Source organism: Nyctereutes procyonoides, unplaced genomic scaffold (genome assembly GCF_905146905.1).
Source record: "Nyctereutes procyonoides isolate TBG_1078 unplaced genomic scaffold, NYPRO_anot_genome, whole genome shotgun sequence".
NCBI lineage: Eukaryota > Metazoa > Chordata > Mammalia > Carnivora > Canidae > Nyctereutes > Nyctereutes procyonoides.
The window spans coordinates 73017676-73160905 of NW_026575125.1; the positions used below are offsets into that span (position 1 = coordinate 73017676).

The 143230-nt window shown below is 42.1% G+C and overlaps 5 protein-coding genes across 11 annotated transcripts; 2 read left to right on the forward strand and 3 right to left on the reverse strand.

Annotated features, from left to right (window-relative positions):
• The first annotated feature begins 4302 nt into the window (after positions 1 to 4302).
• On the forward strand, positions 4303 to 57100 carry DRP2 (dystrophin related protein 2). 5 transcript variants are annotated; one of them, XM_055338609.1, is made up of 23 exons: positions 4303 to 4646; positions 15830 to 16006; positions 20052 to 20236; positions 22108 to 22264; positions 24079 to 24199; positions 25976 to 26244; positions 26832 to 26978; positions 27462 to 27540; positions 29898 to 29958; positions 30273 to 30334; positions 31389 to 31463; positions 32694 to 32895; positions 33118 to 33203; positions 34769 to 34926; positions 35278 to 35444; positions 37567 to 37678; positions 39111 to 39247; positions 39558 to 39623; positions 39864 to 39929; positions 40776 to 40919; positions 42714 to 42951; positions 45129 to 45249; positions 56932 to 57100. In XM_055338609.1, exons 2-23 carry the CDS (start codon positions 15890 to 15892, stop codon positions 56949 to 56951), a joined length of 2790 nt encoding a protein of 929 aa, XP_055194584.1. In that variant the 5' UTR covers positions 4303 to 4646; positions 15830 to 15889; the 3' UTR covers positions 56952 to 57100. The 5 variants fall into 5 exon arrangements, with proteins under 5 accessions (XP_055194584.1, XP_055194582.1, XP_055194583.1 ...); XM_055338607.1 differs by lacking the exon at positions 56932 to 57100 and adding an exon at positions 45564 to 49576; XM_055338608.1 differs by lacking the exon at positions 56932 to 57100 and adding an exon at positions 45564 to 49576 and having other exon boundaries at positions 20073 to 20236.
• Positions 52937 to 68240, reverse strand: TAF7L (TATA-box binding protein associated factor 7 like). Of its 2 annotated transcripts, XM_055338613.1 has the most exons (12): positions 68173 to 68240; positions 67162 to 67240; positions 65725 to 65858; positions 64938 to 65064; positions 64637 to 64692; positions 61101 to 61142; positions 60166 to 60238; positions 59731 to 59844; positions 58680 to 58937; positions 58313 to 58425; positions 56905 to 56964; positions 52937 to 53407 (listed from the first exon to the last, which is right to left on the reverse strand). In XM_055338613.1, exons 1-12 carry the CDS (start codon positions 68236 to 68238, stop codon positions 53363 to 53365), a joined length of 1167 nt encoding a protein of 388 aa, XP_055194588.1. In that variant the 5' UTR covers positions 68239 to 68240; the 3' UTR covers positions 52937 to 53362. The 2 variants fall into 2 exon arrangements, with proteins under 2 accessions (XP_055194588.1, XP_055194587.1); XM_055338612.1 differs by lacking the exon at positions 58680 to 58937 and having other exon boundaries at positions 68173 to 68238.
• Positions 68241 to 100349: 32109 nt separating this feature from the next.
• On the reverse strand, positions 100350 to 103191 carry TIMM8A (translocase of inner mitochondrial membrane 8A). Its single transcript, XM_055339137.1, has 2 exons — positions 102948 to 103191; positions 100350 to 101398 (listed from the first exon to the last, which is right to left on the reverse strand). Exons 1-2 carry the CDS (start codon positions 103077 to 103079, stop codon positions 101237 to 101239), a joined length of 294 nt encoding a protein of 97 aa, XP_055195112.1. The 5' UTR covers positions 103080 to 103191; the 3' UTR covers positions 100350 to 101236.
• Positions 103192 to 103840: 649 nt separating this feature from the next.
• On the reverse strand, positions 103841 to 136068 carry BTK (Bruton tyrosine kinase). Of its 2 annotated transcripts, none has more exons than XM_055339064.1 (19): positions 135955 to 136068; positions 126375 to 126545; positions 125752 to 125850; positions 122483 to 122551; positions 120817 to 120898; positions 114854 to 114982; positions 114487 to 114554; positions 113121 to 113308; positions 112630 to 112692; positions 112144 to 112198; positions 111787 to 111866; positions 111457 to 111584; positions 110575 to 110649; positions 109929 to 110100; positions 109211 to 109427; positions 108145 to 108209; positions 106962 to 107080; positions 106260 to 106417; positions 103841 to 104339 (listed from the first exon to the last, which is right to left on the reverse strand). In XM_055339064.1, the coding sequence occupies exons 2-19, from the start codon at positions 126513 to 126515 to the stop codon at positions 104268 to 104270; spliced, it is 1980 nt and encodes a 659-aa protein (XP_055195039.1). In that variant the 5' UTR covers positions 126516 to 126545; positions 135955 to 136068; the 3' UTR covers positions 103841 to 104267. The 2 variants fall into 2 exon arrangements, with proteins under 2 accessions (XP_055195039.1, XP_055195038.1); XM_055339063.1 differs by lacking the exon at positions 135955 to 136068 and adding an exon at positions 129074 to 129363.
• Positions 136069 to 136908: 840 nt separating this feature from the next.
• On the forward strand, positions 136909 to 142749 carry RPL36A (ribosomal protein L36a). Its single transcript, XM_055338063.1, has 6 exons — positions 136909 to 136933; positions 139706 to 139986; positions 140405 to 140510; positions 140910 to 140977; positions 142275 to 142397; positions 142682 to 142749. The coding sequence occupies exons 1-6, from the start codon at positions 136909 to 136911 to the stop codon at positions 142700 to 142702; spliced, it is 624 nt and encodes a 207-aa protein (XP_055194038.1). The 3' UTR covers positions 142703 to 142749.
• The last annotated feature ends 481 nt before the right edge of the window (positions 142750 to 143230 follow it).

The window sequence follows — 143230 nt, forward strand, 5'->3', positions numbered from 1 at the left end:
AGTCCCTTAGCAAGCTGAGTTCTCTGGGCTTTGTGCCTTGGCACATGTTTTCTCTCTACCTACCGAGAAATGTCCTACCTATCCTTATCCACCTCACAGAGTCCTGCTCAATGACACCATGGTGGGTGTTAAGCATTCTTCTACAGGTTATCAGGGTGGGGCCACAGTCAAAGCTTATGGCCCAAACCACTTTGATTTTTCTCTGCCCTCCTCTGAGAAATAGTTAAAGCTAGCTTACGTGCTTGCTCTGATTTGTCCAGATGTCCCCTGGGTGAGAGAGAGTCTCCTTGTTTTTTTTTTTTCCCTTGGGGTTTAAATGTCAGGGTGAACTTATCTATTTAGCTGGTAAGGAAAGCTCTTCCCTCTCCTTTTATTTTTTTAAATATTTTATTTATTTATTCATGAATACACAGAGATGGAGGCAGAGACATAAGCAGAGAGAGAAGTAGGCTCCTTGTGGGGAGCCTGTTGCAGGACTCGATCCCAGGACCCTGGGATCATGACCTGAGTCAAAGGCAGATGCTCAACTCTTGAGCTACCCAGGCATCCCAAGCTCTTCCCTCTCCTGCAACACAACTAGAAACTCTGTCTATCCCAATACCCTCCAGGAGAAAAAACAAATAACTCTTCTCTGAATGCCTCAGAAGGCCAACAACGGTCAAGTATGTACCTCCAGTGGCCTGTGAGATGGCACATAGTGAAAAGCCCACAGGGGCTAAGCCAGTTGACCAAATACAGGAAAGGAGAGACGTATAGTAGGCTAGGTGGGAGCCATGGCAAACTGGAGGACTCTGCCTCATCTCAAGGTCATTTGTCTTTCCTTTTCATTTTTTTTCTTTTTTTTAAATTTATTTTTTATTGATGCTCAATTTGCCAACATAGAATAACACCCAGTGCTCATCCCATCAAGTGCCCCCCTCAGTGCCCATCACCCAGTCACCCCCACCCCTCACCCACCTCCCTTTCTACCACCCCTAGTTCGTTTCCCAGAGTTAGGAGTCTCTCATGTTCTGTCTCCCTTTCTGATATTTCCCACTCATTTTCCCTCCTTTCCCCTTTATTCCCTTTCACTATTTTTTATATTCCCCAAATGATATCTTTTCCTTTTCATACTCCATGCACGGCCTTAACCAATTTCTTTCTTTCTTTCTTCTTTCTTTCTTTCTTTCTTTCTTTCTTTCTTTCTTTCTTTCCTCTTTCTCTTTCTCTTTCTTTCTTTTCCTTCCTTCCTTCCTTCTTTTTATAAAAAATTATTTATTTATTTATTCATGACAGAGGGAGAGAGAGAAAGAGAGAGAGAGAGAGGGAGAAACAGGCTCCACACAGGGAGCCCGACATGGGACTTGATCCCAGGTGTCCAGGTTCACACCCCAGGCTGAAGGTGGCGCTAAACCGCTGGGCCACCAGGACTGCTTGCTTCCTTCCTTCCTTCCTTCCTTCCTTCCTTCTTTCCTTTTTCTTTCTTTCTTTCTTTCTTTCTTTCTTTCTTTCTTTCTTTTAAATTTTATTTATTTATGAGAGAGAGAGAGTAGGGAAAAGAGCAGAGAAAGAGAAGGACAAGCAGACTCCACGCTGAGCGTGGAGCCCAATGTGCGGCTCAATTCCAGGACTCTGAAGTCATGACCTGAGCCAAAAACCAAGAGTCAGATGCTCAACTGACTGAAGCACTCAGATGCCCCTGAACCAACTTCTTTTTTGGGGTCTGCTCACTTGAGACACTTGAGAGAGAGAAGTCTGGCTTCTGAGGTCCCTGTGTCTCTAACCTCTAAAGGAAAGGAGGCAGTGTGCATAGAGAAAATAGCTTGAGAAAGGCAGAAAGGATGGAAAAACCATTGGGAATTCTTCTGCCTTAGTCACATTTGTCTCAGTGACCTACCTAGGCCTGACATCGGTTCAGGCCACTACTAGATAAAGGAAAGCAGTATAACAGTGTTTCATCATGTGGACTTTGCCCAGAGAGATCTAGGATAAGTCTTACTCCATAACACATTAGCCGTGTGACCTTGGACAAGTCATTTAACCTCACTATGTTACAGTGCTTTATCTGTAAAATGGAGGCAATAGGAGAAGCTATTTTAAGTGTGTTGTGAGGATAGCTTGTAGTATATGCTCAATAATGTTAGCCATTATTATCATTATTAGCATGATCTATAACTAGCTGATAACAGTCTAATGTTTTTTTGTCTCATAGGTAGTATTCCCATTTTCACAGGAGCTGTTGGTGCCTTAAACAGAGAAATAAGGAGGGGAGGTCTTTCCATCATGATGGGGTCAGTGGGAAAGAGATTTCGGGAAGTCTTTTCTTATACCCCTCAAAACAAACTCTGTGGGTTTATTTCCATTGAGGCAAGTACTGTACATTTGTATCTGCAGCCTAAATGCTTTCTCTTGAGGAAGAAAAAGAAAAGGATTATTCCAAGTGCTCCTTATGATCTGGATAAGCCCAAGTGCAGTCAATGTAAGAGCAAGTACACCCTTCAGTTCACCTTCCTCTTTCTAGACCTAGGCCCTGGTTCTGTTTGGCTTACTGGTGAGCTGGTGCTAGGGTGAGTAGTGAGTCAGGTTCCCATGTGTTTCGTGTATGTCTGTTGCAGTCATTCTGCATCTGTAACTAGCCCAAATAATTTCTCAGAGTGTTCTCTCTGGTGTTTCTTCTAGCCAACCCTCCCTTCCAGGTCATTCCAAGTTAGCTCTAAAGGACTCCTGGTACCGTATGTTTGGATGGTGTTGAGAAACCCTGAAAGCTGCCAGGGCTAAGATTGGGGCTGGGACTCAGAGCCAGAACTAGGCTAGGCTGAGTAGCTAAGAAATGCTCTGCTGAGGGTGTGTAGTTTGAGAAGACCGTATGTGCTTCCAAAAGGTCTTTTGGGAATCAAAGACCTGCACCTGCACCTGCATGGAGGCCTGGCTGCTGCTGCTTTGGCCAAGCAGGAGGAGCCACTCATGCAGCTCTTGAAAGCCTATCTGGAAAGGGGGGGAGTATTTTATTCCCATTCTGTTTGCTTTTTCTTTTTTTAAGACTTTATTTATTTATTTATTCATGAGAGACACAGAAAGAGAGGCAGAACATAGGCAGAGGGAGAAGCAGACTCCCTGTGGGGAGCCCGATGTGGGACTTGATCCCAGGACCCTGGGATAATGCCCTGAGCCAAAGGCAGACATTCAGCCACTGAACTACCGAGGCAACCCTGTTTGCTTGGTTCAAAGAGATTAGGCCTTATCGTTAAACTTTTACTGAAACCAGAAGCTTAAGTTTTTAAAAATTTCATCTCAAAAGAAAACACACACATACACTTACACACTAATTATTTCCTAACTGAGGATTTATTATTATTATTATTATTATTATTATTATTATTATTATTCTGAGTCTCTGTAAACACTTTGTAAACACTAGACCCAGGTCCTTGGGGCCATGAAATATGTTCTGTTCTAAATTCCAGTGCCATCAGAGCTTATAGAATTTGTAGATGCAAATTATTGAAGTTAAGTAACACCCCAAGCCCCCAAAATCAATCTGTTTCTGTCATGCATCATGTTCTCAGAAGTGGAAAGATGAAAGAATGTTTCTCTTTTCCTTTGCCCTGGTGTGCAGCTGCTAAACCTTTAGGTATGGGTATGTTTGTGTAGGAGGATGGTGATGGTGAGTTTCTGTTATTCCATCCATCTTTCTGTCCATCTATCTATCCATCCAATTTACTCATTTAACAAATATTAAATAACCAACTGTGTGCTGGGCACTCTGTAAAGGCCTATAATCCCCTCTGTCCCCTTAGTGGATTTTCCAAGGTCTCTCCAGGGTGTTTGGAGCTTTACCCTCTTCTCTTCAACAGGGGTGGTAAAGGAGTAAGCGGTAGGGACAGCAGGAGGGAGGGTGACTGGGGTAGTTGCTGAGGAGAGGCATGGAGGAGATCTATTTTCTCAGATCATTCAAGGTCCGTTTTGTTTCTCTCATCGTGGAGGCTCTTTCGACATGTACAGCTAACAGAGGTGAGCAGAGAACTTTGGGGTAACAGGAAGTCAGCCCTGGCCCACGACTGCACCTTGAGTACCAATGACAGTTCTAGAGCAGAGTGTTTCAGTCTCCAACACGGAAGCTGAATCCTGGACTGGCTGACCGAGGGACACTGCCAGCTGCTGGCTCTGAAGTTGGCTTGGGCTCTGGGCAAGATCCGTAGAAGTTGGGGCCCAGGCTCCTCGCTCAGCAGCTCCCGTATTGATCCCCGGGCCTCTTTTGTCTCCTCCTCCTCCCCAGTGGAAGCCTCTCCCCCTCTCCCCCTCTCCCCTTCTGCCTCTCAGCCTCTTCCGCTTTCCTCCTCTGCTCCTAATGAATTGAGATCTCCGAGAGACAGCCGCTAAGGCTCCGGTGGTTTTTACAAAAACTGTCCTTGCCCTTCCTGCATTTGCCCAGCCAAGGGTATCTTGGCCCCGCCGAAAGTCCCGATGCGATTGCATAGCAACACAGAGCGGCTCTGAGAGGGGAGGAGGAGGAGGAGAGAGAAGAGGGCAGGAAGGTGGGAGAGACAGAGGGAGAGTGTGCACACGGCGGCTGTCGGCAGCCCTGTCTCAGGGACTTCTTTGCTGATTCACAGAGGCAGCCGGCGCCCCATTGCAGCCTGCTCCTCAGACCTGACGGAAATCAGAAGGTAGGCCACAGAGAAAGGATTCCCCAGCCTCGCCCTTTCTCAGCCCTTTCTCAGCCGGCTGAGGGGAAATGACTGAGGGAAGGGAAGCTCCAGAGGTACTGTGTGTGTGTGTGTGTGTGTGTGTGTGTGTGTGTGTGTGTGTCCCTGCCTGCTGCCTGCGTGTGCCTTTGGGGGAAAACTTGCATTTAAAAAATGCCCACGATGAAGTAGCTGCTGCTCGGATTCGGAGTGGGGAGAAGAAAGGTGCCCTGAAATGCAAAGTCAAGCCAAATTTGAGCAACTAATGACTAAGAGGAAGGTACACAGTTTGCTTCTCAGGGAGGAGAGGGGTATTATTTATTTATGTATTTGTTTGTGTGTGTGTTTGTGTGTTCATTTGTGTTTGTTCTCAATGACATACCTTTCTTGTCCAAGGGTGGATTTCCTGGCGGGAAGGAAAAGGGAGGGGTGTGGAAAGCATTGGCTGCAAAGGGAGGAGAGAGGAAACGTGGGACCCCAGAGCAGGTTTACCCCCCAGAGCAAATGACTGTCTAGTCAGCAAACAGGACACAGGAGTGCTTCCTTTATGGGCTCTGCTTTAGGAGCCTGGTGCTGGAGGCACATCCTTCTCTCCGCCCTCACTTCCTGGCTCCATTTACCTTCCTTTTGGTTTCTTCTCAACCCCCTTGTCATCAGGAGATACTTCTTCACTACTCAAAAGCATTCGCTTGGGCGTGCTTTGCAATGGGGCTGACCTCTCCTGGAGTCAAACACCCTGTTCCTTCCAGTCTCCTTATCTTTCCTGGCTCCGGGCCCAGGGCCCCAAGCCTGGTAAGTGGGCTTGAGACTGCAAAGTAGTTAAGGTTTCTCCTGCCTTTGGCTGGCAGGCAGGCAGGCAGGCAGGCAGGGCTAGGCCTCGTGAGTGTGGGGTTCAAGCAGGTGGCTGGGCTGGGCTGGGGTGAAGTGGAATAGACAAGGAGGGACAACAGCAGTAGCAGCATGCTGAATGTAAGAGAGCATACTTTTCTCTCACCTTTTCTTTTTGATCATTCAAAAGAACGAAAGCCTTTAGAAAGCTCTGTGTCAGCCTTTAGAAAGCTCTGTGTTGGGTTCATCTCAGCTCCTGACTTTTCTTTTTTTTTTTATTTTAAAGTTTTTTTTTTAATTTTTATTCATTTATGATAGTCACAGAGAGAGAGAGAGAGAGAGAGAGAGAGAGAGAGAGAGAGGCGCAGAGACATAGGCAGAGGGAGAAGCAGGCTCCATGCACCGGGAGCCCGATATGGGATTCGATCCTGGGTCTCCAGGATCGCGCCCTGGGCCAAAGGCAGGCGCCAAACCGCTGCGCCACCCAGGGATCCCGCTCCTGACTTTTCTAAAGAAATCCTTGTTTCCAGATTAAAGACCCTCAGGTAAATCACCTTTTAAAAGGCCCTGTGGGAACCACAAAATCTCGGGAGATTTTCCTCTCTGGGATTTGGGTGGGGAGAGGGTCACAGAGAATTTTGTGGAGTCGGCTTAGGGAAACCCTCCCTGAAAAGGCAGTGCTGCCAGTGGAAGTGATAAGTGTCCTGTCCCTGAAAAAAGACTGAGCCCCTCTTTTCTTGGGCAAGTCGGACTCTTCCCTGCAGTCCTACTTCCTGCAAACTATTGGGGGAAGAAGACACATGGAGAGGGTTCTTCTTCCTATGAGATTTGAGCCCTCCCACCCCCACCCCGCCCCCGGCCCCAGGCATTCTGCTCTTGCTAAGTATCTCTGAGCTCTGGGCCAGGGCACCCACCCTTCAGTTCCAAAATCACCCAAAGGAGGAAATATGGCTCGAAGCAGTAAACTTATCAAAGGCCCAAGAGCCAGAATTAGAGACTGTATCTGAGATGTAGCACTTCTAAGTACAGACACCCAGAAGTTTCTGATGTTAAATCTGCCACAGTGCCAGATAGGATGGGCTCTCACCAAGGAAGCCCAAGAAGATATCCTTCTAAACTTGCCAGCAACACTCACTCAAAGGAAACCCACTCTATGGAAGCTATACCATGAAACTACATTCCTCCCTTATAAGGGATTCTAATCACACATCTGAAACTGAAATAGCAAGTGAGACAAATCCTTCCAGGACGGCATTTACCAAACTGACGTCTCACAGAACACTGATCTGAGAGAATGTTAATAGATTCTGTTTTAAAATAAGGAGTGATGGTGGTGGCAGTGTGGGGGTGCATTCTGTGGGCCAATAACTTTGAAAATGCTTCAAAACTGAATTCTCCTCTTAGAGAGTCACAATGTATTTAAGCATGTTAAAGGCTCTGAGACATACTGCCATAAATAAATCTGTTTAGTTTCGTTTAACCCAGTATTTCCCAAACTGATTTGACCAGGGAACACTTTCCTACATGGAAACACTTTATTTTTTTTAAAGATTTATTTATGTATTTTTTTTTTTGAGAGAGAGAGAGCAGTGAGCACACAGAGGCAAAGGGAGAGAGAGAAGCAGACTCCCTGATGAGCAGGGAGCCCATAGCAGGGCTCAATCCCAGGACCCTGGGATCACGACCTGAGCCGAAGGCAGACACTTAAATGACTGAGCCACCCAGGTGCCCCTACATGAAAAACACTTTAGTATCTTGCAAACACGGTTTTGAGAATTGCTGCTTAAAAAAAAAAGCTGGAACGAATTATCATATAGAAAAGTTTGTAAGATAATCTAGTCCAACATTACATTTTTAAATGTGAAAAGAGATTAGTCAGATTGTTCTCCTATTCAAAGCTGATGAATATCTGAGAGAGTGGAACCCTCATCTCCTGATTAACAGTCCACTGCTGCTTCTCTAGCAGGTTTTCTTCTGTGAAACTAGTCCTAGGAAAATGAAACAGGTTTAAGGAATAATCCTGTCATTTGGAGTGCAGTATTTGCATCTTATACATTTCTTTTAGTATTTTGTTACATCTGGAAAAGTGTGGATTCTTTTCAGCCTGAGATTTGTTGCATTCTTTCAACTGATGCTCTGTGAAAAATTTTATATGTTCAAAAAGATAATAAAGAATAATATAATAAGAATCAGAATACCTACCACTCAGCTTAAGATAAAAAATCACCGATAGAATTGAAACCCTCTATCTATCCTTCTATGATTAAAGCTTTCTCCTCACCTCACCACGTCCCTCCAAAGTAACCACTCTCCTGGATTTGGTGTTTATGATTCTCATGCGTTTATTTATACTTTCACTGCATATGTATGTGTCTTTATTTTTTTACGTATATGTCTTTAAACAGCATATACCACTTTGCATGTTTTAAAAATGTATATCAATGGGATGTATTTTTGTCCAATTTTTAATTTTATTTTTTAAGACTTTTAAAATTTTATTTTATTTACTCATGAAAGACACAGAAAGAGAGAGAGAGGCAGAGACACAGGCAGAGAGAGAAGCAGGCTCCATGCAAGGAGCCCGATGTGGGACTCCATCCCGGGACTCCAGGATCATGCCCTGAGCCGAAAGCAGACGCTTAACCGCTGAGCCACCCAGGCGTCCTTTCTTGTCCAATTTTTTAAAATTTAGTGTTATATTTGTGAATCACCCATATTGTGACATGTGCCTCTAGGTCACTTATTTTTTCACTATTGTATAGCTTTCCATTTAATGAATATGCCATGAATTATTTATTCATTCTACTATTTATGGACATTTGGTTGTTTCCAGTTTTTGGCTCACAGGACTATTAGGATCATTCTTTTGTAGATATTCTTATGTGACTGTTGCTATTGGGTATATATCTAGAAAGGAGTCAATCGTATCACAGGGTAGGAAAATCTTCACTTTTGGGAGATATTGTCAAATTGCTCTCCAAAATGGTTTACTAACTTATACGCCCACCAGTGATGTATAATCATTTCAGATATATTGTATTAATTGGTCTTAGAACAAAATACTTCCCATGGGGATGCATCTCTGATTCTTTTCACTGGAAAATAAACTTCCTTTCTCAAAATTGCTTGATAACAGCTAACTTCTCAGGAACATATTTCATTGTTTCTGTTTGTAAATGAGGGATTGGTCTAGATAATCTCTAAGGTCCCTCTCAGTTTGACAACCCGAGTCTCCATGATTTATTCATTAAGTGAGAGCATCTGAAGCAGAACCTCAGTTTTTGGCTACATTGCAAGAATTATTTTAGGACCACACAACAAGATTAGGTACCAATGAAATGTGTGTCTTGTCTCTTTGTGCCATGCTGTCAGGTAGAAAGGCAGCGCTGTGAGAGAGGGGGCTATCATTCAGTGTTACGTTTGATTGGAGGGAGGAATCTATAGCCCATGAGGGGGGGGGTCTTCTTCCCACTGCCTTGTTCTTTTCTAAGCCTCTCATGATTTTTTTAATTTTTTTTATTTATTTTTATTTTTTTTTTTTGCCTCTCATGATTTAAAAGTCTTTCCTATTTATCTATTTTTTTCCCAAGAATAGTAAATGCTTGTTATAAGATACCTACATACAAACGTGTGTGTATATGTGTATATGTATGTGTACATATATACATACACCAAGTGTATAAATCAAAGGGAGAATCCCCCTCAATGCAACCCTCTAGAAATAATATTGCTGAACGGGTTTTGTGTATCCTTGCAGGGTTTCTTTCTATGCATATACGCATGTAGATTCTTTTCAAAAGCTTTTTACATAATTGGTGTTCTATCAGACATTATTTTGAATATGTTTTCTTTTATCTAAAATATATACCTTCAATATCTGTTCAAATCAGTGGGCATAGATCTACTTCTTCCTTTTTAACAGCTACAGGATATTTCATTTCATGTGTGGCTATAATAGTAGGCAAGGTTTGAGTACTTCCTAGATGTCAGAAACTATGAATGAATTCCTTGCAACAAGGCTAAGAGGTAGGTCTTTTCATTATCCCTGTTTTACAGAGGCAGGGATGGAAGCACAGTAAGAATAGGGGGCCTGTCCAAACCTGTGCTGATACGTAGGAGAGCCAGGATGCAAACTTGGATGCCCTGGCTCAGAGTGCACACCTTTAACTGTCATGCTGTGCCACTTCTTTGACATATGGTCCACTTAGCCGGTCCCCCATTAATGATCACTTGAGTCAATTGCAGAGTTTTGCTATTAGAAACATACTGCAGCAGATATCCTCATCCATTTCTGCAAGTATTTTTTTAAAGATTTTATTTATTTATTTGACAGAGAGAACACGAGCAGGGGGAGTGGCAGGCAGGCAGAGGGAGAGGGAGAAGCAAGCTCCCTGCTGAGCAGGCAGCCCAACTCGGGGCTGGATCCCAGGACCCCTGGGATCATGACCTGAGCTGAAGGCCAATGCTTAACTGACTGGGCCACCCAGGTGCCCCTCTGCAAGTATTTCTGTAGGATAGGTTCCTAGACTTCTCTATAGATAGAAAGACTACTCATTCATTTAAAAGAATATATATTTACTGAGTTCTAAGGCACAGGAGAAGCTCAGAGGTCAGACTAGGAGAGTTTACCAGAATTTTACTTTTCAGATGTCCTAGAAAGGTAGGTCATCTACCTGTTCTGTAGGGTTTGCCAGCTGGGTGATACCCCAGACCCCAGACTCACTGCATCCTCTTAATTGCTTGTGTCTGCCTGGGGATGACAGAACTGAGTCAGTGCTTGGGCTCCCACCTGGTGGCCCATAGCCAAAAAAAAAAAAATATATATATATATATATATATATATATATATATATATATATATATATATATATCTGCTTGCTAGGAGCCAGTGAATACAATGCTTCAGGGCATGGGTTCTAGAATTTACAGAGGCCGAATAGTGTAACAGTGAAGAATTTGTATTCTGTGACACATCTGTCTGGATACAAATCCCAGCTTCTCACTCCATATTCACAATATCACTTTGAACCAATTACTTACTGCTTCCTTTTTGCGGTGTCCTTTTTTTTTTTTTAAGATTTTATTTATTTATTTGAGAGAGGGAGTGAGAACAAGATAGGGAGCAGAGCAAGGGTTGGGTAGAAGGAGAGGGGTAGAGGGAGGGGAAGAAGTAGGCTCCATGCTCAGCGGACTTAGCAGGACTTGATCCCAGAACCCCGGGATCATGCATGACCTGAGCTGAAGGTAGACGCTCAACCAACTGAGACACCCAGGCACCCCGGAACCACATCTCTTGTTAGTGGCACAGGACTTTTGTGAATGTGGGTAATTATTCTGTTTTTCAACTCAAGTAGTGACTATGTGGGAATTTGCTTTATAATAATTCAGCATATTTTACATATATGCTTTATACACTTTTTGTAAATGTAGTGTATTTCTCAGTTTGAAAAAGAGAGAAAATCCCAAAGGAATGGAAAGCATTCTCCCACCTCTGTCTGGTAGCCACTTGGTTCCCTTCTCCAAGGGCAGTCAATATGAACTGATTCTTTTGTATATTTTTATTTTATTGCATGTGATTCTTTTTGCATAGACATATGTTTTCCTTTTGGTTTTACACAAATGTAAACTAACTACCTTACGTTTTCTTCTTTTCTTTTAACTTAAAATTATGTCCTAAGAGATTATTCCATAGTGGCACATAAAGTGTTCTTAATTATGTTTTTAACAGGTATATAGAATTCCATTGTATGGATATACCATTATTTATTTAACTAGTCCCCTAGTAATAGAAATTTGGGTTGTTTGCAATTTTTGTTTTGCCATTTCAAGGCTTGCTTCAAATGCTAATATTCTGTATACATCACTGTATCCAAATGCAAATAAATATGTGTTTATTTGCAGTGTTTTTCTTCATGCCTTCTGGTATTTGTACTGACAAATTTGAGGACTTATACATTTACCTAATTGGAGTTCAATTCCATAAATCAAGTCAGGTTATATTCACTAGTGCCTACTGTGTACCTGGCACTGTCTTAAAAAAATATGTGGGATAGAAATAAATATCAGACATGGATCTTGTCTTCCATTAGCCAATAATTTTGCTTTCATGTTGGAATCCTGGTATTTCCAACATGGTTTTAAGGCTTTTATCTCTGCCAAAGAGAAACAATGTCTCCCAACTGAATCTCCCTGGGAGGGCTTCTATGTGCTTTGGAAACCAGAAAGAGTATTCCTAGTAGCAAACAGCCACAGCTTGGTGTCTAGCAGGAGCCCTAGGGAAAAGCACAGAAGAGTTAGCTCCACCACCAAAGCATTTTTCACACTACTCCATGTGTACAAATCTTCTCACCTTAGCTCATAAGCATCTCTTCCATAAATATGTCCTAAATCCCTCCAATTTAAGGCTAACACTTCTTCCTCTGTGACCTCTCATAGCATGGTTTCTGTGTCCCACATAAGGTACGAATCATTTTTTCCCTTAACTTATACTTTTTAAAAATATATCTTATTTCCTACACTTGGCCATCTGGGGACTAAGATTCATCTCCAATTCTTTACAGCCTCTGCAAACTAAAAGGAATAGGAAGAGAATCAGTATGTATAGGTGGTAATGTGGGACATCATGGAGATAGAGAGGTCCAGGCTCACTCATGTCTCAGCATCTTCATCTCTTTTTTTTTAAAGTTTTTATTTATTTATTTATTTATTTATTTATTTATTTATTTATTCATGAGAGACACAGAGGGAGATTGAGAGGCACAGACACAGGCAGAGGGAGAAGCAGGCTCCATGCAGGGAGCCCGACGTGGGACTTGATCCCAGGTCTCCAAGATCACACCCTGGGCTTAAGGCAGTGCTAAACCGCTGAGCCACCAAGGCTGCCCATGCATCTTTGTCTCTTAAATAGGATCATAATTCTGGCTTAGCCAGCCTTGCCAAGTTGCATTGAGGATCAAGAAAGACAATACAACAGGCTACAAAACATTCTCTACAAATACAAGGAATGCTAGTGTTTTGATGTTTGACAACTCTTAATCATTAATGTCTTACAGGTTAGCAAACCAAGGTCTAGAGAGGTAAAATGACTTGATGTCACAGTCAGTGGCAAAGTCTGAAAACAACAGAGGATAGTCAAGGTAGGACCAGAAGGAGTCTATTCCTTCTCTGCCTGCATGGGGATTAGATCTGAATTCTCTGACTCTTGTGTTTGTTTTATTTTTGTTTTGTAATAACCTGACATCAGGGCAGTAGAGAAATAAGAAGGAAGGAAGTTAACCTGTAGAGGTTAACCTCAAAAGAGACAAAGAGGTAGCTCACAAAAGAAGAAATACAACTGGTCACTAACAATGTAGGGAAAAGATTAAGCATCTTTAGTAATTAAGGAAGTACAGAGTACTCCTCAAGATGCCATCTTCTCTTATAAAATTGGCAAAGATACTTTAGAAATAAGAATACTCACTGTTGGCAAGTGTGCCAGGAAACTGGCACTCTCATACATTGCTGGTGTTAATATAAAGTGATCTAACTATTTTTTCTATGGCGATTTAGAAATGTGCATCACAAGCCTGAAACTTTGGTCCAGGAATTCTCCCTTCTAGGAAATTATCAAAAGAATCACAAATATGCACAGGGCTGTTCATTGCAGTGTGACTTATGTCTGCTTGTTAAAATTATGGTATATCCATTCAATTGAATAGTATACAACAATGATTACAGCTAGCATTTATTGAGCAGTATACTATTGCCAGACACTGTGCTAAGTTATTTAAATACATTATTAATTTTGGTAATTAGAATAATTCTCGAAGGCAGTATCATTGTCATTTCCATTTTGCAGATGAGAATACTGAAGCTCAGAGAGGTTAACTAATCCCAGGCTGCACTGCTATTAAGATGAATAATGTGGATCTGACTCTAGATCTATATGATACCAAAGCCTGTGCCTCACCCATAGTGCTCTATCACCTTTGCAGCCATTAGAAATCATGTTTTAGAGGAATAGTTAGTGACATTCTAAAATGATCATGATATAAATGGCAAATGAAAAAAGCATAATATAAAATGATATATATCATATAATGACAAGTGGATATGTATGGATTTTTTTTCATAGAAAACTACTGTAAGGCTTCTCACCTATTAGTAATATTCTGGGTGGTAGTATTATAGGTTATTTTAATTTTCATCCTTGTGATTTTTTGTGTTTGCCAGTTTTTCTATAAAGAACATACAATACTTGTGTAATCTTCAAAAATAAAAATGTTAATATAAAAAGTTCTGACGGCAAGTCTTTTGTAGCCTTCATGCTTATAACACATCTATAGTAATACTTTTTAAATCTGAGTTACTAATTATTTTATGTTGGTGTCAGATAAGAGAGCCATCTTTTCAACCATTCTTTGGAGAATCTCTTCAAGCATGAGGAGCTATGTAGCTGTGTAATCTTTAGAGACTTTGAGTACAATAAAGTGTTCTTCAGACCATAAACTCTTGCATCTCTATGATCTGTAACAGTCCCCAATTTTGGACCAGGGACCCCTGAGGAGGAAGGAAGAATACTCGATGCAAGAACTCCACAGATCTTTAAATGTATGAGTGTTTTTTTTTTCTCACTCTGTAAGTACTAAAAGTACAGCTACTATTGTAGGTATGAGTGGGTGAAGTGAGATTCTTTTTTTTAATCTTAAGAAGGGGCCCTTATACCTAAAATGTCAGGAACCACTGAAATAGAGAATAAAAATGATGGCTCTTTAATCATCAACATAAGGAGTTACAGGTAGTCACTCCCTGCCCTTTGGATCAGGGTTTGCGTGTCTTTGCCCAACACTGAAAGATAGCACTTTTAGCATTTGCAAGCATTGTCTTTGTTACCCATTCTCATTACACTTGTGTACATTCACTAAACTGTCCACTGATTTGTGCACCTAACTTTTTCATTCATATCTTCCTTTTCGCAGCTCATCTAAAGCTGAATATGTCTCAAGCATAGGTTATTATGGAACACTGCCCTCACTCCCTACCACACCAAATTTGCTCCTTCTCCTGTCTTCCCTCTTTTGCTGTTGGCAACATATTCCACCCAGCTCCCAAATTAGAAACTTTTCACTCCTTCACCTCCTTCACCCTTCACATCCAATTGATCACTGAGCTCAATGTATTTTACCTCTTCAGTAAGTATCTCATTCTATGCACTCTACTCCCTCCTCACTGCAACTGCTTGCCAATTATAACAGCTTCTCAATAGGTTCTTCCCCAGGGAGAATCACTCCACAAAAGCAGCCAGAGGGCTCTTTCTGCAATTCTGGTCGAGTCACTCCCCTGCTTAAAATCCTCAGTGCCTCCCAATTGTCTACAAGATAAAGCTCAGAATTCTCTGCTTGTCATTCAAGGCATGACCCAATCTGGCCACAGCCTCATTTTTCAGCCTAGTCTACTGCTTCCTACAGGACACCTGCCTTGTACTCTGGTCACACCATACATTTCATTTTGTGCTGTTTGAAATTATTATTTGGTTTTATCTCCCACACCTAAAGACAATCTTGATTTCTCTTTCATAGCTCACCTCAAGTGTATTTCCTCTAGGGAGGCTTTTCCTGACATGACCAGGTAGAACTCAACTCATCTATCCCTTCACTCCATCCCATAAATACTTCTATTATTAATACAAATAGCACGTTGTGGCTTGATTTTTCCCATGCCTGTTCTTTCTATATGAGAACTCCTCGGGGGCAGGCACCATGTCTTTTTCATCTCTGTGCCTCCTAAATTCTAGCTGAATGGAGCTTACTGTGCTCTGGACATGCTATGCCTTTTTTGGTGGCATCCACTTTTGCATAGGTGGGTTCCTCTGCTGGGAACACCCTTCTCTGCTAGGCAAACATCTACTTGTCCTTTGAGATCCATCTCAAATGCAGTCTCCCTGAAATCTTTGCACATTCTCGACTTAGTTGTTGCCCAGTCTGTGCTCCCGTAGCCTTCTGGTCAAATCTCAATTATAGTGCTTGCCACATAAGCATTTTACTATAGTTATGAGCTTATATGACTGCCTCCCCCCACCCCGATCTCCCCTACCCTCTTGTCTAGGTTGTGAGATCTTAGACAGAAAATCACCTTTGTGTCTGTAGCACAAAGCACAATAGATAAACAATAAATACTATTTTGGTCTATGATTTAATAAAGTCTCTTACGGTAGATGGCAGCCTGGGAAAAACTACTGGGTAGACCAGTAAGCATTGACTACTTATTTACATAATTGGCAAAGGCACCTTTGAGTAAGTGTTGGGTTCATAGGCCTTTTCTAGGTCTTGACTCTTAACCTCTCCTTGTTACTTTTCCAGGTGCTTATGGTCAACAGTCGGTGCACTGCCCATTCTCACCCTCCATGAGCCTTGGTTCTGATGCAACCTATGGTCATGCAGGGATGCCCTTACACCCTCCCACGATGTCATGAATGGCGGGCAGCTGACCAGTTCCATCACAGCAGCAGCCTCCGAAGCACTTGCCCCCAGCCTCAGGTAAGAGGCTGATAGCAAGACAACGTCCTGTGGAAAAAGTGTGAACACAGGATCTGTGTGTGTTCTTGTGGGTGTCCATGCTTCCTAAAATTCTGGGGGACTCTATATACACGAAACCCTTTGGAGGCCACGGGACCTCCTTCTGGCTCATCCCTTGTCACTCATGAAGCCTTTTATAGGGGGCATGGGGCAAGGAAATGTGTTGGCCTGGGTAGGGCCCATGTGGCTGAGGGGGATAAGTTCCATATTAACTTCTTAAGAGAGATCCCAGAAGAGTGACCTTTTGGAGTATGACCTAGGACAAGGTGGGACCTTCCTTTGCCTTAACTTCTTTATGGCATACTTTATAGTCTGAACCTGTGGAATACTCGTTCTCCTTCCATTGGCTCTTCCTCTCAGGTCTTTAGTCTTATAGCTCCTGGCTCAGCCCCACTAAGAATCCCTCCAGCTTCACGCCTGTCTCTCCTTTCCTCTCTCCTCCCTAAGAATAGAATGGTGGTGTTGTCTGTCCCTGCTTATGTATGTTGGTAGGTGGGCAGACTATGTACAAGAGACAGTAATCCCGAGAAAGTAGTCCCCTTTACTGACAATGAGGGAGGTCCATGAGAAAGTTAACTGGACAAGGGGGACTTAACATAAACACATTTTGGCTTGTCCTACAATGCTTTGAGGTCCAGGGGCCATGAGGATGTGAAAAAGTACTGTGTCTCTTAGTATCTCACAGATGGGCTGTGGTGCTGAGTCACTGCTGAGGGTACAGACAGCAGCAGAATATACAGGGAACAGGAAGGGAGGGAGAGCAGCAGCAGGGATTAAGAATGTGGATGCTGGGGAGTCCATTTTGCAGAGAATAATGAGGGAAAAGTCTGGAGAGGCATAACATCCAGCTCTTCCTGAGCGGTCTTCCCACATCTAACCAGAGAGAAATTGCAGCCTCTAACATATCCTCAAGCCAGGTCAGCTTAGTGTACCTACCCCTTCCCCAGAGTGGGACTTACATAGGGTCAAGGGATTGAGAAGCTTGGGCCCTTCCAAAACGCTTGCCCTGTACACTGTCCACCCCCTCCAAGCTTCACCACCTAGGCAGAGAGACCTGAGGGCTTCATTTGGTGATTGAGAATGGGAAGACTAACCCCTTTCCTCTACCACTGTCCAGTTTCTTCTCTTTCTTCCCTATGGCACTTTGTCTTAAAGTTTCAAGAGATAAGGAGAGAGCCCCCTGGGGATTGTGGTGAGAAGCAAACATCTTGGCCACAAAAGCCAGAAGTAGAAGGCCATTGGTAGGGAACAAAAAATGTTATTCATCATCTGCCTAGTGTGTACCTGGCTCTGCTAGGGGCACTTGTGAATATAAGGGGGAACCAAGAGGGGAGTCCGAGTGATGGTGTATAATAAGGGAACCAAGTGGGGATTTGGGAAACTAAGAAGTCTGAAGGGAATGAAAGCCTCATATGGGTGGAGCCCAGTTCTTCGGAAACACTTCTCTCAGAACCAGGACCACTTGGTTGTAGCTGGGTCACAAGGAGCCATTTCTAATTCTGGGGCATTCCGAGTCTGGGGGACTCTGGGAGACTTGCTTGAGCCCAGTCATCCCACTATAAGCAAAGCTTTGACCCAGAGCTAGAACCACTCCCTCCTCTTGGCCTGCCATCCCCTGCCATCCCCAATCCACCAAGAATAGCTCCACCTCAGACCCCCAGAAAGGGTCAGGCAGCTGCTCCAGCTATTCCTGTAGGTGGGCCTCAGCATGGAAACAATGTGGAACTGTGGAAAGCCCAGAAGACTCTGTGGGAGATAAACGAGGATGGGAACAGAACCCTTTTTGGTAAAAATGAAGTGTTTTCCCTCAGTGCTGAGGGGTGGGGGCCTAGCTTGGGAATGTTAACCTTTACCCCAGGCAAGTCGGCTGGAGGAAGAGTGGCCACTTCCAGAAGGGGCCCTGCCCCTCAAACCAGTGGCCCAGGGAAGCACAAGCAGAAGACAGGAGCCTTGCTGGCACTGGATCCCTGCACAGAACAGCTGGGTTCCATTTTGCCCTCTCCTTCCCCTAAGGAAGTCCAGGAGGATGTCCACAGACCCATTTCTTTCCCCCTAGACTTAGAGTGCTGCGAGAGGTCTGGGGGATGGATAATGACTCTCCCTCCATTTCTCTCTGTCTCCCCAAGGCAGGGCAGAGCACCCCCTTGTTTTCACGGTGGGCTTAGATGAATCTTCTGCTGTCCAACTTCCTGATCCTGCCTTCCCATGGCTCCATCCCCAGGTGTGCCACACACATTGCTCACTGCCTCTGAGCACACTTAATTAGTTAAAGACTAAGGCTTATTTCTAAGTCCAGCCTCCTGCCAGGCTTTGGGGAAATAGCTTACCAGAAGTTTGTCACCAAAGTGGTCTGATCCTTTCTCCTAACTCAGGGGAGGCCGAGGGGGGCTGGAGGCAGAGTCCTTTGGGTCTTCCATGGAAAGGGAAAACAGATCAAGGGAAACTACCCTCTGCATGCCCCTTCTCAACACCGTGGAATGCCCAATCCCACTCCCGCCATCCTTGGCAGCCTGGGAGGGCCTTCCTGGCCCCGGTGTGGCAGGCTGGAAGCGAGCTGGAATTCCCCAGGGACAAAGCTCTGATTCACCAGCTGAGCCCTGACATAGCCGCCCCCTCCAGATTCCTGGGGGGTCAGTAAACAAACAGGGTGACAGCTCCCGCCTCCTGACCTGGCTCAGCTCTGCTGGCCCTCCCTGAGGGAGCCTGCTTAGAGCCTGTCAGGACTCTGCCTGAGGTTTACCAGGCACTGATTCTGGATGCGAGCTGAGGGATAATCATGGAGCTGCCTAATCCTACAGTGGAGTCCCCAGGTAGCACAGGTATGATCAGCTCTTGGGGACACAGGGTAATTGAATTCAGAACTTTGCCCCTGAGCTTGGTTGCTCCCTTACTTCCCTTTCAGTATGTGGATGTGAGCTGTGGTTTTTTGTTTTGTTTTGTTTTGTTTAGCTGTGGTTTTAATGGGATGATTGGTTTCCTAAATTGCCTGGAGAGTCTTAAGTGGGAAGGAAACGTGGTTTTGGGAGAAAGGGAAACTAGAGGAGTCTCAGCCACCACCAAAACCATGTTCTTTCTACAAAAGGCAAACAAGTAGACAGATAGGCAGGTGGGTTTCCCCAGGCTGGGATTGAGCAGCATGGGCTCAGTTTTCCTCCTCCAAACTCTTCTTCCCTCTGACCCCTTCTGCCCCTGGCTGGGCAGTCCCGGCATTGTGCTAGAGGTAGGGAACTTCTTAAGGGCTATTTGGCACAACCCTCATTCCCCCCAAGCCTTGTAATACCCTTTAGGGTGAACAAGTGATGGGCTCTGAACTTGAGTGCTCAAGGTGAGCCTCTGGCAGGCTCTAAGGCTGTTCTTCTTGGCAGCTGACTCTGGTCAGAGTCTTTTGGAGATCAGGATCAAAAATGTGGCTTTAGCTCTTTCTCAACCCCTGGAAGATGAACAGTGGCCTTTAGGACTATTTCTAGGCTTCCTGATTGGTAGAAAATGCAGGTGGGGGAAGAGGGAGTGAGGACACCAAAGCCTAGATTCATTTGGGAAGTAGGACATCTATTACTGATAGGTCTCTCTGGCTGGTCTACTCTCTCTCCCTGAATCTTTGAGGAAGCCCCTCAGCTTTCTTTTCTAGAAGGTTGGGTAAACTGTGAGACACTGAAATGTGAGCCTACAGCTTACCTTGAAGGCTGTGGTTGCCAGTGTTTGGGTAATTCTGAGCAGATCTTTATCTAAAGCAAATACTCTACTCCCAGAATCCCATCTGGGCAGTAAGTAGTCTTGGCAGAATTTACAGTAGTAAGAGTAATAATGATAGTAGTTAGCAGTTAAAAGTGACTAACCTGTACCAAGAGAGGACCTTGCAGTGAGCCATGAAGTCTTCCTTTATCTCACTCGTCCCCTGCACCACCCCCCAACACACCCTGGGACAAGCCCTTCTCTCCCCTTGTTCACATTTGTTCCATTCTTGGCTTGGTGCAGAGCAGAGTGTGGCACACTCTGGGGATCACAGGATATCTGTGTTTCTGTCCAGGTTAGAGCTGCTGCTACTGCCCCTGCGCCTCCTCAGGATGGTGCTGGGGTTTCCTGCCTAAGCCCAAAGCTCTTCAACGGGTCAGTTGGTGCCGCTGGACCCCTAGAACCACCAGCCATGAATCTGTGTTGGAATGAAATCAAAAAGAAGTCTCACAACCTCCGGTAAGGCCCGGCCCCTAGAAACAGGGGTCTTAGGCAATTGGCTGGGACAGTGTGGGGCTCCTTTTGCTGCTGCGACTTGTCATTCTCTCAGCCTGTGTGTCACCCTCTCATCAGCCTCATCATCCACTTCTCCCTTTCCTTCTCTGGACTTTGGAAAGGACCCTGAGTCAGAATTTGGGAGACTTGGATTTGAGCCTCAGTTTTTTTTTATAAATTTATTTTTTATTGGTGTTCAATTTGCCAACATATAGAATAACACCCAGTGCTCATCCCATCAAGTGCCCCCTTCAGTGCCCATCTCCCAGTCACCCCCACCCCCCGCCCACCTCCCCTTCCACCACCCCTAGTTCATTTCCCAGAGTTAGGAGTCTCTCATGTTTTGTCTCCCTTTCTGATATTTCCCACTCATTTTTTCTCCTTTCCCCTTTATTACCTTTCACTATTTTATATTCCCCAAATGAATGAGACCATTGAGCCTCAATTTTAAGTAGTTGTGTCACCTTGGATATGTGGCTTGAGTTATCTGGATTTCACTTGTTTTTTTAAACCATAAAAAAAAAGAGTGAAGAAACTGTCCTAACTCCCTCACAATGTTGTTTTGAGGATTGTTATAAGATATGAAAATGCTTTCTGAACCTAAAAGCACTGATGTATAAATGAAGGATACGATTGCTCCCTCCTCCTCTTCCTCTCATAATTGTCCTCTGTCTCCATCTCAGTAGATCTTATCTGCTCTCTTTCCTGTCCTTTTATGTCTTCTACTCTCATCCATTGGTTATCAGCACACCTATTCCTCCTCAGGCTAAGGGCAAATCAGTAAGAGCATTGAAGGCAATTCTGGTATCAATTGTCCCTCTTCTCCCTACCCCTCTATGTAACCTACCCCCATACTTTTCCTCTCCAATCCCTATTATCAAAGCCCAAACGCCTGCCTTTTGGTAGGCTTTGCCTAGAATGAGGTGGCATAGAGAAGTTGAAAAGAATGCAGGCTCTGGAGTAAATCACCCTGCGTTCAAATCCTAACTCGACCAGTGATTTCAACTTTGTGACCTTGGGCAGATTACTTAACCTCCCTAGGCAATAGTAGTACCTACCTCATAAGGTTGCTGCTCTGAGAATTAATGGAAGCAATAATTTAGGTCAGGGCTTAGCCCCAGTGGTAGGGAGGCAATGAAGAGTTATTATTGTCAGCGAAGGGAAATGGGCTTGATGTCTATAGCTAGGCTGGCCTCCAACTTGCTACCACTTACTTGGTCCTCAGCTCATGTTTCATTTGTGGAGGGAGGCATACAGAGGTGATTATAGTATGTGCATTTTTCTCCATCCATATGTCAAATCTCTAGCCTGCAGTGCTGTCATCCTTTGAGACCCTTGGGTTGCATATACTTCTATGTGTCCTCACACATGTGAGTGCCCACATTCATTCACCTGGCTTACCCTTTCTACTTACTGTATCCTTTCCTGCTCAGAGGGTAGCTCTGAGAAGCTTCGTTGATGAGTAATTCGGCATGATTGGAATTCCTCCAGGGCGAGAGGGCAACCTGACGGCTGTCACCCTAATGCCCTTGCTCAGTTTCCTCCCCTTTCCTGGCCTGATGCTGGGCATGCAGCTGAATAAACAGTGTGCACACTGACACTCCCCATCCATGTACTCACTCATTGGTTTTAGTACTGCACTCCATGTGAAGGTACCTTGGAAGCCTCGGTGGGTGGGTTAGAGGGAGGGCTCTGGGCCTCCTCCTAATTCAACCAGAGCAGCTCCTCTTGAATCTGTTTCATGTATTAAAGTTCCACATAAATATTTGGGGAAAAACATTTTGCCACTTAAAAAAAAAAGATTGAAAATCACTGGTCTTATGCATTGTGTGCAGCGCTCGCCTAGAAGCCTTCTCAGACCATAGTGGAAAGCTTCAGCTCCCTCTGCAAGAGATTATTGACTGGCTCAGCCAAAAGGATGAGGAACTGTCAGCTCAGCTGCCCTTGCAAGGGGATGTGGCCCTGGTACAACAGGAGAAGGAGACACATGCAGTAGGTTTGAATTATGGGGGCTGTGGTGTGTAACCTCGTAGCTGGGAAGGGATCTTTTTTGCAGTATTCTGACAGATGGGCACTTAGCCTCTGCTTAGACACCTGAAGTAACAGGAGGCTGGATACAGTTTTACTGGTTTTTGTATAACACTCCACCAGAGTCAGTCAAACCTTTTCTCTTTTGCCCTTTCATCAGAAATTGGCTTCCCTTAAAATCCTGCCCTGATTTTCAGTGGGGACATGGGAAAATGAACATAATATACTGTTAAGTGGAAAAAACATAGGCTACAAAGCTTACGCAGGTGGACCTCAGTTGTACCAAAATCTATGTAGATGTGTGTGCATGTATACACACATACAAAAACATAAGAAGGAACTATATCAAAAAGTTCACAATGGTTAACTCTAGGTAATGAAATTAGAGTTCTTTTTAGTTGTCTTCTTCATGCTTTTCTGAGATTTCTAAGATTTCTGTGACATATATTACCTTTTATAATCAGAAACTAACAACAGATATTTCTTTTTTTAAAGATTTTATTTATTTATTTGAGAGAGAGAGAGAAAGAGAGAGAAAGCACAAGTAGGAGGCAGGGACAGGGAGAAGCAGACTCCCTACTGAGCAGGGAGCCTGATGCAGGACCAAAATAATGACCTGAGTGGAAGGCAGATGGTTAACCAACTAAGCCACCCAGAAGCCCCCATATATTCCTTTTTTTTAAGATTTTATCCATCCAATTGAGGGAGAAAGAGAGAGAACAAGCAGGGGGGAGAGGCAGAGGGGAGAAGGAAAAGCAGACTCCCTCCATGCTGAGCAGGGAGCCCAATGCAGGATTCGATCCATCACAACCAGAGCCAAAGGCAGAAGCTTAACTGACTGAGCCACCCAGGCTTCCACCTCCACCCCCAGATATTTCTTAAAAATGAATACAGTATGTACTAGAAGAAATAATTGTGTGACATAGCAGAGGTGTACCTAAGGTGACAATGGCAATCATATTGCAATATAAATGTATCAAATCAACATGTTATATACCTTAAATTTATACAATCTTATATGTCAATTATATTTCAATTTAAAAGGTGGATACAGAATGGAATACAGTACAGCAAGAAAATAAACTATAGCTACATGCCACAGCCCAGATGACTCTTAAAAACAGTATGTTTAGTGAAAAAAAAGCCAGATACAAAAAAAAGAGTACATACTGTATGATACCATTTATATAAGGTTCAAGATGGGCAAAACTAATCAGTGGTATTACAAGTCAGGATAGTGGTTACCTAAGGGGGAAGGATGAGATAATGACCAGAAGGGACCACTGAGTGTGCCTTCTGGGATGCTGGTGGAATTCTGTTTCTTGATCTTAGTACTAATTACAGATATGGAATCACTAATGGAAATTCATTGAGCTGTATATATTTGATTTGTGTACCCTTCTCTGCATATCAACAAAAAATTTGAGTAAAATTATGCTATTAATCCTGTCTATCTGGTTTTGATTTCTCTAAGCCTCTTACAGGGGACTTTCTGGGTCTTCCAGAGAACCAAGATTCCCAACCCTAATCTCCACATTTCTCTCTACCTTGTGGCATATACAGACCCATTTCACACTAAATAGACTTCCCAGTGTCAGAGTCATTCTTCTGCCCATAGGGAGGACTGCACCTCTTTATGTCTGGGTAGCCCAAAGATACATGATAATGCTAAAGGATCAAATTGCATGGAAGAAAAGAAAGGTTGTTGATTGCAGAATGGAATTTAAGGCAATTGAAAGATTTTACTTCCCTGTTGACTGTGTTGCTACACTTCATAGGCCTTTATGGAAGATGTCAAGTCTCGGGGCCCCTATATCTACTCTGTGCTAGAGTCAGCTCAGGCCTTCCTGTCCCAGCACCCATTTGAGGAATTAGAGGAACCTCATTCTGAGAGCAAAGGTAGGTGGTCTTCCTCTTTTTTGTCTTCTTCTTAACAATGAACTGCTAAACACCTTCCTGCCTTCCCCCAACTCATTTTCTTAGCTGTTATCTGGGAGGATAATTTTCACTTAGGAGTCCAAAGCTGGGAGGGAGCAAGATTCACATTGCAAGAAAAAGCAAAGAGAATCAGAACCTGGAGCAGGGGAGACAAACATGTGGCCCAAAGCTGTATGTGGCTCTGTGGAGCATCATGTGTGGCCTTCTAATGAGACGTAAAAAAGAAAAAAAACAAAAGACTCAAATGCATTGAGCTGACTCAGTAAATAAAAGTAGTAGTATGTCCTTTCAATTGGAGAAAAACAATCCATATGGTTTCACTCATATGTGGAATATACGATATAGTGAAAGGGACTATAAGGGAAAGGAAAGAAACTGAGTGGGGGAAGAATTAGAGAGGGAGACAAACCATGAGAGACTCCTAACTCTGGGAAACAAAGGGTTTCAGAAGGGGAGGAGGGTGGGGGGATGGGGTAACTGGGTGGGCACTGAGGAGGGCACTTGATGGGATGAGCACTGGGTGTTATACTATATGTTGGCAATTGAATTTAAATAAAAGATTAAAAAACAAAAACAAATAACATACTGCTTTATTCCAACATAGAGACATGCAGTGATGCACTAACCAACCAGAAAATTAAAAAAAAATCTTTTTACAATCTAAAAAGCTAGGTGATGACATTTCAGGAGAAAATTTACTGCGTATCTTTGCTACTGACCCTGGTGACTTCTAGTCCCTTCCCTCAGTAGAGTTGGCCACTCTAAGTCTAGGTTCAAGTAAGGTAGTAGGGTGGGATTCATGGTGATTAGGTCTGAGTGGTAGCCCAGTGAGCTCTCTTCTTCAGTAAGAGTCCTCAACCTTTCAAGACTGGCTATGAATCCTCTGGAAGGACTCTTTGTTTTATTTTTTAAAGATTTTATTTATTTATTTATTTATTTGAGAGAGAGAGAGAGAGAGAGAGAGAGGCAGAGACACAGGCAGAGGGAGAAGCAGGCTCCATGCAGGGAGCCCAACGTGGGACTGGATCCTGGGTCCCTAGGATCACACCCTGGGCTAAAGGCAGTGCTAAACCGCTGAGCCACCCGGGCTGCCCCTAAGGACTCTGTTAATTGAGCCCTTTGTAAAGCTGTTGAATCTTTCAGTTTACTTCCAGCTCCTCGGGAGGAAGCTAGTAGTCAATTTACTGCCAAGTGGGCCGCACATAGGACAAACTCAAAAGAAAGTAGGGCAATTCCAATTAGCCTGGAGTTGTGGGGGTCTGAATCTACTTCTGAGGGGAGAGCTAAGGGAGGAAGAAGAAACCTACAATTTAGAAGCCTAGGTGGAAAAGCTTGGGTAAGTTATGCTAAACTCTCCTGGGCAAGAAATGCCTCCCTTCTTTGGATGGAAGTGGCAGCAGACACTAATGCAAAAATAGCATTCTTGAGTCATGTAAATAGGACTCTTAATGACTTGCCTCACTGCACCTCTTCAAATATTTTACTCACTCTTTACCTTGTCCATTTTTTAAGAATATGAGGAAATAAAAAAAAGAATATGAGGAAATCCTCATAGTAGGGGAAAGTAACAACATGGTCTCCTGACTGTGGTGGGGGGACCCACAAATCCACATGTGTGATAAAGCACATAGAGCTGAACACACATGCACACATTTTACAAAGGTCTGTCTTGGTCCCTCCTTCCCTGGCCTGTCCCTGCCGGGTTGGCCTGACCTGGCTTCCTGCTTGCTCTTATAGATACCTCTCCCAGACAGCGGATCCAGAACCTTAGCCGCTTTGTGTGGAAGCAGGCAACAGTGGCCAGTGAACTATGGGAGAAGCTGACAGCCCGCTGTGTGGACCAGCACCGCCACATTGAGCACACTCTAGAGCAGCTGTTGGAGATTCAAGGGGCAATGGAGGAATTAAGCAATACTCTGACCCAGGCCGAGGGAGTCCGAGCCACATGGGAGCCCATTGGGGATCTCTTCATTGATTCACTCCCTGAACACATCCAGGCTCTTAAGGTATACAGGCCCCTACCTAACCTGGCTATGGTCCACCCTGAGACCTGACCCTCCTCCCAGTCCCCGCTACTGAAACTTCATTGTTGGCCCAGACTGCAAATGAGCCTTTCCCAGTTTATGTGATGGTTTGGGGGGCTGGTTTAGCTGGAGTCTCCTCTGCCCTTCTACTGTCTTCTCTTTCCCTAGTGCTTTCTTTTATTATTATTATTTTAAATTTATTTATTCATGAGAGACACACAGAGAGGCAGAAACATAGGCGGGGGGCAGGGCGGGGAAGCAGGCTCCACGCAGGAATCCCAGTGTGGGACTCTATCCCGGGATCTTGGGATCACGACCTGAGCCAAAGGCAGATGCTCAACTACTGAGCCACCCAGGCATCCCTCCCTGGTGTTTTCTAAGAGCAGAAAAGGAAGAGAGTAAGGATAGTGGCCACCCACACCTGAGTCCAGATGGCATCATAGCAAGTACCTGGGTCATGCTGTTTAAACAAAAACCTTTGAGTGAAGAGGGAGGGGTTGAGATGAATGACTAACAGTTCCTCTTTCCCATTCTCTGTTTGCTGTGGGACTTGGGTTCTGGTTCTGTAGCTATTCAAAGAAGAATTCTCCCCCATGAAAGATGGAGTGAAATTGGTGAATGACCTGGCTCACCAACTTGCCATTTCTGATGTACACTTGTCAATGGAGAATTCCCGGGCCCTGGAGCAGATCAATATCCGGTGGAAACAGCTACAGGTAGAAGAGAAGCCTGGAGTGAGCCATCAAGAAGAGCTCTGATTAAAAAAAAAGAAAAGAAAAGAAAAAGAAGAGCTCTGATAGAACCATGTTTGGGAGAATCTTCTTCAGGCCAGAAGAAAGCAGAGAGGCATTAAAGTGGGACCTCCACAGGAAAAGAGTAGTAGAGCATTTAGGGCCAGGGAACAGGCTTCTCAACCTCCAGGCTGCAGGGAGTAATTGAAATGAGGATCTGAGAGGGGCCTAGGGTGTAGGCATTTAGGGTGGATGGGGGCAGTGACTGTGGCCTGGCAATAAGGATGCTTTTCTCTGACCCTTGGGAGTGACGTGGATGGGCTGAGGTGGGCGACAGGGATGGGGGGAAGAGCTAAATCCAGAGAGGAGCTAGCCTGGGAGGGCCTTCACGAAGATTTCCAGAGGTGCCTGGAAATCCTGCACTAAATATCTAGAATGAATTCACCGACTTTCTGCCTCTTGCTGTAGGTGTCAATTGGCGAGAGGCTTAAGCAGCTCCAGGATGCCCACCGAGACTTCGGGCCTGGGTCACAGCACTTCCTCTCCTGTACGTGAGACAGACTAGACTTCACTTAGCAGAACCTCAGATACCTTCCAAGAGAGTCTACTCTTGTGCCTTGGGGGCCTGGGAGGAGCCCAGTGTATCTTGGCATCTGCGAAGCACACAGGATAAAGCAATGTAGTACAGTGGTTGAAATGACAGGCTCTCCAGTTAGAGGCCAGGTCTGAACTACTGCTCCTTGACTTGATAGCCATGCAAGCTTGAAAAAAAATAGCTCAACCTTTCTGCACATCAGTTATCCCATATGTAAAAAGAGGGGAAAATATGACCTAACTCATAGGGTTATAGGAGTTAAAGAACTTCATTTTTTCTTTTTTTTTTAAGATTTTATTTATTTATTCATGAGAGACACACACACACAGAGAGAGAGAGAGAGAGAGGCAGAGACACAGGCAGAGGGAGAAGCAGGCTCCATGCAGGGAGCCCGACGTGGGACTCGATCCCGGGTCTCCAGGATCACGCCCTGGGCTGAAGCTGGCGCTAAACCGCTGGGCCACCGGGGCTGCCCAGAACTTCATTTTTTCAACAACATTTATTGAGGACCTAATGTGGGCCAGGTAGTGTTTCAGGCACCGGAGTTACATCAGTGAACAAAACAGACAAGTCTTTAGACTTACAGAGCTTATACACTAGTGAGAGAGGCCAGAACATAAACAAGTAAAATATGTCTAAGGTGGGGCGCCTGAGTGGCTCAGCGGTTGAGCGTCTGCCTTTGGCTCAGGTCGTGATCCCAGGATTCTTGGATTGAGTCCTGCATCGGGCTCCCCTCAGGGAGCTTGCTTCTCCCTCTGCCTATGTCTCTACCTCTCTCTGTGTGTCTCTCATAAATAAATAAATAAAATCTTAAAAAATATATATGTCTAAAGCAAACTGGCAACAAGTGCTGTGGGAAAAAAGTAAAGCAGGGAAGACATTGAAAAGGTGGTGTTGACTTCATGAGGGAGGTCTTGCAATTTTGAATGGCACAGTCAGGAAAGACCTCACCAGGAGTGTGGCAATTGAGTAGAGACCTCAAGGAAATGAGGGAATGAGCCATGTGGATGTCTGAGGGAAGAGCACACCAGGTGGAGGGAACAGCAACTTCTAGGACCTCAAGGCAGGGGCATGCCTGAGGAACAGGAAGGAGGCTGGTGTAGAGGTAATAAAGAGAGGAGATAGTGGGAGAACAGAAGGGTAGCAGGAGACCAAAGCCCTGAGGACCTTGTAGGGTATGGTTAGAACTTGGGAATTTCCTCTGAATGGAATGGAGAGCCTTTGGAAGGGTTTGAACAGGAAGCTGACATGATCTGACACAGTCAAATGTTGAGGGGCAAGATTGGGAGCAGGAAGATCTGTTAGGAAGCATAGTGTAATAATCCAGGCATTATTCCACCATAATGAGGCATTATGGTGACCCAGGTCCGGGTGGTAGCAGTGGCAATGGTGAGAATATACGGATATGAAAATTAGTTATGTACACAGAGCACTTAGTGAGGTATCTGGCTCATAGCAGGAATTCAATAAATTTTTAAAAAAGATTTTATTTTATTTGTTTATTTATGAGAGACACACACAGAGAGAGACAGAGAGAGACAGAGACACAGGCAGAGGGAGAAGCAGACTCCCTTTGGGGAGCCTGATGTGGGACACAATCCCAGGACCCTGGGATCACAACCTGAGCCGAAGGCAGATGCTAACTGCAGAGCCACTCAGGCGCCCCAGGAACTCAATAAATATTACTGGCAGTTAGAACTAATGCTATTATAATAACTGATGTGCAGCTATACCTACAGTGGGCTCTTATACTCAGGGAAATTGCAGTGTGGTGGTTGACCAGGTAACTAAGCCTCTCCTGGAACATCTGAAAGATAAAGACATGGAGCAGAGAAGGGCATCCTCTTCCGTAATTCCTCACCAGAGAGAATTAAGCGATACCATTCCCAATTGTCCCATAGGACTGAGAGGCTTAACCTTCCCAGGGGAAAGGCTTTGAGCTCCATGAGGAAAGTAGGGTCCACTTCATATCCACGGCAGCACTGGAGCTACCTGCAGCTGAATGGACAGAGATGGCAGCCTGCTCAGGGAAAAGATGGTCAGTGTGGCTGAGGCCAGGTATTCCTGCTCATGCCCTTGCCACATCTCTGAAACATGAGGGAATCAGTGACAATTTCTTCCCTTGCCCTAAATAAGTTCAGAGAGAGAAGTGCGTTCATTAGTTTTTGCCCCACCTTCAGTAAAGCAGGCATCCCCTTTTGGGCTTGACCTCCTATTTAGGAAGATAGAGAAGATAGAGCGGGGGAGTTGCCAGGGGCCTAAAGAGCTTAAGTGGCCAATTCTTTTCTCTTTCTCTTCTCCTTTACCAGCCTCTGTGCAAGTTCCCTGGGAAAGAGCAATTTCACCCAATAAAGTTCCCTACTACATCAAGTGAGTGACCATCTGAATTAGAAGTGGGTCATTCACCTGCCCACCACCCTCCCTTGCCTTTTTTTTCTCCCTGTCCCTGTCACTCATCTATTGGGATTCCCCCATCCAGTCCAGTTTGTCCTCCTACTCATCTCAAGAGCTCAAGATGCTACCTGGGTAAAGGTGAACGCTTGTGCTTTGGGATCTTCATGCTTCACCCTCAGATCCTGCAGTTCCTTGTGTTCAACCTCTCACTGAGGGATGCACACATGTGTGGGGGGAAGTGTGTGGGGGGGTGGCATGGACCCTGGTATTATTGATGCTTTTGTTTGTAGCCACCAGGCTCAGACCACTTGCTGGGACCATCCCAAGATGACTGAGTTATACCAAACACTGGGTAAGAATTCGGGGTTCCTGTATAGGCTGGAGATCTATCTGGCTGCCTTTTTCCTATAAGAACAGAAGGGAATTCCATTCAACAAGAAGGCGGGGTGGAAGTGAGTGCCTTCTCATTTCTCCAGCAGCCTTCTTTCCTTTCCCCTCTGCACCTCCCTCAACTGGAGGCTCTGCATTCCTCTTGAACCATTTTACTATCACATTACGTAATGATGCTTAGAGATGTGATGCTTAGAGATGCTTTTCCGCTTTGAAAGACGCTGTCCAGGCTATGATTATTGTGACTTTCAGGTGCTTTAGTTTTGACTACTAAGAGAGATTCACCATTAGGTTGCAAATATTATCCATGCTGCTGCATGTGAATATAGTTCATTCATTCTCCCTGTTACAGAGCATTCCTTTACATATACCACAGTTTCTTCACCCAGTCTACTGTTGATAGACATTTGGGTTGTTTATAACTTGGAACTAATAAAGACAGTGCTGCTAAGGAGCTCTGGTACATGTGTTCTGGTACACGTGTGCATGTTTTTAAGTCTCTGGGTCTAACATTGTTTCAGTGCCTTGTGAATAGACTAGGAAATTTGAAAGTGCAACAGATCCTGAGCAAGAGTCATATTTGACGTTAATTTGTCATGTTTTTACTTTATCAAATCTAGCAAGGTGTTTCCTGAAGTGCTTGATTCAGTTATTTATACATGCACAACTGCGTGTACATATCGGACCCAGATGTCAAATGAATTTCTTACTATGTGTCTTGGTCAATAAATGCTTGAAAAGCATGGCTTTAGGATCCATATCCAGCTGGGTTGTAGGATATGTGAGTGTTTGGTTTTACCAGGTGATGCCAAATTGTTTTCTGCCAACTTATTACATTCAACTGATTGTATCAGTTTACCCTTCCACCAGCCTTCCTCATTTATCCAGATCTTTTCTGACACCTGCTATTGTCAGACTTTTGTTTTTTTCCAATCTGGTGGGTGTAATATGGTATTTTGTTGTGGTGTTAATTTGCATTTCCCTGATTGGAGTATATCTCTTTCTAATCTTTGCAGCTGATCTGAACAACATTAAGTTCTCAGCTTACCGCACTGCCATGAAGCTACGCCGGGTCCAGAAGGCACTGCGTTGTAAGCTTCCCATCTCACTTCCCTGTGGCCTCCACCCCACTCCCACTCTTACTCGTCTGTTGGCTGTTTTCCACTTTTATCCCACCTCAGCTGTCCCCTCTGTCTGTCCTGGCCCTCCCTTGGAGTCAGTGTTCTGCCTTCTGGGGCTGGCTTTGAGGAGGCCACCCTACCCCACACGGTGGGGGGGCCTGCCTAGTGGGGAGGGGACAGGCAACCTCAAGGACCCTCTCCCAGGGGTTGCCCAAAGCCCAGTCAGGCCCATTTTTTAATGGTTTATATTATGGTTCTTATTTTTTAAAGTAACGCTAACTTTATATGGATGGTGTCTCAAGTGTATTAAATGATATTCTCTAGAAAAAACAAAAAACAAAAAAAACCACTTGTTGTTGATTGGCTTAGTGGGAACTTTCCGAAGGCTGGGATATGCTGACTCTGGATACCTGTTCTTTCTAGGCGCCTTCTATTGTCCCCAAACCCCAGACTTGTTTCCAAAGTAACCCATAATTATCCTCCTACTTGTCCCTTCCCTGCCCAGCATAGATAACCAAGCAACTGTTTTGTGGCGGAAGTATCTCAACCCAAGGTTTGGAGCCATCAGGGGCTTGTGTTCTTTTGCCATCTTAGGGTTATTGAACACAGCAGAACTATTGAATCAAGTGCCAGTGGTTAGGGGACAATGTGGATGTAAATAAAATGTGCTCTCTGACCTTTCTCAGGGACACTATCCATTCAATCTTCCCAGCCCAGGCATGTCTGGCCAGGCAGATTCCAGCATTGACAGTAAATGAGAAAGTCCTCCTGATGTATATCACATTTACCCAGGCATACCTGAGTCTTCATAACTGGTATCTAGATTCTCAGAACAAGGTTCATGGACAAACCTATTTGCTATTGAAATGTGTGTAAAGCCAGAGAGACTTAAAATAGGATTTGACCCTTTAGGAGCTAATACAATAAAGGAGGTGAATTTACTCACATCCTACCATCTTCTTGAAGCTGATGTCAAAGAACAAATTAGTATATACACATTTTGGGTTAATTTAGGAGGCCTTTCACTACCATCCCCCTCTTTGGGATGAGAGTTTTGATGAAATGCAATCTTGTATCATACTTACAAATGATTGGTCTGGAGACTGAGTCAAACTTGGTGATGCTGGTGTGCTATCTCCTTGTCTAGCCTTAGGAGTTCTGTTTTTGGCTATACTTTCCCCTGTCTCTTTTCCTTCCCAGTGGACCTGGTAACTTTAACCACAGCCCTAGAGATCTTCAATGAGCATGATCTGCAGGCCAGTGAACATGTGATGGACGTGGTGGAGATCATTCACTGCCTGACTGCCTTATATGAACGGCTGGAGGAGGAAAGAGGCATCTTGGTCAATGTGCCACTCTGTGTGGACATGAGCCTCAACTGGCTCCTCAATGTTTTTGATAGGTAAGAGCTTGTATCCCTGGAAGCCTCCATGATGAAATCCAGTGGGACATTTGAAGTGGGCATGGTGGGAAGAGGTTGCTTCCACAGTGGACTTGGACTTAGCTCAGCTCGGGGCCTGGTTGGCACAGAGCCCTGCTGGGATCAACTCTGTGAGGGAAATTAATGCCAAGATGTTAACTCTTTACATGTATTCGTGTTCTCAGTCTCTTCTCTTAAACCTAGTGGTCGCAGTGGAAAGATGCGGGCACTGTCTTTTAAGACCGGCATTGCATGCCTGTGTGGCACAGAAGTAAAAGAAAAATTGCAGTGTGAGTACAGCTCCAAAGTCTGGAGTGGAGTTGGGCACAGGGAGAGGTGTTGTGGGAGGAGAAAGGGTGGAAATAAGCAGAAGGCACGTCTTAATGACTCAACAGAGCACTACTCGGGCTACATTATAATAGTGGTCCAGGCTATTGCAACGAACCTACAACAGCCCAAAGCTAAGATGGATCTAAGGCCTGTTACTCTTTCTAGTGTCACTCCAAGGGGGTTGGCTTCTTCTGATCCAATGTGATTAATTGACCAAGGTCTGAGCTGGTATCCTGTGGCCTATCAGGCTTATTAGCCCTCTCCCCGTTGGAAGCTCAAGCCATGTCACACATTCTACTGGAGACTTCCCATGTGATTACACAGGCAGGGCACAATTATTAATCCCTATTGGGGTTATTATTGGGAGGTGAATAGGATGTCCTTCTGTCATATTTAACCTCTCTGGTTTATAGTGCCTTTGCTTTTCCCTCCATCCTCCATCTTCTGTACAGCATTTTGTACTATTCTGTGCTAAGTGTGGCAAGTACAAGGTTCAATCAGATATGGTCCCTGCCTCAAGCTGTTGAGAGTCCAGAGGAGGAGACAGAAATACATAGGAAGCATTTTTGAAAGTGCTAATTAGAATAATCTGAAGGGCAAAGGATATGTGCTATAGCAGATCACAGAAGAGGGATGACAGTGGTCTGGGAAAGCTTTACAGGGAAGGAGACAGAGCAAAGCATGTTCATTGCAACACTATTATTGATTTCTCCCCACATTCCTTTGAGAAAGACCAGACAGTGATTATTTTTCCTCAGTTTACAAGTAAGGAAACTGCAGCATAGAGAGGTTCATGATTTCCCCAAGCTCCTACAAGCTAGTCAGTAACAGATCCAGAACTAAAATGCAGGCTGTCTGCTTTCTGAGTGTTTTCTAAGTGATGGCATGAGACAAGACAAAAATCTTGGAAGGAGCTTCTCTAGGGTCGGGATAGGACGGAGGTGGTTCTCACTGATCAGATATAGTCCATGTTCAAATACGAGTACCATAGTCTATTCCATAATCACTTAGAGGTAATTCTTAGATGATGAGCTCCTCTTTGTGGATTATCCATGCCAGGGTTTCTTTCCATTTGTGTGGAGAATTGAGAGCTTACTACAGTGCCAGACTCCATGAGCTACATGAGTAGAAGGGGACTCATGTTCAGACACCCCTTCACCCCATGGCCCTTCATCTTGCTTCTTGAGAATCTGTTTTCCCGGCAGTGTTGTATCCGTGTCTGGCACTGGTCTCACATGCAGCCTGCTCTCTGTCTTCATCTCTCACTTCCCCTGCTTCTGATGCTCTGTCTCTTTGAGCCTGTCTCTCTTTCTCTCTCTGAACTCAGAGGATGCTTTTTTTTAGATCCCATGGGCTTCTAGAAGGTCAGGGATGGGCCTTTAAGTATTCCGGGTTTCAAAAGTCATTAGCTCAGTCTGTGTGCTCTTTCTCTGTCTTCCTTCCCTGCTCTTTCTCCTTACACCATTCTCTGGCCATTCCATCTTCGGGGGGGGTGGGTGGCTGTGACTTATGGTGTGGCCAGCAGACCTCTTCAGCCAAGTAGCCAACTCAGGCAGCCAGTGTGACCAGCGCCACCTCGGTGTCCTGCTTCATGAGGCCATTCAGGTGCCCCGGCAGCTGGGGGAAGTGGCGGCCTTTGGGGGCAGCAACGTGGAGCCCAGTGTCCGCAGTTGCTTCCGTTTTGTGAGTATGGAACTGGGGAGGGATGACGAGAGGCAGGGTGGGTGGGAAGAAGGGAGGGAGAACTAAGAGTGAGGCTTCTCATCTGAACTACTCAGATGTAAAGGGAGGTCTGCTCAGATGGGACAACAAACCAGAGGGTTCTCTGGGCTTTTAAGATCAGAGTTCTGTTAGGGTGGCAGGGGGGTGGTGGTGGTGGTTTGACAGCTCAACTAGGACAAGGCAAAAGGTGGACACCTCGGTAGGATAAGCCACCGGCTAACTCAGGCCTTGCTGGCTCTCCTGCCCCTCTAAGGGCGGCCATTCTGGGGACAGGGGCCTCAGTCATTGTCATTGGCCTTCTTGTTTCCCTAGAGCACTGGGAAACCAGTCATTGAAGCTTCACAGTTCCTAGAGTGGGTCAACTTGGAGCCCCAATCCATGGTATGGCTGGCTGTTCTGCATCGGGTCACCATTGCTGAGCAAGTGAAGCATCAGACCAAGTGCTCTATCTGTAGACAGTGCCCCATCAAGGGCTTCAGGTAGGGAAGGCAACACCTGAGGGACTGATTATTTTGAATAAATAGACCATGTGACATATAAAAACATACATCATGAAACAATGTATTCTATAATCATATAATTACAGCTGATCTATGGTACAATGCTACATATGGTAATCCTTTCTACTGCAGAATGTTTAATGATTTAAAAAAATTGGAAATGATTAAATACTTCCTTTTGTTTTAGTTTATATTATGAAGTATTCCAGACCTACAAAAATGTATAGAAAAGTGAAAGGGGGTGTGGGAGGCAACAGCACAGAAATAGTTTGTTGATTGTGCCCCAGGGAATATTAAATAGAACCCAGAAACCCCAGCATCTGGACATAGAAGAACACCTCTGAACCAAATGGTATGCTGGCAAGTGGTTCACAACTGACTCCCCAGAAAGCAAAGCAAACAAACAGAAACCAAAACCTGGTTTGTAGTATGTGCTAATTTCCATGATGTAAATACTCCCACTGTGGCTGATGTTGAGAAAAGATGCATGGTTGTACACTAGTTACAACATTTCCACATTGTAGCTATGACAGACTTAACCTCAAGGGCATAGATAATAGAAAAATATTTAGGAGGAGATGAGTTCTGAGCATTTGTTACCTTTGTTTTTAAAATCATTTACTTAATTGTGAGTTTATAAATATTTTTTACAATGGCTGTATTTAACAACTGGCTTGGAAGATCCCTGAAATTTTAACAGCTGGCTCGTGTGAGCTGGTGTGCACCCACCACCAAGCTTAAGAAAGAAAGCATTATTGCAACACATTTGAAATTTCCCTGGTTATATTCTCCTCCTCCTCCCACTATCCTGAATTTGGCTTTCATCATAAAATGCTCCATTTTTAAACTTTTTAAAGCATTAAGGCACTCTCTTTACAACTGCCCTGCTTTTTATAAGCAAATGAGGCATGGAGGTGGCATTTGACTTGCCCAAGTTCACACAGTTGGGTAGTGTAGATCCAGGATTGGATGTTGGATCATCTGACTTTTCTAAGTCTAGGCATTTCACTTTTCTATACTACTAGGTCTGGGCAGTTCAGCCAGGCTTTGGACCTGGATCTGAAGGGCTAGTCAATATTCAGTAATAATAGAGTTATTATTATTATATTTTTTGAGAGAGAGAGTGTGTGTGTGAGCAGTGGGAGTGGGGCCAAAGGCAGGGAGAAAGAGAATCCCCCCTTTTTAAGATTTTATTTATTTATTTATTTGACAGAGAAGAGAAAGAGAGAAAGCACAAGCAGGGGGAGTGGCAGGCAGTGGGAGAGGGAGAAGCAGGCTCCTCGCTGAGCAGGGAGCCTGATTCAGGACTTGATCGAGACCTGAGTCAAAGGCAGACATTTAACCAATTGAGCCACCCAGGTGCTGGAGAAAGAGAATCCTTAAGCAGTCTCTGTGCCCAGCGTGGAGCCCAACTTGGGGCTCAATCCCACGACCCCGAGATCATGGCCTGAGCCAAAATCAGGAGTCTGATGCTCAATCAACTGAGCCCCCAGATTCCCTGAGTTATTATTATATAAAGAAGTCTTGGAAATAGCTTAGCCAACATGCCCAGGGCTAGTAGAACAAGTGCCTTGGTATTGGAAGTGTAACTTCTCCAACGTAGGAAGTGGTACCTGTGAGACTGGACCCTTTGGAGACATCGTTTAGAAAGCTATTTGATTGCGGAAGGGGAGATGGGGGGGGAGGATGGGGTAATTGGGTGACAGGAAGTGAATCTTGGGCACTTGATGAGATAAGCACTGGGTGTTATACTATATGTTGACAAATTGAATTTAAATTAAAAAAAGAAAGCTATTTGATATCAAGAGCTCTTTACCCCTGCCCACCGCCACCTTTGTCAAAAAGATGGTGAGGCAATACTATTTCCCACACAGAGTCCTGGGACTCTGACCATGTACATATCATGGAGGCTTTATGGTCTTTAGAATAAGGTGAGTCATCTGGTGAGGACACAGCCACTGTTATGTACAGAAGGTTGTACACATTATGACTCCATGCCTCACCCCCTTCTAATATGTGTGTGTATATTTGGATGTAGGGAAACGGAGAGGTCACTATGGTATACTGTATTCTCTGTCCTACCGCCTCTTGTCTCCCCAAGGTACCGGAGTCTGAAACAATTTAACGTAGACATCTGTCAGACCTGCTTCTTGACAGGCAGGGCCAGCAAAGGCAACAAGCTGCACTACCCCATCATGGAGTATTACACCCCGGTATGGAGCCTCTGTGTGGGGCAGGAAGGGGAGGCAGCAATTGGGTTCTGGGCCCTTGATCTACTTGGCCAAGCATGGACTAACTATATTCTGCTCTCCTTTGGGGAGCATTCTCCCAGCAGTCCTGGTGATTCACCAGTTTGGGGGATTCTGGCCTTTCTGTTCTTCCAGCAGAGCTTTTCCCTCACTGGGGCCATAGCTGGCTTTAGCAGCCCAGGACACTCATGGCCATTTAAAAGGCATTTACTATTTTCCTGCAGAGAAAAGTCTCGGGGAAAAGATAGAGCAAGGCATTTCCAGGCAACTAGCCTTCCTTCCACGGCTCACTTTAATTTTTCCTACCTAGCTTCCTGCATTGCTCCTGTCACCTGGTCTCCACCTGATACTTTGTCATTTCTTCCATCCCTTCCAGTCAATACCAAAGTTTCTGTTCAAATCAATTATTCAGTCTCTTGGAGGTAAAAAAGAGTATGTTCTTTACCCAGGTCCCCAAATTCTACTTCATTTTCATTGGAAACTGTGCAATTCAACCTGAGCCCAGGTTGGTCAGCATTCCTGAACTCCACTCATAGAATTTCTCCTCTGCTGTGGTCAAGATCCAGAGCTCCATGCTTAGCTCCCTGAGTTGACTCTGCTCCCCAGACTCTTTTATCCCTTTCTGCTTCACAGATACTCCCCAAGTCCCAAGCATATTGCCAGCTCCCCCCACTGTTTTCTCCCACCCTACCCACTCCATCTTCCAGTGTGTTTCCCCGTAATCCATCTCTCCAAATCATCATCTCTCCTCCGAATTCTGTTAGCACAGAAACATGTGTGACCCAGGGGAAGCAGGGGCTTGCCCTTTATTTTTCTTTTATTATCATTTCAAAATAAACATACATAGAAAACTGCCTTGGGATGGTTGATTGATGATCCCCTACCTCCTGCTCACCTTTTACACCCCTAGAATTTATATAAAGATACTTTTAAAAAAGATTTTATTTATTTCTTCATGAGAAACATAGAGGGAGAGGCAGAGACATAGGCAGAGGGAGAAGCAGGCTCCTCACAGGGAGCCCGATCACTCCCTGAGCCGAAGGCAGATGCTCAACCACTGAGCCACCCAGGCATCCCTATATAAAGATACTTTAAAAATTAACACATATATGCTTACTGTAAAAGATTCAAATTCTATAGAGGTGTACAAAGTATAAAACCAAAGTCCCCCTCTCTCCTCAGCCTTGCCCCCACCTCGCCAGTCCTACTTCCCCAAGGCAACCAGTGTTCACATTTCGGCATTATATCCTTCTAGACCTTTTTCTAGGAGTGGGGTGTGGTAGACATTAACAAGTGTAGATGACCAGTCATGTTCCCTGCTCTAGGGGAGCATCCACACTTCCCCAGCAACCCAAAGCCATTAGGATGAATCCCTCTGCCCTGTCTCCCCCACTAGACCACATCCAGTGAGAACATGAGGGACTTTGCCACAACCTTAAAGAACAAATTCCGCTCCAAGCATTATTTCAGCAAACACCCTCAGCGAGGTTATCTGCCTGTGCAATCGGTGCTGGAGGCTGACTACAGTGAGACGTGAGTACCAGGGGCTGAACTGGGGCTGTGGGCCCTGCCAAGCTGGGGGTGCTCTGTGTAGGGGCTGAGTCCCATAGGGGCTACAGGCATATTCCGAGGCAAACCCGACTAGCGACTGGCAAGTTCAGCTTGGGCCTGACTGGGAATCTGGCCTAAGAAATAGTTTAGAGTCCAGTCTCTGTAGCCTTTTTCCCATCAACTCTTGCCCATCTCCCTAGTTTGGTGGTGGGGGATGGAGGGGGTGGTGATAAGGAAACAGACTGCTCAGCTGCCTGTTCCTTGGTCCTCTGAGTCCGCTGCTTTCTTCTAGGCTGGCCTCTTCCCCGATGTTGCCACACGCTGACACACACTCCCGCATTGAGCATTTTGCCAGCAGGTACCACCAGGCTTGGGGGAGGGAGATTTTAAAGAGTCTAAGGGGGATGGGGTTTCCAGTGAGGGCAAAGAGACTAGGGGGATGCACAAAGTGGGGTATGTGGCAGCCAGTAAGGCCCAGCACTTAGGGGTGGTTGGGTCAGCCCCCAAAGCTAATGATCCTATTGTGGGATCAGTGTCTTTGAGATGAAAGCAGGCCCCACATCCTGCTTTCCCTTCTGTTCCTGCTCTTTCTTCTCAGGCTTGCCGAGATGGAAAGTCAGAATTGTTCCTTCTTTAATGACAGCCTGTCCCCAGATGACAGCATGTAAGTTTTCACAGCTGCTTGTTTTCTAAGAATAGTTCTCCTTGGGATCCCTCTGTCACTATCTGGGAAGGCTATATCTTCAAGGGGGAGGTAAGTGTGGTGGTTAGGGTCCTAGAAGCCCCGAGGAAGGGAGGCTGGTTTCTGGGCACAGTGTTTAGTAATAGAAGCCCTCTATTGACTGAGCTGCCATCTTCCCAGGCCCCTTCCTCTTGCAATAGCCCATCCTTCCATGCCTAACCCTGAAGGAAGAAGAATCTGCCCTCATCTAACATTGCAGATGTGAGTCATTATCTCCTGCTCAGGATGTCAAAGCCCCATCCAGTGCCACACCCTGAGGAGATGCCAAGAACTTGACTGGAGTGTGACTAGAGAGATTCTCTCGTGTTCTAGCTCAGAGATGGGGCCCCTTATCCCTAGGGAGGTCCCCTGGCAAGCTCAGGGGGCTTAGGAGCCACTGGCCATGGATCAAGTGGGCCCTGATTGGGACTTAAACAGTCAGTGAGCCCCCTGGGGGTGGCGAGGAAGCAAAGTAGGAGGCCGTCAGGAACTGCACGGAACGGGAAGTGATTTGCTCGTTGTTTCCCAGGGGGCTTCAGGTAGAACCCAGAAGCCCCAGCATCCTGAAAACACTCTCTCGTACCCTCAACCATGACCTCTGCCACCTTTAAACATTTCTGTCCCTCTTCACCCTCAATATATAGCCTCGCCCTCTCTCTGTGTCTTAGAAGTGAATCTTCCAGCATATGTCTCCTGGGATCTGAGCTATGAGCTGAGAACTCGTGCCCTGAGAGGTTTCCTGCTTTAATGCCTTGGCCACCCTCCTTTTCTCTCCCCACATCCATGCAGAGATGAGGACCAGTACCTGCTGCGGCACTGTAGCCCCATTACAGACCGGGAGCCAACCTTTGGACAACAGGCTCCATGTAGCATGGCTACAGAAAACAAGGGGGATCTAGAGAAGATCCTGGCACACTTAGAAGATGAGAACCGGTGGGTGTGGTGATGGCACAGATCTGTGTGGGTTTGAGCATCAAACAGTTTAATTCTGAGTCATGACTTCCACATCGAGCTATGTGGCCTTGACTGAGTTTCTTATATTTGGTGATCTTCCATTTCCTCATCTAAAAAATAAGAAGGGTGGTAATAGTATCTACCTCCGTAGGGTCACTTGTGAATTTCAAAGGAAATCAGGCAGATTTCTTTTTTAATCTTTTTTAAGATTTTATTTATTTATTTATTCATGAGACACACACACACACACACACACACACACACACACAGAGAGAGAGAGACAGAGACACAGGCAGAGGGAAAAGCAGGCTCCGTGCAGGGAGCCTGACGTGGGACTCGATCCCGGATCTCCAGGATCACACCCTGGGCTGAAGGTGGCACTAAACCGCTGGGCCACCGGGGCTGCCCAATGCTAGCTATTCTAATAATTATTTGAATCCTTTTAACTCAACTCAAATATCTTCAAGTACTCAGTATATGCAAGCAGACAGAATGCGAACACAGAGACTACAGAAGGCAGTATGCATGTCTCTGGCCTCAAGGAACTTTCAGGGTTGGAAATAGAAAGAGGCACTTGGCACTTGCTGAAAGTAATAAAACAAGAGAAGGGTGACATTGCATAGAGTGTTTGGGGACTTGAAGAGGGAAGGTGAAAATGACAAAGATGACTTTAATCTCCATAAAGTATGGGTGTCAGGGGGGGCCTGGGTCAAATGGTCCAAGCCACTTTCGGGGCATTCAATAAAACCCAAAGTATTCCTCAGACCAGTGTTTCTCAAACATCAGTGTGTATACGAGTCAATTGGGATGCTGGGTAAGAGGCAGATTTTGATTCACAGGTCTGGGGCAGGGTCTAAGTTCTGCATTTTTAACCAGCGCTCAGGGGAACCCCCTGCTGCTGGCCCACAGGCTACTTGGAGTGGCAAGTCCTTAGAACAGGGCTGGTCTGTTAAGCATTCGTTACTGGTTCAGGACAAGATAAATACAGAAATACAAAGTCAGCTTTTAGAAACTTTTATAGCAGTTCAACATTGGCATGTCTTCTAGGCACATCATTGGTGGACTTTTCATTGAATAAGGTCTGAGTGTTGAACTTGTGTGGCAAGTCATATGTGATGGGAGCTGTGTACAGCCATAGACATTATGGGTCCACAGTGATTGAACTCCCCACCCCCACCCCCCAGTTTTTGGCTATGGATAGTTTGAGAAGCACCGCATTAGGTCAGCAGTGGGCAGGCCCTGGGAAGCACTGGAGAGAGGGTGATTCTGTTGCAAAGCAAAAGTGATGTCCTGCAAAGTAGACCATCTTTTTGGAATCTGTTTCTTGATGATTCAGCATGGGTGTTCAAAGTGGGCCACAGAGGATGATAAGTGGAGAGAAGAGGCAAGGTAGGTGATCTTTTGTTTAGGTCTTCCATTGGAATCTAAAAATCTAAAAATGGAGTAGGTGAGTCAGTGGCCCTTAATGCCTCATTTATTTGCTGACTATGTTCCTGCCTGATTTTAAGTTCAGAATTAATCCCTGAAGCAGTACATCAAAGCCCTGAGACATTTTTTATACAAAATGTCAGCAATTCTTGCTCTGAGGCCCAAGGATGGCAGAGTAAATGACACGTGTGCTGGAGAAGAATGCATATGGCCATAAGAGCAAGAACACAGCTGGGGCGGGGGTGGGCAAAGGGAATGCTCACACCTAGGTCCAAGGGGACATCTGGGAGCTGGATGGTCAATACTTTGTTAGGGCCTAGGTCTCAGCTCCTCTGTCCTTGATAGGATTCTCCAGAGTGAGCTGAGACGCCTGAAGTGGCAGCATGAGGAGGCTGTTGAGGCACCCACCCTGGCTGAGGGCTCTGCAGAGCTAACACAGGACCACCGCAATGAGGAACTTCTGGCTGAGGCCCGGATCCTTCGGCAGCACAAGAGCCGCCTCGAGACCCGCATGCAGATTCTGGAGGACCACAACAAGCAACTAGAGTCTCAGCTGCAGCGCTTAAGGGAGCTGCTCCTGCAGGTGAGGCTGGAGCCAGGGGAAGGACCAAAGCAACCCCCCCCCACCCCTGCCCCACAACCCTCCCTGCACCCCGGAGAAGTGGGGAGCTGGGGAATGCAGCAAAGAGAAGGAAAGGAAAAGCTCCTTGGCAGTGGCTGTTGGATGACTTTCTAAAGAGAATGGGGCTGACAATTAGGGAAGGTGGGGGAAGGAAGGGGCCGGTGTGTCCCATTGCTTGGCCAACTCTGAGTGCTCACTTATCAACAACCCATTTGAATCTGGTATTGAAGGAACACAGTTCAAAGAATCGTCCAAAACATTGATTTTGCTACTGTGATGTTTGCTGGAAAGAAGCTGGTTTGGACATGCTGGGCAAGAGAAAGATTTTTGCTGGGAAGGGGGCTCTTGACTACATTTGTTCCTTTCCCCCTTTGAGAGATAGAATATATGACATAATGTAGCTCTGGATTCAGACAGCCCTGGGTTTGAATGTGGCTCTGCCCACTAGTGACTGTCAGGCGTTAGGAAAGTTATTTAGCCTCACTTATCCCCAGTTCCCTCATCTGCAAAACAGAGATAGTAATATACCAACTTCATGGAATTGTGAACATAAAATGAGATAATGTATTTAGCATGATAGCCAGGAATGTAGTAAATACTTTGTAAATGTTACCTATTACAGTTGACCCTTGAACAACACAGGTTTGAACTATGTGGGTCAACTTATATGTGTATTTTTTAAAAGATTTTATTTATTTGAGAGAGAGAGAGTGCACACAAATGTGCATGAGTGGGGGTGGAGGGGCAGCAGGAGAGGGAGATGTACAGCTCCATCCCAGGACCCTGGGATCATGACCTGAGCCGAAGACAGATGCTTAACCGACTGAGCCACCCAGGTGGCTATACATTATTGTAAATGTATTTTCCCTTCCTTATGATTTTCTTTTCTTTTTTTTTATAGAGGGAGAATGAGGGGGATAGGCAGAAGGAGAGAGACACAGAGAGAGAATCTTAAGTGCAGAGCCCGACACAAGGCTCAATCTCACAACACTGAGATCATGACCAGAGCAGAAACCAAGAGCCAGATGGTCAACCAACTGACCCCTTATGATTTTCTTAATAACATTTTCTGTTCTCTAGATGACTTTGTTGCAAGAATATAGTACATAAGGATGCCTGGGTGGCTCAGCGGTTGAGCATCTGCCTTTGACTAAGGGCGTGATTCCGGGATCTGGGGATTGAGTTCCACGTCAGGCTCCCTGTGAGAAGCCTGCTTCTCCCTCTGCCTGTGTCTCTGCTTCTCTCTCTGTATCTTTTATGGATAAATAAATAAAATCTTTAAAATAAAAAAAGAGTATAGTACGTAGTGCATATAACATACAAACTATAAGTTTGTTTACTGTTTATGTTATCAGTAAAGTTTCTGGTCAATAGTAGCCTATTAGTAATTAAGTTTTTTTAAAAGTAGTTAAGTTTTAGAGCAGTCAAAATTATATGTGGACTTTTGACTGCACAGAGTGGGGGGTTACTAACCTCCGCATTGTTCAAGGGTCAACTGTCTTATCATTTTATGTACTAAGTAATACCACTCCATACCTCTTCCCCAGATCTTCCAAGGGATAGCCTCTAGATGAATTCCTGGAGGTCTTAATATATATCATCAACTGAGGATCAGGTGTGCAGCTCTATGTTTTCAGGGAGCACTGGGTACTAAATAGCTTAGTTATAGCTGAGGTGACAGCAAGAGAACTTTAGGTGCAATGCCAGCCTTATAAGTGCTGGGAGCCTTGGGGCACCTGGGTGGCTCAGTTGGTTACCTTTTGCCTTCGGATCAGGTCATGATCTCAGGGTCCTGGGATTGAACTCGTTGGGCTCTCTGCTCAGCAGGGAGCCTGCTTCTCCCTGTCCGTCTGTCTGCTGCTCCCCCTGCTGGTGCTCTCTCTCATAAGTAAATAAAATCTTAAAAAAACTGGGAGCCTTTGAACATGTTGTTGAGGGAAGAAGGTAACTGGTAACTGAATATTCTACAAAGTTTCTTAAAAGGGGAAGCCACTATTTGAGGCACCACTGAAAACTTCTTAAAGTCCAAGGGCAAAGGGATGGGCATGAGGTCTCTAAAACCCCTTCTAAGCTCAGGAGTCTGTTAAAGTAAGGTCAGAAAAGCAAAGCCCCTAAAGTCATGCCTTACCTCTTGTTAGCCACCCACCGAATCAGATGGCAATGGCTCTGCAAGCTCGTCCCTAGCTTCCTCTCCACAGCAGTCAGAGGGCAGTCACCCCCAAGAGAAGGGACAGACTACTCCAGATACTGAGGCTGCAGGTAAGTTCCTCCAGCCCTTCCTAGCCCCTTCCTCCATGGCTTCATCTCCCCCAGATCTACCCAAGGTCCTGCTAGGGCTGGGACTGGTTTTTCCTCATGGCTTTGAGCTTAGCATCAGGGATGATTGACTTATTGACTGATTCATTTATTTGCTTATTCTACACGTGTATATTGAGCACCTCCTATGTACAAGGTGTGCTGGGAATACACAGATACTCTGTGTTTGTCTTTCAGCTGGAAGCATCCCACCTCAGCCCCTTAGCCTCTTCAGGGGATCCCTAGTTCTCTTCCCAAATCTCTCTTTCCCAACTTAGATGATGTGGGGTCAAAGAGCCAAGATGTCAGTCTGTGCCTGGAGGACATTATGGAGAAGCTCCGCCACGCCTTCCCCAGTGTGCGAAGTTCTGATGTGACTGCCAACACCCTGCTGGCCTCTTGATGGAGCCAGATCCCCATCCTATAATCCATAGTCCTCTTCCGGTTCTGGTCAAATTCTTCCTTCAGCCTTCACCCAACCTTTCCAGTCCCTATGGGGCCCACATTCCTCAGCCAGAGTTCTTTGGGCTCTGGGCAGCAGCAGGGATCTGCTGGTATGTGAAGTGGATGCTTCAGGGCTGGAGGAGGGAGAGGCACGATTCCTCCAAATATAGAAATGTGCCCTTTAACCCTCAAGTTTGAGACAAGTCGCTGACATATGTTTCTGTTGTAGTCCAGGCAAATGGCACTTGGCGGCCATTCTGACGGGGAGCAGAGAATCTACCTTGCAGAGCTAAGCAGTGCCCATTACCCCTTTCCCTTCTCCATGGAATTATGGAAATAAGGAAGCCTACTGACCCCAGGGTTACAGCATTATGAATCCACAGGAGTTAGCCCTATTCTCTGGCCCAACTCAGGGAGGCAGAAAGGTATCCCCAAGACACCCCCCAAAAAAAACGTGCCCCTGAAAATGTTTGGGCAGCATGTGTCCTATGATTTTAGTTTCATGGTACCTCTCTAGCCATCTTAATGTTGTTTCCCCTTTGAATATCTTCCGTTCCTTCTGCCTCCGGCCCTGGCAGACCTTCCTCAAGGGGGGAGGGGGGGCCAATTCATTCTGATTCCTACTTACACCTTACATTTGGAAACATTAAAGAAACACTTATGGGCTTAGTTTTTTTTCCCCTGATCATCCTCCTTCCTGAAGGCCTCAGCATTCCGAGACACCAGCTGAGTTGCTCTGGGGATCCAGCTGAAGCCACCCTTAGCTCAGCCGGGTCTGCCCTCACAGCCCTGGGGTAGGGGCAGCAGCTTCCTCAGCAAGGGAATCTTGCTCTACTTGGGGTGAGGAAGGGGACGCCACTCACCAGCCTAGAGGAGTGTGACTGCCCAATACTCTTGCAGGCTGTGACCTTCTTTCTTTTGGGTGGAATCAGATGGGGCGGCTGATTTTCCCCTGCTAATCATAAAGCAGATGTGAGTGGCAACCCTAAATAGTGGCACCTTCCTAGGAGCCACTGGCCACAAATCAGGAAGCTGGCCACTTTCCACCCAGACAACAGGAAGGCCTTCCTTTGCATAAAATGGTTCTAACTCTGGAAGGTGAACCCAATCCTCAAAGTAAACTAACTCTTCCTAGGCTACATATACCATAATCCCTTTATCCAGAAACCGTTCAGAGCAGATAGCAGGTGATTGGGGTGGGGAGGGAGTTGGCTTGGGAAATTGGGAACAGAGTCAGAGCCCACTGAGGCAGCATTTTACAAGAGGAGCTTTATAACCTAGAACCCTGCAATTGATTTAATTTGCCTGTTTATATACATATATATCTATCCCGCATATTACTGTACATCAGTACTCCCCTGGCCTCACTCACACATTAAATTCTAATACCTCTTAAAGTATTAATGTTCTGCCTTGCTCTTTGTTAGCCCCATCCTCTGGTTGGACAGATAGAGGCATCCTGGCTGCTCCCCTAGGATGTCTCTCCACTCATGTTTGGGGTGAACTGTCCTCAAGACCAAAGCAAGAGAAGCCTGTGGCCACAGTGGAATCGAACAGAAAGGGTCACTCTGGTCTCTTGACTCATTCCAAATCTTCTTCCCTGGAGACCTGGGCCTTGGATGAATTTTCCTGGTCTCCCCTAAATAAAGGATCAGGTGTCAAAATAGAGCAAAGGCAAGCTTTACTCATCCCATGCAGACAAGAAGGAACAGATAGGCTTTTATTGGCCTTTGCCAGGCTAAGACACAGAGAATACCCCCGGCCTCTTCCAGTTCCTAGGTCTGGCTCAGGGACTTAAGGAAAGCAGTGGTTGCCACCAAGATCAGGAGAGTGTGAGATAGTGGGGGTGCTCTGTTATAATCAAGTAGCCAGCCATGGGTAGAACTGCTGGGAAGCTAAGATGTATCTGCTGCAGGGGAAGGAGGGCAGCAGCTTGGGTTCAGAAGCCTAGGACTAGTCCCTTCTAGAATGGCCAGGGAGCACTAAGTCCTAGGTCCAGGCTATCAGACCTAACCACAACATCTGCCTTAGTGCTCATGAGGTCTCTGGATGGGAGGACTGGGTATCTGGGTGTATGGTGAACAGGTAGTAGGCAGGCACCAAACCAGAGCCTGGGCCTCTGTCTATGGTGGGGGTGGGGGGGATATTTGTAGGGGCCTGGTTGTGGGCAGGAATGGGATAGAAGGAATTTGCTATATAGTTAGGGAGCTCAGGGTCTTTGAGGCATATCCTGCCTAAGCCATAGAAGGGCAGATGTTATGAAACAGTCTTTTACTGGGGAAGTCCTTGAAAATCCTTTCCATAACCATCCCTCCCCTTCCCCCTCCCCCCCCCCGCCCCCGCCCCCGCCAAGAGATCTTGGGCTGCTGAGGGCCTGTGGCAACTGCGTGGGCTAGGTATGGTAGAAAAGATGTAGATCTTGCTATGTAGGATTTTGTGCTGTAGGTGGACCGAAGCAGCAGGTTAAGAGTTGAATTGTCACTAATGGGGCCATTGCCATTTTGTGTGTGGTCCTGTGTGTACTTTAATGCCCGAGATGAGTATATCACTTGAGGGTCCAGTAACCGTCACAGCAGCATGTGTGGGCAGTTTGCCCGCGGTGAGGTAAATGGGTCCTTGGGCACTGGGAATCTAAATTAGGGTGAGATTTACTGAGATGTGTTGCATGTTGTTAGGCATCTGTCATGTATTGTGTTTCCTATAGGTTTTTTTTGTGATGCTGATTAATTTATGGCCCTGTGCCAGAGGAGTGGCAAAGAGAGTTTCTGGGCAGGCAGCCTAAAGAAAACCTCCGACTTGTGAGATTAGCATCAGTGGAAAGGAATGTGTTTGCTGAGGTGGTTGTCAAATGGTATCAGGGGACAGTTGGGATTGATAGGCGATTTATTCTGGACAGAATCTGACACAGGCCCAAAAGCTGTTATGAGGGTGCCTCTGCTCCAAGTGAGAGCAGAGTCAGGTTATGTTGACTGGGAACTTGTCAGGAAAGGCTAACTGGCTATAAAACATCAAGCTCTGTGTTGTATGGTTCCCTAAGGAGGGCCCTACCCAGGAGGACATGTGCCCTTCCCTCCAGGATGGCAAGGCTGAAATCAAGGCTCTCAAGTGCCCATTTCCTTCAAGTCCCCAGCTTTGGAAATATTTCCCTGTGGAGAAACCCGCTTGAGGCCCTTGTGCTCCGGGAACAGGGCCAGTAGGCCACAGTAAGGAGAAACCCTGAGGTCTGGCAGAGGCCAAAGCCAGGAGATGCTTTCCCTCCAGGTTAATTTTAAGGAATATCCGTGCTGCCTGAGGTGTGTATTTGGGACCTGGGCTCCATGTCCAGCTTCGTGCTTAGAACATTCCTTGAGCACACATTCTTAGTGGACGACTCATGGCTTCTGACACTGTTTCAGGCCAAGAATCTCATTAAAGTTCCCCTGACATAGGTGACAGCTAGCCAAGAAAGTAAGCTGCCTTAAAATAAACAGTCCTGGGGCAGAGACTGAGGGCCCTGCCCTGGGGCTGTGGAGACTTAGCTGCCCAGCTGAGCAGCTCTATCTCTAGACTTTCCTGCCAAAATCTGGCCCTAGGAACAAAGGAATACTTCAGCTCCTTACTTTCTTAGCACCACCGGCTGTGGGAGAGGGCAAGGCTCAAGGTCAGGGCTCAGCTCCCAGCCTCCATCTCCTTCCACAGCTGCTGCATTTGGGGTGACCTGCTGAATGTCCTTGCTGCCCCAGGGCAGTACTGAGGCCAGAGTGGAGGCTCCTGTGCTGCTTGCTGGCTGCAAGAACTGGTCTCAGGAATAGAAGTTGGGGAAGGGATCCAGGGGAGGGGGAAGTGGCAAGGGTGGCACACAAGTCTAGAAAAGTTTGGGACAAAGGGGTGTGGCTGGGGAAAAATTGGTTAACTTTGCCACTCACCGTGGTGCTTTTCCCCTTTCCCTTGAATTCTGCTTTGAAAATAATAAATTTGTATTTGTTTACTTTGGTTCTTCTGGTTATACTCTGATATTCCACATCCTTCCCTCATTTGGGTGTGGAGAGAGGGTGGGCCAAGGCGGCACAGGAATACTACACAACACAGGCCACCAGATGAGTTCAGTACCTGCTGGACCAAAAAAAAAAAAAAAAAGGAAACCCCCCATGCACTAGGCCCCATCCATTACTGTTACCTAGATTGGTTGCCTTTCAAGGTCCCACACAAATTAGCCAGTTAGTTATCCCCTCATGGGAGGAGCGCTCTATAGCAATAGTTCTTAAATACCATCCTCATCAATCTGAGGGATTTTTCATCAGCCCAAAGCAATATGAGAAAAGTCAGGACAATGAAGTGAGTTTCCATAAAGTTACATTTATTCAATTCAAAGGCCTATCTTTCATTATGGATATATATGTTTAAGGTGTTCTTGTAGCTATGGCGATAAAACTATGACAATAGTTTTTTTTCAAATGCCATTTTCTGGCAGAATAAAACCCTGTGAGTCCCTCTTCCCCACCACCAATTTTTTTCTCACCAATCCTTAACAGCACTGTCCAATAGAAATTTTTTTTTATTTTTTTTTTGTCCAATAGAAATTTAATGCGAGTCACATACACAAATTTTCTAGCAGCCAGATTTTAAAAATAAACAGGTGAAATTAATTTTAATATTTAACCCAGTATATCCAAAAGATTATTTCAACATGTTATCAGTATAAAACAATTACTGAGAGACGCTGCATCCCTTTTTTGTTTTTTCACTAAATCTTAGAAATTGTCAAGCAGGCTGACAGATTCAGTTGGGAAAAAACCCAAGACACCCACATCAATCCAGACACTCTATTACTCACAGAGGCAGCAAAAGCAAGATCAGCAAGGGTCTCACCTCCCTGCATCCCTTGTGCCACAGGTTGCCACTGAAACAAAAGGGGCCCGAGGACATGCAACATGAATGGTGGGATCTCCTGTTGCTGAGTAGCCAATTCCACACTGCTCTACCCTCTGGGGGTGGTGGGGCAGGCCTAAAGTCTGGTGCCTCACTCCAATGAGGGAGGCAGATGAGAAACTGCCTCCCAGAAGCTTCCCTAGAGATAGGGAGGTGAGTGAGAAATGGTCTTGTAGCGACTTCTCATGAGACTGCCTATCTTCCCATGTTCTGGGAGGCTCATGGGGCATTCTGCCAAGGCCTGCGGCAGCCTGCACACAACCCTTGACAATGTGGCCTATGTCAATATGTGCAAGGTCGGCAGGACACCACCATGGAGCAGTTCCCCTTCCAGAAAACCAGTGTGTGTTTTACACTTACTGCACATCTCCGTTCAAGCTAGCCGAATGCTGAGGGCTCGAAACCCCCATGTGGCTAGTGGCTACCATGTCGGACAGCACAGGTCTGCGACATGCAAGATTCAGGATTACGGGACCTTAAAAAACGAAAACTTCCTGAGACATGATATGTGTGTGCATGCGTGCTTGTGTGTGTGTGTGTGTGTGCACGCGCGCGAGCATGCGAGCGTGGTGGGGATAAGGTGAAGGGTCAGGGTGGCAGGAAGCCTTGGGTGACTGGAGGGCATGGTGAAGCAGTTGCCCTGGATTACAGTGAGATGTGGTAGCAGAGGGCTTGGAAGGTGACTGCCAACATGTGGCTTCACCCTTGCCTCTTGCTGTTGTCTTCCCTACCATCCTGCCTCTCAGCACGGTTCTGTCTGCTCCTGATACCACGACCTGAGCCCAACCCAAGAGTCAGATGCTCAACCAATTGGAGCCAACTAGGTGCTCCCGAAAAAAAATTTTTTATATCATGATTTTCTAAGATTATTTCTTTATTCATGAGAGACACAGAGAGACACACAGACATAGGTAGAGGGAGAAGCAGACTCCCTATGGGGAGCCTAATGCAGGACTCAATCCCAGGACCCCAGGATCATGACCAGAGTCAAAGGCACATGCTCAACCACTGAGCCACCCAGGTGTCCCATCACCTTGGTCTTCAAGCTGTCTTCTAACTTCTCTCCTAGTCTTCATTTTGTTTGCCCTTAACATGTCTAGCTCCCTTCACCCCACTTCTTCTCTGCATTTGCCCCCAGCATTCCTTGCCTCCCACCCTCATCTATGGGCCTTGCCCATACATATTGATCTGCTCTTCACTGCCTCTAGCTGATTAACTTCAACTGGGAATGGGAGCACTAGAAGTGGCCCAGAAAACTTGGGAGTTCATTTCCTAGAGCAGCACCAACTTTGTCGATTGGGACTAGATCTGGTTCTAGCTGGACTACTTCCAGAAACCCCTCAGATGCCTCTTGGTCATAAGTATTATCACCCTTGATTTCCAGATGAGAAAATACTAGAGCTCTAAGAGGTGCAGGGACTTTCCCAAGGTGAACAGCAGAACCAGGATTCCAACCTTGTGTTCTTTCCACTACAATGTAATGAGATTCGAATATTGGAGCTGCCATTTTTATCACTTCTCTAGACACTTTCTCGAAATCCCAGTGCTATACGGTTAATAGGAGATGATCTGCTTAGTTCATTAGAAGTTATCCCAAAGGGGGTCCCTGGGTGGCGCAGCGGTTTAGCGCCTGCCTTTGGCCCAGGGCGCGATCCTGGAGACCCGGGATCGAATCCCACGTCGGGCTCCCGGTGTATGGAGCCTGCTTCTCCCTCTGCCTGTGTCTCTGCCTCTCTCTCTCTCACTGTGTGCCTATCATAAATAAATAAAAAAAAAGAAGTTATCCCAAGGGCTCTTTAGAAGGATGGCCCAGTACTGGCACCATCTTGTCATTTATTAATGGTAGTTTATTGCCTGTATCTCCAGTTTTCTTTTGGATAGGAGTACAACCATCATGGGAGCAATTTAATAAAGTGACAGCAATCCATTTAAAATGAGGAATTTATTTATTGCTTAAAGAACACAGACCAGAAAACCTTAACAGTACAGCAGAAAAAAAAACAAACCCATCCAGGGTTTTTAAGGGAGTCTTCATAGGCATCACAGGCATCTGATTTTTCCTAATCTTTTCTGGTGGGGATTTCAACGAAGAGGCTCAGAATATAGATAACAGCTCAAAATTTCATCTCTGCTCTAACTATTCTCTTAGCTGGCAAATAATAACCAGACACAACTTATAAACACAACAGAACAAAGCTAACAGCAGCAAGAAATCATCCCTGAGCAGGAAAGCAGCCCCTATCACCTAAACAGAGACAGGACACAACCTAGTGCTAACTGCTGCGAGGTAGGCACTTAATTCACTGTGGCAAGTCCTAGTCTTTGGTAGAAAAGATTCATTTTGTGTCTTAGGAAATATTTAAAATTTATAGGAAAAGGGAACTGGAAACATATGCAAACCAGCTATATAGCCTTCAGGCTAGAGTGTCTTTGGCAAGCATGGCTGAATCATTTGATGGCATCAACACAACAGAAGCAATATAAGCAATTCTCAAATTGATAAAGAGAAGCAAAGTTCCATATTGAAGTTGGGTTTTTAGGTCTACTATGTTTGTATATTCTGTCCCTTTCTACACAACCCTAAACTTCAGATATGACTAGAAAACAAAAGTTCAGATAAACAAATACAAATGACTCAATGAAAGGGTCAGAAACACATACAATTTCATCCAGTCTTCAGGCTGGATAGTGAATCCAACGTTCCTGCGCCAGGGCGAAGGCTCTCTCACTTCTCCAAAAAATACTTCAATTGTTCCCGTAGGGAAATGAGCTGTAGGGAGAGGTGGAAAAACATGAAAAATTCATCCAAAATCGTAAGTTCCATTACTTGACCTAGAATTTACTTGAATGAGCCAAAGAGAACTACTGTAATTTGGTATTTATAGGGTTATCTTAGTCTTGCAGTGTTCCAAAGAACAGTGCCACGGTCAGTTGAGTGCTGCATGCTGCTTTCTTTTATGGTGCCAAACTTATAAAAGGAAGCTTTAAAATTGAATATGCTTAAAAATTCAACATGCTTGCTGTTAAGACGTTGTGCTTCTGGGAAAAGCGTACAGAGGGATCACTGTAGCCACATTTGAAGAATATAAAGCAGCTGGGATAGCCTTCACTCCCACGGAACACACCAGATCTTAAACCAAGTCTTAGCTGCTGCTTCTTGCCATGTTATGCTAGATACTTAGAAACCGAGCCGGAGACCTGACCAGTCAGGAGTCCTGATGATGTTCTACTTATTCTGATTCTTTCTAAGTCAGAAGTCCTGAACCTTTTGTGATGTAGGATTTAATTTCTTTTTTACTTGAAATGGCAAAGTGACCAATAACATTAAGAGAGATATTACTATCTTTGGGACAAAGATTGTTTCTGAGTGTTACTCAATTTAGGTCACTCTGTACCAGTGTAGATTTTCATTCTGTGAAAATGAAAGGACAGAGCATTATAAAATGATTCTATGCTGCACATAACCTACCAAATTACCAGAATTGCTTCCTACAGTAATTTAGAGGCTCTTTACACTCATATGCTGACATGATATCAACTGCTGCCTGCTCCAGTTCTTTCCCCCTTACAGGCTTTTCCTCTCACCACCTCCAGGTTCAGACTTCAGGCTAAACAGTCGACCTAACTCATCTAAGCCTCACAGCTTCAATGATCGGTTCTCTGCATGAGCCAACCTCTACTCTTCCATTTTCAAAAGTACTTCCAAGGCACCATGCTTCCAATTTGACTCATGAGCCTCTCCACCCCGAAACCCCCGCCACCCCTAATAATTCCCTTCCTGTTGTGGTCTGCTAGTGGCATACCATTTACCAGTCACTCAGGTTTCGGACTCCTCCTTGTTCTCCTTTTTGTCCTGTAAATCCAATCAATTGTTAAGCTCTGATTCCTTCTAGCACTCATATCTTCCTCTAGTCTCTCTCCACTCCAATTCCTCCTACCTACTGCTGGCAGAGAAGTCTTCCTGAGTTATTCCCCAGCGAGAAAAGCTTTGATGGCTCATGATGCCTCCACCAAAAATCTCAACTCTAGCCTGTCAACAGCACCCCTGAGCTATAGTACTTTCTATATAGAATGCCCTCCTTTCCTTATATCTTTATTAAAACCCTACCTTTCAAGGCTCCAGCCAAACATCATTTCTCCACAAAGTCTTCCCTCATCTCTATGGACAAAAGTGACCCCTCATTCCTTTAAATTCCTCTCATGGCTCTCTCTCCAGATGGAGGTAGAAACTGGGCTGTAAGTATTTTGTAGCTCCCTGCAGAACCTAGCTTAAGGCGGGCACCCATCTACGCTAAGTGAGCTAACATAAAGGACTGTGAGTGAATAAAGTTTATGGCTATGTTTCTGTGTTGGAAGTAGCACTCCCCAATACTATTTAGATGGACAGAAACAAAGATGTTTGGTGGGTCCTAAAGTAATTTGGCATTAACTGTACATGTGGTTGTTTTAAGTAGTACCTGGTTAAGTGATTTGCTGAGGGGAAGGGAATATACAGAATTCCCCTCGCCTTGCTGGTCTGAGGAGTGGGGATGAGGGATGGTGTCTCCACCTTAAAAGCCCCATGCTAAGCCCATCATCATATGGCCTCCAGTTTCTTTGAAATTGTGACCCTCAGTTTTTTAGGGCTGAAGTCAGCATCCATTTTCTGTACAGCCAGTTGACCCTCACTTATCCCACATTACCCTCTTTTTTCACTCTGTTCATTCTCTCATGGCTTTAAATAATACTGTTGTTCCAGTTAGAAATCTGGCATGCATCCATAACACTTTCTTCAACACCCACTAATTGATCCAAGTCCCATCAATTCTATCTTTAAATTACATTCTCCCATATATGAATGTTTATGGCAGCATTATTCATGATAGCTAAAAAGGGGAAACACCCAAATGTCCATCAATAGATGAATGGATAAACAAAACATCGTATGTATGGTATGGTATGTACATGCATGCACATGCATGCACGTGCACATAGACACAGACACAGACACACACACCACTGAATATTAGAATATTATTCACCCACAAAATGGAATAAATTACTGATACATGCCATGACATAGATTAACTTTTAAAATATTATACTAACTGAAAGAACCAGATAGAAAAGACCACATATTATGTGTTTCCTTTAATTAAATAAGCAGAATAGGGAAAATAGATTAGTAAAAAGTACATTTGTGATTGCCTAGGTCTGGCAGGTGGGAGGAATTCAGAAGAAACAGGGAGTGACTAGTAATGAGTACAGGTTTCTTTCTGGGGTGATAAAAATGTTCTAAAATTGATTATGGTGATGGTTGCACAATTCTGTGAATATACTAAAAGCCACTGAACTGTCCAATTTAAATGTGTGGCATGTGAGTTATACCTCAACAAAGCTGTTATAAAAACATTTTTATTACAGTTAAAAAATTCTATTCTTCCCATATCCACTGCCACCACCTTAGTTCAGGTGGTCATCACCTCTTATTAGACTACCACACAGCCTCCTAACTGGCCTCCCTGCTTCTAGTCCTGCCTCCCTATAATCCATTCCCTAGATAACAATCAGAGTGATCTTTAAAAAGTGTAAATTAAATGTGACTCTCTTGCTTAAAACTCTTCATGGGTTTCCCACTACACTTAAGACTAAAACCCATCCCCCTTATCATGGCCTGCAAGGGACCATATGCTATGGCCTCTGCCTACTTCTGCAACCTTATGTTAAGTCACTCCCTTCCTTGCTTTAAATACTCCAGAGGTCCTCCAAGAGGCCAAGTTCTTCTCCAACGTGGGACCTGGCATATGCTTCACCCAAGAGGCTCTCCATTCCCTCTTCGCCTGGACTTCTCCTGTAGGTCAAAGCTTACATATCACTTCTTCAGAGAGGCCGCTCATTTTAATTTCATTTAATTCACAACTCTTTTTATACAAATAGCACCACTGATTTTTTTCTGCTTAACAGCACTTCATGACTTGCACTTTTATATTTGTATGATAATTTGCTCACTGCCAATCTTCTGTGGTAGATAGTTAGCTCCATGAGGACAAGCACAATTATCTGTCTTATTCAACACTGTATGGACATCTTGTGCTTTTCACTTAATAGGCATTCAATATCTGTTGAATGATTGAGTTTTCACAAAAATCTTTCCAACCTGCTACCCTCATTTAAAATATTTGGCCGTTACTACTTATGTGAAAGGAACAGCAGAAATGACATTGGAGATGGGGTGGGGGATTTTTTGTATCAAATGTTTTCTGGTTGATTCAAAAACTCACTTCTCACCTGTTCATTTTTTTGTATTTCCTGTAGCTGAAGCTGCTCCAGCATAGACTGTAAATGATTCTGGAAAACAAATTGTATAAATGATGAATGCTGAGTCTCAAGGGAAAAGAGAATCAAGTGAGACTTATCAATGGTTTGATAAGAAAATGGTCAGTTGTAACAAAAGAGCACTCTTTTTAAAGGATTTGGAGTCTAAAAACTGTACCCCCTAACTACAGAGCCATGTCATTTGACTGTATAACCCTACACACAGAATTTTTTCTTGCCCTAAAATAAATGGTTAGAATGCCTTCATGTTACCTTTTTCTAGTTTTAGCACAAATCCTTTGACTATGGTGAACTATTTAAAAAGCTGGCTTGGAATTGGATGCTGACTCACTCATTTCCCTGCACTAGGTTAGAATATTACTATTACTAACTAGTACTTCATGCAACAGCATAATAATACCATATGGGTGTATCTTTCACAGTGTGCCCGCATCTATTAGATCACTTGGTTATTCTAAAGGACAACACTCTAAACAGGTATCGTTCTGTGTCACGTTGCTCCATTTTGATGACTACAGCTCTCCAGAAAATGAAATCTGGCAAGGAATTTTCCAGATGCTTCAGAATTTCCCTTACAATAAAAAAGCATTCAGGGGCAGCTGAGTGGCTCAGTGGTTGAGCGTCTGCCTTCAGCTCAGGTCATGATCCTGGGGTCTTGGGATCGAGTCCCGCATCAGGCTCCCTGCGGGTAGCCTGCTTCTCCCTCTGCCTATGTCTCTCCCCCTCTCTGTGTGTCTCTCATGAACAAATAATAAATAAAATATTTAAAATAAGCATGCAAACATGGCCTAAACATACATTTCCTTTGGTTGAAATATGTATTAACAAAAATAAAGCAAAATATTTATTTTTCTTCAGGCATGCATCATAACATTTAGAAATGAATTTAGTTAATTTTCTTTTACTGCAATGAATACATTTTGGTACAAACAACAGGATTCAATCTATGTCTTACCACTTGCTGTGGTCCTTGGCAAGTTACTTAACTTCTTTGAATTTCCAATTCCTTATCTATAAAATAGGACTAGTGACAGTACCTGTATTTCAGGAATGTGAGGATGAAATGAGATGATACATGTAAAATGGTTAGCTCTTTATGTGCCTTTCTTATGATAAATGTTCAATATTGGTGATTATTATCTCAGGCCTCCTGGTCTCTTCCCAAAAATGCTTATGTGAGATGATCAAAATTACTCAGGTAAAAGGAATAGGGCTATGTTTTATTAGGGGTTTCTAAGAGGCTCTTTAGGTGTGCAAATGAATAAGAATGCTGCACAGAGACAACATGAGTAGAAACACAAAGATAGAATTTTGAAGGTAAGATATCAGGATATCTTTATCCCAGCCAGCAAGAATTTACCTTGAGCGTCAGGTTTTCCACTTTGATTATGAGATCCTTCTGTCTTTGTGCTTTGCATTGAATCTCTTGGAGCTTTCTCTCCATGTAATGAATCTGCTTCTGAATATCCATGACTAACAGAGATAAACAGAAATTTTATCTAAACAGAGCCTAAACTAGTGGGCCGAGATAAAAATAAACTAAAACTCCAGTATACATCTCAGCAATAACTTCTCAAACTTAGTCCTGCAACTTCTCGAACTTAGTCCTGCATCTAACATGTGTTTAGAGTCAATCTTCAGCACTGCATCTAACATGTGTTTAGAGTTAATCTTCAGCACTGCCACCCAGTCTGTCTCGCCCTTTTGGTTTTTCCTTTATAACTTACCTACTGAACTGGCTTCTTCCTTTGCCTCATATTGGCCAGATGCAAAGAACCTGGCCTGTAGCTCCCTTTCCAGATCCTTTTCATAATAATCTTCCTCCTCTTCCTCAACTTCATACTCATCACCATAGTTGTCCTTTTCTTCATCCTCCTCATCCTCATCGTCATCATCATCCTCGTCTTCGTCGTCATCGTCATCGTCATCATCATCATCACTGTTACTGCTAGAATCATTGGACATCTCCCGAAGCATACCATATTCTATTGGTTTTAAGGAAGAGAGGAAGGCGAAACTATCTGAATCTTCTATTTTTTAAAGATTTTATTTATTTATTCCTGAGAGACGGAGAGAGTCAGATACACAGGCAGAGGGAGAAGCAGGCTCTTTTGCAGGAGCCCAATGTGGGACTCCATCCTGGACCCCAGAGTCAGGCCCTGAGTCAAAGGCAGACACTTAACTGCTGAGCCACCCTGGCATCCCTATCTCAATCTTTTCAAATGACTCCCACTCTAGCTGCAATTATCCTCCTTCCCCTCAAATTCACCAGAAACCAATGCATTTTATAAATAATTTTCTCGAAGGAAGATTATTCTCGGGATCCCCGGGTGGCTCAGCGGTTTAGCGCCTGCATTTGGCCCAGGGCGTGATCCTGGAGACCCGGGATCAAGTCCCACATCAGGCTCCCTGCCTGGAGTCTGCTTCTCCCTCTGCCTGTGTCTCTGCCTCTCTCTCTCTCTCTCTCTCTCTCTCTCTCTCTCTCTTTCTCTCTGTGCGTCTGTCATGAATAAATAAATAAAATCTTTTAAAAAAAAGATTATTCTCTTCCCAGAACAATGAGGGAACTAAATGCAAAACACTAGCATTCATTCATGTATTCAATGATCAAGACATTTAGAGTATCTAAGAGCCCAGAGGCATTTAGAATACCAGCGATGGATGAAATGACAAAGGCCTCCTTTTTCTGTGATTGGCCAGTGAGTCTATGGAGAATGGCTTTTCACACAGTCAACACCTGTCCTCTCTGAAGCTCTTATTTTGCTGCTATAAACCTACCTGACAAGATATGACCCTGCATATAGTCACTTAGCCCTGGGGACATTGCAAAACCTGGGATGGAGCCTTGACTTTCAATTTCCTTGGTTTCATCTTCAGCAATGACTTCCCATCCTGAAAGGTAGGGCAATCAAGGAACAAGTACAAAGAAAGGAGAAGCCACAGTTGGAAAGGAAGAGGCACTCTGGCTGAAAATGCTATTTAATTTAGTCCAAATTCTATCTGGATTCCTAGTATGAAGAAGTACCTTATATTGAGTCACACATGTAAATACATTTCTATCATGTGAGTTTACTGTTCCTAGCTAGGAGGTAACATTTCCCAAAATCCTAAGTTCTACACATCAACAATTGCACACAAATACGTGAGGACTTGTCAGCAAGTGCATATGGGCTGGAACAGACAACACAGAAAATATTTAGTATAAAAGGATACGAGCACTGACAGCTTCAGCATCTGAACACAAGAGTCTTTTTACTTCCTTTTCCACATCAGGAGATTCAATGTACTGAACCAAAGTGGGGGAAGGCGGGATACCAGTAAGGTCATTTAACATCCTGTGTTTTCCAGGAATGTCCTTGTCCTACATACAAATTAATTCAAATAATTAGGCTCTTCAATATACATCCAACCAAATTTCTACTTTAAGCAATGCTATTTACGAAAGAATCTTTATACCCACCAGGGTCTAGGGTTTTTGTAGTAAACTTTTTTTCCCCAAACAAATTACTTGATACATTTAATCTTTTCACTCTGCAATTCTGTGTTAAAGACCTCTCTCAGAGGCACAACCTTAGGTCTCAGTTATTAATTATTTGCCCTTATCCATATTGGCAAAGAACTACAATTCCTTATTTGTTCTTTAGAAGTAATTTCGCCTAACAATCCAAATTCCCAGGGTTTACTTCTTCACATCTTTATTGTTACAGATTTTCCCATAAAAACTGGGTCTTAGCTACATGTTCTCATTTAAATACAATTTTAGACAATTATCTCCACAGCAACCAATTTTTCATGCCACAAATAGAAATTAGAACTTTGCAGGGGGGAACAAGCAATTGCAAACAACTGCTGGTAAAAGCAAACACTGGCTTCCAAGAAATGGCTTTTAAAATAAGTATCAGAGAAAAAAGCAGATTGGAATACACAGTCACTAGCCAAATTGTATCTTTTCCTCTAGGAGTTATCACACATTGAACAATGAATCCATTTTTCAATTAATCCAATTCAGCTTACATGTATGGCAGTGGCAGATGAGAAGGAAGGCTTAAAAATAACCTTTATGATTTCTTTGATTTGCTTCAAAGTAATAAGCTATTGAGGAAAACATACGAAGGGTAAGCAGTAAAGTTATATGATGATTGCTCTACCTTAGGAAAGCTGATTTCTTCAATTTGTTTGAAATCGATGAGCTATGAAATAAAACACAATAAACAGTGAAGTTATATTATGATTTTCTACTTGATTAAAGCTTAAAGAATTCTAAACGTATTCTTAACTTAGTTTTACATTTAGCAGGCACTCAATAAATGCTGTTGACCAACATTATAAAAGCCAAGACAACTGTGTTCATAGACTGATTCAACATGGTAAAGCTGTCAATTCTCCCCCAAATTGATCTATATATAGGTTTAATACAATTCCTACCAAAATTCTAACACGGTTTTCCATAGACATAGAAAACTTTTTCTTGGGACATCTGGGTGGTTCAGTGGTTGAGCATTTGCCTTTGGCTCAGGTCGTGATCCCGGGGTCCTGGGTTCGAGTTCTGAATTGGGCTTCCCGCAGGGAGCCTGCTTCTCCCTCTGCCTATGTCTCTGTCTCTCTCTGTGTGTTTCCCATGAATAAATTTTTAAAATCTTAAAAAACTTTTTCTAAACTTCAAACTTATTCTAAAATTTATGTGGAAAGGTAAAGGCTCTAGAATGGCTAAAGCAATCTTGACAAAGAAAAATAAAGTAGGAACAGCCTTCCTGGTTTCAAGACTTCTTATATAGCAACATTGTGATATCAGTAGAAGGATCAACATACGGATCAACAGAACAGAATAGGGAAACCAGAAACAGACATGCACGAATATGCCCAAGTGCTTTTTGACAAGGTGCAAAGGCAATACAATGGAGGAGGAAAGATAGTCTTTTAAACAAATATTGCTAGAGCAATTGTATGTGAAAAATGCAAGAAAAAAATGAACTTTGAATTAGGGGCACCTGGGTGGCTCAACTGGTTAAGCATCTGCTTTCAGCTCAGGTCATGATCCTGGGGTCCTGCTCCAAGGGGAGCCTGTTTCTCCCTCTCACCCGCCCCTCTCCTTACATAGGTGCGTGCTCTCTCTCTCTGTCTCAAATAAATTAATAAAGTATTTTAAACAACAAACCTTGGACTAAAACCTACACCTTTTACAAAAATTAGCTCAAAAATGGATTGCTGGCTTAAATATAAAATGTAAAATTTTTTTTTTTTAATTTTTATTTATTTATGATAGTCACAGAGAGAGAGAGAGAGGCAGAGACACAGGCAGAGGGAGAAGCAGGCTCCATGCACCGGGAGCCCGACGTGGGATTCGATCCCGGGTCTCCAGGATCGCGCCCTGGGCCAAAGGCAGGCGCCAAACCGCTGCGCCACCCAGGGATCCCTAAAATGTAAAATTTTTAGAAAAAAAGAAATAGAAAATCCTCAGGATCTGGGCTAGGCAAAGAGTTCTTAAACTTGACACAAAGAGAAGATCCTTAAAAAGAAAAGTCAATACAATGGACTTAAACAAAAAACTTTCGCTCTTTGAAAGAACCTGTGGAGAAAATGAAAAGATAGCTATAGACTAGGAGAAAATATTTGCAAATTTCTACATATCTGACAAAGGACTAGTATTTGGAATATTAAAAGAGCTCTTAAAACTCAATAATAAGAAATCCATCTAGAAAATGGGCAAAAGGCATGAACAGATATTTCACTGAAGTGCAATATATGGATGGCAAAAAAACATATGAGAAGATGTTTGACATCATTAGCCATCAGGGAAATGCAAATTAATACCACAATGAGATCACTACATATCAGAATGGCTAAAAAAAAAAAAACTAGTGACAAATACCTAATTCTGGTGAGGATGCAGAGTAACTGGATCACATGTACACTGCTGGTGCAAATATATAATGTTACAGCGACTTTGAAAATAGTATAGTAGTTTCTTATAAAATTAATCGTTCAAAGGGCACCTGCATGGCACAGTAAGTTAAGCATCTGACTCGACTTCAATTCAGGTCATGATCTCAGGGTTCTGAGATCAAGCCCCATGTTGGGCTCTGCACTGGGCATGGAACCTGCTTAAGAGTCTCTTTCTTGGGGCACCTGGGTGGTGCAGTCATTTGAGCATCCAACCCCTGGTTTTGGCTCAGGTCATGATCTCCTGCATCGTGGGATTGAGCCCAGCATCTGGCTCTGTGCTTAGTTTCTGCTTGAGTCTCTCTCTCCCTCTCCCTCTGCTACTCCCTCTTTCACCTGCACTCCACCTGCTCTCTCCCTCTAAATACATAAATAAAGCTTTTTTAAAAAAAGAGATTTTCTTTCCTTCTGTCCCTCCTCCTCTCTGAAAACTAAACTAAACTAAATTTTCAAGTACCATACGACGCAGCAATTTCACTCCTGGGCATATATCCCAAAGATATGAAAACTTATGTTCACACAAAAACCTGCTTGAAATTTTATTTACAACAGTAGAAAACTGAAAACAACCCAGATGTCCTTCAATGGGTGAACAATTAAACAAGCTGTGGGACATCCATACGACAGACTACTACTCAGCAATGACAGGAATCAGCTATTGACGCGTGCAACAACTTGCACAGATCTTAAGGGAACTATGTTGTGTGGGAAAAAAGCCAGTATTAAGGGTTACATATTGCATGATTCCATTTATATGACATTCTGAAAATGACAGCATTACAGAGATGGAGAACATAACAGTGACTGCCAGAGGTTAGAGACTGGGGGAGTGGGGTGTAAGGAAGATGAGTGTGACTATAAACGGGCAATGGGGCACTTGGGTGGCTCGGTTGAGCGTCCGACTCTTTGTTTCGGCTCAGGTCATAATCTCAGGGTCTTGAGATCAAGCCCTGTGCTGGGCTCCACGCTCAGTGGGGAGTCTGCTTGAAGATTTTTTCCTTCTGCCCCTCCCCCCATTTACTCTCCGTCTAAAATAAACACATCTTTTAAAAAATCTTTTAAAAAAAGAGCGAGATGAGGGATCCTTGTGGTGACAGAACTACATAGTATTTTGACTGTGTAGGTGCCCACAAACATACACATGGGATAAAACTGCACAGAACTAAATACACAAACAAGTAAAACTGGAGAAATGTGAATAAGATTGGTGAATTATATAATATCAATTTCCTGTTTGTGATAATGAACTGTAGTCTTGCAAAAAGTTACAATGAGGAAAACAGGATAAAGGGGACATGGTATCTCTTTTATTTCTTACAACTGCTTGTGAACCTACAATTATTTCAAAATTAAGTTAATTAAAAAATAAGCCAAGCCACAATACTCCTATAGCTTGCTCTAGGTTCTACAAGTCTGAGATAAGGTTAGGAATATAACCACAGTTCTCAATTCCCAGGTTCTAGATGGGTTCACTTTAAAACTGGATCTTGCAATTGAAAACTGAAAACATTAGCAGAAGTTTCAAATTCATGACACATCCAGATCCCTAAATGATCAGGTCTGTTTTTGTTAGTATATAGTCCCAATTGCTACCACACAGTGCCTGGCATTTAGCTCACAATAAATGTTTTCAAAAATATAAATGAATGAACAAATTAATTCCCAACTGATTGTCTCCCTTTCCTCCCCGCCTATAATCCTCTTCCAATCTACCCACTAGACACGGAAATAGCATGCAACTAACCTTTTTTGTTGTTTTGCGGAACCTTTTCTTTCTGACATTCTTAAGTGGTGGAGTAACTAAAATAAATTCAACATGGTGAAATGCATATATGACTGTTAGTAGTCACATTCTATCTGAATTTGATAAAGAGAAAGGTCATGCTATAAGCCACTGGCTCATGACATGACCTGTTCCTTTAAAAGTGTCTGGATGCCTAATGAACCAAACACCTAAGTGTGGTAACAGGTCCCTGGATCACAAGTAATTAGGATTTAGCAGATAAATGTAGTCAGCCAGAATGAGCAAGGGGCCGGTGACTTACTGCCATGCTTCCAGATATATTTTTTCTGTCTCTCTTTTTCACTTTTCCTGATTGCTTTGAGATCAGTAGAAGTAACTGGTTCTTCCGGAGAAGACTGGAGCTCAGCACCAGGAGTGCACACAAGCATCTAAATTTAACAAAGATAAAGAAATTGACTTTGGGCCACAAATTTTGGATTAGTTATGAATCACAATCATCTTTACTACCAGAAATCCTGGAGCATAGAAATAAGGAGACTGTTAACTTGACGTTTCCAGAAAACCAAGTATTAATATACATGCCTATTCATTCTCTCTGTCTCAGCAGCATTGTATATGGATTCTGGGTTTTGTTTTTGTTTGTTTGTTTTAGTTCAAATTCTTACCACTGCAGAGGAAACATGTTAAAAACAAACATATCTTAGCATTTTGATTTAAAGACAAACAGGAAATCAACAATTAAGATGATGAAAAGAACAAATATAAATTTCCAGAGTCAACAGCATCTTGCTTTAGCAGAAAGTTCAGAAGAAGATCCCAGATCCTCATTTTTTTTCAGGTGAAAAATCATTACAAATGGCAAACATAAACCTTTTTTATCTAAAAGCTATTTGGATAAAATTAAACAGTCAAAAGTTATGGATCAAACACCAAACCAGAACATGCCTTTGTATTCCTGTGCAATTGAGCTGGAATTAGAAATGATAAGCAGCCATTCACCAAGTGGGAAGGAGCACTGAAAGAGAGTAGGGAGAAAGGGACTCCTCAAAGGGTATATGGGCTAGTAGATTAAGAAAACTCATCCATACCTGAGAAATATCTGCTGTTTTATAAAAAGTTTTTTTATCAAGAGTTTTCAGACTTCCAATAACACATGGCAAATCAACCAGCTTTGCGGCTAGTGAGATTTCTTCTACCTCAACAATTGCATGACGTCCATCAGCTGAAGAGAGGTAGGAAAAATTAAAGTTAACATCTTCCCAGTGCATTCCTAAGCTTCCTAGGATTTGAGTAATGAAGACTTAAGTGGGACAGACTAGTCTTTCAGTGAAACCTACTATTTCTCATAATGCTAGAATTGTGTATGTAATTAGTAACTTCCCAGAGAAAAGAAGGCAGGGTATATGTTTATGCTGCTCGATCAAAAGCAGCTAAGTTTCTTTGTAATCACTGTGAACTAAATGAGGATGAAGTGATGTTTCATTCTCCTCCTGAAAGGCAAACTCCATGCAAGCCCATTCATTTTGACACCATTAGAAGCACTCACTTATGTCATTGTACCTGGATATTTTCAAAGGGTCAAGCGAAGAAAGGGTTGATCTCAGAATAGTGCTAGTAAAACTGAAGTTATAATCTCCACAAAGATAAGATTCTACACAATATCCATGCACCGTAGGAATACATATATTCATATACTGACAACTCTGACTCCTGCCCAGATGTCTCAAATATGAATGTCCTTTTTATTTTATTTTTTTGAATGTCCTTTTTAACACAAGAGGATTCAAGTGTAATCTTCTAATATTAAGTGAAAAAGAAAAATGCAGAATGATGTTGGACATGACTCATTTTGTGTCTTTAAATCTTTAAGGAACCTTTAAAGATATAGGCGATTTAAATGTTGGTTGTGCATAAAAATTTTATATGTAAGGAAACAGGAGAAAGTTATTATTAGTTGCCTTTGGCATTAATGCTGGGGCATTGCAAAGGAGAGTTTCACTCTTCTTTTTGAACTTTTGTTTTATTTAAATTTTCTAACTATGAACTTGTATTACCTTTTTAAAAATGTCAATAAGGGCTACCTGAATGATGGTATTATAGGTCATTTTAAATTTTCTTCTTTATGTACTTCTCTGTATTTAAAACACCTAATAAATATCATTCAAAAGAGAAAGATATGTCACTTTCATAAACAAAGAACAGTACATTCATTTGTTATTCCCCTGGACAGTCAGAAGTCACAAAGCTTGTATGTAGGAGACAAAAATCAGGATACAAATTGCATAGTCAATTCCCATGTTTTTCCTTATACATACTATAATAATTACCTCAAATTACATAATTTCTAGTTCCTTTCCTCAAAAAAGAAGATATGAGAATGAGTTAAGCCTCTCTTAGAGTCTTTCAAGGCAGAGACTATATCCTGTTCTTTGCTACACCCTTAGTATCTAGTATAGTGTCTGGCACATGGCAATCCCATAATAAGTTACTGTTCAATGTATGGTAAATGGATATTAACTACTTACAAGATAAGTCAATTTTTAGTTTGTCCTTCATGGCAACACTTCTGGAATGTACTATCTTCCTGACAGTAGATGCATGTTCCTAAAAAGGAGGTAGATTGAAAAATCAGAAGGATGAATTGTCTACTTGGCAACTAATAGATGTGTCACAGACAAGTCCTCTCTTAAATTAAATCTTAAACCTCCCAAATGTTAAGACTAATGCCATGCACTATGACATACTGTGCACTAAGTCAAGTTGGGGTGAGGCTGACTAACCTCATTGTTGTTTCTTAGCTACAGTTAATGCCTTTTTCTTTTTTTTAATGCCTTTTTCTAGCTCTACATTCCTGCGCCTCACTGCTGCCCTTCAGTTGTTGCTAAGGAAAGGCTTAGCTGCAGTTTACTGGGTATATTAAGTAGCTCTAATTGGGAAAATACCTTTTTGAAACCTGTTTTTAATATAGCTTTCTTAGACTAAATACTACTTGAATGCAGGTATCAAAGGGAGAAGAGACACTAACACAATGTTAAGATGAGCTTCAAGAGCCTTGCATGGTGATGAATTTGAGGAAATAGTGATGGTCCCCCTTTAATTGCCCCTTTTGAGGTGACAGAAAGGATTTTAGAAGAGTCTTATCTTGGCTGTCCAGTGAACAGACTGTTAGCACCTCTGGTAAGTGACTGAATCCCTCACTGTCACAGCTGTTTGTCAGGAAATCAGACCACATGATAGGCAGCATGTACAAGATGAAAGAAATTCAGCTAAAAGGGTACACACTAGGATAGGACTGTTTAATAGAACACGATTCCTGGGAAACAAATGTTCTTAGTTTTTATAGCATACCTTAAATAGAAATGCTACAGAATCCAAGCAGAGCTTATATGCAACTGATGAATTATTGAACACTACATCTGAAACTAATGATGTACTATATGTTGGCTAATTGGATTTAAATTAAAAAAGAAAGGATCCAAGCAGAGCTAATACATATGTACTAAAGATATTTGGTCTGAGATACAAGGGTTTCTTACCAGAGGCAGACGCAATATAAACTGGTTCTCAAGTTCGTGAGGAGGTTCATCCTGGGTTTTACTCATCCCTGTTTTTGAGTTCATGAAAGCAAAAACAAAATCGACAGTGACCAAAAACTCATCTTGCTCCCTCTGCTGACCACTTCTGGTAGTACTGGTTACATTATACAAGATCTAGCCCATAATCCTCACTGGAACGATGCCTGCACACCTTAAAGTACCTTATTTGACATAACTTGATTATTTCTAAAAGTCATCTTATATCCCTTCCAATATATATGCACGTTTTCCAAGGATAGCCCAAATTACATGATAACCAATGAAGTAACAGCTGTTAGGAAACATGATTTAGTCGTCTTAATATTCTTAGACCCTTAGGTAAAGGACCACAATTCATCAACACAGTGGTGGCTACTGAAGCAAACTACATGCCTCTATAGGGAAGAGTGCCAACCAAAGGCCAAAATCATCCAAAACCACTGGCAGAAGTGTTCTATGATGATTTGAAGAGAACAGCTTAATTTTTAATATTTCATTCACCTTAATGGATTGGTAGGAATTAAGCTAGTGGGAGAGCAGGTAGCTTTTACAACTCTAAAGTCAGCATCAACGGCTCTGAGCTACCTTGGAGAAAAGTCAGGAGTCCCGTTCTTATGGCTAGGCCAACTATATGAGCACACTTAAGTTCACAGAATAAACCCTTTCTTAAAGGGATAATATGAAATACTATAAAACCCAATTAATGAATTCATTATTAACACTTATTGTGTACATTCTATATGCTAGGAACTTCACTGAGTGCATTTGGTCTGTTATTTCATTTAGTTCTCACAACCACCACTTACTTGAAATACTCCAAAAGTTGTTTAAAGGAATCCTAAGATGGATTCCTTTATTTTAAAAAAAAAAACAAAAACAAAAACAAAAACAAAAAAACAACCTTTTGTAAAGTGAATAATCTCATCAACGTCCATCTTTATTTTTAATCTAATTTCCACCTATTTGGGATATATATGTAAGTGGCTTGCATGTTGGATTTTAGGGCTCACACTGCTGAGGAAATTTTTTCTCACAGGGTGGAAAGAAAGTGCTATACATATATGAAACCTGACAAGGTCTACCTATGCTTTAAGGACATTATGCTATACACCAAGTTATAAAATCTTATACCTTAAATTAGATTAAAATCTCCAGATAGTCACAGCTCCTAATACTCTGTAAACCATTTGAATCTCACTTAAAAGCATTGGAATCGTTTTTAAAAACACATACAAGTGAGTCTGAGACCCTATTATGGTGAAATCATTCACCAGTCCTTTAATATGACTTCAGAAACTACCAGAAACGCATAGAAAGCAAGAGAGAGGTAAGCAGTGGAAAAGGAGACACCCGGGATGAGAGAGATTACTTGTGATAGTCATTTCTTCTCTTCCTGCGTCATAGAATTATATCTATCGATCTATCTATCTATTTATCTAAATACAATACAGAAACTGAACGTAAACATAAGGGAAAAAATAATTAAAATAAATGAAATTAAAAATCTTGGAGCTGGGCACATTGCTTAACAGAATGAAAAGTAGCAAATACAACATTGGGGGCAGAAATACAGATTATTTGAAGAACTAGCTGCTAAGCAAGATTTTATAAAATCAGAAGTAACCTTCAGATCTTTCAGCAGAACTACGAATAGGGCATTTTTGTTCGTTTCAGTACCTTTCTAGCATCTCCTCTCTTAAAGAATTTAAGAGTCGAAAAAATTTCAGAGGAGATGGATAACCCTAGTTGAAATGAGCTTTAATTATTTAAAAATTTGTTACCTTCATTCACCCAATGAACCGGGTTATCGTATTTCTTTTAAGAAAAGGCATCCATTTTCCCCCACTCTTTGATAAGTAATTAAACTAACAGGACTGCTCTCCACCATTCACCCCCAGCGCCGCCTCGTTGCAGCGCAATCAGACCTGGCATTAGAATTATAGCTAGCTAGAGGGTGCCTAACAGCATGCTCCAGGTAGCACAAGTCAGCACAAGCCTAAATTGGTATTTTCTCAAGTTCACAGTCCCTGGCTGCAATCTGGAAGCAATGACCACTCCATCCTTATTCCAGGGGCACTAAGCTTCCAAGGATGAGTCCAGCTCGTAGGATTTGATCCAATTTCTCAGGAAAGCTTCTCGCGGGGCCAAGGGTCCCCAGCCTTCGCGCCTCGCCGTCCAGGCAGGCTTGCGGAGCTAAGTGCGGCGCGCGGGAGCTGGGCGCTGACCCGCCGGGGAACCCTCTGACTGCCCGACTCACCCGCTGCTCGGCTGTGTAGCGCCAGGACCGGAAAGGCTGGGCGGGGGGAACCCGCCTCTCTTCCCTGGGTAGGGGGGCGGGTTCCGGCGAGGGCGTGAGTGGGCTCTCCGGCAGCCGGCGTGGAGGCGGACTGCGGACCCACCGCCTGGCGACAGGTAGGAGCCGCGCGCGCCGACCCTCCCCGCCTAGCCACGCCTCCGCGGCCCGGGCCAACGGGACCGGCGGGTGGCCTCGAGGCGGCGGCCGGTTCACCGCGTGCCCTGCCGGGGCAAGGAAGGCTGGAGAGGCGCTGAGCGCCGCGGGGACCTAACTGAGCAAAGCTTCAAAACAAAGTCCTCTCCTACGGGGCGGGGGGGGGGGCACCTACGGGGCGGGACACGGTGGTATTTGTAAAAGGGGAGGCACGTTTTGTTTGCTCCTCGAATCCGTTAGGTTTTACCGATTTGTCCCTTGGCAAGGCGACCTCGCCTGGTGACAAATACACCGCCACGCAAAGCCACAAAATAACTAGACTCCGTGCCCCAAATACTTTAACTTAATGAACTGCTCTCTTCTTGAGCGAGAGACACTACTGTACACCTTTCAGACGGGGACACGCAAGTGATAAGCACTTATTTCACCTAAAGGGAGCCTCAGTTCAGATAAACTTATGGCGGTTCGCTTCTCTCAAAGAATATCCATAACCTATGAGGAAAAATAAATAAATAAAGCCACTTACCTTTCCCTTCTTGTAAGTTTTCCACAGCAGTTGAGGTAACAACCTGGCTGCCGCTGTCGGCATCAGCTTGGGTGACATGGTCGCCTGGAGTTCGGGTGTCCGGGTGGCTGGCAGTATTGGCGGCCTGGTCGCCAGCGGTTTCAGCTTCGTTGTCGACAGGAATTTGCGGATCTTGTGAGCTCGTTACTTCTGATGTTGAAGCTGTTGGTGTCGAATCATTTTCTAACGGGCGGGGAGGCGGTACCTCAGGGTGCTCCATGGTCTACGCTCCTTGAGGTTGTAAAATGGCTTCCTGTTTAGTCACGTGAGTTTGAAGCTTCCAGAACTTTCATAAAATGATGTCAAAGGTATCCTCCTTAAAGACGTAGGGATAATATTAAGGGACAGCATGGGTGCCTGTTAGAGATGATAGTGGTGAAATCTCTACTGCCTAATATATATCTAAACTTAATCGTAACGGATAAATATTTTTGGAAGACTAATTATTGTACAGTCATTTCTCCTGAATAAGAAAAACCATTTTTTTTTCATTCAGTGAAGCTAAATTATCAAAGTTTCAGATAGGCAGAATTATTTTGGTCCTTTCTGGAATCCATCCACCAATCTTTATATCAAGGGTTATAATACAAAATAGACCAATGAAACTTATTTTTTCATGTAGTACAACATATTCTTAAAGGCATTTGCATCGCAAAATAACTCTTTAATAACTCAAAGGAAAAATTCCATTTTTTTTGGTAACTAAAATAGCTGATCGTGTTTTTAATCATATAGACAATGTGAATTATGTAATTAACTTTCCTTGTGATGGCTGCTAGGAAGCTCAGAACCAATTTTGCAGCCCACCTCTAACAACTGTGAACTTTATTTCCATATGCTGATATCTTTTTTCCTAAGATTTTGTTTATTTATTTGAGAAAGAGACAGAGAACAGGAGGAGGGCAGAGGGAGAGGGACAAGCAGACTCCTTGCTGAGCAAGGAGCCTGATTCCAGGTTATATTCTGGAAATCATGACCAGAGCCAAAGGTAGACACTTAACCAACCGAGCCACCCAGGCACCCTGGTATATACTGATCTTTCTGTTATCTTAAATAACCATATTCTCTCCCAATCCCCTAATTATTTTTATCTTGTGCAGTAACATTGAAAGCTGCTTCAAGACTTTTTTTTTTTTGAATTTTTAAAAGAAATCTCTATACCCATTGTGAGGCTAGAACTCAGGACCCTGAGGTCAGGAGTCTACTGACTGAGCCAGGCAGGAACCCTTCAGAACTTTTTAAAAAAAGGAATCAGAGGGATGCCTTCTGGCTCAGTCAGTAGAGTGTGTGACCCTTGATCTTGGAGGTCCGGAGTTCAAGCGCACTTGGGTGTAGCGATTACTTTAAAAATATTAAAAGAGGGATGCCTGGGTGGTTCAGTCAGTTAAGTGTCTGCCTTCAGCTGGGATCATAATCTCAGGGTCCTGTAATCAAGCCCTGCATCAGGCTCCCTGCTCAGTGGGGAGTCTGCTTCTCCCTTTCCCTCTGCCACTCTCCCTGCTCATTCTCTCTCTAGCTCTCTCTCAAATAAAATCTTTTTAAAAATATTAAAAGAGTCAGATATAAATAGTATATAAAAAAAAATAGCACCCTGACAAAAGTGTCCTGGGAACATCCTATAGGTAGAAGGGTACATAGTAACTGCTCACTTAAAATTCAATCATCTAACAGACGTTAATTGAGAATCTCATTGCCAGATTTGATTTTAAATATTTATTAGATCCTTAAAATATGGTAAAAGTTTCTTGGAAAGAGAAAAAAATTACCCTTAAGATACAGGCATACATTTATGTGATTTTTTTTCCTTTGTTGCCAGATTTCCAACTCCTTCTTCAGGAAGAATGGAATGGGATGTGCAAGAAGGCAAAGGGCATGAAAATTGTGGTTTCTCTTGTTGGGAGAGAGCTGATCCAAGATGTGCCACTGATGTACAGATAAAAACCTATCATATACATATTATAATATTGTCAAATACATACAGATATATTTCTGGGCTCTGGTTTGTCATGTTGCTGTCTTTCCAATAAATTCTTTGGGACCCCATCCTCTCCCCCAACTGTGGCTTCGATCAATTTCATCATTATAGCACATACACAGTTTGATGTATTCCTTCAACAGAAATTTATTGAGTTATGGGCCAGAAACCATTCGAAGGCTAATAATAGCTAACATTTGTTGACCACCTTTTAGATGCTTAAGCTCTTTGCTAACCGCTTGGTATGCATTGTTTCATTCAACCCTTACAATTGCTCTATGAGTTTGGTGTAACTATGTTCCTGGGTTTTCTTTCCAGATAAGTAAACTGAGATTTGGAAAGGTTAATTAACTTGACCCATGTCACACATGTAGTAAAATGGTGGACCCAATACATAATTTAATCCCAGGTTCCTTGACTGTGTCTGTTTACAAAGACTTCCCCTATACAACTAGATGTACAGGTATTCCCCCATTTTCTACTCCCCTACAGACCCTGGCAACTTCTATTCCACTTTCTGTTTCTATGAATTTGCCTATTCTAGGTACCTCATATAAGTGGAGTCATACAATATTTGTCCTTTTGTATCTGGATTCTTTCACTTATACAATGGATTGGGAAGTATTTTCTCCTTGTATATTTTGGAATAGTTTGAGAAACATAGGAGTTAATATGTGTAATGTTTGGTAGAAGTAATCAGTGAGGCCATCTGATTTGAGTTTTTCTTCGTTGAGAGGTTCTTGATACTGAATTAATCTCCTTATTGGTAATAGATCTGTTGAGATTTTCTATTTCTTTATAATTCAGTTTCAGTAACTGTGTGTTTCTAGGAATTTTTCCATTTCATCTAGGCTGTCCAACTTGCTTATGTCCAATTGTTAATAGTATTCTCTTATAATCCTTTTATTTCTGTAAAGTCAACAGTAATGTCCTCAATCTCTTTTCCAGTGTTATCAAGTCTTCTCTCTTTTAGTCTAGCTAAAGATTTCTCAATTTTGTTGATATTTTCAAAGAATCTACTTTTGGTTTCATTGATTTTCTTTATTGTTTTTCTATTCTCCATTTTATTTATCTCTGCTCTAATCACTATTATTTAATTCCTTCTGTTAGCTTTAGGTTAGTTTGTTCTTTTTTTGTTGCTTAAAATGTAAAGTAATGTTGTAGATTAAAGATGTTTCTAAATGGGCTTATAGCTGCAACTTTCTGTCTTAGCACTGCTTCTGCTATATCCCATAAGTTTTGTTATGCTGCATTTTCATTTTCATTGGTCTCAAGTTATTTTCTACTTTTCCTTGTGATTTCTTCTTTGGCCCAATAGTTATTTATTCTGCCAATCTTTCTTCCTTTTCGATTGAAAAATTTAATCCATTTGCATTTAAAGTAATTTCTAATAAGGAAGGACTTCTGATATTTTGCTATTTGTTTTCTACATGTCTTATAGGGTTTTTTTTGTCCCTGATTTCCCTTTGTGTTTAGTTCTTTTTTTTTTTTTGTAGTGACACATTTTGGTTCCCTTTTCATTTCCTTTTGTGTATATAATCTATAGATATTTCTTAGTGATTACTATGGGAAATACATATAACATTCTAAAGCTATAAAAATGTAATTTTAATTAATAACAACTTGACTTCAATTATATAAAAAATTCTACCTTTATTTATAGCTCTGTCCTCCTCTTTATGTTATTAATGTCACAAATTATACCTTTATGTATTTTGTGTTCAATAGCATAGATTTATAATTATTGGTATGTATTTGCTTTTAAATACTGTAGAAGATGAAAAGGGGAGTTACAAACCAAAAATATGATAATACTGGCTTTTACATTTGCCTCTGTAGCTACCTTTGCACTGTTCATTAGTTTATCATATGGCTTTGAGTTACTGTCTAACGTCTTTTCATTTCAGCCTGAAGGACTCTGTAGCATTTCTTATAGGTCAGATCTACTAGTAACAAACCAGTTTTTTGTTTACCTGGGAATGTCTTAATTTCTACTTAATTTTTGAAGTGTAGTTTGACTGATACAGAATTCTTGCTTGACAAGTTTTTTTCAGCACTTTGAATATGTGACCCCATTGCCTTCTGGCCTCCATGATTTCTTTTTTTTTTTTAAGATTGTATTTATTTACTCATGAGAGACACACAGAGAGAAGCAGCGACATAGGCAGAGGGAGAAGCAGGCTACCTGTGGGGAGCTTGATGCAAGACTGGGTCCCAGGACCCCGGGATCATGACTGGAGCCAAAGCCTCAACCACTGAGCCACCCAGGGCCCTGGCCTCCATGATTTCTGAAGAGAAATAGGCTGTTAATCATATTGAGGCTCTTATGTACATCATGAATCACTTCTTTGTGCATTCAAAATTCTCTTTGGCTTTGTTTTTGACCATTTGACTATAGTGTATCTTTATGGGTCTCTTGAATTTATCCTGCTTGGAGTTTCTTGGCTTCTTGGCATGTAGATACATGTATTTCATCAAATTTGGGGAGTTATCAGCCATTATTTCTTCAAATATTCTTTATTCCCCGTTTTCTCTGTTCTCTCCCTCTGGAAATCCCATTATGTTAATATGGAATTATGGGTTAATATGTTAATATGTTTGATAGTGTGCCATCAGTTTCTTAGGCTCTCTTAATTTTTCTTCATTCTTTTTTCTTCTTACTCCTGAGAGTGGATAATCTGGATTGATCTATCTCCAATTTCACTGACTCTTTCTTCTGCTTGGCCAAATCTTGCTCAAAACTCTCTCCTCTGGCAGCCCCGGTGGCGCAGCGGTTTGGCGCCGCCTGCAGTCCAGGGCGTGATCCTGGAGACCCTGGATCGAGTCCCACGTCGGGCTCCCTGCATGGCGCCTGCTTCTCCCTCTGCCTGTGTCTCTGCCTCTCTCTCTCTCTGTGTGTCTCTCTGAATAAATAAATAAAATCTTAAAAAAAAAAGAAAAAAAACTCTCTCCTCTAGGGAATTTTTCATTTTACTTATGGTACTTTTCAACTCCAAAGTGTCTTTTTGGTTCTTTTTTATAAATTATATCTCTTTATTTATCATCTCTATTTGGTATGACATCATTCTACTGATTTCCTATAGTTCTTTGCTCTTGGCTTCCTTTAGCTCTTTGGACATATTTAAGACAATTGATTTAAAGTCTTTGTCTAGGGGGATCCCTGGATGGCTCAGCAGTTTAGTGCCTGCCTTAGACCTAGGGCGTGATCCTGGAGTCCCAGGATCGAGTCCCAGGATCGAGTCCCGCATCGGCCTCCCTGAAGGGAGCCTGCTTCTCCCTCTGCCCCCCTCTCTCTCTCTGTCTCTCATGAATAAATAAATTTTTAAAATCTTTAAAAAAAGGTCTTTGCCTAGTAAATCCAGCATCTCTTCAAGGAAGTTTCTATTAATTTCCTTTTACCTGTGAATGGGCCATGCTCTCTACTTTCTTTGCATGCCTTTCATTTTTTTGTTGAAAACTGGATATTCTGAATATTACAATATGGCAACCCTTGAAATATTATTCTCGCTACTCCCCAGGTTTTGTTTTTGCTTCTTGGTGTAGGTGGTTGTTTGTATGTTTAATAGTCTGAACTATTTTTGTAAAGTCTCTATTCTGGAATATGTCCAGTGGAATTTGCATTCAATTAGCTTAGTGGTCAACTAGTATTTTGACAGAATTTCCTTAAATGCCTGGAGTCAAGAAAAGAAAAACAGAAGAGGAAAAAAGAGAAAGAAAAAGTACTCTCCCAATTTTTGCCAACTGGTTCTGTGTTGGGGGACTCCTTCAATGCTTAGCCAAATCCATTAACGACTCTGCTTTAGCCTTCAGTTCTTGCTTGCATAAATCCTGAAGGTCAGCCAGAAGTGAAAGCTTAGGTCTTCTCAGGCCTTTTCTGATCATGTGTGCAGCGCTGGGCATGCATGTGGCTCTCTCAATTTCCCAGTACACATGAAAGCTATTAAAAACTCTTATTCTCCCACATATTTCCTTTTGCAGCTTCTTCTTTCTCAGGCCTTTCAGTCTATCTATTGGTTGTCCTAATTATTATTCTTTTCCTGGGCTGCTCCAGACAATACTGCCTTTAAATGCTTTCTGCAAAAACTACCCAGAAAGCCTGAGGAATGCTTTAAGTCAGGTGAAATAAAGGCAGGCCCTTAATCTTTGAGAATAAGACCCATATTGCTCTCTCTGGTGGTATCAACCTGTGCCATGACTGCAAGATGTCATATTCCTGGCTGCTGGAGACCTGGGAAGTAGGAAGTTGGTAGGCAGGTGATCAGAAACACCACTGTACTCTTTTACTGCAAAGCAGCCATTTCTTTTTATACTACCTATTGTAAGTTTTTCACTAGATTCCAGACTTTTCACAAAATTTGGCAGCTTTTACCATCTATGTATTTTTGTGGAGAGATGGAACCCTGGAGTTCCCTAGTCTGCAATTTTTGGTGATGTCACTCAACGAGCAAAGATGCTATAAATTTTTTGTTATCTTCTAGAGTTCTTATAAAGTTGATTTTGACAGTGTTTGTCAGTTTATTTCCTGCTTTTGTGAACGGAAGGACTTTTGGTGTTTCCTACTCTGTCTTTTTGCTGATGTAACTCAAACACGGGGATTCTTTATTTCTGGACAAATTGTCCATCCCAGTATTTTATCCCACCAAAGAACTATTGATGGAAGGAGACAATGTCTGGCCACTCTGGCTTCAATTTTGGCTTAGTGTTAACTCTCAGCTCCAGCATTTTTCATTGGAGGAAGCTCTGTCTTAAGAAGATAGGATTTATTAAAATGACCAGCAGCACTTCTATTAGAGCAATCTCTACATTTTTTAAAAAAGATTATATAGGGGTGCCTGGCTGGCTCAGTCAGAAGAGTATGCATCTGTTGATCTTGGGTTCATGAGTTCAGGCCCCATGTTGGGTGTAGAGATTACTTAAAAATAAATAAACTAAAAAAATTAACTAAATAAATAAATAAACTTTAAAAAAGTAACTAAAAAACAGGGACTCCTGGGTGGCTTAGTGGCTGAGTGTCTGCTTTTGGTTCAGGTTGTGATCCCAGAGTCCCCAGAGTCGAGTCCCACATCAGGCTTCCTGCATGGACCCTGCTTCTCCCCCTGCCCATGTCTCTGGCTCTCTCTCTGTGAGTCTTTCATGAATAAATAAATAAAATCTTTTTTAAAAGTAACTAAAAAATAAAAAGACTATTTAGCTTTTCTTCTCTCATTTGTGCTTTACTTTCCATTAACACATTTTCTTCCTTTTACTTGCTGTATTTTCTTGTTTCTTTGCATTTAACATGCATGTCAATTTTATAATCAGAAAAAAATCAATATTTTTCAAAAACAGGTAAGTATCTTGTTTCATAAATGAGATAAAAGAAGTTTCATGAATGTGACAAGAAAAAATCCAAGCTCCTTACTAAAGCTTATGAAGAACAGTTACTTTTTTTTCAGTTACATTTTTCAATTGTCTTTTAACCTGAGGAAAAATATAAATAGTTGCAGTATTACTTTATTATATTACAGTGTTATAGAATTGATAGTTAATAATTTTTCTGCTTTTCTTTAGGTCACTGTAGTCATACATATCTGGAGGAATGGTTCTGGTAGGTTGAACTAATATTCAGTAAGCAGTCTTCAGTTTATAACCTATTGGAAATATATTTACCTAATGCTCATATTAAAAAAAAGCTAATTTTTTTCAGAGATCACAGTCAAGTTTAGAATAAGCCAGCTAAGATTCAGGATTTCTCTTTTTCTCAGATATTATCAGCAAAATATCATTTCCTCCCATAATTACCTATACACTCATATACACAGAAATAGTCACATAAACATTACTTTTCTATAACAAAAAATTATCTCAAGAGTATATTTCTGTCTCTGCCCTACATTCAGATCCATTTCTGTGTGCTAAGTCACAAGCAAACTTAACTTCAGCTCTCATTGACTTGGCCTAGAGTTATAGTTGAGTCTCACAGTTCAAGGCCTACACTATAGGTAAACAACTTTCCTAGAAAAATTCTCCAAATGAAGGAGCATTCTGGGAACAAATAACAGAATGAGATAAGGATAAAGTTGATGTCAGGCTCTAGAAATTGAGATTGTCTGTGAACCTTTCAATAAAATCCTGCCTTTTTAGTCATCTCTTCTGGCAGAAGTAGAGCTTTCTTAATCATAGTGAAATAGAAATTAAATGCTTCTCTACTGCTTATTTCTCTGGAAAACATGATGTATTTTCTTCTCATTTACCAGTCATTTGCACATATTTGCTGATACTTTGATTGGTGGGTCATAACACATTAGAAATTATCAACCTAAAAAAAACTATCAATCTTGGCTCACTGGAATAATAATAACTACTAGGACATCAGTAAGAACTATCCTATTTTATAGCTGCTGTGGGATTTATTTAATTGAGAAAAAAGCATAGCACTAAACTGGAATTTGGTAGATGTTCGGAGTTTATATAGCACAAGTGTATATATAAGAGCTTTTGCTTCTTTACATGGGCTAGACTTGACTTTAGGAAGTGCAGTGTATGTAAAAAATCGTACAGATGTGCCAGGTTTTGTTTATAGGCATGTTCCCTTACTTAGTCATGAGCTTTGTGTCTCCTGTGCAATGGGAATTGGAACAGCTACCAATTTTGTAGTCTGTGCCTTTGCCCTAGCACCCCCTGGGTGCACTAAGTATATCAGGTAAGCAGAAATAAGATGCTTTATCTAGAACTTCTGTCAGCCTGAATAAGTATCATGATGACACTAAATTCCTATCTTTCAATAGTAACTCTGAACATGAATGGGCTTAATGACCCCATCAAAAGGTGCAGGGCTTCAGACTGGAAAAAAAAAGCAAGACCCATCTATTTGCTGTCTACAAGAGACTCATTTTAGACATAAGGACACCTACAGCCTGAAAATAAAAGGTTGGAGAACCATTTACCATTCAAATGGTCCTCAAAAGAAAGCAGGGGTAGCCATCCTTATATCAGTAAAATGTTTATCCCAAAAACTGTAGTAAGAGATGAAGAGGGACACTATACCAGACTTAAAGGATATATCCAACAAGAGGACCTAACAATCATGAATATGTATACCCCGAATGTGGGAGCTGCCAAGTATATCAATTAATAACCAAGATAAGACATACTTAGAAAATAATACACTTATACTTAGTGACTTGAATATAGTGCTTTCTACAATCGACAGATCTTCTAAGCACAACATCTCCAAAGAACAAGAGCTTTATTTTTTTTTCGATTTTATTTTTTATCTTTTTTTTGTAAATTTATTTTTTATTGGTGTTCAATTGGCCAACATATGGAATAATACCCAGTGCTCATCCCATCAAGTGCCCCCCTCAGTGCCCATCACCCAGTCACCCCCACCCCCAACCAACCTCCCCTTCCACCACCCCTAGTTTGTTTCCCAGAATTAGGAGTCTCTCATGTTCTGTCTCCCTTTCTGATATTTTCCACTCATTTTTTCTCCTTTCCCCTTTATTCCCTGTCACTATTTTTTATATTCACCAAATGAATGAGACCATATAATGTTTGTCCTTCTCCGATTGACTTATTTCACTCAGCAAAATACCCTCCAGGTCCATCCACATCGAAGCAAATGGTGGGTATTTGTCGTTTCTAATGGCTGAGTAATATTCCATTGTATACATAAACCACATCTTCTTTATCCATTCATCTTTCGATGGACACCGAGGCTCCTTCCACAGTTTGGCTATTGTGGACATTGCTGCTAGAAACATCGGGGTGCAGGTGTCCCGGCGTTTCAATGCATCTGTATCTTTGGGGTAAATCCCCAGCAGTGCAATTGCTGAGTGGTAGGGCAGATCTATTTTTAACTCTTTGAGGAACCTCCACACAGTTTTCCAGAGCGGCTGCACCAGTTCACATTCCCACCAACAGTGCAAGAGGGTTCCCCTTTCTCCACATCCTCTCCAACATTTGTGGTTTCCTGCCTTGTTAATTTTCCTCATTCTCACTGGTGTGAGGTGGGATCGCATTGTGGTTTTGATTTGTATTTCCCTGATGGCCAGTGATGCGGAGCATTTTCTCATGTGCTGAAACAAGAGCTTTAAATGATACACTGGACCAGATGGATTTCACAGATATTTACAGAACTTTGCATCCAAACTCAACTGAATACATATTCTTCTCAAGTGCACATGGAACTTTCTCCAGAATAGACCACATACTGGATCACAAATCAGGTCTTAACCGATACCAAAAGATTGGGATTGTCACTGCATATTTTCAGACCATAATGCTTTGAAACTAGAACTAAATCACAAGAAAAAGTTTGGAAGGATTTCAAACACATGGAGGTTAAGGACCATCTTGCTAAAAGATGAAAGGGTCAACCAGGAAATTAAAGAAGAATTAAAAAGATTCATGGAAACTAATGAGAATGAAGATATAACCATTCAAAATCTTTGGGATATAGCAAAAGCAGTCCTGAGGGAGAAATACATCGCAATACAAGCATACATCCAAAAACTGGAAAGAACTCAAATACAAAAGCTAACCTTGCACCTAAAGGAGCTGGAGAAAAAACAGCAAATAGATCCTGCACCCAAGCAGAAGAAGAGAATTAATAAAGATTCAAGCAGAACTCAACGAAATCGAGACCAGAAGAACTGTGGAACAGATCAGCAAAACCAGGAGTTGGTTCTTTGAAAGAATTAATAAGATAGATAAACCATTAGCCAGCCTTATTAAAAAGAGAGAAAAGAATCAAATTAATAAAATCATGAATGAGAAAGGAGAGATAACCACCAATACTAAGGAAATATCAAATGATTTTAAAAACTTATTATGAGCAGCTATATGCCAAGAAATTAGGCAATCTAGAAGAAATGGATCCATTTTTGGAAAACCACAAACTACCAAAACTGGCACAGGAAGAAAGAGAAAACCTGAACAGGCCAATAACCAGGGAGGAAATTGAAGCAGTCATCACAAACCTCCTAAGACACAAAAGTCCAGGGCCAGATGGCTTCCCAGGGGAATTCTATCAAATGTTTAAAGAAGAAACCATATCTATTCTACTAAAGCTGTTCGGAAAGATAGAAAAAGATGGAGTACTTCCAAACTCTTTCTATGAGGCCAGCATCACCTTAATTCCAAAACCAGACAAAGACCCCACCAAAAAGGAGAATTATAGACCAATATCCCTGATGAACATGGATGCAAAAATTCTCAACAAGATACTAGCCAATAGGATCCAACAATACATTAAGAAGATTATTCACCATGACCAAGTGGGATTTATCCCTGGGGTGCAAGGCTGGTTCAACACTCGTAAAGCAATAAATGTGATTGATCATATCAGCAAGAGAAAAACCAAGAACCATATGATCCTCTCAATAGATGCAGAGAAAGCATTTGACAAAATACAGCATCCATTCCTGATCAAAACTCTTCAGAGTGTAGAGATAGAGGGAACATTCCTCAGCATCTTAAAAGCCATCTATGAAAAGCCCACAGCAAATATCATTCTCAATGGGGAAGCACTGGGAGCCTTTCCCCTAAGATCCGGAACAAGACAGGGATGTCCACTCTCACCACTGCTATTCAACATAGTACTAGAAGGCCTAGCCTCAGCAATCAGGCAACAAAAAGAAATAAAAGGCATTCAAATTGGCAAAGAAGACGTCAAACTCTCCCTCTTCATAGATGACATGATACTGTACCTAAAAAACCCAAAAGGCTCCACCCCAAGATTGCTAGAACTCATACAGCAATTTGGCAGCATGGCAGGATACAAAATCAATGCCCAGAAATCAGTGGCATTTCTATACACTAACAATGAGACTGAAGAAAGAGAAATTCAGGAGTCAATCCCATTTACAATTGCACCCCAAAGCAGAAGATACCTAGGAATAAACCTAACCAAAGAGGTCAAGGATCTATACCCTAAAAACTATAGAACGCTTCTGAAAGAAATTGAGGAAGACACAAAGAGATGGAAAAATATTCCATGCTCATGGATTGGCAGAAGTAATATTGTGAAAATGTCAATGTTACCCAGGGCAATTTACACGTTTAATGCAATCCCTATCAAAATACCATGGACTTTCTTCAGAGAGTTGGAACAAATCCTCTTGAGATTTGTGTGGAATCAGAAAAGACCCCGAATAGCCAGGGGAATATTAAAAAAGAAAACCATATCTGGGGGCATCACAATGCCAGATTTCAGGTTGTACTACAAAGCTGTGGTCATCAAGACAGTGTGGTACTGGCACAAAAACAGACCACTCGATCAATGGAACAGGATAGAGAATGCAGAAGTGGACCCTCAACTTTATGGTCAATTAATATTCGACAAAGCAGGAAGACTACACACTGGAAAAAAGACAGTCTCTTCAATAAATGGTGCTGGGAAAATTGGACATCCACATGCAGAAGAATGAAACTAGATCATTCTCTTACACCATACACAAAGATAAACTCAAAATGGATGAAAGATCTAAATGTGAGACAAGATTCCATCAAAATCCTAGAGGAAACACAGGCAACACCCTTTTTGAACGTGGCCACAGCAACTTCTCGCAAGATACATCCATGAAGGCAAGAGAAACAAAAGCAAAAATGAACTATTGGGACTTCATCAAGAGAAAAAGCTTCTGCACAGCAAAAGAAACAGTCAACAAAACTAAAAGACAACCTACAGAGTGGGAGAAGATATTTGCAAATAACATATCAGATAAAGGGCTAGTATGCAAGATCTATAAAGAACTTATTAAACTCAACAGCAAAGAAACAAACAATCCAATCCTGAAATGGGCAAAAGACATGTACAGAAATCTCACAGAGGAAGACATAGACATGGCCAACAAGCACATGAGAAAATGCTCCACATCACTTGCCATCAGGGAAATGCAAATCAAAACCCAATGAGATGCCACCTCACAGCAATGAGAATGGTGAAAATTAACAAGGCAGGAACCAAATAATGTTGGAGAGGATGTGGAGAAAAGGGAACCCTCTTGCACTGTTGGTGGGAATGTGGACTGGTGCAGCCACTCTGGAAAACTGTGTGGAGGTTCCTCAAAGAGTTAAAAATAGATCTGCCCTACCACTCAGCAATTGCACTGCTGGGGATTTACCTCAGAGACACAGATGCATTGAAACGCTGGGACACCTGCACCCCGATGTTTCTAGCAGCAATGTCCACAATAACCAAACTGTGGAAGGAGCCTCGGTGTCCATCGAAAGATGAATGGATAAAGAAGATGTGGTTTATGTATACAATGGAATATTACTCAGCCATTAGAAACGACAAATACCCACCATTTGCTTCGACGTGGATGGACCTGGAGGGTATTATGCTGAGTGAAATAAGTCAATCGGAGAAGGACAAACATTATATGGTCTCATTCATTTGGGGAATATAAAAATTAGTGAAAGGGAATAAAAGGAAAGGAGAGAAAATGAGTGAAAATATCAGAGGGTGACAAAACATGAGAGATACCTAACTCTGGGAAATGAACACGGGGTAGTGGAAGGGGAGGTGGGCGGGGGATTGGGGTGACTGGGTCACAGGCACTGAGGGGGGCACTTGCCGGGATGAGCACTGGGTATTATTGTATATGTTGGCAAATTGAACTCCAAGAAAAAAATTTTAAAAAATAAAATATAAATAAAAATAAGCTTATATACCTTAAAAAAAAGGAAGGGGTCATTTGAACCCCAAATTATAGCTGGTCGGTAAAAATGCAGGTGACAACCTGAGACTTTGAACTGGTGTCTGAAGTGGGGCAGTCTCTTGGGAGTGAGCCCTTAACTTGTGAGATTTGATGCCAACTCTAGATAGTGTTAGAATTGAATTGTAGGACACCCTGCCGATATCAGAGAATAGCTCGATATGTGGTAAACCCACATATCTGGTGTCAGAAGTATTGTGTGGCAGTAGTGCGAGAGTAAAGTAGAAACACAGGAGGAAAAGTGTTTTTTCCATACAGGTATACTTACACATTGATGGTAGAAATATTTAGTATCATAGTCGTAACTAGCAATCTGGAAATATCAAAAATTTTAAAGATGTATATAATATGACCCCATTTTAAGAAACAATCAATGATCAAAAGTGTATCTATCTTTCTATCCTTATCTATTTATAGGGGCGATAGAAAGATATATATTAAGTTGTTAATATGTGTGACAGGTAGAAATGGAGAAGAGTTAGGGTAGCCAAGCGAGAAACAAAGAAAAAAACAAAAGAAAGAGAAAGAAGAAAAAAAGGCTGTGGTTAATAAATAAAGGATCCATATATTCACAATTATGCATATAGCTAAAATTGTATGGATATATGTGAAAATATTTTTTACTTATTTAGAAAATATAACGAGGGAAAAAGATCCCATGTCCCATCGCAGTGTAAATTTTTAGATTGCCTAGGAATAAAATGCATGTAAGGGCCTATATGAAAAGAATTTTTAATTTTTAATGAGAAACATAAAAGAAGACTTGAACGAAGTATGCCGGGGCACCTGGGTGGCTCAGAGGGTGAGCATCTGCCTTTGGTTCAGGTCGTGATCCCAGGTTCCTGGAATCGAGTCCTGCGTCGGGCTGCCCATGGGGAGCCTGCTTCTCTCTCTATGTCTCTGCCTCTCTGCATCTCTCATGAATAAATAAATAAAATATTTTTAAAAAAGAAAAGTATGCCATGTTGCATGAGAAGACTCCATATTGCAAAAATATCTGTTCTCAAATTATTTATAATTGTAATGCAACCCCAATAGGATTTTAAAAATAATTTTATTTATTTAATCATGAGAGACACACAGAGAGAGGCAAAGACATAGGCAGAGGGAGGAGCAGGCTCCATGCAGGGAGCCCAATGTGGGACTCCATCCCGGGACTCCAGGATCATGCCCTGAGCCAAAGGCAGACGCTCAACCACTGAGCCACCCAGTCCCTCCAATAGGATTTTTATTTTGGAATTTGGTAAAATATTCTGAATTTCATCTAGAAGAATATACAGCCCATTTTTGGAGAGAACAGTGAGGGTACTTGCTCTACTAGATATTAAGATGTATTAAAAGTAACAATAAATAAGATAGTATGGCAATGGCACAAGAATAGGCAGTGGATAGGGTGACCAAATATCACAGTTGGCCTAGGATTGATGGGTTGCACAGGACATAGAACTTTCAGTGCTAAGCCTGAGACAATTCTGAACAAACTGGAATGGTTGGTCATTCTAACATTGGAAAAGAATGGAAAGCCTAGAAGCAAACCTTAATAGGTAATAGAGAATCAGAAATCAGTGGGAAAAGGAAGGATTTTGTAAGATAGGGTTTCAGAGAAATGGCCAGTATTTGGAAAAAAATAAACTAGGCCTCTATTTCATACTACATACCAAAATAAATTCCATATGGATTGGTGAATTAGATATAAATATGAAAAGTGAAAATGTGAAACAATAAGAAATTATATAGGCAAACATTTCCTTCATTTGGGGTATAAGGAAGAACTTTCTAATTATAAAGACAGCAGAAGATATCACAGGAGAAAATGTTGATATACTTGAATTTAATATATATATTTTATGTATAGACTTTAATTTTTATACACATCAGAAAACACACATAAATGAGAAAAGCAAATTATAAATTGGAAGTAAAAGATTTGCAAGAATATATGATAGATAAAAATAGCCACAGCCAAAGGAACCTGAGGACACATGACGACTAAATATATTGTGGTATCTTGGATGGGATTTGGAACCAAAAAAAGGACAATAGGTGAAAAATAAGGAAATATAACTGAAGTATGGACTTCAGTTAATAATAAGGTATCAATATTGGTTCATTAATTGTGACAAATGTACCATAGCTGTTGACAGAAGGGGAAACTGAGTGTGGGGTATATGAAACCTCACTGTACAATCTTCATGATTTTTCTTTCTTTTTTTAAAGATTTTATTTTTAACTAATCTCTATACCCAACATGGGGCTCAAACTCATGACCCCGAAATCTAGAGTCACATGTTCTGACTGAGAGAGCCAGCCAAATGTCTCATTCACAATTTCTGTGACTCTAAAGCTATTCTAAAATAAAAAGATTGTTAAAAAATATATATAATATAAATACAAAAAACAAACTGATGGTTGCCACAGGCGCAGGGGTAGGGGGGATGAGCAAAACAGGTGAAGGGGAATGGGAAGTAAAGGCTTCTAGTTATGGAATAAATAAGTAATGGGGATAAAATATATACCATAGGGAATATAGTCAATAGTATTGTAGTAGTGTTATATGGTGACAGATGGGAGCTACACTTGTGGGGAGCAGAACATAACTTTAGACTTATATAGACTTGTGGAATCACTATGTTGAACACCTGAAACTAATGTAACATTGTGTATCAACCACACTTCAGTAAAAAAATACATGAGAAAAAAAATTACATGAGAACTGCAAAAAAGAATATATATACACAAGTGTGTGTGTTTCTAACACTGACCAATATACATAACGTATAACTATATATGAAAGTTAATATATGACAATATATTATATGTAACATATATACACATCTAACATATATACAAAATGCAAACAAAATTAGAAAAATGAACATCTCTAAAGAAACATGAACAAAAGCATATAAATTGGTGGTCAATATGTCAAATGTTCAACCCTACTCTCATACACTACCAATGGTACATAAATGAACTTGACCGTTCTGGAAAGGAGTTTGCCTGCATGTATTAAGAGCTTTAAGATGTTCATACTTTTTGACTTAGTAAGTCCACTTCAGAGTAACTACCTTAAAGGGTACCTAACTCACACACAATGTTTTATGGGCAAATATATTCTTCACCAGTTTTCTTTGTAATAAGTAAGTGGAAAAGATGTAAATGTGCACATTTGGGGAAGATGATGGTGAGCTTTATGATCTATAGATACTCTGAAGCCATTCAAATATATCAAAGAAGAGTATAGCGTGACAATCAAGAGCATAGGGGTGCCTGGGTGGCTCAGTGTTTGAGCGTCTGCCTTCGGCTCAGGGCATGATCCCGGTCTGGAGGTCAAGTCCCACATGAGGCTCCCTGTGAGGAGCCTGCTTCTCCCTCTGTCTATGTCTCTGCCTCTCATGAATAAATAAATAAATAAATAAATAAATAAATAAATAAATAAACAAACTTAAAAAAAAAACAAGAGCATAGGTTTTGAAGACAGATCTAGATTCAAGACAGATCTGAATTCAGGTTGAAGTACCATCATTGGCTGATTTGGGGCAAATCACTTCTTCGTCTTTCTAAGCCCCACTTACCTATAAAATAGCGGCAATAAGAGTTTCAGCCCATGTGGGTTTTGTGAAGACTCGGCGAGTTTATGTGTTAAGCACAGTGCTTGCAGGTAGCTTAGTAAATAGTAACTCACAGTAAATCTAGGATGTATGTAGTTTTTTTACAGATGAGAAAGTGGGATCAGAGAGGGGACAAGTCACTTACCCAGGTTCACATATTCACATAGCTAGTAAGTGGGAGTTGGGATTCAAACACAGAAATTTTGATTTCAAAATCCATGGTCGTAACCAACACACTATAATGTTAGTTATTGTGTATGTTGTTGCAGCTGCTGCTGCCTACTGACAGGAAAATGCTTATGGAAAAATATTGAGTAAAAAAAGTAGAATACAAGATTATACATAGTATTATTCTGACTTTTCTTTGAAATTTATATATATAAAAGATATATAGATGTATCAAAAGATATATATCTATATGTCTATGTATCAATATGCATGGATAAAAGGCTGGAAGAAAAGATGCTAATATATTAAAATGGTTATCTTTTAAATAGTGTTTAGAACAATCCTGGCACATAAAAAATGGTAAGTATTATCATTATGATCATTTGTTTTGATGTTCTAAAGATTCACCAAAGTGGTTTGGGAATTGAGTAGTATTTATCTTGCTGAGGACTCAGACTTCCTGAATCTGAGAATTCACATCTTTAATTCATCAGTTCTGGAACACCCTCAGTCATTACTTCTTTGAATATTACTTTTTTTATCCCATTTGTCCTCTATGTGTCACCTCTCTTTCATATTTTTATTTCTGTATCTCTTTGTGCTGTTTTCTGTATATCTATATTCCAGCTTACCACTATTTCTCTTTAGCTGCGCTCAACCTGTGGCTTAATCTGTCCATTTAGGTTATTTATTTATTTATTTATTTATTTATTTATTTATTTTAAAAAGATTTTTATTTATTCATGAGAGATACAGAGAGAGGTGGAGATATAGGCAGAGGGAGAAGCGGGTGCAGGACTTGATCCCAGGACTCTGAGATCACAACCTGAGCCAAAAGCAGACACTCAATCACTGAGCCACCCAAGTGCCCCTCCACTGAGGTTTTAATTTTAAAACTATTTTTCTTTCATTTCTAGAATTATTTTTTTTTAATTTTGGTCTTTTTTTGTTGTTAGTGAGGGCCAAGTGGCTGAGGAAGAAGTACATAGGGATGTGGAGGCCAGAGTCCAGCTTGATGAGCAGGATGATGAGCAGGTTCCCCAGCACCATGGTCAGGTACACACCAGAAACAGGGCAAAGTACACGCCTTGTAGCTCTAGCCAAATGGAGAGCCCCAGGAGAAGGAGCTCAAACACTCTGCTCTGGTTCTCCTACTTCATGTTCATCTTCTTCTGCCAGGGATAAAAGAAGAGTGGAAAAAGCAGCAATCAACAAATGTTAATTTAACAGCAGGCAGATTGAAATGAGATCCTTCCTACCAATGAAAAATAGTTGGTCTTTTTAAAAAATTAATGTCATTTTCTCATGTTTTCAGTTAGGTCTGTAATCATTTTATAGAGTGATAGTGTTAGATGATTCTAACACTAAAGATTTATCTGAGGATTTGGAGTCTAATCTTGCTGTTCTATCTTTAGGCATTGGCTATGGTGGGGTATTACCTCATGTGTTTTTTAATTTTTTTATTAAAAATAGTGTTCGGTGTGGCTTTACCTGTGGGGATCTTGAGGACGATTGGTCCCTCTAGAGCTGTTTTCTGTTGCTTCTGCTGGGTAGTTCAACAGCTAGGAAATGCTTTCTACTACTATTTTGACCTGGAGCATTCTTGGACCTTGCAGGATACATTTTAAACCCCAAACCCATGTAAAAGCGGCTTGAAATTACAAATCCTCATAGAGAGACCTTTTTTCTACCTTCCCAGATACGGAGCTGTCTTCCCTATTCTAGTGAATACATTTTTTGTAGGGACAGTCTCTGAAAGTTTCAGCTTTCTGCAGTTGTCTTAGTTTCAACCCCTTGCTCTGTTACTTAGGCCCAAGGCTCTGTTCCATGCCTCTGCATAGTCTTCAAAACTTAAGCCATGGAGTGTCTAGGTGGCTCAGTCTGTTAAGTGGCTGCCTTCAGCTCAGGTCATGATCCCGTGGTCCTAGGATGGAGGCCCCAACAGGGATCCTGTTCAGTGGGGAGTCTGCTTCTCCCTCTCCTTCTGCCCCTTGCCCCACTTATGTGCACACCCTCAATAAATAAATAAAATCTTTAGGGGAAAATAAACACCAAAACCTAAGCCACCTGCATCCCACCATTAAACCAACTAAAGCTTCAACTCCTGCTAAATTCTCTAGTTTTGGGTTTTCCACTTTGTGTTTGGACCCCTAGTGATTTCCTTTACTTCCTTTCAAACTCACCTATACATTTGAAAGGATGCTATATTTTATTCTGTATTTCTATATGTTTTACAGTATGGAAAGACTTCTAGGTCGTTTTCACCACATTACTGGAAATGGACATGAATAATTATTTTTAAAGGAAAATAATCTTAGGATGGCAGGCAGCACAGACTTAGCTGTTAATCCTTTATTGGGAAGGCCATCCCTTTTCATAGAAGAATGTAAATGGATTCTTTCCTGCCCTACTTCATTTTAAAATATTTCTGCTTGCCTAAAAAAGAAAACAAAACTGTCAACCTACTAGTTACCTAAGTTCTGCTGCCTTATTTATTATTTATTTATTGTTTATTTATTTATTTATTTATTTATATCTAAGTCTTGGTACATTTGGCAGGATACCAGATTTCCTGCCAGTTTCTTTTTTTTTCTTATTTTTTTTAAAGATTTTATTTATTTATTCATGAGACACAGGAAGAGAGAGGCAGAGACATACGAGAGGGAGGAGAAGCAGGCTCCCTGTGGGGAGCCTGATGTGGGGCTCGATCCCAGGACCCCGGGATCACGACCTGAGCCAAAGGCAGACACTCAGCCACTGAGCCACCCAGGTGCTCTTCTTGCCAGTTTCTTGCAAAGGACTAAGTTGAAGGTGGGGACGATGTGCGTCCCAAATGTGCATATATTATGGATGGGTTATTTTTATTTATTTTTTTATTCTTTTTTTTAAATTTTTTTTAATTTATTTATGATAGTCACAGAGAGAGAGAAAGAGGCAGAGACACAGGCAGAGGGAGAAACAGGCTCCATGCACCGGGAGCCCGACGTGGGATTCGATCCCGGGTCTCCAGGATTGCGCCCTGGGCCAAAGGCAGGCGCTAAACCGCTGCGCCACCCAGGGATCCCGGATGGGTTATTTTTAATGTGAGAAAATTGATCAGGTGAATGATTCTCAAGTTTTCTGGTGAGCTCTGTTACAAAAGTAAAAGCTGTTTGGCATGCCTTTTAGAAAGGAGAGAGTAATTTATCTCCTTTCACACATTTCAGGAGTGAACGTATAATATAATATGGATACAGAACAGGTTGTAAATGGGTGAATCTTGACTGGTTGGTCATCCTCATTTTTTCTTTCTCTAGTCATCAAACCCAGCCTATCTACCTCAGAATTACCTAAAAAAATCTATCTAGTCTTGTCCTTCAGTCCTTGGTACTGTCGTGATTGTAATCTTCTTGAAACATGTGCTTAAAATACTTTAGATGTTCCCCATCACCTTCAAAATAAAGTGCAAACTCCTTAGCATGGCATAACTAAATAGTCCATGTCTACCTTGTGATTGTTTTATTTTTTATTTTATCTATTTATTCATGAGAGACACAGAGAGAGGCAGAGACATGGGCAGAGAGAGCCTGATGTGGGACTCGATCCCAGGACCAAGGTATCATGCCCTGAGCCAAAGGCCGAGGCTCAACCACTGAGCTATCCAGGCATCCCCCATGTCTACTTTGTGATTCTTATTGAGATTCTCCAGTATTTATCTTGCATTTCTGTTGCACCACATTACAAATTCTACATATTCTTATTAGGCCTTAGAAAATACTTAATGAAAATATTACTGGCGGGGAATCCCTGGGTGGCTCAGCGGTTTAGCGCCTGCCTTTGGCCCAGGGCGCGATTCTGGAGCCCCGGGATGGAGTCCCGCGTCGGGCTCCCAGCATGGAGCCTGTTTCTCCCTCCTCCTGTGTCTCTGCCTCTCTCTTTATCTCTATGTCTGTCATAAATAAATAAATAAATAAATAAATAAATAAATAAATCTTTAAAAAAATATTACTGGTTTTATTTTATTTTTTTATATTACTGGTTTTAATGAAAACATTATTGATGAGTTTGCTTCCGTTAAAGCCAGGAAAGTAAACTTTAATAAATTCTGGACTGGGCGTAAATGAAATATTTAATCTTAATGCTGTGAATTTTAATGTATCTACTTTTCAATTTTTCAACTGTTTTAGTGTTCTGAAAAAATTAACCATTCAAGATTACATAAAAACATGTATATGGGACCTACATTTTTTCTGTTGCCTCAGACTCCAATGTGGCTCAGTATGGCACTTTTGTTGATCTTGTCCTTTTTTAAAATTCTGATACTCTGTTCATCATGGATTTTTGCATTAATTTTCACTGACAAATACTGAATTATCTAGATTATGGAAGTTTTCTTTTTGTATCTCCTTAAGTTCTGTACACACAGTGAGTGCCTTATTCACCCCACCCTTGTCCTACACTTGCTTGAGATCTTTAGGTATAGAAATAATCTATTTGAGACTAGTGGGCATCTGAAAGTACTGCAGTTGAAATACAGAGCTTTTATTCCTGAAAGTGGTTTCCATCATACCTCTCCACTTTTTAGTACAGAGTTCAGAGTTCTGAAGTGGGGAGAAATTTTATTTTTAAAATAATATTTATTTTTGAATAGGTAATACATTTACATGATTCAAAATTCAAAAGGCATACAGCAAAGATATATAGCAAAGTCTCCTCCCATCCTTACCTTCTAACTACCTAGCTCCACTACCTGGAGGCAACCAGTGTTAACATATCCTTCAAGAGATAATTACGCTTCTTCAAGCAAATGTATAAATATATTTTAATCTCCTCCCTTTTACACAAACGGTAGCATCTTGAATCTTACTGTTTTAACTACATATTGGAGCTCAATCCATATTTGTATATAAAGGGGTTCTTCATTTTTATAGCTGAAGAGTTAAATATCTCATTGTAGCAACATTATTTAATCAATATCTTATTGAGAGTCACTTGGATTGTTTCTAGTCCCCTTCTGTTACAATGCTGCAGTGAAGAACTTTGTCATTTTGAACATGTGAGTATATCTATAGGATGAATTCCTACAAGTCAGATTTCTGGAATAAAAGGTTTGTATATATATAATTTGGTAGATATTGTTAAACTACTGTCCATGGAGATGGTACCAATTTATACCCCCACAAGCAATGTAAGGATAGCTGTTTCCTTATATCAGCCCACAACTGTGTGTTATCAGACTTTTGTTTTGTCAGTCTAACAGGTGAGAGATGATATGTGTCGGTTTTTCAATTTCTCTTAAATATAAACATCTTTTCACATGTTCAAGAGCCATTTGTATTTCCATTTCTTTGAATTGTCTCTTTATATCCTTTGTCTATTTTTCTATTGAATGGTCTTTTATTACTGATTTGTAGGGGCCCCTTTATATAATAAGGAAATTAGTCCTTTGTAGAAAAGTTTCAAATATTAGTTTTCTGTTTGTTGTTTTTCTTTTAACTTTGCTTATGGAAAGTTTTGCTGTTCAAAAATTTTTATAGAGACAAAATAACAATCTTTTATGGCTTCTGAGTTTTGTGTGAAGTAGGGAAGCTTGATGAAATCTCAGTCAAGAATAAAGACTGAGGGAGATCTTAATAATCACTATATCAGTAAGGAAGGGAATGTGAATCACTTGACTGTTAGAAATTTCTGAAATTCAGGACGCCTGGGTGGCTCAGTGGTTGAGCATCTGCCTTTGGCTTAGGGCGTAATCCTGGGATTCTGGGATCTCAAGTCCCACATTGCGCTTCCTGCAGGGAGCCTGACGCTCCCTCTGCCTATGTCTCTGCCTCTCTCTCTCTCTCTCTCTCTCTCTCTCTCTGTGTGTTTCTCATGAACAAATACATAAAATCTTAAAAAAAATAAATTTCTGAAATTCCAAAACCTTTTCTCACATTTATTCTATATTTTGTCCTCATGTCTATTTCCCTAGAGTGATTCAAAGCAAAACCCTTAACATGTTAAGGGCCTACGTGCTTGTCTTGAATAGGAAAAATGGGGTGAATTGAGAATAACAGTTAATCTGGTATGAAGAAGAATTCCAAAGTGTTAGCAGCTTTAAGAGGAAAAGAAAGCATCCCTGGGACCTGCCTGAGGGAAGAAAAAAGAAGAAAGTGCTTGAATAATGGGGATTAGCTCTTTCCACCACATGGTGTATCCTGCCACAAAATGATAATGAAAGATGGCTGTTTAGAAAAAGAACTAGACAAAAAAGAAAGAAGAAAGAAAGAAAGAAAGAAAGAAAGAAAGAAAGAAAAGAAAAGAAAAAAGAAAAGAAAAGAAAAGAAAAGAAAAGAAAAGAAAAGAAAAGAAAAGAAAAGAAAAGAAAAAGAACTAGACAGTGTTGATAATGGTTCCTCTTTCGTGACAAGGTACAACAAGCAATATGATGACCACATTCAGATTTTAAACAATACTAGTTTAGTACACAAGTCAGTCACATAATATAGAAAACAGCTTAAGCCTTATGGAAATGACTATAGGTCTCAAGTCCAGTTTAACAAATATTGCTGAGTCCCTGGCTCCTTTTTCCTTTTTGTCATTCTACTCCTGCTTCCTTTCCTTATCAAAGTATTGTATTAAAACTCAAGTGGTATTTTATCTTTTTTCTTCCTGGCTTCTCAATTTTCCTGGCTCGCTGCCCAGCCAGGAGTCTGCTTTTCCCTTTCCCTCTGCCCCTGCCCCCTGCTGATGCTCTCTCTTCATCTCTCAAATAAATAAAATCTTTTAAAAATAAGTTTACAGAACATTGTATTTGTGAGTAATCTTTTAAGTATTTCTGACTTTAGGGGTGATGTTCCTCAAGGGTGATGTTCCTCTTGTTCCTCAAATTGCAAAATGGCAAGAAACATTTCCAGGGGTTACCCAGACACTGGAACTGTGGAACTGGGGATAGTCATTTGTGTACCTTCCTCTGCAGCCTGTTCAACATGATCAGTCGCTATCTTCCTCTCTGCCTACTCACCTTTGCTGGCCCTTTGAACCTCAAGGCATCCTTTCATTGGCACATTATTCTACACCCTACCTCCTTTCCTATCATGTTTTACTTCCTTTCCATGATACTCCAGATTTCTCTCACAGCTCCCCCATATTCCTAATACGTCCCCACTTGCACTATTTGAATCCAGTCATCCAGTCTCTTGCCTGAATTAGTGAAATACTCTTACTACCATTCTCTCTGCCTTAATCCAACTACCATCTAGCTGCTTAAGTGATCTTTCTAAATATATACCTGATGGTAAGGGGAAGACTCTCATTTATTTTAAATAATTCTATATGAAGTTTTAAAACATGCATGTAATACTGTTGTCATTTAAAAGTGCAATATTAAAAAGTGCAAATATTATATTACTCCAATGTTTAAAATTCCCCAATAGTTTCCTGTTGATTGCGATAAAACTCAAAATTCTTTTTTTTAAACTCAAAATTCTTAATATAATTTGCTCCATTAGCTCTGCCACTTCAATTAGTCAACTTCTTTAAGTGACTTTTCTCTTGTTCTCCCAGATAATGACCCTGCTACATTATCAAAGATGCTCAGTTCTGAATAATAGTAATAAATAGCTACCTTTTAAGCATCTACAGTGTGCCAAGTGCTTTACACGTGATCTTATCTTTCAACCCTGTAAGGTGGGCATTACCATTTCAGTTTTATAGATAACTGAAGATCAGAGGTTAAATGACTTCCCTAAGATCACACAGGTGTTGGCAGGCAGAATCAGAATTTGAACCCAGATCTCTTTAACTCTAAAACCTATGCTCTTTCCACTATATGATGCTATTTCTAGAATGAAATGTTCTGGTAACTCTGGCCCTACCTTTTAAAGAAACATTACTTCCTATCTTTAAATACATTAAGAGGTAGTTTAGTGTAGTAGTAGCTCCTCTCTCATAGTTGTAATTTTTTAAAAAGATGACCCATGTAAAATACTTAGTACAATACGTGGCAAATGGTATGCATACCATCAGTGAAGCATAGCTATTATCATTATATTGCAGATACATCTCAAAATTCTCTTGGCCCTTTTGTTCATCTAAAGTCCCCAATCAGTATGTCTGAATCCTGGCTTGCTATGTCCTAATTGTCCCTTCTATGTATTTCTGTGTATATTGTATAGGCTTTGCTTTTTTTGAGTGATTTTTTTTTATAAAGATACAGCTTTAGGGGCATCTGCCTTTGGCTCAGGTCATGACCCCAGGGTCCTGGGATCTAGCCCCGTTTCAGACTACCTGGTCAGTGGGAGCCTGCTTCTCCCTGTCCTTCTGCCTGCCACTCCCCCTGTTTGTGCTAATAAATAAAATCTTTAAATATATATATAGCTTTAGATACACAACACTAATTTTACTAGTTCACACATTAAATGGCTAACTGTTGAAATGTTCATTTGTTAAGGTGTTACTGAATGTAACAATTTGTCAAACTGCTTTAGCATTTCTTATCTGAGTAATAAAGTAGTAATTCAAGTAGTTTCTTTTACTGCAGGATTTGTTGTTTTTGCTGTGTGTAGTGACCAGTTCCACTTGCTTATCTTAGTGGGACCTCATGAAGGCCCAAGTCACCTCCTAGTGTATATTCTTATCTATTCTTCTGTTGGCTCACTTTGTGTCAGTTATCAAGTTTGGGCATTGCCTTGAGGCAGCAGTTTTTTTAAAATTTTTATTTATTTATGATAGTCACAGAGAGAGAGAGAGAGAGAGAGAGAGAGACGAGACGAGACAGAGACACAGGCAGAGGGAGAAGCAGGCTCCATGCACCGGGAGCCCGATGTGGGATTTGATCCCGGGTCTCCAGGATCGCGCCCTGGGCCAAAGGCAGGCGCCAAACCGCTGCGCCACCCAGGGATCTCCTTGAGGCAGCAGTTTTATGGAAGCCAATCACAAAACCAGCCCTCAACTGGATACTTTTGACTTGTCTTATGATTGGTGTAGCATTCAAATGAACTATCTGAACAAGGCCTTGGATACTTTCAGTGCCTATGTAGTAAGTCATTGCCATGAAGTGTTTGCTTTCCCCGACAGCTGTGATCACCTGCTCTGCCATTCATTGAAAGGAATGGCAGCATAGACCCTCAACAACTTTGGTTAGTACCACCCGTCCTTACCATAGTTCTTTGCTTTTTCCTCCACACCTTTTGAGTTGTCTCTTGTGGTCTGTATCTGTTGCTCTTGGACTAGAGTTCAATTAATCTAAACAAACCCTTTTCTACCATGGAATAAAAATGCAAGTTACCAGACTTTTCTGCACCAGCCTCTTTTGAGTCCAGAAAATGAGGCTGGAAGAGAGTATGAAGTCTTAAAAGAAGCACTATTGGGTGGTCTTTGAAACAAAATCTTCCTGGGCCAAGATTTTTTTTAAGGTACTGATAGGAGTGAAGTGGTTTTTTTTAAAAAAAAAGGACCACTGATTGCCTTGCATGTAAATGTTATCTTACATGGAGTTTATTGACTTGTTATAATTTTATCATTTTTAAAGATTTTATTTATTTATTCATGAGACACAGAAAGAGAGAGGCAGAGACAGGCAGAGGGAGAAGCAGGCTCCCTGTGGGGAGGCTGATGCGGGACTCAATCTCACGACTCCGAGATAACAACCTGAGCGAGCCAAAGGCAGATGCTCAACCACTGAGCCACCCAGGTGCCCCAATTTGTTATAATTTTAAACCTAAACTCCATATAGAGATTTGTTACCATAAATAAATACAAAGTTCTTGATTTCCTTGTATCTGTCATCCCTAATGTTCATTCATAAACTCATGGGCATAGGCCTCAGGGATAGTCTCGATTCAGTTTTCACAGTATGCTTAGGAAAACCCTAGAGGTCCTGAGACAGTGCCTTAGGCACCACAGGAGTGGGTAACGTAGGAGTGGGGGTGACAATAGTGGGCCTCCAGATATCCCTGCCACTGCCTGAGCAGCTTTGTTTTCCTATTTTATATATTAGGCTTCTAAGATTTCATTTCAGGGAAAGAGTCTGCTAATTCAGTCCTTTTGTTTCAGATCTGGAGTCTTAAGCATTCTACTCTGAATACTGAAATGAGAACACTGAGTGTTATTTAGATCTGACAGTACCATCTTTCTAGCAAGATTCTGAAAGTAAGTTTCTGAGATTAACAAAGCAAACAAAAGCTCACAAATTGTTGCTCTGGTATACTTAACCTCCTTGATGAGGGGGACAAATGTTTTACCTTTTCTTTCCCATTATCTTGTACCTAGTAGCGTTGAAACATATACTTGCTCAAGCATATTGTATAAATCCGACAGATCTCTTTCTCATTATGTACATTAGCTGAGCAAACAGTTAACACTGTAAAAGAAAACACTTAAGTTTGTGTCTAAATGTGATGAGAATATTTTTAATACTAAATGAAGGAATGATATAGTTAATAAATAATAAAACAGCAATGCATAACAAAAAGGAAGAATAAGGAAGAATGAATAAGGCAGACTAAAGGACCCTTCCTTTAGGACTTGAGGATTTCCATGAACACTAAATTTTGTAGGGAAAAAAAATCAGTGGGATATACAGATACAAAGTATATACTAGATACTTGCCCTAAGAGCCTGATTTCTCCTGTACTTCAAAATGCCATTATTCTTACTACTGTACATGTTTTCCAAACAATATCCAGACCCTCCTAAAACTTAAGTTATTTCCCATCATTCATCTGCTAAAAGCCCTCAAGTGGCTCCCCATCTTGTCAAGTCCTTGCAATAGCCTATAATGCCCTACATGATCAGTGCACTTACCTGCCTCCCAGTCCCAGTCTGTCTCATGCATAGGTCTCTGACTTTATTTACCATTCTCCTTACTCATTTTACTCCAGCCATACTGACCTTTTGACTCTTCCACTTTAGCATCATGGCATGTTGCTCTGACCTTGGGGCCTTTGGACTTGCTGTCACCTCTGCCTGAAATGTTCTTCCCAGATACCAACATGGCTTGATCATTTAATTCTTTCAGGTCTCTGTGAAATGCCACATTCCCAAGGAGGCCTTCTCTAACCATCTCTCAAATAACAACACCCCCCACAAACATTCCCTTATACCCTATACTCTTTTTCTCCATGGCACTCATTATACTGACGCACTGACATTTTATGGGTTTGTTGCCTGTCTCCCCTCTCTAGAACATAAGCTCCACAAGAGCAGGAACTTTGTTTTTTGTGCACTCCTGAAGCCCTGGCACCCAAATCAGTGTCTGGCACAGAGTAATCACTTAAAACTTTTGTGAATTTTCCCACCAGACTTTTAAAAAATTTCCTTGTAGTCCCCATATGGTGGAAATATAAAAGGACTTGAGGCTTCTAGAAATATGTATTTCCCCCAAACCCTCATGGTTCTGATCTAGAGGCTTCCATGTTAGGTCTACACTCCACTCTACTCGCATTTGAAGCTAGGAGGGGAATCCAGTCAATATAACCTCTTCTACTACACTCAGGGAACTGTCAGCATTGAATTCCTTACTTCCCTATCCCTTCTCAAAGTTCTCCTTTCTCACAAAAAGGTAAGACAGACATCACTGAAATACCATGCTATTCCTTGCACAGAGTAAGTACCCAGACAAACTATACTTCAGCCTTGGAGCCAGCCTACATTGAATCTCTCCAGGGTGCAGGTGATAACCAGAATAGAAAATCTTCTCAATCAGTTGAATTTTTTATAAGCTTTTATTTCAGTGACCAAAAGAATGCAGTAAATGGAATCTATACTGATTAACATTAGGCATGCACCTCTACCTGAAACTGCTGTTAGCTTTTGACTGGCCTAAATCTTTATAAACTATTTAGGCACATCTTTGAATTTTTTGGACCCTGATATACAGGGTAAGTAAGCTTCTTCCTTGAGACAGTTTAGTACTGAGAATTATGCTCACTGGTTAGATTCCTTTATATCTAAAGGCCTCTAGACACTCAGGCTACCTGTACTACCTTGAGACCATACCTTATACATTAAAGTAAATCACAGCATAAGGGAAGGAGATAATCTAGAAAGCTGAGTGTATTGTATTAACATCCCATAGATTTCTTTCCAGCACTGATAGTCAAAACACTAGATAAGGAGGCCTATAGTTAAGTACCAAATTGCTTTTCTCCACCTGCTACCCTTTCTGAGAGACACAAAGATGTATCAATCTCCCCAGAAATCTGAAATGAATCCACACAAATGAAAGATTTTACTTTATGTGGTCCCACTGTCAAATTAGAGAAAGCAGTTCCACTATCAAAATTATAGGGAGCAGTTTATGGGACGTTGAGAAAGCATAGTCCCATATACAGTAATATGCATCTAGTAGTTTTCCCATTCATCTGTCAATTGTTTTCACAAGATTAGCATTAAAAAATACAATCAAATACATATATGACCCTCAAAACCCACACACACACAAAATTGGTCTTTGTTCATTCTCAGATGACAGGATGTCCCAAGAGTGACAAAGGTGAGAGCCAATCCCCCCATAGCCTTTTCTTCAACTATCCCATCAACCGTTCTTCATTTCTTGAACTACCTTCCTTTTCCAAAGAAGTAATGCTGAGATCAGTCAGAAAGGCTTTCTGAGAAAACTGGCTTGGATTTCTGGGTCTGTTCCAGTCGATTCAAGATGAATTGGCTTGTATCAATGAAACGCTCAACGCAGTTCACAAAACAGGCCTCAGCCCGACTGTCCAACTTTGGCCCAGGCTTGTCCATGCACTTCTCCTGCTCAGGACAAGATACAAAATCACAAAAAGAACATGGGGAAATAATCGAGGAGGGCAGGGTGGGCAGGGGGGAATTCTTGTTAGAGGAAAAACTTCACCACCTAAAAACAGCATCTGATATGTTACTATTTCACATTTGGCATGTGGCAAGCAGTTATCTACAGTCTTACCTTAAATTCTCACAACCCTACAAAATAGATACTATTGTTAGTCCTTACTTTACAGAGAGGGAAGCCGCGGCTGAGATATTTTGCCCAAAGTTACTGGAACAGAAAATGGCGGAGCTATTACAGAGCAAACAAAAGGAGGGGGGGTGCAAAATACAAGAGAGGTAAACTTTCACTGAATTTGGTAGTAACTCCACAATGCTGCAGCCATTAAATGTTTTTAGGTGAACTCCAGGAAAAAAAAAAGGGTGAAAGAATAAACCACGGCAGTGACACTCTAAAACCTACGAAAGGAAAAAATAAATCTATTACCTGATTCTGTAACACTGTCTACTTAAGCCAGAAGTTCTTGAATACTGTCAAGATGTATGGAAAATTATATGAATTTTCCTAAATGGCCCACAGCTTACAGATTCTTAAAGGAGTTCTTAACCACAGTCCCTCCTGGCCAAAATGTAATGAATCACAGATTTTTTTTTTAAAGAATCAAAGCACCAAGGAGTACAGAAGTAAGCATTTGTTAGGGGCCAGAGTCCAGCAATACTATAAGTTTATGTGAAAGGGGCTACAGAACTGATGACTGCATATAGTTCAAGATTAAGTGGTTCAAATGAACTTTGTTCGTTATTGTTTGCTGTGAGCTTCACAAGCCTCTCACACTCTCCACTTCCAAGGAAAATTATCCTTAGCCTCTGAATTCTATGAGTTTTCTTTCCACAAGGCAGGGCAGTTATGCTGTCCTTGATAGCCAGAGAACACTTTGATCCCAAGCTGCAAATGCCTTCCACCCTTTGCCAAAGTCCCCTCACAGGATATATCAATTCTTCAACAGTCAGACCTGAAAGGGCTTAGTATTACACAACAATCCAACAAGAAAGCAAGTAAGAGAGAGAGTGTGTGTAGAGATTACACCACTTTTACAGTTAGTGGGCTAAAGCCACTCACTTCTCACGGGCGATGGTTAAAGCAACTGGGTAATCCAGGTAAACCCTGAGGAATCCAGAACAGGAGATTCACTCTCTGGGAATAGGGGCTGCAAAGATAAAATCTCAGTATTGGTGGCTCTCATCAGTCTTGGTGATCAGCACTTGGCAGCTTCAAACTCAGGTGCCTAAAGTGCTGCTCTGGACAGGGGCAAAAGTCGGTTGTGATCCCCAGTCCTCCCTCTGCACCAACAAAGCCAAGGTCTGGGGTGAGAGTGCCCCGAGAAGCGGAGTCACCTTTTCTATCTTCCCGCTATGTCTGAGCAACGTGAGGAAATCAAGGGAGCGCTACTGGGTCCTCCCCCTCCCCGAATTCCGGACGTCCTGGCGAGTCTCGCCTGGCAAGGTCGGGGGGAAAGTAGGTACAGTGGCCAGGTCCCAGCCCCAGGCTCCTCACCCAACAAAGTTCCGTCATCTGGTGCACCAGTTGCTGGAAGCGCTGCTTTTGAGTCTCCACCTCGATGAAATGCTGCAGCTGTGGATCCACCGAGCCCAAACCCGCCGCGGATGAAGACGAGGAGGAATCCATCCCAGCACCGCCACGCGTGCCTAGACGAACTCCGCACCAACTCACCGACCTTCACGTGTCTCCGCGACGGAACCGGAACCACAACCAGCCACCTCCCGGCCCACCTCCGAGAGCGCACTGCGCCGGCGCGTGGCCCTGTGCGCGGGTCTGCGCCCGCCCGCCCGCCGCTCCTCCCAGCCTCCTGTGCGCCCGGGTCCCGCCCGCTACCCCGAGGCTGCGCCCCACGTGAGCCCTGAGGCCTCGGAGCTTGCAGCCGAGTGCTGCGGTGCTTTCTTCTTCTATAGGAACGAGAAAGGGAAAAAGGTAAAAGAGGAAGTTACTTAAGTTACTTAACACGTGGCCGGGTTCCGGCTGGCCCAACAGCCCTGCCCCTGCTCACTTCCAAATGGGCCCGCGCTTTTCGTGCTGCAGTACAGGCTCTCGCTTGGCCCAGACTGCCATCCTGGGGCGACAGTTCTTTGATGGTGTTTTCCCTCCTATCGGAGGAGAAAGAGGCTCCGGCAGAATTTGTCCCCAACTTTCAGATTCATTCCGGTAACAATTCATGCCTGTTGTTTGCCAGGCACTGGTGCTTTGCTTGTGAGTTTGTCTCTGACTCGGAGCCAGAATTATCCAAGAGCCAGAGGGGTTAAATTGCTGAGGATCTTGTCCAGTTCTCAAAGTAGGAATATGCCAAACCAATGCCACACAAAAGTTTTCTGGAACACTGAGAGCGTTTCAGAGAGGTTGCGGGATTAATCGAGACAGCAAGAAACTTTCATGCATTCCAGTAATTTTATTTTATCAAAACACCCCCCTCCCATTTTTATGACACCCTTTTATTCTTGTCAAATTCTGCCTCCCCCACCAAGCTCTAATGCCTACCCAAAGAGTTGTTGGACCCCTTGTCAGGCTATTTACATCCCTCCCTCCCCCAAACTTTCCATTCCAAATTCAGTCTGTTTTCATACTCATGGAAAATTTTCTCTCTGAGGACAATACCAGGCACAATAATTCCTTGGCTTTTCCTTAGAAGGTACTATCTCAGGTAATCAAAGAAGAGAGTCATTCCTAGATGTAGAGAGGGGCCTTTGGGTATTCATTGAGAGTACAAAGGCTCCAGGGCCTGTAAGCCTGGGATTTCCTCAGAAGAAGTGAAATTGGGCCTTGTGGAAGAGAGGAATAGAACCAAGAAGCCTATTGGTGAACTCAGGATTCTTCATCCATGACATCTAGGATGTTGCTCAGAAGAATTTTGAAGGTAGGACGTTCCTCTGCTTTCTAAAACCAAAGAAAAAGCAGTGTGTTACAGTGGGCTAGAATTCAGGGGAAATGCAACATGTAGGCAGAAATGTTTATTAAGTATATACAATATGACCTGTAGCATACCCTGTAAATTACACACACAAAGAAAACAAAAGGAAAAGAAATAGAAGTGCTCCATGAAGTCCTTGTTCACTTTTCATCTTCAGTAGCTGAGGTGATGAGGATAATTTGCAAATTAAACTAACAAACACTGATTAAAACTGAGGGCAAATTCATTACAAAACTGTACACCAATGCATCATTATTTTGGATCCTCAAATGAAAAATGGCTACTAAACAAGTTTAAATGTTTGCCAGAACTGAACTCTTGTAAGCTTTCTCTTTATTAATTAATTAATTAATTAATTAATTAATTAATTAATTTTTTATTGGAGTTCAATTTGCCAACATATAGAATAACACCCAGTGCTCATCCCATCAAGTGCCCCCCTCAGTGCCTGTCACCCAGTCACCCTCACCCCCCGCCCACCTCCCTTTCTTGTAAGCTTTCAAACACCATTCTATCATCCCGTAGCCAAAGTTTTAGCAAGGAATTAACATTTCAAGACCATGGGCTGCATCACTGAGCAGGGCCCCCTCGGGCACCTGGGACATTTTATTAGTACTGTCTGGCCTTTAGACTAAGGCCTTTTGTGAGAGCCATGGTCCATAAACCCCTGAGGTAGTTAGTGATTCAGGGCATATTCATGCCAGAAAGGTCTCAATCCATCAGAACCAAAAAGTCATCAATTTCTTTTTCCTTTGAATCAGTGGTTTGTAAACCTAGCTGAGTACCAGAATTTCCTGGGAAGTTTAAAAGGACATTTCTGGGTTCTGCTTCAGACACACCTAATTGGAATCTCTGAAGATAGGGCCCAGTCATTTGCAGTTTTAAGAGTACACCAGGGATTCTGATATGAATCCAATTTCAGGAATACTACTTTAAACAGGCTGTGGAGACAGTACCTGTCTAAAACAGTCAACTAGTGGAGTGAGGACGTCCTAGTTGGGAAGGAGCAGAGTCCATCCCCCATAATCCTGCATGGCACAGGAGAGAGAGGGAAATGTTTGTCCCTTTCTCCACACTTCCTTTGTGACCTAAGTCATTTGTTGAAGGGAAAGGAGCCACGCTCTAATGCAGTTACCCACTTTTCACCCCACCAAGAGGGCTCCACATTCACATATGTGCTTGTTGGACATTGTGCTTCCCTGTTTCTAGGGGTACAGCATCTATTTCCTACTAGTGATTGAGGTTGCCAATTTAACTTTACCAAGGATATACTGAAAAGTGGAAAAAGCACCTCTGAAAGAACCCAAGGTGAGCACCAAAACATTTTAGTAATAGTGGGACAGACTCCTTATTTTCAAAATACCACATCTACCCACATACCTCATGATGCACCATATTTTTTTTATAAACGACCACTGCCTATTTTAGTTCTCTTTTCGGAGGTTTTTTTTTTTTTTTTTAATTCTAGTTAGCACCACAGCCAGGAAAGTTTGGCTGTTAATAAAGTAGAAGAAAGGACCAATGATGTCCAAAGGAATGAACATACATAAATTTTAATGGCTTTTCTTTTTAAATGTCAATACATTTGTCTGAGTGCCTTTAACTGCCTGCTTATGATAGGTGACACAGCCCCACAACATCTCCTCTCCTTGAAGCTGAGTTGGTAATGGGGTCTGCTGGTGGTACTCTAGTGAGAACTAGATGAGCCTGGGAAAGTCTCTGACCATCAAAGGACTGAGGTACAGGCTGGGCCCAAGAATGTGCACAGTTATCAGTGTGTACCCAGCTGCCACATGGCCAGGGAGAGTGGGGACTGGGTGCCTGGCTGGCTAAATAGGAAAGTAGGCTCAAGAAATTAATTTAAGAGGTCCTAATAAAACACTTACCTCATGCCAGCAGCTGTACATGATGGTATATACTCTCTCTGAAGCTAGATGAGGCCTATAGAGACGGAGGCCTTGGGCAATGTGTTCAGCAGTTTCACTGTTAGTAAATCTTTCATATGGCATCTTCCCCAGAGAGTAAATTTCCCACATCAAAACCCCTAGACAATGAAAAAATATATTAAGCTGATTTAGTCTCTTTGGGTGTTTGGGATCCTAGTCTTCCTAGATCAACCTCAGATTATTATATTCAGCTGATTCCCCACTCTGTGAATTTTCCATTTTGTCCCAACTTCTGCTGTAGTACTGCCCACACTGGATAGTAATCGGGTTGTACTGGACTATTAGTTCTTCTGGAGAGAGACATCATCTTATTTGTCTTTGTAATTATAGGGTCTGGCAGAATCCCATGGTGCATAATCAGTATTCAAAAGCTGTGGAATACTAAATAAATTGTTTCTCTCGATTGTAAATTCTTTTTTTTTTTTTCGATTGTAAATTCTAAGAAGGCAGAGATGAAGTCTAGTTTACTCTTTCTATCCTCAGGAACCCCTGTGGTGCCTGACAATGGTGAGCACTCCCTAAGGACTAGAAGAATGAAAACAACAAATAATAATCTCTCTGTGCAGGTTGCAAAGTGTCAAATTCCCCAATAGCATTCCTCTTCCTTTGAGCTGTATAATCTGTATAATTTTATTCACTCACCAAAAGCCCAGATGTCAGATTTGCTGCTGAACTTGCTATACATAAGGACTTCTGGTGGTGACCATCGGACTGGAAATTTGGAGCCTACTGAGCTTGTATATTCATCATCCAGGACATACCTGCAGAGGGTTCAGGACTTGTTACTATTTGGAGAGCTTGACATTTACTTAAATTTTCTTGGCACAGTCACATGAGCTAAACAAATACATGCTTACAGGTCAACCAGTGTGTTTTACAAATGTTATATTTAATGTATTCCTGTTTTCATATCTGATTTAGCTTTCCTGATTGACAATATGGTTACAGCAAGGATGAAGTGAAATAAGATCTATTAGGTACTCCTTTCTTCTTCTTTCTCTCCCTTTCTGTTTTATCCTTCCTTCTATTCTGCAGTTGCAAGTGGGGACTAGACTGATTAGGAAAGAAGGAGGCGAGAGAGAGAAAGAGAGAGAGAGAGAGAGAGAGAGAGAGAGAGAGAGAGAAATAAAGACAACAGGGTTGACAGATCAAAATGAGGTATTGGGGATCTTAGCTTTAAAAAGAGGGATGGAGGGCAGCCCTGGTGGCTCAGCGGTTTAGCGCCGCCTTCAGCCCAGGGCCTGATCCTGGGGACCAGGGATCGAGTCCCACGTTGGGCTTCCTGCATGGAGCCTGCTTCTCCCTCTGCCTGTGTCTCTGCCTCTCTCTCTCTCTCTCTGAATAAATAAATAAATCTCTGTGTGTGTGTGTCTGTCATGAATAAATAAATTGAATAATTAAAAAAATAAAAAGAGGGAGAGAGAGGGGCACCTGGGTGGCTCAGTGGTTGAGCACCTGCCTTTGGTTCAGAGTGTGATCCCGTGGTCCTGGGATCCTGGAATTGAGTCCTGCATTAGGCTCCCCGCAGGGAGCCTGCTTCTCCCTCTGCCTATGTCTCTGCCTCTCTCTGTGTGTCTCTCATGAATAAATGAATAAAATATTTTTTAAAAGAAGAGGGAGGGAGAAAGGAGAGGAAAGAGATATTATAATAAAAGAATGAAAGAAATGACAATAATTCAGAGAAAGAAAAGGACGAAGAAGATGGTGAGAAAGACTAGAATGAGGGGGAAAAAAGAAAGGGAGAGGATTCAAAACAATAACGCTGCCTCATGTTGTACTGTGCTATTTTTACTTTTAGAAGGAAAGGTGAAAATGGCACACTCACCTGGACAGGCCGAAGTCAGATACTTTAACAACTCCTTGATCGTTTACCAAACAGTTTCGAGCTGCCTGTAGTACAACAGTTACCCATGAGACTCTGCCTTTGGCACACAGGTTAAAGGCACAAAGCTTCTGCCCACCAGGGGAATGAAGCCAGGGAAGCCTCATCTCTTTCAGCTCAAGAAACACTTTCCCACCCAGCAGGTGTCAGGTGATGCCACTGAGAAACTCTGATGCATTTCCACTACATCTAAAGCAACCTGCTATATAGACATAAGTAAAGCATTGAGGGCAGGCAGAATGATTTCATTCACATTGACGATTCCATAATACCCCACCCTCTCCTGAATTGCTGAAAGAATCAGGGAGAACAGAAAACAAGTTTGTTTTGTTTGCTTCTCTGCCAGTGGGACTAAGACAATTTGAGCCTTGGCCTGGCTGAAATAAATAGGGGCACAAACTGATGCCTCTAGAGGTCAGGCAGGCAAAGTGATAGAATGAAATGGGGTGGGTAGATTGCAGGAAATGGCAGAGCATGCAGTTGGTCTGGAGGAGGCAAGCTGCTCCTCAGCTCCATCTGACTATTAGCATGGCCTCTGTGAATGAGCCTGCTGTTTCAAGATGGTCAAGATTTTCAAGAGAAGCTGGAAATTCAGGTTTTTCAAATGTGTTTGTGTTTTCTGACTAACATAGAACATTTAAAAAACAACGACGAATGTACCCACAGGCCCCCATTATATGACTCTGATGTAACCAAATGATGGTTCTGTGCCACTGGGAAGTAGGGTACCCTTCTGTCCTGAAGGACCCCACCATTTCCTTGTTGTGGTAGGGGGCTGGCACGAGTGACTGCTCCAGCTTCCACCTTGGCACAAGTTGTACTGTTGAGGCTGGAGATCCTTGACTGGCTGACCACTGGGGCATAGGTTCATTCACCTAACTCTTACTGTTTTCTAGATAAAACTGAAATGATGATTCTAGCAACCCTCCTTATCCAGATATGATATATCTTCCTCTGCTACTTCACCCCCTCAGCCCTTGGTCCCAGGCCAATCCTTCTGAGGTCCTACCAGGTCTCGGTGAAGGAATTGCTTTGACTCGAGGTATTCCATGGCTTCACAGACATCCTTGCACATCTCCAGCAGCTGCTGAGTCTGGAAACGGTTGCGCATTTCCCTCAGGTAGTTCAGGAGGCAGCCATTGGCCATGTACTCAGTGATGATGAAGATAGGGCGCTGTTTGGTGCAGACGCCATACAATTGTACCAGCTTCTCATGGGAAAGATTCCTACAGAAGAGACAACAAACCTTTCTGGCTCTGCATACTAATCAGAAAGGGACTGGAGAGGAAAGGGGTTGGCCTGGAAGTAGAGCATCAGATAAGGGACGATGATAACAAGTTGAGCTTCCTCCTTCCCTCCCTTTTGATCTAAACCCCCAAAGTGCCTAATATGTGAGGGTGGGCAGGGATTTGGAGCCCAAACAGAACAGAAAATAAGCTCAGGGCTGACTGAACACCAAGGCTAATCAGAAGCAGTCTTTCTTTTGAAAGTCTCATTTTTCACATTTATCCCCAAATGCTACAATAGTACACACCCATGATCAATACTATTAGCAACCAATATGTAAGGCAAAGAAATGATTACTTTAGCGGTAACAAGGACTGACCTCAGGTCTTAGTCCCAAATCTCTCTCAATCTAAGTCACCTTAAGCCACAGTGGAAACTTTCTCAGTAATTCCTAGACTCCAGTAACTGGATTGTAGAGTTGAGTTTGGGCTGTAACTCACATCATGACTTTGGCTTCTTCAATGAACTCATCCTCAGACATGGAGCCTTCTTTGATCATCTTGATGGCCACATCATATTGGCCTCTCCATTTCCCATATTTCACTACCCCAAACTGTCCAGTCCCCAGCTCCTTCAAGAAGGTCAGGTCCTTTGGATCAATTTCCCATGATCCTATAACAACAAAGCCTCAATATGATTATTTTGGGAATCATGTATGTATAATTCCTACAATAGGTAAGAATCCCTACTAGGGGCAGAAAAGGCAAGCAGTAAAAGGGAAATGCTCAAGAATATAATCTATCTTTGCTCAGGTCAGTCTCAGGGACAGGGTGGTTACTGGTTGGAGGAATTGGAATTCTAGGTGCACATCAGCCATAAAGGAAGGAGAAACTAGACAATCTTTTAAAATCTCTTTATGATTATGGTTTTTTTAATCACACAAAAAATAATCCCTTTATGAATCTATGTTCTTGCAGTCCCAGTAGGAGCCACCAGAGGGAGGAAACTATTAAATAACTTGTTTATTAAATAATCTTCCTTGAGGCAGCTGGTGCAGAACAGTGTGCTGCAAGGTCCAGTGGGGTCAGCCAAAGGTAGTCCTTGTAACTGACCAATCCACCCTACCCTAGAGAAATAAGCAGTTACCGTAGCCCAGGCCTGCAGTGGAAGGTGCATTCTTGTTTTGTTGAGACACTGGATATTTGAGCCTAGATATGAGCCCTGAAACATACAGAGAGGGTCATGCTGCTGGTGCAGTGTAGGAGGTGGGATGCTGAACACACCCTCACTTAAAACCTCACACTTCTTATATCCATCCTTCCGGTACATTTTGAATCCCAGAAGATCTCCACGAACCCAAATTTTTCAGGAAGCTTCTCCTCTCACCAAAGAATTTTCAGAAGAAAAAAAGAGAAAATACTAATGGAAATATACTCCCCAACTAAATATATCCCCACCTCCCAGCCCAGGCTTAGCTCACATCCTACTGCTGCTTTTAATACTGAAAAGTGTAATTGGGACCCTATAAAATGATGGCCTCCACACTGCCTTGCATGGAGGTAGCAGATAGGAGCAAGTCTTCTCAGTGAAGCTTATCCCATGCATTCATGCCTTCACCAATCTCCAGTTTTTTAAATGTCTACCCTACTTAGAAACTGTCTTCTGGTGTTTTCTAACCTGTTATGTTCTTTGAGGGCAAGGACCGTGACTAATAGTTTTACTGTGATCTCCAGTACCAACAAAATTGCTGAGTATATGATAGGAACTCAATGAATACTCACTGATTTGTTAATTTACCAGCATCTTCTGTCTTTCCTTAGCACTGAGCATCAGTCATCAAATAAGAAGTCACTCCCTACTGGCTGAGAGTCTGCCTTTGACTGCCTCTTTACTTTACCTGGCATCATAGGGGTTTTCTTTCACCAAATTTGCACTACCCTGTGAGGCTTTTTCTTCTCACCACCTTGTCCTGAATTGCTTCTCCTGGTTTTTGTCACATCCTTCTTCTCTGGTACCCCTGATACTCACCTGCAGAGTTATGCTGATGGTAGTTAATGAGCTCAGGAATGGTGCTGAAAAGGTGCTTCTCTGCCAGGTAATACTGGCTCTGAGGTGTGGAACACACAACATAATGGCGTATCACCCCTTGAGGGTCCCTGAAGAAGTGGATGCTGAGTCAGCAACTTGGAAACAAGGGTCAGCAGGACCCAAGAAGTAAAGTGAAATGAATTTTGAGTTTAAGGGACAGAGGTAGTAGGAGGGATACACCATTAAGAAGCTATTGGGGGTACTAGGAGAGGCACACCATTAAAGCACCTCTGTCCTTTGTCCCCAGGGCCTTGAAACAGTAATACTCACCCTGTAGATTTAGCAAACACAGACACAGTATATTTTCCAGCTTTGCTGGAGTCTCTGACAATGAAACCTCCTTCTTTCCCCTGAAACAATGAAAAAGAAGCTGACTTGAAGGAGGAAGTGGCACTCACATCTGCATTCCACCTGCCCAAACTTGAGAGAAAAAGTGAAGCCCTAATTTTACTGCCAAGTTCCATGTTTGAACTGCAGCCTCATTGTTTTTGATAGTGAAAAGTGCAATTGATATCCCCCTCCATAAAATGATAGTCTTGACACTGCCTTGCTTTGAGGTGACAGAGAACAGCAAGCCCTCACTTGTTGTGCAAGGAGAATGCCATTTGCCTGTGGTCACACACTTACCTCTTGCTTCAGCAGTTGCTCAGCTTGACTTCGAGTCATGTGTTTGGAATACCACCTGTAAAGGGAGAATGCTTCAGTGGCTCTTAGGCTGTGGTGTTAGCAGGTGGCAGAGGTGTCCGGGGATGAGATCAGGGATAGAGCACTCAAGGACAATCCATTTTCATGATTAGGGAGAAAGGACAGTGACAAAAGATTGGCATTTTTACCCTTTCAAATGTTTCCTATCAAGTTGTCAAATCCTTTTCTTTGAGTGGTTCTTCTGGGTTGGAGTGGGGGTGGGGCATGGTGACCTCTGTAGCTCTCATAAGCAAAGGGTGTTTGGGGGTGAGAGTAAGACAGAGCCACTAAGGGTGGTGGCATCATTTGACCCAGTTGGCACTGATTTTAATAAGTACCTTGAAATAAATTTGTTGAAAGTATAAAAATGTATACACTATCTTTGGTTCTTCTGGCAAGACTGTGTGCTGGAAACATAAGAATACTCACTCATACATTTCTATGGAGTCTTCTGCTTCGGTGACATAGTTACTAGGGATGTAACCTTCCTGCCTGTAGAGGAGACAATATGGTAGATCATCCAGCACTTCCTATCCTTCAGGGGGGAGACAGATTCATATGCCCATATCTCTGGGCTCGCAACCAATCTCAAATGGAGGTCTATAAACCACACCCCTCCATCAAAGAGAATCATGTCACTGATGCATGGCTAGGCCAGTGAAGTGTGTAGCTTTGCACATGTGGCACTGACACATATGTCAGGTGTGCATGACAACATATGGGCCAGACTCTACAGGCTCAGAGGTGTGGCCATAAGTAGCGCTGTACTCTGGGAAGTAGTTGCCGGAACAGTATATTCCCTTTGGTGTGGGAAGGACAATTTCTGATTGGGATACCAAGTAGGGGAATTATGCTGCAAGATTTTGCACCTGTGTGGAGTGGACGGGCACAGAGTTATAGAAGACCTGGAGTGGACTCACCCATTTTTATCCCGTGCTCTCCACCAGGGTAAGTTGCTCTCCTCCAGGATAAAATACTCATCTCCCTTTCGCAGCTGTAGATCGTTTGCATTCATTGGCATGTAATCATAAAGGGCTACAACCTTTTTCAGCTCACTTGTAGAGGCAGGCGCTGCTGTTGGCTCAGGGGGCAGTGGCTTTTTCAAGATCTGTGTAGTTGGAGAGAAAAGTAGGGCTGTTTGGCTAGATATCAAGCACTCTCCACTTCTCCCTCAACTCTCTGCCTTACTAGAGACACCAGTCTAACCTAAATCAGGCATAATAAAAGGTTTATTCAGCATTCATTCAACAAGGATTTTCAAGTACCTATGCTGAGCTCTCGGCCTGGAGTGCACATCAGAATCATCTAGGGAGTGGTTAACAATCCCAGACAGTTTCCTATCCCAATTATGTCAAAATCTCAGGGGGCGGGACCCAGGCATCAGTTTTTTTTTTTTTAGATTTCTTTTTTTAATTTTTATTTATTTATGATAGTCAGAGAGAGAGAGAGAGAGAGAGAGAGAGGCAGGCAGAGACATAGGCAGAGACATAGGCAGAGGGAGAAGCAGGCTCCATGCACCGGGAGCCCGATGTGGGATTCGATCCTGGGTCTCCAGGATCGCGCCCTGGGCCAAAGGCAGGCGCTAAACCGCTGCGCCACCCAGGGATCCCAGGCATCAGTATTTTTAAAGCTTCCTGGGCAAGAACCATGAATAATCATGATTAAGAAATCTTGACACTAAACCAGTGCATTAGTGGCTCTGAATCTTGGTTTCCTTGTTTATAAAATGGGCATAATAACTCCTGCCCTGCTTACTTACAAAATATGAGAAAGGACTTTTTATAATTCGAAAAGTAACCAAAAAATCAACTTTTAAAATAATAGATTAATGGTAGAATCAAGTATTGGGTATATGGATGTTTATTGTTAAATTCTTACAACTTTATGTTTGAAAATATTTTTCATTTTTAAAAAATCAGGCTTTGTTTTATTTTAAACAGGTGATTGGATTAAATTGTTGCCAAGAACTTCCTAATAGCCCTCTCTCTTACCACTGAAGAGTGGCAAGATTTGTCCTACTTAAGGACAGGTCCCATATCTCCACAAGAACACCAATTGACACTGCCAAGTCCTGTTGGAATTCGAAGACTGGTGTGTTTTCAGGGTGTGACTATAAGTTTCTTTCTTTTTTAATTTAAATTGTATTTTTTAAGTAATCTTTATGCCCAACATGGGGCTCAAACTCAAAACCCCAAGATTAAGAGTTGAACGCTCTACTGACTGAGCCAGCTAGGCACCCGTGTAAGTTTCTATTTAAGCAGTAGCAGCACCAATTTCCCTGTATACCTGGTCTTCCTCAGGCGTGGGAGGAAGAGGCTTTTTTGTCTTTCTGTGAGAACTCCCAGGTTTCAAACCTGCAAAATAAGAAACTAGTGTTGACATAGGATGCATTTTAGGAAGGGGCCCAGGGACAGATTTGATCAGGGACTTAGCTTTTGTGCCTTTAGGAACATTAAAAGTCTGAGGGGATACAGCCTTGTTCCAGGTCACATGGCTTGGAGAGCAGAGCACCAGTGGGATTTTGGCCCTGACTTATCCCCTTCCCCAGACCCCTTTGTGCAGTGGCGAAATGTACAAACCTGGGTTTGATAAATCCTTTCAAGAGTGATGGATAGTCAAAAGAGGGAGAAATTATATTGATCAGATCTCTTACTTCCATTCCTGTTTTCCAAAATTTGGCAGCCCATCGCATTTTTGGCTGTCTGAGAGCAGCAGAGATACTGCCCATCAATCCAGAAGCAAGGGTGGTATTTCTGTACCAGATCACTGTTATACCGGATTACTGTAACAGGAGAAAAGAGAGAAGGAGATCACATCTGACATTCTGAAGAATTCACCATTTGCATGTTTTCCTCTTTGACTAAGGTTAATAATGAGCTTCAAACAACTGCCCCTTCCTCACCTACCCTGAAGGAAAGCAGATGACAGAACCAATTAGCTGACATCCCTGGTCCTGGAAATTTCTTGTGAAGTTCTCTTCAGTGGTCTGTCATGATACTATCTCCTGACCACCAAGATAAGAATATCTGATGTTTCCAGAGCCCAAGAGCAAAAAAACATATGTTATTTGTTTTCCCAGTAACCATTTCAATCTTCTTGTAAGGCAAAGTATTGATTATGGTATTCTTTTCCAGATACAGGAAGCGATATGCCCAAGCTAAACTCTCACTCCAGTTCTCAGCATATCAATGTCTCAGCTACCTGAGTGATCTTTTTGAGATACTTGCTTTAGTGAAAATGTCTGCATCAGGCTTCCTGTATTCATAGAACAGTCAATAGAATGGAGCTCAGGAGCAAATGAGGTGACTCTTCTCCTAGTAAATATAGATCCAGTTTTCCTAGGGCCACTGAAGTGGGTGAGCTCATTGTGGGAGATAAAAACAGTTCCTTTTCCTTCACAGAGTCATGAAGCTCAAAAGACCTCCCAGAAGCCAAAGTACTTTGCAAAGAATAGAATGGTTTGCAGAAAGGAGGAATTAGTATTACTGTTTTTAATACTGTGGCATCTCAAGAATCTTAACATGAAGTCAATTAGACAAGTCATTTTGGGATCATGTTGTCAGATACCAGAGAAGCAAAGACAACTGAAATAATTGACAACAGCTAGCATTGGGGCAAAAAGACCTCGGCTGATCTAAGAATATACACATTTGAGGGATGCCTGGGTGGCTCAGTTAGTTAAGCATCTGCCTTCGACTTAAGTCACAATCTTAGGTTCCTGGAATCCGGCCCTGGGCAGCTGGTGCCCTGCTCAGTGGGGAGTCTGCTTCTCCCTCTCCCTCTGCCCCTTCCCCCCAGTGCACTGTCTCGCTCTTTCTCTCTCTCTCTCACTCCTCCTCCCTAACCACCCCCCCGTCAAAAAAATTAAAATAAAAAAATAATATGCACATTTGAGGACTTACATATGTCAGTGTTACTGCTAAGAGGAAGCCCACATCACTTTTTAAAAGATTTAAAAAAAAAAGATAAAAACAAGGCAAAACGTTCCTCTATAGAGACCAGCTCAAGGCCTTAAGAGCTTGTTAGTCATACTCTATTCACTTAAGACTTTGGGGGAAGCCTAGAAGCTTCTGGTGGCCAAGTGCATTTTACTGGCTAATGAACAAAAGCACTGTTTTTTTTTTAAAGTGCTATTATGATGTGTTTCTAAACATGAATTTGAAGACTTCTAACCACTGTCCCCTGCCCACCTTCACCCCTTACTTTCTCAGCACTCCCCTTCACCATCATACCAAGTACAGGGTGGTGGGAGCTATTCAGATGGAAGTGCAAGCTCCAAGGGGCTGCAGTGTCAGTAGAGAATTTTTTATTTTAAAGATTTTATTTAGGGATCCCTGGGTGGCGCAGCGGTTTGGCGCCTGCCTTTGGCCCAGGGCGCGATCCTGAAAACCCGGGATCGAATCCCACGTCGGGCTCCCGGTGCGTGGAGCCTGCTTCTCCCTCTGCCTGTGTCTCTGCCTCTCTCTCTCTCTGTGTGTGACTATCATAAATAAAAAAAATTTAAAGATTTTATTTATTTGAGAGAAAGAGAGCATGAGTGGGGAAGGGGTAGAGGGAGAGGGAGAAGCAGGCTCCCCACTCAGCAGGGAGCACAGATGCTTAACCAACTGAGCCATCCAGCTACCTTTGTCTATAGAGAATTTTAAAACAATAATAAAACCAGCCATAACTCTGTCTTTTTTTATTATCTGGCACTGGCAATTCTGAACATTCCAGACATCAGCCAGGACTGATTGCTCTCACTACCTCCACTCCTTGCCCTCCCTCCCCCCACCATTACTCTTCACCCAGGGATTTGTAGATCCTTTGGTACAGGCCTAGACACTGGTAGGCCTAGACCTGCCAAGAATTCTTAACTAACACCTGGCTGCTCTGATAAACAAAGCTATGCTAATGAGCGCACATAATGCTTTCTGCCTCTGTACCTCCAGTAGATCATTAAGAGCTCACCCTACATCCCTGAATACTGCTTGCTACTTAAGAGGTCCCTTGAAGATGACACCTTTCTTTTGTTAGCCAATCCAGAACTGGCATTTCCAGCTACCTAGGAGCAAATTGTGAAAGCAGAGTGTCTCTTCTGGAGACACTCCATAAGAGACTAAATGTTTGTGTCCCCCTGAAATTCATATGATGAAACCCCTCAATGTAATGGTATTAGGAGATGGAGACTAAGGGAGGTGATCAGGTCATAAGAGCAGAGTCCTCATTATGGGAGTAGTGCCCTTATAGGAAGAGACTTGAGAGAGATTTTCTCTCTCTGCCATAGGAGAACATAGAGAGAAAGTGGCCGTTCTGCAAGCCAGGCAGATAGTTCTTGCCAGGAATCAAATTCACTGGCACATTAATCTGGGACTCCCCAGCTTCCAGAACTGTGATAAATCAACATTTGTTGTTTAAGCCACTTGGTCTATGGTATTTTTTTATTACAGCCCGAGCTAACTAAGACAGTGTCCAAAGAGGAGGGCCAGGAAAGACTACTTCACCAATGCACAGGGCCAATCCTATCTGGGAAGCACTAATGTTTGGTGCACATTCTCCAAGTACTTGATGGGCTGCTTTCTCATATTCATATTTATCAGGATAATGTCTAAAATTCTGTTTCAGGTATGCATGAATTATTTCTTCCTATATCGGTCATTAGAGTTTTGCCAATCCACTCTTTCTTTCATTTTTGGTGAGGTCAGGCCTTTTGCTTCTTTTTGAAGGTGCAATTAGGAGAGGATCTATTGAGCTTGACCAAACAAAGGTTCTAGAGTAAATGTAGACACATATCTGTGGTGCTATAACATTAAAGTGACCACTGCCATATTCAAGGAAACGGAAGAAGAGAGCCCATGGCAAATTCCTCAGGGATGCAACCTCTGCATGGAAAATACCACTGAAAAAAGATGGCAGCTGGACATGGGTACCTGAAGCACTACTTTTAAATTGAGGTATAATTTATATACAATCAAGTATGCAACCTAAGACATACAACTAGCCAATTTGTCTACAACCATTTACCACTTAGGTCCAGCACCAGAGAAAGCTCCTTCATGTACTTTCATAACCAATAGCCCTGCTGAGGTAGCCAGTATTCTAATGAAATCCCCTTTGCATGTTAGTGATTTTCAGTTGGTGCATTTTATCTACAGTGGGATAACTTATCCCTGGAGTAGGATTTTATGCCTTCTAGATTATCTCACAGTTGGCCTTGCCAGCACTTGGGGCTGTTCTGGTATTGTTAGGACTTGCACCTAAATCTCCTGACAACTGTGGTATTTGTTGCAAGGTGCTTCCCTTTTGGCTCATGTTGTCAGCCCAAGCAGGTTCAACAAGATATATACCCCGGTCTGTAACAACTGGAAATGAAATGCCTTCAGTAAAGTGCAAGCGAAGAGAAGGCAAAATTGCACCTTACCTACACTACCTATCCACACTAATAACTCAATTGAAGTGGTGGTGTTTTCTATTTGTTTTGGCTTTATTTTTACTGTTGTAATTTTACTTGCCTAATGAACTTTAGCAGTTGTGCATAATCAGCATTATATTTGATTTGAGCCAGTCAACCAAGTTTATAAGCTGGATATTCTTATCCTTTGTCATTGCTCATACCTTGAATACAGTGGGCACTCGATAAGTATTTGTTAGGCTAATCTATGATTGGTTTTGAAATTAGTAATGTAAGTGTAAAGGAGTTACTAACTTGCATATGTCTCATGTTTTGTCTTTTCTGGTTCTCCCTCAGTACATCCCACCTTCCCCTGTTTCCACACTAAATCCTAGCTGTCTATCAACATGGAGCCCAAGTTAGTGGTGGCTGTTTACACTCAACAGAAAAATCTGTTAACACAACTATTGGTCCCTCTCTGCGTGCAAGGTGCTGTGTGAGGCATTGTGGATGGAACCAAGAAAGTGCAAATATATATGCCCTCTGTGTGCTTATTTTGTACCCCTAGGGTAAAGCAGGCCTCTTACCTCAAAACATGCCAAGAACTGGACTTTGTGGTATAAGATATCACCAGTTTGCAATCTCAACATGTCCTTACTCTAGAATATCTTGCAGCCAACTATAGGTGTAATTTCTGGACTTGAGAACAAAGTAGCATGAAACTATTAATAAGCTTATGCTCTGGAGTCATAGAGACATAGGGATATGGTAAAAATCCAGACTTCACCTCTCAGTGTGCCCAGGAGTAGGTTACTAAACCTCTTTGAACTTCAGTTCCCCCATTTGTAAACAGGGGAATGATACAACTTCATAAGCTTCTCATGAGGATTAAAAGCTAGTACATTTGAAACACTTGGCACAGAGCCTAGAACATCATAAGTGCTCACTAAGTGTTAGCTATTACCATTGTTGTTTTTAAGCCAAGGTTGCTGCAAGAATTAAGTGAGATAATAAATATAAGGTATCTAGCTCAGTGTCTGGCACATAGCAAGAATTCAATAAATGACCCATTTTTTCCTTTCTCCTCTCCTCTTTCAGCTTGAGAGATTTGGTTTTATTTTGGCCAATCAGACCTGTACTCAAGGGAGTGAATAAGGGTGGTACAGTGAGCCACCAAATATCAGAATCTAAATGTTAAGACAAAGGGCTGTCATGCAATAACCCAACCATGCTGTTATCAGTCTGCCATCCTTCCTGTTTCTCTAGGCAGCCTTTCCTGATGTCAACTCAACCAGTTAATCTCTCAGTCACTTGACATGTGGCTATATATACACACAAATATGTCTGCATGCATCCTGTGCTGCAAACCTCTAGAGTCAAGTTTATCTGAATGCATTGTATGGTCTTTGTCAAATGCAGAAACTATGTTCAAGTTTAAGTCCTCACAAAACAAGGAACATGAAATAGTTCCTTAGAAAATATTTTTGCCCGTAATGAAGAGATGTACAGTGCTCTTTCCTGTATAGTGTTTGATAGTTTTCTATGTGCTCTCACATACATTACCTCATTTGATCATTAGGACAACGCTGCAGGTAGGTATGGCAGGCATCATTATTATTTCTATTTCAGAAGAAGAAACTGAGCCTCAGAAGAAGCTTGTTGGCCTACTTGCCAGAAGTCACCCAGCTTGTGAGTGGTAGAAGAGAGCTTGGAAGAAGCTTCTCTACTCTGACTTCAAGAGCTCTCATGATCATCTAATTTTTGGAATTAGATATTTTATGCTTAGGATTTGAAATATTGCAATAACTATTGAATTCCACACCACACCACCCTTGTAATTGATGTAAAGGGTGGGAATCTTTTATAGATAGGAAAATAGAGGTGTCTGCAATTACAGAATTGCACTAGAGAGATAGTGGTGGAACTGGGTTGAAACTCTTAGTTTAGCACATTATCTTTTATTCATGTAATGGAATATTAAACTCCATTGTATCAGTAATATCGGAAAAAATGCAATCTATCATGCTTCCACCCTGTCGTCCTTCTTGCCTCCTCCCTCCTCTCTTTCCTTCCTTCCCTTTCACCTCTTCTTTTTCTTTCTCTCACCTCACTCCTTCTGTCTATTCTTCTTTTCTCTTTCCTTTTCTGTCTCCATCTCTCTCTCTTTCCTCACTTCTCTCTGTTTTCCTTCCTTCCCCTCTTCCTTCTTTCTTTGGAAACTAGTTTATTTTCCAAATAATTCTCACCGTTTTTAAGCTGGTGAATCCAACGCTTCCTCAGTTCTTCAGTTGGGGAGAAGACATAAAGAGGCCCTTCATCATATACAACCTGAAGCAATGGACACACAGACTTCAGCAGTTAGGATTCAGAAAAAAAAGAAGAATGTCTTTGAAGGAACTAATGTTAAGCTACAAATCTGTATATTCATAGTGGGAAACAAAGAAAGGTAGTCTTCAGCCAGCCTTGGAGCTGAGGTCATGTAAACTATCTGAAAAATTCCTGAACAATTCATATCCAGGGTTGTAAGACTTAGAAGCTCTTAGCTTTTTAAATAGTCCTCCATCCTCTTGACTTGTGTTTCAATTTGTGTGTCAACTTAGTTCATAATATTTCCCCCAGCCTTGATGGAGACTTGGATTTGTGTTTATTCAACAAAGTATATTTTATGATCTGATTAAACCTTGAGTTTGTATAGAAGAGAAAATGAAGTAATGATTTGTGTAACTCAAGTCTTGATTGTTACATATGGATTATTCACTTGGATAATATGAAGCAAAATTTTAACTCATGGCCAATTTTTCTCCTACTGCCTAGTGGCCTCCCCTTGCCAAAATAAACCAAGTTAGGAACCACAAAAGGGTAAAGTATATATTTACTTCAAAAAGAGTAAAGTACATATTAAACATTGTCATCAAATCAAACAATATTTTTTAACAACTTCAAATGTACGAGGCATTGTTGTGTTAAGTGTTCTGGAGGTGCATGAAACATGTTCCAAACCTCACAGATGTAATAGACATTACATAGTGGATTCTGAAATCAAATGTAAATTAATTTGAATTACTTGCTATTTAGTATCATCCACTATCCCAGCCAAACAACATCATCTAGTTGAAAGACAACAATAATAAAAACTATGTCTAAAACACTCCTATTTCACAGGTTTTGTAAACTATGATACAGTCAGGGACATAAACAAGATCCTCACACATCTTTCTTTTTGCTTGTTAGTCTTGCTGTGCTCATAAATCCATGACAGAAAGCCCCCTCCCCTGAGACTTTCCACTTCCTTTTCTGGCTTTCACTGTTTGCAGAGACTGCTATATTCACAACATGTGACCTACAGAGTTTTTGGGACACAAGCAAGCCAAATTGAAGATTGAATCTGAAGCTCTTGCTCTCCTTCATGGATTACAATGGATCTATGAAACAGATGTCTATGTGGCTCTTCAGTTGTTTCAGACTAGAATATAATTTAGGTTTATGTATAAGTCTAATAAGCCTTCCCCATACAGAACTTCCTAATACTACTCTTTCCCTCCCCTTTTTCTGTCTTTTCAACCCACATGACCACCATTATACAGATAGGCAGAACCAGAAGGAAGTGAAATGCTCACTCAACAAACAGAGCATCATTCTCAATGCAGTTACCAAGGACAAAACACACCATAATAGAATTACTGCCATTATGGATTCTCTTTGAGGTGAAAGGACTAAAAGGTACTATGTTAAATTGGGAAAATAGAAAAGCAAACACTCTTAGCCCATGTCAGTCTCATTTTTCACTTCAGCTTCCTTGTTTTCCTCGAATTCTGTTCACTGGGACCTAGTATTCTTCACTGTGTCCTGCAACCTATCCCTAATTATTACATTACAGGTACCTTTGAGAGCTGGTGAGAGAAAATACCTTACCTGGAAGGGGTAAGGGAACCTTTCAATGATTGAAATCTGCTCCATTTCACTGGACTCTTCACCCCTTCTCTGCAATGAAAGATGAAAGCATATCCCACTGTGGAAAACAGTGTGGAAGTCCCTCAAAAAGTTAAAAACAGGGCTACCATACAACCCAGGAATCTCACTACTGGGCATTTACCCAAAGAATACAAAAATACTAATTTGAAGGGATATGTGCACGCTGATATTTATAGCAGCATTGCTTAAAATAGCCGAGATATGGAAGCAGCCAAAGTGTCCATCAATTAATGAATGGATAAAGAAGATATGTTATATATATATATATATACATACACAATGGAATGCTATTCACTCATTAAAAAGAATGAAATCTTGCCATTTGCAATGACATGGATGGAGCTAGAGTATGATGCTAAGTGAAATAAGACAGAGAAAGACAAATGCCATGTGATTTCACTCATATGTGGAATTTAAGAAACAAAACAAGCAAAGGAAAAAAATGAAAAAGTCCAAGCAAGAAACAGATTTTTAAGTATGGGGAACAATCTGAATGTTACCAGAGGGGAGGTAGGTGCGTGTGTGTGTGTGTGGGGGGGTGTTGGGTTAAATAGGTGATGGAAATTAAGGAGCACACTTTTGATGACCACAGTTGATGTATGGAACTGTTGAATTACTATATTGTACACCTGAAACTAATATAATACTGCATGTTAAAAAACTAGAATTAAAATAAAAACTTAAAGAAAGCATAGTTATTGGTTGATGCATTGTTATTTTTTGGATTTCCTTAGGTACTAGGAGTCCTTTGCAATCACTCCAGAAGAATTTCCTGCACAGATAATATTAATTATTATGGATTGTTTCCTTTAATCCAGTAGGCATACATATCATAGGATACATACATAGGATTCAGAACATACATGTTCAAAAAAACCTCAGCCATTTCAAACCATTGAGGAAAGGGAGGTTACTCAATCAATGGTGCTGGGACAAATATTTAACCACTAATTTTGGTGTGTGTGTGTATGTGGGGCAGTTAGGTGGCTATTTCACAGCATAAGCCAAAGTAAATTCTGAATGGATTCAAAAGTTTAATATAAAAATGGAACTATGAACGGACAGAGAAAAAAACTAAGTGACCGTGTATATAATCTTATGGGAGACAAGACTTCCCAATATAATGCTAAAGGTTAGAATCATTAAGAAAGATGAATTAATTTGATGACATAAATTTTAAAACCCAGAATGGTAACAATGAACAAGTAAAAAAACATCATAAATAAAATTCAAAGATAAAAACTGGGAAAAATATTTTCAACACATATTACAGTTAAAGGATTAGTACTTTTAATATATCAAGATCTCTTAAAAAGTACTAGCAATAGGGTAAACATTTTAATGGAAAGATGGGCAAAAAAATGAACAGGCAGTTCACAAATAGAAAAATAGAAATGAACTGTAAGACATACAAACGTTCAACCTCATGGGCAACAAAAAATTGAAAAATAAGTCAGCAATGAAATACCACTTTTCTTGGCTGTCAAATTAACAAGCATTTAAAATATCTGATATTGGAAAGAATGTAGAGAAATAGAGATACTCTCATACATAGCTTATAGGAGTGTATGAAATTTAAATTACACTCCTATAAAATAAAATAGAATAAAAAGATAAACATAACCAAATTGTGCAGGTCTAGTAAAGAGAATAATAATATTTTACTTCTAGGAAGTTATTATAAGAAAAAGAATAGGAAAAGTACATAAAGATGTATGCAAGGATATTCTCAACATGTTTACAATATCAGGTTGGAAACAGATGTGTAGTAATAGGAGATTGGTTAAACAAATTGCAATATATTAATAATAGAGAATACCACACAGCCATTAAAATCACGTTATTAAAGAGTATCTATTGTCATGGGGAAAGTTTCCATATATCGTTAAATTGAGAAAGTAGATTACAAAGCAAGATGTGTAGTATGATTCTATGTTTTAAATATATACCATAGGGATGTCTGGCACACGCAGTCTAAAGAACATGTGACTCGATCTGAGTCCTGAGTTTGAGCCCTAAATTGGGTGTAGAGAGAGATTACTTAATAAGCTTTTTAAAAAGATTTATTTATTTCAGAGAGAAAGAGAATGCGAGTGGGGGAGGGGTAGAGGGAGAGACTCTTCAAGCCAACTCCCTGCTGCAAGGGAAGCCATACACGGGGCTGGATCTCAGGATCCACGAGATCATGAGCGGAGCTGAAACCAAGAGTTGGATGCTTAACCAACTGAGCCACCCAGGTGCCCCTTGAATAAGTAAACTTTACAAAAATAAATATATAATATACTCTTCGTATGAATGTATGTGTTGCTAGTGGAGAAAAACATCTGTAAGTCTGTACACCAACATACAATAGTTATTTTAGCTGGATAATGGGATCATGCAAGATTTTATTTTCTTTATTGTGCTTTGTTGTATTTTCTAGAGTTTCTAAAATAAGTACACATTACTCTTGTAATTAGGAAAAATAATAAATGACATTTTTAAAAAACTCGACTTAGAAATCTATAGCCATTATGCCTTGGAAAGGCTCTGGGAAATCAAAGGAGAATAAACAGTGAGTTGTTAAAGAATCTCATGACTCAGAGACCTAGAATTCTGGCTTTCAGACTAACTCAAGCCCATAAATCTGATCCTGGTATCTCAGAGAATAAAACCAATCATCTCTGATGAGTTTGAAAATTTCATATAGGGATCCCTGGGTGGCGCAGCGGTTTAGCGCCTGCCTTTGGCCCAGGGCACGATCCTGGAGACCCAGGATCGAATCCCACGTCAGGCTCCCGGTGCATGGAGCCTGCTTCTCCCTCTGCCTATGTCTCTGCCTCTCTCTCTCATTCTGTGTGACTATCATAAATAAATAAAAACTAAAAAAAAAGAAAAGAAAATTTCATATATTGGGGCTCTTGGGGGGCTCAGTTAGTGGAGCATGCAACTCTTCATCTCAGGGTTGTGAGGTTGAGCCCCACATTGGTTGTAGAGATTCCTTTAAAAAAATCATCGTAAAATTGGTGTTAGAATTTTTCAAGGTTAAGTGAGTTCTGCATCTGGAGGGAAAATGCTGAGATTCAGTATAACCCATATGTTCCAGAGTGAAGAATTTTGTAAGGGAACTCTACCACATTGTACAGCATCACCAGTTTATTTACAGAGAGTTGAAGTGTTCCAAGTTTCTTAACCACCCCATTCCTGCTCTGACAATGGTCTCTACTTACTGGAATCTGTCTTTCAGGGGGAGGATTTTTTTCAGGAACCACTGTTTCAACGCAGGTGATCTTCTCAACATCTATTGAACCCTTCTTACTGCCTCTTCTCTGAGAAAGAAAATGAGGAACAAAATGGAGAAAGATTAGGAATGATTAAGCAACCAGATGATTAGATTTTGTTATCTAATCATTCAACATAGTGAGGTGACACCCACGTTCTATTCATCAGGACCTGTCATTTTGAAAAAAAATACAGCAAAACTTCCAGATCTATTAATCTAAACTTTTTTGACTATCAGAGGGCAAATACTATAGAAGAGTGGATGACTGTGTGTGCCTTTACCATAAAAAATGAAGAATAATTTTCAAGACGTGGATTTCATTCTCAACAGCATTTAATGAATGATCAATTGCAAGATTCCATGGTAAGATTGCCCCCATGGCTTCTTAGCACCTTTGAATTTTTTGTGCCAACATGGCTGTAGTTAGTTCTAGGCTAAGAAACATTTTTTCTGAGTTTGAAATATACCTCGATCCCTACCACTTCCCTCCTCCAACCAAAAATATCTAGTCCTCAAGGAAGATCTAAGGCTAAGTCCTTGATATTCAGGTTTCACAGCAGAAAAACTTACCCCACGTTCAAAGTCATACTCATAGTAGGAAAGTTTGTGCATAGTCAAGAGAAAGAGGCGCTTCTTGAAGTTTAAAGGTGATGTTTTCTTTTTCTGTTGAGATCGCTTCAGAAAGATGCTCTCCAGTATCACTGCAGCCATAGCTTCTTCTTTCTGGAGCTCACTTGTGTGCTGTTGATAATGAAAGTTCTTGAGGACCCAGCACATTATTCCTTATCCCTCCTGGTTCCCTCTCAACCTGACCACCTAGTTTCAAATGGAACAGAATCATGCAAAGCTAATAAAGAGCCTTCTTCCTACCTTGACATCCTCCTTCCATAGCTTCTGTCTCTGTCAGTTTTCAGGTGTAATGGTGAATTGGAAGGATAGATTAGGCATGAGTTCACATACACTGGGTTTTTGTATAAGGCAATGGAATGCTCTGGATGCCAAATGATGTGTACCTGTGTGCTTAGTAATGTCTAGAGGCCACTTTATACTAACCACCCTTTTGTGATACGTGCAGAATCTGTGAACAGCAACAGTCTCTGTGCAGCTGTTGACACTGATATCCCCAGAAGGGATAATGCAGGTGCCAAAACTTCACTGAGGCAGATATTGGACTTTCAGTTCCCAGTTTCCTAGACAGTGAATGCAATTTTTTCAAACATTGTCCCACTGGGGTCTGTAAACAGGCATATAGTAAGGATATGGAGGCTGCACCTGCAGGTATGGACATACACTAACTGCTGCCCAACTGATTTTGCCCATCAACCACTAGCTCAGCTACAAAGGGTAGAAGCTTTGTTCTAAAATTGAAAAATAATTTTGGGGGAGGGAGTTGCTTTTGTTTTGTTTTTGGTTTGTGTGTGTGTGTTTTAGTTTTTTTGTGTGTGCGTGTTTTGGTTTGTGTTTCCCCCTCCTTTTTATTTTAAAGACTTTATTTATTTATTCATGGGAGACACACAGAGAGAACAACAGACACAGGCAGAGGGAGAGAGAGAAGCAGGCTCCATGCAGGGAGCCCGACCTGGGACTCGATGCGTGGTCTCTAGGATCACACCCTGGGCTGAAGGCGGCGCTAAACCGCTGAGCCACCCGGGCTGCCCCCCCCCTCCTTTTCTTAGATTGGTTCTTTTAGACACTGTCTTACAAAAGTGATGCAACTGTCTACTCTTATGGGTGCCATCTCTGGTTATTTACGAAAAGTAATTTGTTTACTCTCTCCAAACTTAGAATACTCTAGGTAAGATTCAGTTTAGGTAGCTGAAGTGCAAAAATGCAAAGAAAGTTACAAAAGAAATCACCATTGGTTTTTTTCATTCACACAAAACATGCTTCATATTAGTTATTCACTTACAGTTTACACACAATTGCATATTCATTTAAAGTCTATGCATAATTCCAAACCTTCCTTAGAAAGATTAAGTGAAAAATATAAATACTATCACAAAATGGGGCACTTAATCAGTACAAAATAAGTACTGAAAAAGATCACCAGCTTCCCTCAAATTTTGTTATAGGTGGGGTTCTTTTCTTTTTTAAAGATTTTACTCATTTATTCATGAAAGACAGACAGAGAGAGAGAGAGAGAGAGAGAGAGAGAGAGAGAGGCAGAGACACAGGCAGGGGGAGAAGCACGCTCCCTGCAGGGAGCCGGATGTGGGACTCGATCCCCATCTCCAGGATCGCGCCCTGGGCTGAAGGCGGCGCTAAACAGCTGAACCACCCCGGCTGCTGCGTGGGTTTTTTTCTTAAGGAGGGATGACATTTTTTATAACTAAACTCCTTATGCTTTATCTGTCTATGCAGAATAAATAATGTCAGCATTTTTTTTTCTACCTGCCAAACACAGATTATTGCTCACACCAAGGAAACAAGGGAGCAGTTTTTATCAAAGTCTGAGGCTATCCGCACCGTTATTTTGCTCTTTCCTGTGGTGTAGAAGGTTCTATTATCATACTGGGGAGACATTAAAAATAGGTTAAAGGGGGATCCCTGGGTGGCGCAGTGGTTTGGCGCCTGCCTTTGGCCCAGGGCGCGATCCTGGAGACCCGGGATCGAATCCCACGTCGGGCTCCCGGGGCATGGAGCCTGCCTATCCCTCTGCCTGTGTCTCTGTCTCTCTGTCTCTCTGTCTCTCTCTCTCTCTGTGACTATCATAAAAAAATAGGTTAAAGGAACACCAGGGATGTTCAAAATAATCACTTTGCCACTTATTCACCATGTCGATGCTACTGTCTTCTGGTGGTGGATTAATTCAATGGTTTATAAATGATCTTTTGAGAAAAATTAGACAAGGAACAAACTTTTTCCCCACACCTGGTCACACAGGTCCCTGACTACCTGGTTTAAATGGTCTCTACAGGAGTGACAAACTGATAAGACTTTACAACCAGAGTGCTTTCTAATGCTCAAACCCCACAGAGATTTCTGTCAACATTAAAATTATTCATTTATTCAGAAATAGTGGTAACCAAGTAATATTATATTCTCAAGAACTGTCAACTCATCAAGATCCTTGTAATGAGATCACATTTTTTTCACTGTGAATTCCAATTAAGTAGCTCTTCACAATCAGAAAGACTCAACTTGCACGAGATAAAATAAAGCCTTAATGAAAATAAGTAGCATGCCCAGTAAATTGGATCAGAAGCATCCTAACAAACTACATCCAGTTTTGCTTCTTTTAGCTGAGTAAAGCATACCCATCATTTTACCTTTAGTTTTGTTGCAAGCTCTTGATGGACGCATTCCCTGCTCTGACCCAGCATCCGCTTCAGTCTTGGCCTCTGCTCTTACTTCCTATAAGATAGGTCCTTCTGGAAATTGCCTCTGCTCTTTTTCTCTTTTAGAACAAATCCAGTTTGTACAAGAGGAAGCCTTCCTCTCGTTCAAGTGTCTGTTGGGTTAGGGTTTAGTGCTGGTCTAAGTATGAGGAAGTAAGTAAGCCTCTCACTAGCCATCACCCCTCTCAGCAAAGGGTGAAATGGCCTCTACCACTAGATCATGGAGTTGAAGAATTCCCAGGATTTCCAAGGTCTAGTTGCCCCTTCTTTGACTGCTTTCCCCTTATTCCTTGTGATCCAGTCCAGACACACACAGCCTGAAAATGTGGTCGTTCTTCCTTAGTCATCACTGATTCATCCACCAATAATGTGAAAGGAGGTGCATTTTTCCTGAAGGTTGGTGTGTGATGGACACTGCATTAGAGGGCAGTTGCAACTTCTTTATGGTAGCTTCTAAATTTTCTTCTAACAATTTCAGCAGCTGACAGTTAATTTGACCACAAAAGATGCACCGTGCGGCTGACCCCCCACTTCACTCAGAGGGTGGGGGTGGGGGTGGAAACCGGAAGTGACATGAATGTTAACACACACACATTCACACACTGATGTTCACATAAAGAAAGAGGAGGAAAAATAATAGAAAGACACAGGTTCTTCATTTAAAATACAGAATTCCAGGGGCACGTGGGTGGCTCAGTGGTTGAGAATCTGCCTTTGGCTCAGGTCGTGATCCCAGGGTCCTGGGATCAAGTCCCACATCAGGGTCCCCATAGGGAGCCTGCTTCTCCTTCTGCCTATGTCTCTGCCTCTCTGTGTGTGTCTCTCATGAATAAATGAATAAAATCTTTTTAAAAATACAGAATTCCAGGGATCCCTGGGTGGCGCAGTGGTTTAGCACCTGCCTTTGGCCCAGGGCGCGATCCTGGAGACCCAGGATCGAATCCCACGTCAGGCTCCTGGTGCATGGAGCCTGCTTCTCCCTCTGCCTATGTCTCTGCCTCTCTCTCTCTCTCTCTCTCTCTCTCTCTCTGTGACTATCATAAATAAATAAAAAATTAAAAAAAATACAGAATTCCAGCATTATAATGTTCTCTTTTTAAACTACAAATGCAAGGATTTTCATGTGGCCACCTTTTGCAGCCTCCCAGCTTCCTATGGAGCAGCAGAATTCATAAAGAGGATGCTTGTTAATAAGAGTTCACCCATCTTAAAAACTGCGCTATGCCAAGGAATTGATACGAAAAGCACCTGTAGGATTGGTAAACTAAATCACCTTTGGTCCTATCATTGCTCAAGGTAAGATAAACACCAGAGCAAAATTCAGAAGACTACACAGCCTGCCTATGATTGGGAAGAGTCCAGGAAATGCTATTTAGAAATAACCAGTCAGTCATAGTTCAAATAGCTACTTAGCCAGAATATCCAAGAAACATCATTCTCTATTTCTCATTTAAAGCATTACTTAAGCACCCAAAAAGTCTGTCTATTCCCTTTTATTCTGAGGGGAATGGAAGGAAATTCTTGTTTTTCTCAGTGCAGTCTACCCATCAAGCATTTTATACTCAGTATTTTATTTATTTCTTACAACAAAGAGGTGAGGAAAGTGAGATTCATGGAAGTTGTGTGATCTGCCCAAACTCATCCATAACTCCGCAGCCCTTGCTGTTTCTGTGATACCTACCTCATTGCCTCCTAGAGAGATTTTTTTTTTTTTGCTTTCAATAAGTTTTGATGCTATCCATCTCACCACCTGTCATCCCCCATGGCTACCATCAAAGAGCAGTAGAGACAGAATCCTCTGCATCTTCTAGGAACATTTGACAAAAGAGGAAATGATGGTAAATTCAGGGGATAAGAGAGAGTACAGGATCCTGGAGCATTTTCCTCTGCAATAATCCTCCAAGCTAAAAAGGATGATTTATCCCTGTTAACTGTCAACTGTACTTTTTCCCATATGTGGACTCTTCTTAGCCCTGCCAGATTTTCTTACATTTTCCTTTCAGTCTTTTGGAAAGAGATCCTAACTTGTGTTACTTGCTGTTTTCTTTTCAGGACTTTTTTTCATTGTTGATTCGATAAAAATATGAGATTTATGTGGAACACCTGCCAACTCTTTGTCCCTAGGGTTGTTATTGCATAGTGTGAATGTAAATTTTTGATCAAATGTACTTTCTTTTATATTATGAAGTGTGACAAATAGTACAGAGACTAACACTACACTCAGGTACTCACCACTTAGCTCTATAAAATTCTAACATAGTGCCATAATTGCTTCCGGCATTTTTCAGAAATAAAATACTAACCATAGAGTCAAAACCTCCTTGTATACTCCTCTGCAATCAATCCCCTCCTTCCTCAGAAGTTAACTATATCTTGAATTTCGTGTTAATCATTCCTAGGCATGTTTTTATATTGTTACTGCATATGTAAGTATCCATGAAAGGTATTTAGTATTGGTTTGCATGTTTTACAGGGTACATATTCTTCAGCAACTTGCTTTTCTTCTCAGTATAAATTTTATAAAGATTTATTTGTTTAATAAAATCTTTAAAAACACTTATAAAAAAGAGATTTATTTATTTATTTTAGAGAGAGAAAGAGTACTCAAGCACTGTGGGGGAGGGGCAGAGGAGAGGGAGAGAGAATCCCAAGCCAACTCCCTGCTGAGCGTGGAGCCCCACATGGGGCTTGATCGCACCACCCATGAGATCATGACCTGAGCCGAAATCACAAGTTTGAATGCTCACCCGACTGAGCCACCCAGGTACCCCTCTCAGTATAATGTTTTATCTTGGTTAAAGCTCTAGTTCATACATTTTAATTTATTTTATATGCACAAAGTATTATTTTTAAAAAAGATTTTATTTATTTATGAGAGAGAGAGAGAGAGAGGCAAAGACACAGGCAGAGGGAGAAGCAGGCTCCATGCTGGAAGCCCAATGTGGGACTTGATCCCAGGTCTTGAGGATCCGCCCTGAGCCAAAGGCAGGCGCTCAACCACTGAGCCACCCAGGCATCCCAGCATAAAATATTCTATATGATGAATACATCACATTTGATTTATCCATTCTCCTATTGCTAGATATTTATATTGCTTGTTTTCAGTTATAAACAATGCCGCCATGCACATCCTTGTACGCATGGTCATAGTTTTCCACTCTCAGAATGAATGCTCAGTTACTCAAAGTGACAAACTCAGGTCTGGCTTATTTGTGGGCCTATGTGGTCTCTGTTATCCCTTGTTCCCCATTTCAGTCCTGTCTTCCTGATGTTTTACTATGAAATCTGGTAGAATTATCAACTGTCTGAAATTAGAATAGGGTATGATTGGCTATATTTAGCTTACCAAAAATCTCCTCAGTCCTCAGAAGCATCTCTTAGGTTCTGATTGAGATTTTCAGTGAGACTTCCCTGGCCATGGAACCAGAGGAGAAGTCTTCTTTAGAATATAACCATAGCAACAAAGAAACCTAAATACTCCTTCTGAGTTCCCAAGAAGCCCTATTCAGGCACCAGTGAAACCTAATTATTTGATAAGTTTCACAGTCAGTGCTATAGGTGACCAAATTTGTGGTGAAGCCCTCCAGCCAAAATCAGTTTTCTGGCTGGGTGTTAATCAGGCAAATTTTAATATGCTGCAGTCCTCTCTAAGAGGTCTCAGGTTTCTGGTTCTTCTTCAGCCTTTCACGTTAACATTTTACGTGAGAGCCAGATAGCTAATACGAAGTTGCACTCGGCATTAGACTGGTGGTAATACTTTGAGCACTGTCCCTCTGCTCTGAGGGTGACTACTGGGGTGTACATCTTTCACTCTGGACTTGAATGGACTTCTTTTTCAGTTTAGTTTTTGTTTTCCCTGGCTCATACATTTTACGTATTCTCTCTTTTGATATCAAAACAACACATGTTCATTATAAAAAATGCTTCAAGCACAAGAATATTAAAAAGAAAACATCACTTACAAGCTCATTATCCAAAGGCATTGATATTCAGGCATATTACCTCCCATCTCTTCTCTGCATTTTTCTTATATTTGAGATCCTATTGCACATAGTATTTGTAGTTTACTTGTATTTCTTAACATTATCTATCCATCCATCCACTCAACACAACTTTTTCCCAAAACATCTAAATGTCTTGTTTAACAGTATTCCTGGTTATTTTCCCATGATATTAGAATCTCTATATAAGCATCATTTACCAAGTCAAAAAGTATGTGCATTTTGCATTTTGCAATATATTGACAAAGTAGTTTCCAGAAGCATTTTACCAATTTCCACTCCAGATAGCAATTTTTGAGAGCTTGGCTTTCCCATTCCTTTATTTTCTGCTCCATTTTTGGCCAGTATTTTTTACTCTGTTTTTATTTCTGACTAGTCTGTTTCTTCATTGGCCAGTGATCTTGAACTCCAGTGTATCCCAATGTACAACTTGTCTAAAATTTAACTTATCTTGACTCTCTAGAATTTCCTTCTTCTGAGGGATGAGCTAATTGACTATAGTTTGTTTTTGTTTTAGGGAAGCCAGGCAATGAGATGAGCTTCTTCTTGAGGTTCAGATAACCAACATTAACTCTCAGGGCATCTGGTGATGCTTCTCAGAGAGTGAGAAGGAAAGCCTGGGATTAGGGCTTTTGTGTTTCAAACACCCTCTGTCAGTGCACATGAACCCCTATAGAAACTGAAAGTCACACGTGGCCCATTTGTTTCAGGGTCCTCAAAGAAGTTCTCTCTCCCCATCCCCTGATGGCTTCATTTGCATAACCAAGCAGCTTTGGAGTGAATTAGGTCAATGTCTTACCTCTAGCTTCTTGTTGAGCACGGACTCACTGAAAATTCTAGCTCTCCCTTATTCCCAGGAATTAGCAATCAGGTCTCGGTATAACATCTTTGGGCAAAAAGCAGTCAGTAACTGATAACTCTTTGGAGAATATCTGAACTGGTTTTCAAAAGGCATCTCTTCCCCCTTATACCTAAGTCACTTCCTGGTATAGGTCTAGACTGCTGAAAGGAAAGTCTCTGTAGGAAATTTGCTCAAATAGAAATAGTAAATCATAGTGATGATAATTTAAAGTTGCACCAAGACCATAAAAGTGGATGGAAAATGGCACTAGTTCTCATAAAGAGTTTACGAAGGATTCCAGACAAACACATCACTAGCTATAAGCAACAGGAATTTGGGCTTTAACACAGATAGTTTAAATAGTCTGACCGTAAAGGGGGTCAGAATAGAACAAATAGGGCTCACCTTAAGGGATACTGTTTTGGTGGAATGCTTTAGGTTCCATGAGTATTTGCATTTTGTGGATTATTAGAAGGATGACATTGTTTTATCAAATAACTGAGGTTTCAGAGAGGCTATCGCACCCTTGTTTCAGGTAGTTGGCATGCAAAATGAGGGAAGGAGCAGAACTAGCACACAGCTAACAGCACAGAGAATAGTCCCTCAACTTTATAAGCCACCTCTAGGCTTTCCTGCTGCCCTGCCTCTGGAAACACACAACATGGCATAGAGATTTTGAGCTTGGAGAACTGGGTGATCAGGAAATTAGGCCAGGATTCCATTTGGAGGTCTAATAGCTCATCCAAGGATGTCTTGATCAGGGCCAGCAATCCCTTTTATTCTGAATGCCACACTATTTGCTCTAGGCAGGCCCTTTGGGGACACTAGCAAGTCTTAGGCAGAATAAAAATAATAGCAAAGATGGAGATATTAGCACTTAACTATTGGCAGGCTTTGTTTTAACTGTTTCATATATATTAACACAGTTACTACTCACAACAATCCTATGTGGGAAGGTACTAGAAAAGTAGGGGGAAAGGAAAAAGGGAAAAGAACAGGGGAAGGAAGAGGCAAAAAAAATCCGATGCAATTCAACGATTATTTATTAAGTTCCAACTGTTCCAGGGGATGCAGTAATGAACAAGATAAAAGAGGGAGGGGAGGTGGTATATATAAGAAGAGGGAATATAGGTAGAGAGAGGAGGAGGAGGAGGAAAAGATGGAGGGGGATGGAAAGGAGGGAGGGAATGAAGAGGAGGAGAGAAGAGAAAAGGAGAGGAGAAATGATGAAGACAAGTGAAAAGAAAGCCATGCACATGGCAGGCAATGGTAGTAGGAAAAACCTTCCCCATGACCTCAGGGGTTGGCCACACTGTCTGGGCTGAGGCTGAGGCTGCTTTCTTCTGGCCCAGTCTTTTACCCACATTACCACGAGGTTGGCACACACACAATCTTTCCAATAAGCCAGCTCTGCTCCTGGCAACATTGGCTGGATGCAGCCCAAGGCAGGTTGCTTACACCGAGGGTTAGCCTGTACTTGTACCCAGTTCACCAAGGTTGAGTGCCTATTACGGCATATGAGCTTTTACTGTTTTCAAAATCTGCCTCTTGGATTTTCTTCTCCGAAAGGCCTCTTGACACAAGTATACCTTTTTGGTCTTCAAGCAATATTTGACGAAATGGCTTTTTTTTTTTTTTTATCTTCCTATCATCGACAATATTACTTTTCTGCAAGGCTTTGCAGGGGTGCCCATTTCCAACATTTGCTACCTGTTCAGATGGTCACGTCATGTCACTTTTTTCTCTCCTTGTCCTCCTCCCCCACTCCCACGACCTGATTCCGAAAGAACCCTTACATCCCCTTTTGATCATTGGAAAGGACTTCCAGGGCCTTGTTCCACTCCCACCCTCTGTCAGCGTCCTTCGCCAGCAGACTATATGGCACCAGCCATGCTTTCCCTCTGGCCTTCAGGAGTCCCATGAAAAGTATTTGCTGCTGCTGCCCAGCCCCTGCCATGCCCCAGACCCACCTCAGTCCTGACTTAATGCAGGTAGCTTTCCAGATGCATTGAGATGCCAGGACTTTGAAGCTGTGACTTGATCTCAGAAGACACTGGCCCTGGAGACATATTCTTACAGTCCAGAGAGGAAGGACAGTTTGAGCAAACCCCACCCTTTCACAGCCACTCAGTTCCCTTTTTTTGTTTCCTGACTTAAACCAATGTCTTTTTTTTTTCTTCTCAGTAGCATGGTATCTGGTTCCCTGCTGCTGTCCCAAACTACCCCCCAACCCCCAGCTGTCCCCGCCCTTCATTTGCTTGGGACCTCTGACACTACTATCTTGAATGTGCTCTGAAAGAACCCTGCTCAACATTACTGGGGCCATTGAGACTCTAGATCGTGCTGGGGTGAGCAGATAGGTCATCATGCTGACCTACCGGAGCTAATGGGACCACATATCTACAGAACTGTGGGGATAATCAGCAGAAAGTGGAAACTACTAGGAAAGACAAGAAATGCAGACCTGCAAAGACAAAACAAAGGGTATAGTAAGGAAGAGTGTCTTTAGAGTCTCCTGTCCTTGAAGGCAGAGGAGATTTGGGATAATAAACGATGGAGAGTACTCACAAAAGGGACCCCAAAGTGCAGAGCCCGAGAGAGGTAGAGACAAGACTTCCCCCTGCTGAGTCATTTTCTCAGAAAGCATTTTTCCCCTACAGATAAAAATGTCTGAATGTAAGCTCACACTAAGACTTGTGCCCTTCCCCATTTTTTGTGGATGTCAATTTTCTCCATTTCAGATTCGGCCTCAGGGATCAACTCTTAGTTTACACCTTTCTCTTTAATCTTGTAAATCGTTAAATCAGATCAAATGTGTTAAGCCTGAATGTGTCCTCAACTGCTTCCTAGCCCAGGTTCTAAGCCACAATCATCCCTCAGAGGCTTCTCCTAGGAAATGCAGACATTACTGGTGGCAGACCCCCATGGCAGCAGAGACCCTGCTGACTGGTCTGTTTGCCCACCCTGACAGATCAGGAACTGCCATATTTACTTGCCTTGGGTGCTGGATCCTAATGTAGGAGCAGATCACAGATCTTACCAGAAGTCTGTCAGAATTTTGAAGGTAACAAGATTTTCTTAAACAAGTATTTTGTAGGAATGGTAGAGTGGCTAATCCTCACATCTGCACAAGATAGATGGGAAGTAAGTGTTGAATGATCTCCCTATTTTATTGACAACGTATATCCTTTTACTAGTCACCTCTCAACATGCTGTAGTCACTTGAGCATTCATCACAGACTTTCTCTTTCTCTCTCCTTCAATCAGATGCTACCTGTTGTCACATGGCCTGTCCCTTCTCAAGATCCATCTTGGGATGGAGACGAAATTGATAGGCATACAGTGGGGAATCTGGATAAGAAGGAGTGGGACAAGGGATAGGGTAAAATAAACTGAGGCCATTTTTTAAACCATCTGCCCCCCCCAAAATAAAATAAAATAAACCGTCTGCCCATGAGCATTTCCTTGACACACTTGTCTAGATAATAGAAGGGCTGCACCCAAATAGTGCAAATAAATGGCTGAGTGTCACCGCAAAAGTTTCCCAACGTACTATATGGTTTTGTTTTTGGTGGTATCCTGTTCAACATTTTTACTAATGAACTTTGAGAAAGATACAGAAAGTAGCCTAGCTAATCTGTGAATGGTGCAAGGCTCTTGGGAGCTAGAGTGGATGACAGAACCAGAGTAATCGATTTGCAAGAAGATCTCGATCACTTGGTGTGATAAGCCAACTTCAAGTTTATTTTACCAGAGCTAAGGGTCATGTCCCATAATTGGGCACCAAATCGAACTTCAAAAGACTCTAGGTGCAGTAGTGGGATAGCAGTAGCATTTGTGAAAATGCTTCAGAGGTTTTTGATGATAGTAATAAAAAGAAACGTCATGTCATGTCAGTAACATGGCTGCCAGAAAATCCAAGGTGATATTAGGCTTCCTCGTAGAAGTAAGATATCGGGATGTCTGGGTGGCTCAGGGGTTGAGTGTCTGCCTTTGGCGCAGGGCGTGATCCTAGAGTCCCAGGATGGAGTCCCACATCGGGCTCCCTGCAGAGCCTGCTTCTCCCTCTGCCTGTGTCTCTGCCTCTCTCTGTGTGTCTTTCATGAATAAATAAATAAAATCTTTAAAAAAGTAAGATATCTAGAAGGAGAGTGAATAGGCCACCTACTCTGCAAGGTCAGGCCATATCTAGACTCCTGTGTTCAGTTCTGAGTGTCTCATGGTAGGGAAAATTAATGAGCAGGAGCATGTCCAAAACAGAGGGCAGGATTAGCGAAAGGAATAAAAACCAAAGCCATATCACGCAAGGTGTAATACAAAGAACTAAGGTTGATTAGACTAAGAGGGGCCCTGTTACTGACATCAAAAACCTCAAGGAAAAAAAAAAAACCTCTAGAAGCTCCTCAAAGACCATTAAGACTGCCAAAGGGCCCAATGAGAAGAAGAAAATGCTGAGACTATGGGCTGGCTGTTTGGCAAAGAAACTTTTAGGGAATGTAGCAGGTAGGGGCAATGTTTTTGTTATCTCCTTCCCAGAGACCATCCAAATAAAAGGGGATGATCAGAGAGTCAGCTCTGTATCCATGGGTATTCCTGGAGAGTTACATAAGCAGGAGACCTCAGGCTTTCATAGTTCCTTAGACCCTAATCACTGGTACCCCATCCTGAGTTCCTGCTCAATTCTCCCTCTTCATCATCCTCTACCCTGCAGATGCCCCTGCTTTCCCTGTGTGATGTCATGGTTAGGTGCAAGACTATGGTGCTAGAAATACCTGGGATGAAATTCCAGCTGCACGAAATAACCACCTGTGTTATGCCTCACTTTCCTCACCTGTTAAATATTAATAGTGGTACACATTGCATGGGGTTGTTAGGATTACAAGAGGTAGTATATGAGGTGTTTATGAACATGCCTGGTATATACTAAGTGCTCAATAATCGTTAGCTATTATAATTACAGGCCGCAATAGCCATATTGTATAATGGTAAAGAAACCCAGGCTCTGGGGTCAGATCACCTGTATTTGTATCCTGGCTCCACTAAATACTATCAACATTGGGCAAAATGTTGAATAGCTTATGGCCTAAATTTTCCTATCTGTGAAATAGGAATAATAGTACCACCTGCCTCCTAGAATTACTGTGAGAATTTTATGAGACAATCCATTTTAAATACTCAGTACCCTGCAGTCTTTCTCTGCTATACTCTTGAAACCTAGCACATGCCTTCTGCCAGGTATGCAAAGAAGGGAAGAGCTGCTGGATACTTTCTATTGTGCGAGCTGAACAATTTCATTGTCACTTTCAGAACCCAGTGCAGCCAACTTGCTCCTTCGGTAACAGGGGGCTGCTTGCATGCTGACCATTGGTCCTATTTTACAAAGAACTTTGTAATTATATATTTATGAAAGTGATTATTCGATTATTGTGTCCCTACCCTAGAACTGCGCCTAACACAGAATAGAAATTCAATTAACATTTGTTGAAAGGACCAAGCAGCCATGTGATAAATGAGTTAGAGCACTGGCTCCCTCCAAGCCTTCAGTTAACCAGCAGTTCATTGTCACAGATATTCCCAGTGTCTTTGAAGTGAAACAGTAAGAACATGGGTGTGTAGGGCCCTTCCATTTGATCCTACTCCTTGCTTCCCTCGGAGATAGGAACAGAGACGCCCGAGGATCCAGAACGAGTACTGCTTCCTTCATTTAACGCTGCTACCTAGCGGCGTCCGCCAAAAGTGATGAAGGGAAGAAAAGCTGCAAAGCTGGAGGACCCGAGGAATTGCAAGACAGGATCCCCTTCAGGCAGAGCCCTTCCTTGAGCTCCCGCCCACGGCTCCGAAAGGAGTCCTCTCCGCCGCCAGAGGGCAGTACTCACGGAGGCTTAGACTCTATGGTCGTTCTCGCCGCCTCCCGTGAGCAAGAGCGACCAGAAACCGCCTATATACTTCCGTTTCCGGCGCTACCTCCTTCTTTTCGTGCCGATAGCGCTCTCGCAAAGATGGTAGGACTTTGGGCAGCGGGCCCGGTAACATCCAGTTTAATCTTTTCACCCATTTTGACGAATGCCATCCGAGAATGGCTCTAGGCCCACGCGTGGACTCGTATCAATGAAACCCTATTTTGCCGGGATCGGCCCCGAAGGCACTGGGTTTCGGGGCCAATAAATGAAGTGATGGGATCAAAGCGGTAGACCTAGCGGGGAATGGAGGGAATATGCACTGTCTTCATTTTGGGGCCTAACAAGGCCGCAGTACTGGAAGCACATGTGGCTGTACCACCTTCTAGTCGAGTGTTCTGTGCTAACAAAGGAGTCTGAGCGTCGAGCCCTCCTGGGATGTCTTAGCTTCAGCTGGGTGGTTTAGGGCGTTGTGCAGTTGGTATCTGATAACGCTGCTCGTTCTGAACTGTTTCTTTACTAGGTGAATGTTCCTAAAACCCGCCGGACTTTCTGCAAGAAGTGTGGTAAGCACCAACCCCACAAAGTGACACAATACAAGAAAGGCAAAGATTCTCTTTACGCCCAGGGTAAGACATTCTGTATGTAATTTGGTTTTATTTATTTTATTTTTTTTAGAGATTTTATTTATTTATTCATGAGAGACAGAAAGAGAGTGGCAGAGACACAGGCAGAAGAAGTAGGCTCCATGCAGGGAGCCTGACGTGGGACTCGATCCCCGGTCTCCAGGATCACGCCCTGGGTCGAAGGCGGCGCTACACCGCTGAGCCATCCGGGCTGCCCCGTAATTTGCTTTTAATGCATCATTCGGGTAGTAGTATAACATCTGAGCAGTCCCGTGCCTTCCCCCTACCCTTGGGTATTGATATTTCTGCTGGAAAACCTAAGGAAAAACCTGTGAGTTTTCCATGTGGCAGCTGTGATTTATTATCTTTGGTATATCATAACAAACCACTTCATTCTCCCAGGAAAGCGGCGTTATGACCGGAAGCAGAGTGGCTATGGTGGGCAGACTAAGCCGATCTTCCGGAAAAAGGTTAGTAATTACTATTTGACATGCTTCCCACTTACTGTGGCAAAGACCTTGCATTTTTCTGTATCTCACACTTCTACATTGTTTCCATAGTTTCAGTGAAATTTTCTGTTAATGCAGTGACATGTCCAGTAGGCAGTGGAGCTGGGAGTACTACCCAGGTCTGACTAGTCTACAATACTGCACTGTCTCAGTATTTTATTTTTGTTCTTCCCTTTTTGAAGAGGCAATATCAAGTAATGTTCCCTGCCTTCCTAAGGACTGAAGTTTGAGCACACCAGTGAATCCTTTCCTTTGCCCTATTCCCCGTTCTACCCTAGTGAATCCTCAGCCCTTGCTTGCAGTAAGAATTGGTCTCTCACTTTGCTTCTCTGTTCGGAAACCTGCAGTCTACTACTTGTCTCAGGAAGTTTTAAAGCTCTTTGAAATCCTCATTTAGGCCTTCCATGGGTCTCCTGAGTTCTGTCATTCTCATCCAGGTCAAATGAGTTTCTGTTCTGTCCTAAATGTGACTGGCTATCCCTTTAAGCATATGTATAGTGCCTGGAACGGCATTCCTATGAACACAGCATTTCTTTTGGTGCTTTGCTCAGCATTCAACATCGTTTTAGAAAGTACTAAGGAATAACTTCAATGTTAATTTAGGTGCCATAAATAAATGGTTGGATCTCAAAGTGGTAAAAGGAATGGCAGATGGCCTTTTCACATTCAGCTAACTTGTTTAAAAGGTGGGGAGATTCCGCCCAAGTTTTGGTTTTTTGAGAACTGAACAGGCAGAAGTAGAATTCTGATGATAGGAGTAGGCTTAAAAAGTTGATTAGTGTACCTTGAGTTAAATAATATAGTTGAATGGACATTAATTATAGACAAACTTAGGTAGTCTCCAGAGGATGGATAGATCTTAAGTTACTGACCCTATTTAATGAGAAAGTTGTGTTTATTTCATTGTTTTTATGCACTTTGTTGACCCATTTTGGGTTGTGGGGAGTACGGCTGTAGAGCTAGTGAAAGGCCACAAGCTCAAGGCGGTTTTACGAATGCCTACTTGATGACCTCCACTTTGGGATGTTTGATAATAGGGAATTTGATGGCAGTTAGACAAGCTCCTACCCTTGCTATTAAGTTTTCTCTTAAATTCACTGATTTTCACATTTCTATTTTCTCCTTGTAGCTAAATACAAATTGCCACAACTCTGTCATTTGCAAAGCTTCCCTTTTAAGTGGTACTTAACCCAACAGTCTATTTTGAAAAAGGATTTTCTGCAGTGATTTATGAAGGGGTTGACTTCTATTTTTCCAGGCTAAAACTACAAAGAAGATTGTGCTGAGGCTTGAATGTGTTGAGCCCAACTGCAGATCGAAGAGAATGCTGGCTATTAAGAGATGCAAGCATTTTGAACTGGGAGGAGATAAGAAGAGAAAGGTATATAATTTCGGGTGGAAGGTGCAATCATTTCTATTGGGAGAGTTGAATATTTCTCTCCATTTACTGATGGTGGAATCTGAAATGGGGTAATGCTCTTCAGATAACTAGAGCCATAGCTAAAGGTATGAGGTTTTTGGTGTTGGTTTTGGCATGAGGAGACTTGACTTAATTCAAAGATGGTGAACCCTTTAGGGGGATAGACCATGTACTTGAGAGGGTAGATGTTCTTTGCAACATTATAAAAGAAAAAAAAACTTAATTTTTTTTCTGTTCCATTACAGGGCCAAGTGATCCAGTTCTAAACTTCATATTTTGTTATGAAGGCAATAAAATCTTGATGTTACGTTCACTTCATTTGGTTGCAGTTGGTCTTTTTAAGAGGGAAATAAACTACTGCCATCAAATTCCCCTTGTGGGGCAATTTATACTTGATTCTTCTGGGTACTTTTTTTTAAGATTTTGTTTATTTATTCATGACAGACACAGAGGCAGAAACACAGGCAGAGGGGGAAGCAGGCTCCATGCGGGGAGCCCGACATGGGACTCAATCCCAGGTCTCCAGGATCACACCCGAGGCCAAAGGCGGTGCTAAACCGCTGGGCCACCGGGGCTGCCCTACTTGACTCATTTTTGATTGGATTTGAACTGGTTGAAGTCCCATCAAACATTTTGATTTTCCAATTTGGCACTTAGGTTATTTAAGCAAAGGTTATCATGGGACCTGAGTAGAGTTCCATGGTAACAGTTATATCCATAGTGAATGTAAGGTTTACCAAGAGTGAAGGAATTTCTCTTACATTCTTGCTATTCCAATCACTTAATGAGGAATT

Coding starts and splice junctions, on each gene's coding strand:
- DRP2 (XM_055338607.1), top strand. CDS start 15,890: ATGCAACCTATGGTCATGCAGGGATGCCCTTACACCCTCCCACGATGT. Junction 34,927..35,277: donor TCCGCAGTTGCTTCCGTTTT/GTGAGTATGGAA, acceptor TTGTTTCCCTAG/AGCACTGGGAAACCAGTCAT. Junction 40,920..42,713: donor CACTTAGAAGATGAGAACCG/GTGGGTGTGGTG, acceptor TGTCCTTGATAG/GATTCTCCAGAGTGAGCTGA.
- TAF7L (XM_055338613.1), bottom strand. CDS start 68,238: ATGAGTAAAACCCAGGATGAACCTCCTCACGAACTTGAGAACCAGTTT. Junction 58,938..59,730: donor GCAGGGTCATATCTTGTCAG/GTAGGTTTATAG, acceptor TAAAACCAATAG/AATATGGTATGCTTCGGGAG. Junction 58,426..58,679: donor GGAAGAAGCCAGTTCAGTAG/GTAAGTTATAAA, acceptor TATCTCTGTTAG/TCATGGATATTCAGAAGCAG.
- TIMM8A (XM_055339137.1), bottom strand. CDS start 103,079: ATGGATTCCTCCTCGTCTTCATCCGCGGCGGGTTTGGGCTCGGTGGAT. Junction 101,399..102,947: donor AGATGACGGAACTTTGTTGG/GTGAGGAGCCTG, acceptor TGTCCTGAGCAG/GAGAAGTGCATGGACAAGCC.
- BTK (XM_055339063.1), bottom strand. CDS start 129,127: ATGCTGGGTCAGAGCAGGGAATGCGTCCATCAAGAGCTTGCAACAAAA. Junction 114,983..120,816: donor GATTCACCAGCTTAAAAACG/GTGAGAATTATT, acceptor CTCCTGTTACAG/TAATCCGGTATAACAGTGAT. Junction 112,199..112,629: donor GACTCCATAGAAATGTATGA/GTGAGTATTCTT, acceptor CTCCCTTTACAG/GTGGTATTCCAAACACATGA.
- RPL36A (XM_055338063.1), top strand. CDS start 136,909: ATGGCAGCAGAGACCCTGCTGACTG. Junction 136,934..139,705: donor AGCAGAGACCCTGCTGACTG/GTCTGTTTGCCC, acceptor GCTGCTACCTAG/CGGCGTCCGCCAAAAGTGAT. Junction 140,511..140,909: donor AGATTCTCTTTACGCCCAGG/GTAAGACATTCT, acceptor TCATTCTCCCAG/GAAAGCGGCGTTATGACCGG.